This window comes from Sceloporus occidentalis, unplaced genomic scaffold (assembly GCF_023333645.1).
Source record: "Sceloporus occidentalis isolate IW3139 unplaced genomic scaffold, rSceOcc1.0.p SCAF_22, whole genome shotgun sequence".
Classification (NCBI taxonomy): domain Eukaryota; kingdom Metazoa; phylum Chordata; class Lepidosauria; order Squamata; family Phrynosomatidae; genus Sceloporus; species Sceloporus occidentalis.
This window is the reverse complement of record NW_028317002.1, coordinates 13,193,508-13,337,686: the sequence shown is the minus strand read 5'-3', so window position 1 is coordinate 13,337,686 and position 144,179 is coordinate 13,193,508. Positions and strand designations below refer to the sequence as shown.

At 39.8% G+C, this 144,179-nt stretch overlaps 3 protein-coding genes across 3 annotated transcripts; 1 reads left to right on the top strand and 2 right to left on the bottom strand.

Moving 5' to 3' along the window:
• The first annotated feature begins 9,199 nt into the window (after window positions 1-9,199).
• Window positions 9,200-22,869, top strand: LOC149301084 (tubulointerstitial nephritis antigen-like). Its single transcript, XM_089484567.1, has 11 exons — window positions 9,200-9,506; window positions 9,823-9,886; window positions 12,182-12,274; window positions 12,654-12,768; window positions 14,850-14,970; window positions 17,563-17,713; window positions 18,205-18,388; window positions 18,780-18,825; window positions 19,512-19,635; window positions 21,421-21,466; window positions 22,726-22,869. Exons 1-11 carry the CDS (start codon window positions 9,200-9,202, stop codon window positions 22,867-22,869), a joined length of 1,395 nt encoding a protein of 464 aa, XP_089340693.1.
• Window positions 22,870-40,382: 17,513 nt separating this feature from the next.
• On the bottom strand, window positions 40,383-49,503 carry LOC149301083 (peflin-like). The gene is made up of 5 exons (XM_089484575.1): window positions 49,480-49,503; window positions 43,166-43,440; window positions 42,820-42,989; window positions 41,456-41,599; window positions 40,383-40,612 (listed from the first exon to the last, which is right to left on the bottom strand). The coding sequence occupies exons 1-5, from the start codon at window positions 49,501-49,503 to the stop codon at window positions 40,383-40,385; spliced, it is 843 nt and encodes a 280-aa protein (XP_089340701.1).
• Window positions 49,504-53,506: 4,003 nt separating this feature from the next.
• LOC149301082 (uncharacterized) lies at window positions 53,507-135,788 on the bottom strand. The gene is made up of 57 exons (XM_089484608.1): window positions 135,428-135,788; window positions 103,813-103,930; window positions 101,645-101,768; window positions 101,096-101,371; window positions 100,919-100,999; window positions 100,345-100,485; window positions 86,428-86,454; window positions 83,878-83,940; window positions 83,322-83,366; window positions 82,342-82,410; window positions 81,737-81,799; window positions 81,284-81,328; window positions 80,916-81,011; window positions 80,725-80,763; window positions 80,452-80,496; window positions 80,251-80,286; window positions 79,665-79,787; window positions 79,194-79,229; window positions 78,891-78,926; window positions 77,252-77,383; window positions 76,736-76,771; window positions 76,534-76,641; window positions 76,316-76,438; window positions 76,176-76,229; window positions 75,696-75,737; window positions 74,444-74,497; window positions 74,168-74,236; window positions 73,391-73,444; window positions 72,974-73,000; window positions 71,279-71,332; window positions 70,246-70,284; window positions 69,957-70,070; window positions 67,903-67,929; window positions 67,646-67,726; window positions 67,461-67,505; window positions 66,961-67,005; window positions 64,631-64,684; window positions 63,562-63,615; window positions 63,268-63,321; window positions 62,031-62,075; window positions 61,904-61,957; window positions 60,869-60,904; window positions 60,473-60,535; window positions 59,055-59,126; window positions 58,920-58,973; window positions 58,753-58,797; window positions 58,440-58,484; window positions 57,538-57,591; window positions 57,400-57,453; window positions 57,271-57,321; window positions 56,901-56,990; window positions 56,691-56,726; window positions 56,075-56,263; window positions 55,779-55,845; window positions 55,295-55,468; window positions 54,217-54,294; window positions 53,507-53,703 (listed from the first exon to the last, which is right to left on the bottom strand). Exons 1-57 carry the CDS (start codon window positions 135,786-135,788, stop codon window positions 53,507-53,509), a joined length of 4,494 nt encoding a protein of 1,497 aa, XP_089340734.1.
• Between the last annotated feature and the right edge of the window lie 8,391 nt (window positions 135,789-144,179).

Genomic DNA, 144,179 nt, shown 5'->3' with positions numbered 1-144,179 from the left:
AAAAAGCTTAAAAAGGTTTGGAGTATGTAGTGGGATCACCTCACACTCTTAAACATATAGTCTGCTACTTTAGAGGATTAATAATAAAGGAATAGCAATAGCAAACCACAATGAGGGATATGTTTATAGGGCAATTCTGGTGCAAAGTGGCTAACCCGTTTTAGTACAGTAATTTTTTGCCGTTTTTACCATATGTTGGGTTTATCAAGATCCCCTTTTTGTTAGATTTAACCACAAACATTAGAGATCCTCTGCTTCTGCTGATGGTGGAGAGACCCAGCTGGCAATAAACAGCCTAGTCCCCCATGCAGTGGCAGGAAGTTGTACCTGCTGCTGCAAAACAGGCATGACATACAGGTATGTCCTCTGGGGCATCTTGCACCACCTTTTATCACTTTGTGCTAGATTTGTTCTTTATAGATAACTCCCAATGATTGTACTTATACAATAGAATACATTTACATCTATGAGGTTTCTGGCTCTGCAGAAACACATTTTTAAAAACCTCGTGTTGAAGTGAAGTACATTAAGATTGGGGCAAAAGAAACTTCATACATGGTGGTGACACAAGCCCCCCCCCATCTCTACCCCATCTCTTTTTAGATGTCCTGTGTGTGTGTTTGGAAACTGCTGCACATCAGCAAATTCTGTGGGAATGCTCAGCATGGCATCTAGGGAAAGGAGGCTCTACTAGTATATGTCATTCTGCCCTACAAATTACAGGTGAACAACATAACAACAACTTCATCTATGGCTTACTGCAAAAAAAAAAGCTGAAATGTAAAGTAAAAGGGAATACGACCCAAAACTTGTGATAAAATTCCCAATAAGGTGTGCATACAGACTGAGTAATCCACTATTCTCTGAATTACACGCCAGGAAGGGGCTGCATCATGGAGAGTGACACAAAAATATAAAAAAGAAGAAAAATGCTTGTTTTTCATTGGCATTCTTTACAAATGCTTCTAAATAAAAAAAATTTAAAATATCAAGTATATGGTGATTTAAAGCAAAATATGTTTCTTAAGGGTAAAAAGGACTGTAAAAAGAGCTCCACTGAACATGTGTAGTAAGAAAGAAGAGGGTCACTGCAGAAAGCACATTGTGGAAATAATCTACAACTTAACAATAGGATAGAGTAGGGCCGGACCGGGGACGATGTACGCTTTTATGCTCCAGCTGGTGACCAAACAGTGTAACCCCCGATCTGCTGCTGAAGCGGTAGAATTTAAAATACCTTGGGATACACATAAGGGCTTTTTATCACTTACAGAAACATAATACACACAGAAACATATATTGGAATGCATTTCTTGTTAGCATTTACACATGACTCGATACAATTAGTTGTATCATTATGCCTAAATTAATGCCTTAGGGCTTAGGGTATATGGTGGACCTTCTTCCAAAAGCAAGAGTAGATGGTTATTATTATTATAGAACATATTGTATAAACATCTAGAATTTCCTCCAAAGCCATCTGCACTGCCCCTTTGATATTAAATAAATGTCCACTATCTATGTTCTATGAACCTAGCTTAAAATCTTTGTTTTATTGATCTTTCAATAGTATTGTATTGCCAGCCAGGTCAATAGTTTCACATGATATAAGCCCTATAGTAAAGACGGCAATGCACACTTGTTCCAGTCACTGATGACTATTGTCACTTGCCGTATTAGAGTGAATCAGATTGTGTAGGCAGCAGGAACATCACCCTGACCTCCACAACCTTTTCTGCAGTTGACTCACAGACATCGTGGGTAGTGGACAGGGTCAGAAACCTTCTATAGGGTGCAGTAGACTGTCCCGTGACTGTTAACAGAAGTCATTTTCATTTCCTGAAATGTTTCAATAGAGAGAAACCAGACACCTGATTTAAAGGAATTTAAAAGAAAATGCTGATTGTATAAAATTAAGAGAGGCAGTAAAATTCTGCCTCATTCCTTCTTTTTGCCAGGAACACTGACTGTTCATGTGATGCAAATAGAGGGCCTAATAGTAACTTACTCTTTGTGATTGGGTGTGGTGGACAGAGTGCCTGTGAGTGCTCTAAGTGTTGTCCGTGGTAAAATGAGCTGAAATGGGATGTCTACCGTCACTGATGCGCACTCACCCCGCAACTTCTTCAGCCCTGAAATGCGTAACTGGGGGTTGAGCCCCAAGCTTAGGAGGCTCAGGTGTGGGCAGGTAAAATTTGGCACTGAGTGTTGTAGGCAAAACATGGATGGATCCAGACACTTGTATGGGTAGACTGTAACCAGGTGTCACAGACGGATAACAAGATGCCAGGGGTTAATGCAAGACGGATAGTCAAACACAGCCGGGTACGGTTCACTAAACGGGTAGTCATACAAGCCAAGGGTCTATTCACGGAGCAGGTAGTCAGGCAAGCCAGGTACAGTGCACAGGTAGGGCAATACAGGAACCAAATCACAAGGCAGAAGAGTAGTCAGGCAATCAAGAGTCAATAACAGCAAAACACGATCTCCAACTCAGTAAACGCGACAGCAGGACCTCAACAGGGTAACAATACTGAGCAATTCTGGATTTTTAAATCCAGCGCTCTGCCAGCAAGTCCCGCTCTGCCAGCACCTCCAGTGTTCCCTTGCCGGAGGGATTACAGCAGGAAAGGCAGAAAAAAAGCAGCCCAAATGGGTCCAGTGGTTCTTATCTGCTGTTAAAATCTATGTTTTTATGTGTCGCTGCAAAGGGTGTATGTGTATAAGAGGGTAATTTGGTTGGTTGACCAAGTGTGGTGGTTTTGAGGCTAAGAGTGATGTTTTTGCAGCATCCTAAAACGTGTATTTAAATGTTTTCTTTTTTCTATGTAAAAAAGAAATACCAGCGATAACATTGCCAATATGCATAATAAACTGTCACTGATTAACAGCGCGTTATCAGAAAGTGATATAGCTCTAAATAAATTAGTTGTTCACCTATGCAACATGCAAACAATGGCAAAGCCTGGCTGAGTAACCTGTACTCAAGCAGGATATTCCAAAATTAGCATGACACAGTCAATGAAGATGAGTGATAATCAAATCACTCCATGAAATAAATAAGTTCATTTCAGACGCAAAAATTAACATACCCAAAATCTGAATGTTTTTAAATGTGCCTTTTTTGCGTGATCAGAGTGCTTTGTGAATGATTATTAGAGATTTGTTGAGTATTATTAGCTAGTAAAGAGTTCCAGTCGTCAGCTTATTTAGTCTCGGGGAAAGTGGTGACATAATAGAGTGGGCAAACCCTTGAAATAATGAAGAAATAAAGAAATAAAATGAATGCATTGCAGAAAGTAAGCAGGGAAGCAGCAGGCAGTGGAGGTGGAGCATGATAGGAGAAGTGGGAGTAACTGCAGGTCCCAGGCTGTCTATACATAAGGAGTGTCACAGCTCCAGCACTCAACAAGTGCACAGACACTAGTGGGCATTTCTGCATATCTACCTCTAGGACTGCCTGCCTTAGGATACCAGCAACCTCCAGGTAAGGACTCTCCCTCATTCTAATCCCTGGGAGGTAAGAGCAGAATGTTTCCTTAATGTGTAACTTTAATGGAAACAAAAATTATTGTGAAAGGAACAGTATACTGATACAATGATTTCTATTGTCAAATTAGTGGGGAAACTGAACAGGTATGTGCTTTCAATGTAGGATGTGGGGTCACTAAAATCCAGTAGTTTCCAATTTTAACGCACTGTGGCTTAAATTCTTTAAATATGAATTCTCATCTCCTGATGTGTCTGTATGTATTAATGTATACTTGTTATGTGTGTTAACTGCCATTTAAACTGTACAACGCTGTGTAATTTGTTGGCACTTAATAAATAAAACTATAGATAAAGTTGTGGTTAGTGTGCATCAGTCACAGTCAGGAAGTGGAGGGCAGGTAGTGATGAGAGCATCCTTTTGTCTTCCCCTGTCATGGTTGAGAATCCTTTCCAGCTGCACTCACCTGTGTGCGCTCTGATTATTCACTCTTATCAACATCCTGACATGAAAATACCCCTCACTAGCAGTCACCATGACCCATCGCTAGCAGTCACCATGACCCATCGCTAGCAGTCACCGTGACCCATCGCTAGCAGTCACCATGACCCATCACTCTCTCCATCTCTCACGTATGCCCTCCCCTGGCTCACCTACAAGCCCTGCAGCCATCACTCTTACAAGCCACTACCAGATTCACATTCTGTCTTACTCTGACCTGGACAACCTTTAGGCTCTGACAAGTACCTATCTGCCCCTGACATCCCACCTCGCACCCTCATCACTCTCATCTGACAAGCTTCTACCAGTCCCTGTAATCCTGACCCGTGCACCCCTACTGCTCACGTTTTACATTTTCCTTTCTCACCCAGACCTTCACCTCGTTAGTGTGAAAAGCATCTACACGTCCCTGTATGTTGTGTGGCATTATTTTTAATATCCACCTGCGCATCCCTGTGCCCCATGATTACCATACATCTTTATTTTGTAATTGCTAGTGGTGTCAATACGACCAGCAACCTATTAACCTTCCCTTTTTTTCCCCACACATTCTACCACTTCTGTTTCTCTGATGTTCGGTTCCTCCTCCTGATTCACCTGCCTTAACTACTCCTTATCACTGTTCTGCTCCTGTCCCGGAAACAGATGGGCACATAAGAATCATTTAGCCCATCTAGTCTGCTCATTTTTCCTGACGCTTAATCAGCTCTTGGTCTTGTTTTATTATAAGGATAGCTTTGTGCCTATACCATTGCATGTTTACGTTTCCCTACTTCTGCTAGTTTTTATTACTTCATCAATCGTGCCCCTCCTGCCTCTCCCCATGCGCTCAGGCTGCAGCAAGCACCCTATCTGTGCACAACCTGTTTAATAACTATAACAAATAAAATATCACCCTCATGAAGCAAACCCAAATGTGCCAGCCCCCGGCAGTCTAGGGCCAGTTGGCAGGTATGGGCATGCAGTATAGACCTGGTTACACGCTTCTTCCTTTTCTCCGTAGATTTGATCCCTTTTTGCAGAAGCACTTCTTCTGCTCTGAATAAACTAACCTGCTTGACCCCTGCATTTAAAATGTTGTGTTTCGCAATTTGCTTGGAATCAGGAAGCTGGCTGTATTTAAATATATAAAACGTGAACTGCAAATTCTACAACACTGCGGAAACTGTAGGATATACGTTTACAAATGTAGAATAAGGACGACGAAGGCGCTCTTATCCATCGTTTAATGTTATATATGTATATATATATATATATATATATATATATATATATATATATGCACACTCTTCCACATTACAAATTCTTTTGTCTCGCTTCTGTATATTCGGTAGTAAAGTTAAACGTGTTCGGCAAGTTAATCTGTCTCCACATTTCATCTGAGCAATAAGTTAATGTTTAAGCAAACTTTGCATCATTCTTCTGAGTGTTAATGTGTAACATGCATGTGGAAAAATCTGTGCTGTGATGTCATAAGGGCAGCTACCTGAACTAGGTAATTGAGAGTGCGGTGACTTTATATTACATTAATATATACATTTCTTGTACATTTAATTATGTTTTGAAGAGACCCATATATGTACTAATATTCACTTAACGCTGATCCCAGAGATTAAGGAAGAATGGCAATTCTAGGTGTGCAATAGTTTGAGATATTTGTAAAAAGAAAAATATATATAGCCTAAAGCATATTGGATGCTCTGATGTAACATATAACAGTATGTGTTCTGCCTAGTTGAGTTACAACACAATTTCCTATTTATCTAAGACAAGTTACCGCAAAAAAAATTGTTTAAATAGCTTTGTACTACGCTCTGTTTCTTGTGAAAGATGAAATCATAGTTTTTTCCATCTGAAACAAAAAACAGAATGTTTCTTAGATAAGAACCAGCTTGTCCCAACCAGTTTAAATGATGGTATTATGATAATATAAACCCCAGACCTTGTTAGATTGACAGCCGTATTCTGCAACCAGGGCAAAAGGATCTCACGGAGAGCACTCCTTTGACCCATAGTTTCATTTTTTTGTTAGCCTCTAATTATGTAGTGCAAACAATTTATATATATATATATATATATATATATATATATATATATATATATAGGGACAACATCTCCAGCAAGCTTCCAATACAGCAGGGTTGGATAATCCAGTGGGGGTAAATGATCTATTAGGCACACTAGGCACATGCCCAAAGGCCCCCATAGTCTGAAGGGGGTCCAGGTCCTCTAATGCATAATCCATCCAAAGATTGCAGGGAAACATGAGATTCCTTAACTGCATCTTCTTTTAGCTCAAATAAAGATGGCCCACGTCAACACTGTTCTGGGTTCCACATTAGACAAAACATGAATTATTTATTGTTTTGTGTTAAATTCATTAGCGTAGATACAGCGCAATTTAAGCATTTCATCATATTTTATGATTGCTACACTTTTGTGTTCTACTTTTAATGTGTTAAATATCTCTTTGCTACCTATAAATAAAGGTGCACTTACTCTCTTATTTTACATTAGTATACATATTCATTTATATTGGTTTTTTTACATTTCATTTTGATTCGCATTTTGAAAGAAAATATTGTTCTTTTTTAAATAGTTTGTTTTAAAGAACTTTAATCAACTTACCAAAAAAAAATACATTTTTAATCATAAAACAAGTGATTTTTGGATGCAAGCCTTCTTCGTAAAGATTTCCAGTGTTTCTTTTGTGACTATTTTTAGTAATGACTAGTAGAAGTCAGTGCTTTTTTTTAGTTTTCACACAGTTTGTGTGTTTGCTGTGACATACCATTGCATGGGACATACCTTTTCCCATCAGATTCCTGGCATAACCCAAACATTTGGGAATATTCAGCCAAAAATATTCTTCTATAAAAATATAACAGATACTCAGCCATCATCATTCAAATTAAGTCTGTTTGCTAGGTATTTTTGCTATTATTAGATAAGATAATGAGCGTGAAAGGAACTTTTCCTTAATTTTGTCTTGTCTATGGAAGATCCCATGTTTTTTCCCCTTTCTTTATTTTAGTGCCACCAGCCCTTTCTAACCTTGAGATGCCAGGCAGACTTGTGATGGGGTGGTTAATATGCTGTGGTTTGAAATATTTCAACAAGAGCTGCCACCTTATTTCTATTCCATTAGATATTTATTACATTCCTCTCAAATGGCCAAAGTAGGACTCCTTTGTGGTTAGAGGTGTGAGTACATTTTGTAGCTTTACCAAGTCTTTTTAATGTGGCTTTTTGACTATTTATGTAAGATATTTAGAATAATAATGTATTTTATTTACACAGTTTAATCCATGAGAAAATTGTCTGCTGTTTTATACCTAGCATTTTGGTTTTTAGGGCTTTAGAACTTATATATATATATATACTCTATACCCAGCAGACAATTGGAGATCCTTGTTATACCTCCCAACAGTCACAGTTATCACATTTGGGGGGGCACAGTCCCACTGTCCCTTGTAGCTATCCCACTCTCCTGTGGGGATCATGGGCCAGTTGGGGAGATCCTCTGATCTCCTCTGGCAGGCCCAGGGAGCTGTGAAATCACTGTGATATTTCAACGTGGACCTCTGTTGTAGCTCCTACGCAACCACCTTGCAATGCTAATATTGCAAGGTTACCACTTGGGCAAGGTGTGTCGGTGGCCTGCACAAATTGTACTGGTTAGATGAGCGTAGGAAGCAGAGGCTGAGGGGGGACAAATGTCCCGTATACTTTGGATTGGGATCAGCAATGTACATACACTCTCCCACACACACAAATACATTTTTCCTTACACAATTGCACTGAACCTCATAGGGCCACCGCTGGATTTGAGGCACCTTACGGAACAAAGACTTTGTACGGATGTCATCTTCCCTTCCGTTCTTAGAAATTATTCTAAAAATCTAAAGAAGAAGAAGTAGCAACACAACTAAAAAGACACCATATGATGGCAAAAGGAGCAGAAATGGGGCTGAGCTTGGTCTGAATGGTATTGGTAAGGGTGGACGGACTTTGTTAAGTCAAATCCCATAGCACTCCTACAAACATGGTGCATTTTCTCAGCTCTATGAACTAAACACAATCTGTGCCAACATCTGTATAAGTACAGTATATCCTATCCTTCTACATAAAAAAGTGTGATAGCCAACCTCTAAATTAGTCTTACTACTTTTACAAAGGCTGAAGGACATTATGCGGGATCAAGTTTTGGATTTCATTTTATAAAGTGCTAAAGGAATAATTATCTGGATAATTATATATTCTCCCGCCAGAACTGACCTACTGAAAGATCAACTTGCCCTGGAGCCTCTCATGGGCCAACAGAAACTGTCTGTCATTCCTCAAATTCTACAAGTTTACCTGTAACGTTCCAGATGTCTCACTTTTATGCGCTTAGTCAAGAGAATAACTGGTGTCTGATCCCCTACGCCATTTTATTATCAAGATATATATTATAATAGTGTGTTGTCAATGTATAATGCGATATAAAGGCAGTGAGAATCTGCTGACAGTATTCAAAAAAGGCCAGGTTTCCAGCTCTGGTCACTAAGGGTTTCTTTACAGAGATATAGAACTTTACAGCTATAAGTGCAACGTGGAAGCGGAAATGGTCAAAGCAATAAATTAACCCTGTATCTGCACGCTGGCCAAACACTGTCCCGCCACATCCGCTGGCTTTTCCGCTTCTACTTTCCAATTTCTTTTTATCAGTGAGGCCTTGAATTTATACTGCTATTATGCTACCGAGATAAACGAGCTGGTTAAACATCCCCTGCGATGCCTTTCCTATAATCTCGCATTTAACCTTTGTCACAGTGTACCAATAACATGTAGAATTGTGGATCTCCGTATATATTTTCACTGTGGGACATGAAATAGCAATATTTGGTGCATCATACTACTGCTTGTAGCATAGTTGCTTTGTAATGTGGCAAAATTCTTCATATATATTTATATAGATAAGTATATTTGCACCAGTTTGTTATTGTATGTGTTTTTGTATGTAAATTGTTCTACTGACTGTAACAGCGCTGCGGAATATGTCATAAATGTAATGTAATGTAATATCCTTTGTATTCACACTACAAATAAGATCTATGTACTCTAATGTTAATTTATAACTGGGGCACGTGTCTTTAGAATTTACTAGGTCCATTCTCAGTTACCTTTATGTTTTTCCTATCAGATATACTGCTTCCAGAATCAAGGATGAAGCTGTTTCTGCTTACTGTCTTGATGGTCTGTCTATATGTGACCGGAATGGTGTCATCCCGGAGGTCTCGTACCCGACGTGAGCTGGCACCAGGACTTCACACCCAAGGAATCAGAGATGCGGGGGGCTCGTACTGTCAAAGGCATAATGCCTGCTGTCCTGGTAGAAATGATACCTGCACTGTGCCTTACATGGACACCATTTGCTACTGCGATTTATTCTGTAACCGGACCGTGTCCGATTGCTGTCCTGACTTTTGGGGATATTGCCTGGGTATCAGTCCTCCAGCTGGAATCATTAAAGGTAATCTATGGAAAAAAATTGTTTGGGTACCAATGAGTCACCCGGGATTATATTAGCCCAGTACATAGTACACATGTACATAAGATTTTATGCAGTATTGAAAGCCCCACATTTATATATATATATATATATATATATATATATATATATTTATGGCAACATTAGACTTTTATAGACAGTATTTATGTTGCCGTGTTGATGTCATTGTTTTTAAAAGGATGCCAGTTTGTAATAGTTCGAATTACATCTTTAATCTTTACTCAGAAAATAATAAGTATTGTAGCACTGCCCAGTAAATAATTATGTTTTCTTTCAGTGTGTGAAAAGAATGGCCAACAGTTTTCAAAAGGCGCAACTTACAGGGATAACTGCAATCTATGGTAAGAACAATAGAACTTTTCCATTGAGCGTCGCTGTATACCACACTGCAGGCTAGACCGCTGAATTGCGCAAGAGATTTTCTAGGACGTAATTCTCCATGCATTTTAAAGTGACTGAGGTCATATTTGATGAAGAATTTTGGCAGATGTACAGTGGAAAGAAACACACAACAATTGGGTCCTTTCTGGAGTTGTTGGAAACTGAGAATCACGCAAAATATTTACCAAGTTCAGGAAGGCATTTCCTCAGGGACACAAAAGAAGCTGGGGAATATCTCCTACAAGCAACTTTAATGTGTTCCGGTGTGGGTACAGCTTTGACCACAACTCCACAGGAGATTGCACTAGCCTGGTCAACAACTGGGACATTAAAGGGGCATGTTAATGGCTAATATATAAAAAAATGTGTGGAGATTACAAAGTCAGGTATTCTGGCAGCTTCAATGGGACTGTTCTAGGGTGCATTTATTTATTGTATGAATTATACTGTGAACTATGTCTAAGCCCTGAATGCTGCATCAAGGGTTGGATGTTTTCAACAGTCTAGGTGCTATTAAATAAGTATCATCCAACATCTGCTGATGATATTCTGAGCTCACCCGTCTTCTACAGTAGGATCAACATTTTAATCTCAAAGCAGATCAATGACATGTACAAACAGACACGATTCAGCTGAGATACATGGATGCTGGGAATGTCCCATTTAAAAACCGCCAGTGCATCTATCTATTTTCTGTGCTACAAGAAAATGTTCTGAGCTAATTCTTAGCTAAACTTCAGCTCTCAGCTCAGAGCCTTAAAAGGAATCCACTGTTCCAAAAGAGACAGCGAGGAACGTCTCCTAATCCCCAAACCCTGCACTTTGTCTGCCTTGGAATCTCTATCCATATTCATTATGCTATTTCTTATATACACTCAGTCTATGCGCTGCTCTGTGTACAGTGTTCTGTATAACATGGGGATAAAAGCTTATTCAACACTAATGCCTTCTGTGCTGTATATGGGGATATGACTTGCTCATCACTAAAAATGTTCGTACCATAAAGGGGGTTCTCTACAGATAACTTTGTGTGACCCAACCTCACAATGCATTATGAAGGGTCAGCAACACCAAGCTCAACTGACCTTGAATAAAGCGTATTCAAATACAGGAGGTATCTTGAAAGTCAAATGTATACTGTTGCCAGTGTGTATACACTATATAGTGTACTGTACTACTCAGTGCTTCCATAAACATACACTTTTGCACTATTCTTGTTTTATAATATCCATGAACTTTTACTCCTTCTACCCTTTTATTTTCTGGGGGAGTACAGAGGAAAAGTTGATATTTCTTATTTGCCATACAGTCCTCAAAGTAGCCTTTTGGGTACAATAACCTCTAACAACTCCACCTAAGTTAATTAAGTACTTATGGGACATACCTGCTGTTTACTTTAAAGAGACAATGTATGGAAACCGCTCGCATGACCTTCTTTGATACTGCAGTGTATAAATTACACTGGGCGTTGAGTGCCCCCGGTTAATAATAGGAATATTACTCTGTCCTGCCAGCAGACAATGACTCCCAGAAGCATTTTGTACTTTCCTGTCTGTAAGGCCTCCACCTCTTCCATCAGATGGAGAGCTAATAAAAGTCGCACTTAAAGGGAAATGAAGGGTGTAATGTTGGTACACTTCTGATTCCAAGCTATATAGTGTGAAGGGCTAAGATAATTCACTGATTTCTAGTAAGCACATGAGATTTCCGTATAATAATTCATACAATCACCCTGTGTTATACAGTTACATTTTAGGAAGAAAATTATGTGTTAGCCGTTTGGACATAGTTAGCCTAAAGCAACAACTTCAGAACTATGACAGAGAAGTCATTTTCTAGCAGCGAGTTTAAGTTCTTTAGTGACTTTAAGGGAGAAAATCAATGTCAAGAGAACAGGGCTGACCACACACAATACAAGGGGAATGGACAGAATATGGACCTGCCAGCACCTCCAGTATCAGATACAATCATAATATTGTTGTGACAACCCTACTTTATTATGTAGTCACATATAAAGTTAATTAGTGGTTAATATAGCCACACTTGCTGATATTTTTTTTTCTGTTGATCGTATGGTGTAGAATAAGTCACCACTTGAATATTGAGAAAAGGTTAAATATTCAGTAGGCGAGAGGTCTTTTCTTATAGTTAAACTGTATCTTTGGTGATCTTCCCCCAGATGGTCCAGGAAGGACATGGTCATTTAAATGATTCACTATGGCTAGTCTCATGGTTGTGACCTTCTTTTTCTCCAGCACTTGCCTTGATAACGGAAATTGGCACTGCTCAGAAAACCCATGCCTTATCAATTCCAGGATAATTGATGCTATAAACAGTGGAAACTATGGGTAAGTGACTGCGAAAAGGCAAAAGATATAACAGCAATAGATAAAGAGCCATGTCCCAGACTATATAACATTCAACAGAGAAGAGAAGGGTGAAATGGTTCAAGTAAAAGATCAGATCTAGTGTATTTGGTTTTAGAAAGCTCATGACTATAGAAAGAGACCAAGTTACAAAATAAAAAGTTAGAAGTTATAAAAGAAGGGAAATGAAGAGAAAAATATTATCTATTTCTATTACTGCATAGTTCAAGATTAATATCCCCTTTGTGTCTCATTGAATATCTCTAAAAGTAAAACTTGTAATAATAATGAGCACAGGCAGACTGAGATAACCATCAGCAATCTTTGCTCAATGGTAATAATTTGGTGTGTTTACCTATAGGTGGAGGGCTGGAAATTATAGCAATTTATGGGGCTTGACGTTGGACCAGGGAATCCAGTATCGACTGGGGACCATCAAACCATCCTCATCAATCATGAACATGAATGAACTACACGTGAGTACAGCGCTATGGGAAAATAACAGGTGGTTAAAACATACAAGAGAGAGATCAAACAGTAGAGGAAACAACAAGAGGCATTAGTAAAGGTAGAAAGAGGAGTGGGTAGCAATAGCTTTCAATGGAAGGCATGTCATCATTAAATCGACAAAATGTGTAGGTTGATATTGTGTTAGCTGTAGAAACACAAGAGATAAGTAAAGCCAAGTTGATACCTTTACTGGCTGAGTAGATCTAGAGTGCAAGCTTTTAAGACCTCTCAGGTCTCTTCTTAAGGCATATTATACCAAAAATGCCTAAAAAAGAGACCTGAGAGGTCTCAAAAGCTTGCATTCTCAATCTACTTGGTTAGTCAGTAAAGGTATCATTTTGACTCTACTTGTCTGCTATGATTAAAATTTGAAGATTGGTTACTAGGAAGCTGTAACAGTGGAAGTAGGAAAAGTACTGGATACAAATGAAGATATGACATAGAAAGTGCATATTGTCTGCAGGGGACACGAATTGGCTTGTTTCTATATAAATAGTTTTGTGGCAGAATGTGGCAGGTGCATATTAGATAGTGGAATAAAACTATCATCAACTGGGCTACTGTGTGTTCCTGGAGTGTGACAAAGGGTGATAAAGTGTAAGCATACTAGTGGAATGCACCGACCCCCTGCCAGGGACCACTTTGTGATTATTGGCAGACCCTAAGAGATAATCACAATGCAAAGCTGATTCAGCCAGCTTGTACATCTAACTTCCACTCAGGAAATCCGGAGCCGCTTCTACAGCGAGCGAGTCAGGAGAGGAAAGAAGGGGGCTCCGACTGAGGAGATCTGGAAAATTCCTTGAGTTAGGATGGGCTATGTCATGTAAAACCCATAGGACCTGACCCGCTCGCTCATTAAAATAGTTTGTCTGTTTACAAATTCCTTTTGTATTTCTCAACGCAACATTCATTTTATAACAAAAAATCAACACCAGATATTTCCTGTTTTTGATGGATTTTGTCAAAACAAAAACAGTAGCTAATATAGAGTACTTTCTGTGCTGGCCAAATGCAGCAGCAGCATCATCAGCCTTGGTATCAAAGCAACACCTTGTGCTTGTTCTTATAATTATAGCATAACTCCTTTAAAGAGAAAATATTAGTTTATGAAAGTGGCTGTACAATTAACAATTTTCCATCTTCTGCCATCTAATTTTTCCACTTCTGAATTCTTCCCTTTAAGTAAGTTGTTACATTGTTATCATATGGTTACTACTAGTACCATTTACTAGTATCATTTGATTAGGTTTTGTTAAACAGCCCTGTACACAGGGCCATCTTTAAAGCAAGGCAAAAAGGGAAGCTACCCTGGTCCCAGTCATTCCTGTCGACCCATAGCAGCTGTTACATTATGTGACCCTACTGCATTCCTGGTTCCCGTGGGTGGTAAAAGAATTTGGGGACAAAGATGGCACAAGCAAGCTGTTTGGGGACAAATATGGCACAGATATGCTGTTAGGGATAAAAGATGGCAAATCATATGCGTGGTGCTGGGGTAAATACTGGGTGCCAGGACTGGCATTTGGGGTGTGTCTGCAATTTAGGGTTTTCATACATTATTTATTTGATCTATACCTTTAATGCTGAGTTCACATGTAATTTTCAGTTGATCTATACATCTGTTTCGGGTCAGTTGCAGGACCCACACCATTCATTTGCTATTCCGTTGGCATAGTATTGTGCACCTCTGCCTGCGCATGTGGCGTGAGGACAGATCAGCCAAAGTGAACTGTCCTCACGCCACATGCGCCGGCAGAGGTGTGGCAAATACTTTTGTTTTTTGTGTCTTTCTTTTTGTTGGAGGACATAATTGCATGTTAGGAAGCGAAGAGGGGGGCTCAAGCAAATGCTTGACCTAGGTCCAATCAATATTAAAGATGGTCCTGCCTGTAGATTTTAACCAACTCCCTTCAAAACTATAAAACTAATTGAAAAAATAAAAAGGTAGCTGTAAAGGAAAAGGAATGTAGCTGTAATAAATGAATCTAGTTATGCCAAAGCTGTTATTTAACACATGGACTTTGCTTTGTTCATGTTTATGCAGGTGAACATGAACAATGAGGTGCTGCCACTGTACTTCAATGCCGCAGATAAGTGGCCAGGAATGATCCATGAGCCGCTCGATCAAGGCAATTGTGCTGGTTCTTGGGCTTTCTCCACAGCAGGTAGGGGCTTCTTGTGCATTGTTATATAGTTTTATCTATCTCTCTTGTCTATTTATGTCTATATATATATATGTCTATATATATATATATCTATATATCTGTATGTATGCATATATCTGTATGTATATATTCTTGGAAAATAAGAGAATGAAAGAAGGGTCATGTGATAGGTGTTAGTTGAGTAGAAGTACCACTTGTCCGGAACAACATACGAGGCTCATTTCTACCCTACTAAATGGTTACTCTTATGTAGATGCTGCATAGCCCACTACACAGCATGTTTTTGCTGAGCAGCATTCTGCTTATGTCATCAGTGACTGGAATTGCCTAGAAAAAGGTATAGGTATTCAAGCCTCGTGAGTTTCCTTAGGAATTAAGCCCTGCTAACAATCTTAATGTAATATAATCCTTCAAAGCCAACAATCTAGAATATATTTACTGTACACTTAACTAGTCAACACCATGAATTACATTGAAGACAAACATATTGACAAATTATCCTAAAATATCCCTAGAAATACCGTAATTATTTTAAATAGTAGGTTTCAAAGGAACACATTACGTCATTAAATATAAATTAAATAAAATTAGAAGTTTGCAGCAAATATAAACATCAATAAAAGCGGTGTTGTTTGTAATAAAATATAGATAAAATATTTTCTGTTACTTAGAGGTTGTTTTCACTAAAACAAAAAAAACAGAAAACAAAAAGAAAAAAAGGGATACGATTAAATGTGGCTTGCATTGTAATCTAGTGGTTTCGGAAAGAGAAGTAAACACTTTCTTTCAGAAAATGAAATTGAGGAAACGTCAGGCAATGAGTAAAAATAGTTGCAATCGTTCTTAAATGGGTAAAAGGCCCACAGGAAAAAAAAAATTCTCCTTGAACAAAAAATATAGAAGGTTAGCATTGACAAAATCCTGGTTTTATCTAAACTCAGCGCTAGGACACATACATATGGATAATATGCATCTGTCTGAAAAACATTATGTCATGCAAAATTATTATTATTATTATTTATTGTTTTATATAGTGCCATCATATTCCATAGCACTGTACAATGCATAGACAGGGCATAACAAGTAGAATATAACATAATAATTTGATTTATAGAAACAACAGGTGAGGAGGGCCCTGCTCGAACAAGCTTACAATCTAGAGGATATTAATCTATTAAAAAGTTAGTTTAATCTTAATAATAAAAGGAATGTTAGGAGTTCCCCTTTAAGTTTTTAAAGATCATTAATTGAGGTTAAATTCCATTCTTCAATATACCTCAGGCTTTCAATACTTTGAGCACCAGATTTTTCCTAAGCCATACTTAACATGTGCCTTAGGAGCCATCTTTATGGGGACCTTCTGGGAGTGTAAGGAGATGGGAAAATGTATATATATATATATATATATATATATATATATATATATATATATATATATATATATATATATATATATATATGTGGTGTTTCTTTAAACACAGATCCATATGACTCAAAGAGAGAGACAAAAGGGAATTAATGGCAACTCTATTATTATTATTATTATTATTATTCCATTATTATAAGACTATTATCTATACATGTACTCTATTTTTCTATTGTACTGTATATGTTATATCTGTGTTTGGCCAAGGCGTCTTTATCTTACACGTTGGCATAGCGCCGATATTCTTTGCGGTTACAGGTGTGGGAGATGTAAGTCATGTACTGGATGTCACATAAGTTATATTTTTCAGTATATATACATTTATGCATACTAAGCAGGGGCAAAAATAAGAAAAGGGGACTTGTCTTTCTTTACAACACTACAACATTCTCTGTAACAGGGCTAAAATACACAAAACATTGTGGGTACGTTCCAGCCCCAAAAGGAGGATTAATCGAAACAAAATGTTCTTTGATTCCGCAGACGGACATACACAGTGCAAATAGAACACAAATACACAGAAGGAGGTCACGTGTTTTGTTGCAAGCTAAATAGACATAAAGGCTGTGCATGTGAAGGTCAGATATGCTGAAGGACAGACAGATAGATACAAAAAGATAACACACATCATTTTGACTAAATAAAGCTTCTGTCAGTGTTGTCACCCGCATTAAAAACAAAGAAACAACACACATTTAAAGGGAAATTGTTACATTTGTAGCATAAATATACAGGATTTTTCTGCTCTGAATGGACATTTTTTCACAAACTATTCTCTATGTTGGTTGAAAACACAGTTTTTACATTTGTTGTCCCAGTTACACCTATCTCTGGCAGAACATACCTTTCTTGGCCTGGCATTCTAACACATATAAAGCCCAATAGAGTAATAAGGTACCAAGCATTATTTTTAGTAGCATTGACTGTGAAAGGAGACAGAATGATTTTAATACTAAGAGGTATTATTATTATTATGGGGCATGAGAATCACATCATGAACATATGGTTACATCTCTGAGGACATTCATAAGATGGGTTAATTTATGAACATGTAAATTCATCTATTTACTGAAGTATTTTTTTTCTCACCTAACTCTACTAAGTTCAGTCATACGCTGATACAAAAGTACAACAAATCATATCAATGTATACATTTCTTTCTCCAGCGGTTGCCTCTGACAGAATTTCCATTCAGTCAATGGGCCACATGACCCCGGCTCTGTCCCCTCAGAATCTACTTTCCTGTGACACCAGGAACCAGCATGGCTGCAGAGGGGGACGTGTGGACGGAGCGTGGTGGTATCTGAGAAGAAGAGGGTATGAAAACCTGGTCTACGTATAAAAATGTGTTGGGTATTGACAGGGGTATTTGGTAGCATGTGAACATGGCTAGAAATAGTATTATTATTACTACATTTTACTTGTAGAGTTCCAGCAGATTCCATAGCGCCATTACAACAAGAAAGAATAAGGATTTAACTATAACATTACATCTGACATTGTACAAAGTTAACAGTAGCATGAACACTCAGTGCAGATAACAAAATGGCTTACAGTCTATGCATAAGACTTACGTTTTCAACATAATTTTGGGATTCGTGCCGTACCAGGGATGAGCAACCTAGAGTCAACCAGATTTCCTTTAGATTATTGTTCCTAATTAGGATGAAAGATAAACTGGATTAGGCATTTAGTGTCTGAATGAGGTTCAGCATAGAAACATATAGAACAAATGGAAATATATATATCTTTATTGGTATATTTGGTGGATTCGTTGGATGTCAACCTCACTGGTGTCCTTCCTTTAGACTGGTGACGGATGACTGTTATCCATTTGCAAGTACGAGTGGCGATGGACCCCAATCCCCCTGCATGATGCACAGCCGCTCCACAGGAAGAGGAAAGAGACAGGCCACAGCTCACTGCCCCAACCCACATTCACTGTCCAACGAGATCTATCAGTCCACACCAGCCTACCGACTGGCACCCAGTGTAAGTTACTGGCAGAAAAATGACGGAATATTACCCCACTTCTCATACTCTGTCACTAGATCTTTAACCTGTAACCTTGCATCTCTTATTTCTGCTGTCTTTGTGAGGAACAATGAATGCAGACTTGTATCCGCACTACCATCCTGCTGTTTAATATTCCTTATTCATTATATTTTGAAAGCACACGGATACTCCTGCCACAACAATGTGAATGCCTTGGATGTCCCAAGCCATGTGCATGCTTCTGTATAGGACCCCTGATTCCGTACTGCGATATTCCCTGCAGCCTTCAATGAAAGGACTCATCATAATCTATTTATTCTGTCTTTTTATTCTCCTTAAACATTTTGGAATTAAAACAGAATTTCATTTCTTAAATGTTTTTGGACAGGAAAAGGAAATTATGAAGGAAGTGTTTGAAAATGGGCCAGTTCAAGGTAGGTTACTGAAATGTTTTGTTTTGTATAGCGTAGGAGAAAGCATCATAGATGTTGGAGGGAAAGTGCAGATAAGTGGTATTTCCTTAAATAAAGGTCTGAGAGCACGTGTTCTATTTGGCATAACTAAGGTCTTCTATGTGTGAGGAGCAGGGATAGGCAAAGTGTCCATACAAGGACACCAGTGTCCGTGGCAAAGGCTATGAAGGTCCATAGAACATAACTAAATTGTTCACCACAGACCCCAGTAAATGTCCACTATGAGCAATGTTGGTGCCTACTCCTGGCGAGGAGTATTCAGTGGTTAACAATGGCCATCCATACCATTGATGCAGCTTGACCTCTCAGAGACATTACATTCTCTCACGAGCAACATCAAACTCACATGCTGCACTATTGCAGTATCAAACCAGCAGAATGTTCGGTTCACTTGCCTGTTGATGACCCACATAGGCTGCCAGATCTTTTAATTATTTCTTCTGAAGAAAAGGCTATATTTGTGTAAATCGCTGAGCACAAATACCAGTGGTGCTCACTACACCTTTAAAAATATGCTGTATAGACAAGAGGCATAGGTAGGATCTAAAGCAGGCCAGGTATGGAAGGCAGATGATATATATGACAGCTAGCTGATTTACTTTCTGTTATGTATAACGGAGCAATTAAAATATTTATTTGTTTTACAGCCATTATGGAGGTACACGAAGACTTCTTCATGTATAAGAGCGGAATCTATAGACACACACCAGTGATGGCGAATGAGCCACAGAATCGCCGACGACATGGCACACACTCTGTGAAAATCACTGGGTAAGAAGAATTGGTGGGATGAAAGTGTGTCTTTCATTTAATATAAAAAATACCCCGTTTTAATCCAGTATATCCGGTATTTAAACACTATGGGACTGTCACTGTTGAGTGTTTCTAGACATCGGATTGCTTGCTATTGGTCTTCCCTGCAGTGATGAAGAACAGAACAGTGTGGGTTCCATGTAAGGAACTGTTTTGAGAAGCATCTCAGTATGGAATGGAAAGAATTACATTTAAAAAATATTGTAATGTGTGTAGAATTGCCATACTGCCCCTTTAATTAAGAATACTTACAGGGTAGGAATGATTTTAGTTATTTCTTATTCTTCTACCCTTGGCTAAAGTTGACATGTAGGTATGCCTCTCTTTAGACTTACTGTATCTCTGTAAATCTATTACTATATATCATAGTTAGCTCATGTGTTCCTGCCATGCCCTTTTTGTCCTAATATGTCTCTTATCATGAGTCTGTGTTGTGATTCATGCTTCAGAAAGGCTGCAGGAGGTCATAGCCAGAGTTTGCTTCAAGAGATCTGAAATAAGAGGAAGGGAGAGGCAGGAAGCATCAAAAAGAGTTCCAGAGGGACAGGGAGACATGAAGAACCTTGTACAGAACTGCCATCTCCACCCAAAGGAGACCTTGACTTTTCCTGTGCAAGGAGTAACCATTTCTTTTCAGGAATAGACTGTTGAAGGGTAACTTTGGCTTTAAGCAGAAAAAAGTAGTGGGGATTTTAGGGCACTGGTGCAGAGATACAGTAAGTGAGTATATGCGTACAGGTTTGGTTGAGGATGATACATCCTACCCCTGAATATCATATATTGAGGTAAGAGTTGGTTTGGAAGCGAGCAGTTTGGTGTATAAAAAACAGAGAAAGACATTAGTACATCTGTGGTGATGATTGGGGTGGTTAGCTACTATATGAGAGGCATCTAACTATTTAAGTATTTTTTAGGAGAAGTTTCTGAGATGCATTCAGTGGGGTAAGCATAGAAACATAGAATTTGATGGCAGATAATAACCATTTGATCCACCTTGATCTTGTCTCAGATTTAGTATAGCTTTATGCCCATCCCAAGCAAGTTGTTCAGTATTCAGTTCTTTGCTAGGGGTGGTGTTAACCTGTAGCAGAGAAGATAAAAAAAAATGGGTAGAACCAACCCAAGGTCCTACTCTTCAAGTGCCTTGACTACACCAGGACTATTGGTTTCCATTACTTTTATGAGGTACTCTCTGGGCCACTTGTATTAAACACCCCTGATCTCAATAGGGTTATTATCAGATGAAAAAGATGCCCCACAGACTGGGCATGGCTATCCAGGCTTATTTTTTAATTTGCCGACTCGATTAAAAAAAAAGAAAAAACAACATTCTGTCTTATTAACCAAGACACAAAGTGGTAATGTAATACCCCTGCTCTGTCCATAAGGGGCATGCTCATTTCCTTTATTGATTATAGCAAATTATGGCAACTTTTAGTATTTGTAGTCAGCCTGCTGGGACATTGTTTGGCTTGAAGTTATCCAAACCAGATTAAAATGTTTATTGGTGTCAAAACCCAACATGTTTGATAGCTTTGATTTTGAGTAACCATGCCGGCCATATCACCCCGCTGTCGGGTTTCTCAAACATTGTCTCCTTTTTTAAAACATAATTCTAGTCCATAACATTCTGATTCTAGGATACAGAATTGGTACAATTAATGTATTATTCGTTATTGAGAGTCGGGGAATTGATTGCAGTTCTACTAACCAAAATGCAATATTTCTGATTCATTTCATTAGGTGGGGAGAGGAGAGAGGTGCAGATGGACAGATGCGCAAATACTGGGTAAGAAACCATGGCTGTATATTTAGAAAAAAATAGTGTTTTCCTTTGTGTCACATGGCAATGAATCATCTGCTAAAAGATGATGAATTAAGTCAAATTTTACATAATTGAGGAATTGTTTCTGGGAATGGTTGGGATGTTCATTAGTACCAAGAATGGTAGAGTAGCATATAAAGGTGTTGCAAAGCACGATAGCTTAAAATTGTGTCTCCAACATAATGGTATCTATAAACTGACCTTCCAGCCTTCATACATGGATGCGGTAAAACAGCTTAGTTTATCCACTTAGGATTGTTGTTTTTAGCATATTTTTATGTATAGGATTTTAGGGCATGAATTTTCATTCACAGATCCAAATTTGAACGTCTCAATTGAAATAATAAAAAAATATTAAAAAAAAATATTAAAAATTTACATCTACCACAGTTAATCATAACTCCCAAAGTTTCTAATGCATTTGGTTATGAGTAAGTATTGCGAAGTGGGGAAAAATATCAATGCTGTTATTAAAAATAGAAAATGAAATAGAAAGAAGTAGAGTGGTGTAACAGATTAAAAAGATGGTGGATGAGGTGGGATCTATTTCCATGCTGTTGCAGTGGCCTGATTTTATATTGCTTAAAATGTTTTTATTGAACACGGTAGTTGCAGCATTCCTTTGTGGCTTGCTGTATAGTACTGGTGTGTTGTGCCCTGTTGAAGTAGCCACTGGTTAATGCAGGGATGTTAGTTGTTGCGGGGAAGTGACTGTGTTCTGGTGGCTCAGTGTGAGTATGCTTAGTACTTGGTGCACAGCTCTGCTATACTCACCCGTCCCATCAGGCCAGAGACGGCCAACTGGCACACCAGGCAAACGCCTTGGTGGGCTGCTGGCCAAGATCACTCCAGCGCAAGATCAGGCGCTACGGAATGTAGAATGTGGCCTCTCATATCTAGCCATTGGCTGCACTTGCGTCATTAAAGTGTCAGAGCCACCTCGTTGGTCCCAGTCTAGCCTTGTGTCCCACCTTTCCATATTTAACATTGGCATGCTAACATTTGGCAATACATTCCATATAGATATTATTCTGTGTTTCTATGGAGGTGGGGAATATTAACCTTCTCTGCTCTTGGTTACTGAACCCCTGTCATGTAAGATTCTCCATAATGTTTGCTTCCCATTATTAAGAAGAAAAATAAAAAGTAAGTAGTTCTATACTGTGATAATGCGATATATAAACCCAGACTTTCTAACTTTCACTTTTCTTTTCTTTTTTTAGCTGGCTGCCAATTCGTGGGGTACAGACTGGGGAGAGAGAGGATATTTCCGCATCGCACGTGGTGAAAACGAATGTGAAATCGAAGCCTTCGTAGTGGGGGTGTGGGGAAGGGTCAGCATGGAGGATGTCTCACACAGAAAGTAAACAGGTTGATGGACTCTGTATTTATCATATGAGGCCATGGGGGATAGTAGTGCCCACCTGACTCTTACTTTCAGATGGATACTTATGCAGCCTGTAAGCTGAATCATCAAGTCGTATTTGTCTTCTACCGCGGCAGTTTCCTGTAGGGGGCATCTTTGGGTCATTGGGGAATCTATAGATTATAAATGCAGTACTTAAGTGTGTCTCCTTGGTAAATACATGAAAGGAACTTTCACTCTTCAGCCTACAGTATCTGCCATATTAAATATAATAGCTAGAGTTTTATTTTACCTATAAGCTTCAGAACTGAAGAGGGTAAAATATCACACTGGTTTAGGGATGATATAAGTAGGGGCTTCTTAGCGACCATCACAAACATCTTAATGTTGCAATTGAATACTGTTATTGTGAAATATCATTAGCACGCACCTTATCACATGGCTGTGTGGTTTCATCAGTAAATGCCCTAAGTGACCCCAACACCTCAGTGGTATAATGTCATCATCATCAACAGATCCCACAGATGAGTGAAAGTGACTCTGTTATGCACAACAGAGATAAGCTAAGCTACTCATTGCTAAAAGCCGGGCTGTGGGCAGGATGTAGAGAGGGTCTGCATCTAATTAAGTTTACGCTGTGGTGCTGACTAGGGAGATTCACAGCCTGTGGGATTTAGATTGGATAAAAGTGCACATAATCCTATAATCTCCAGTAGGATTAAAAGGGTATTGTTTGGTACTAGAAGCATTGGCCAAACCGGCCTGTGAACCTGTCAGAAGCAGACTTTCCCCGCCGGCCACAATCTACAGGAGGGAGGAGGGAAAGCATCCCTTTTGATGACTGTCCTAAAGTAAATGCCCATACCAGCCCCAATTTCTTTAAGGATTTTATCCATTATTGATATGTGTTCTTCATATCTATTTCGGATAACACATTCTCCACCCCAGACATCAACCGAACCCCCGCAACGTGGTAAGAGGTTAACCCCCTGTAGTGGGTTGCTAATCCTCCACATGGCAACCTTATTAAAGCAATCAAAGTGAACAGAAAACTTCTAAATATATAAAATGTGAACCACATGTAACTTATTTATTGAATTGTTCAGGTAATAAATTTGTTTATATCATTCGTTTCCGTACAAGAATTCTGATTTCAGGTTGAAGATAACAAAGCATGTCTCTTATATGGTAACCTTGTGACATGTTTATTTCAAGAGTAAATATATTAGGGGTTATGTATAAAGATAAATTCTGGTAGTAAATATGGTGTACTCACCATAGCAACCACCGGGATGTCCCAGGTATATACTGTATTGTGTAAGTAGAACATCTCCTACATTATATGACTGGTCCTGTTTCACATCTAAAGTGCTCACATTTTGAAGGCAAGATTGGTGAGCGATCCATTGAAGGCAAAGTGTTGCTGCTCACCCATTGTGGCTGCAAAAGGGTTCATCCAACAACATACAGTAAATTCCTCCAGTGAATGCATGCATGTGTATATTCTGCTTTTGCAAATTGAATGCTCCTTGCTCCGGTGGTCATTATACACAAAGGGGCCTTTGTGTATTCCACATGCACACTGATATGTGACATTTCTGCTTGAGATCACAAACAAACAGAACACCTTTCATGTGTAATATCATTGTATGGTGTTAGAATGTATTGGGGACTATGTTCCACCTCTGTGCCAAACCATAGCTTCGTCACTGGCTTCCCGTAGCACCAACCATAGAAAGCTTATGTTAGAACAATGACCTCATATTATTATTATTATTCCACAAAGCAGCAGGAATCAGTGTTGCCGAGGTTGATAAGATCTTGTGTTGTTCTTCGTTATTCTGTCATGAAATACATATCCAAATTACATTAAATGCTAAATCATTTTTATCAGTATCAGTATGTGTGCAGTGAATGCCATCAACCCATCAAAGCTACACGTTTTGAAAGGAGGGCATGGTGGGGGTCAGGGAAACAATCATGATGCCATGATTTCAAGGTTTCGGACTACCTAAAGCTTTCAATTCTGCATAAAGCCAAAATCTGCAGAACGTTTAAGACAGGAACATTTCTGGTCCCACTGTATAGGCTTTCTATCCGTATGTTTAGACATGACTAGACATGCACATTGACCACTGTCTGCAAATCGTGAGATACAGGCTGCTTTATTACTGGGTCACTTGGCTGGACTTGACCCCTGGGCTAAGTGTTGCCATTTATCTACACAAAGGAGGGTATGTAACAGGAACCGAAATGATTTCCCAGGAGACTCTCACTTGCTCAATGAGGCAACTTTTCATTGTTACGATTTTTCTATACAAATTAACTGATAAGAAAAAAAAAATAAAAAAAAAAATAAATTTATATATATATATATATATATATATATATATGTGTGCCTTTCTTGTGAATTATCGTTTTGTATACCTTTGGAAAGATGCAGGTGTCTGGACATTGTAAGAGTACTGTGCAAATAACATCAAAAAACATCAGCTACAAGCCTAAATAGGTGAAAAATTACCCATCATCCTTCGTAGATTATGAAACTGCCCTTGAAATTGACCCAGTGCTAATTCTTAAGCAGTTTCAGATTTTATTTTGACAAAATCATGGTTCAGAGAGCAGCCATCTTGCTTTCTATAAGAGCTCAAAATACTGCAATGTGTCAGATAATTGATATTGCTTGGAAATCTATTTATACAAAATGAATCCTCCAAGGAATCCGTAATAGCTTGTACCATTTGATAGCGCTTCCTCAGGATTTTCTCGTACACGTTTTTACTCTACTATAACACACAGGAATAGTATTGGTTCAGATCAGTTCAGATCCAAAATGTCTAGTGAAACAAGCTACTTTAGATACTAATTGCTGACTCTGCAGATACAGTTATAATGGGGATAACATCTGTATTCCAGAATTATGATAAATTCCAAGACAAGGACAAACATTGTGTAATGGCTTGTCTTTATGGTAGGAGGCCCACTGGGATGTGCCTTTATTGCCATTAAAGAGCTATTATTTCTGTATTAGAATTTTTCTTCAAGACCTGTTTGAGATAGAGCAAGGGAAGTGTAGGGGAAAAGTATGCATCTAATAGGCACCATTTAACAGGGAGAGTTAAAGAGTTAAAGAGACCAAAAGACTGCCCTGGGCACAAATGTTCATGTATAAGGGTATGTGAGCATGGATGGGTATGTTTGTATGTATTTGAGCAATGGGTGTTTACTGTGTATGTGTAAATGTGTGTGAGCATAGATGTGTATGCGTGTTTATGTGTCAGCATGTATGTATAAAGTGGTGTGAGATGGAGTGTGTCTTAGCATGAGTGGTGTGAGAGGGAGTGTGTGTTTACATGTGTGTTAGTAAGAGTAACTGTGTGTTAGCATGTGTAAATGTGTTTAAATATGTATGCCAGAGTGTATGTTGGAGCAAGGGCAAGAGGCAATGATGGCACATCTTTTTGGTTCACAGACAAGCTGGAGGCAAAGACGGCACAGGTAGGCTGTTTGGGGGTTACAATGGCACTGACAAGCGGCTTTGGGGTAAAGGTGGCACTGTTGCTTGGTGAAGTTGGGGGGCTCCGAGCAATTTTCATACCAGGGCCCTGTGGTTTCTAGTTACACACCTGGTTTGGTGTAAGCTTTCCAGACAAACTTTAAACTAAATATCACCATTAGTAGTGACTATAGATAGTATAGGTAAATGTATTAAATGTATGCATGATAAAAGCTGTAAAGCCAAAAGTTTTTTTCAGGGACAGGAACGTGGAATGGGTTAGGGGAAAGGACGGAGAGATCTATGCAGTGGTGTGTACTTGCCTAGACTTAGGGCTGCAGTTTGGAGGGTCGCAGTTTATCTATTCCACGATCAGGCTCCCTGGTACATTCTGGGCCAGATGGCAAATCAGAAATGTTCCTTGTAACCAACACGATTATAATATGATGGCCTTCACCTAGCTACTATAGTATACTGTACCCATGCATATGACATTATAGAAAAAAATAAAGTGCTTTTTATGTGCAGCAAGGTGCCAATAGTAATGCATATGTTAAGTTGGTGATGTTCCTGGGAGCATCTGATTGGTCTAAAGAAGCACCTGGCTTCTTTAGACAAATCTGTTGGGTGTGCCACTGGGTATAACATATATAACACAGAATGTGACTGCAGAAAAGAACCATTTGGCCCATGTAGTCTGCACAATTTCTGAATACTTTGCTTAGTACCTAGCCTTATGTCTATCCCATGCATGCTTAAACTCTTTCATTGTACTAACCCCTACCACTCCTAATGGAAGGCTATTCCATGCATCCACTACCTTCCCAGTAAAGTAATATTTCCTGATAAACATTTGCCTCTCTACTTAAAGATTATATACTCTTATTGGGGTAGTTTTTTGTTTTTTTTTTAAATATACTATCATCCTTTATTGTGTTCTCTTTAAAATATTTAAATGTTTCTATTATATCCCTCCTCTGTCTAGTCTTTCATACAAGGTTAAGGACCTTTAACCTTTCCTGGATAGTTTAGTAGCCCTTCTCTGAACTTAGTATCTATGAAGTGAGGTCTCATCAGTGCTCTGTACAACGGCATGAGCACCTCCCTCTTTCAACTGCTAATTCCTCCCCCTATACAACCAAGCATTCTGCTAGCATTACCTGCTGCTCTATTGCATTGTCTACCTACCGTTAAATCTTCAGAAATAATTACCCCTAAATCCCTTTCCTCAGATGTTGAGGTTAGGACAGTATCATATATTCTATACTCTGCCCTTGGGTTAACATTAATAATGTTTGAATAGTGACCGTTGGAAGAAGAATATTGATTCATCAAGGTTTCTATGAGACTTTAAAACATGATGATCTGGCATTTTTGTTTTTAAGAGCAACATCCCAGGGGAATTTGAGAAGGACAGCTTTACAGTAGAATTGACTGTGACAAAATAAAAGCATAAAAAAACAGTACTAGTGGTCAGAAGTGGCCTTCAGTGGTTTTATAGTTCCCAATTTAAAAAACAACATGAAATATTGATTATTTCAAGTGGTGCCGTGGTCAAAAATGTTTCAATCTATATAGAACAAATTAACATAATACATGCTCAACAAGGTTGACTAGATATTTTTTTTTTACAAATTATGTTACCTAAAATGGAATTTGATAAGCACCCAGAATTTTGGACATGCATCTTACTATCCCCATACAAGTACAAAAGATTTTAAAAAAATCAACCAAAGAGAAAAAAAGGTCCAATTACATGGTGATATATAATGTGCTATACACGGTGCAAGTTAGAGGACTGCATCGGGATGAGGGTCCCATGGGACCCGTCAAAAAAACTTGCGGGTGCGGGCAGTTTTTCGGCTGTTGCAGGCTGCCTTCGCGTTGCTCGCACACAACGTCTCTTCTCTTGTTCCGCCCAGGAACCCAGTGGAGTCAAGTGAATTTACGTTACGTCACATGACTCTGCTCCGTTCCTGCTTCCCCTGGGCAGGACATGAGAAGAGATGCTGTGTGCGAACAACGCAAAGGCAGTCTTGCGGGAGTGCGCGGGAAATCAGCAGTTCAGGTAAGGGGGTGGGGGAGTTTGTATGAACGAGTATGAGTGATTGAGGAAATGAATGAGTTTCTGTGAATGATTAGTATCTGTGAATGAGGGAATGAATGAGTATCTGTGAATTAATTTCTTCACTATCTCTTAAAGCTGTGACAGAATGTTTGTGGGAGCGGGCGGGAGTGGAACACACATTGCAGAAGCGGGCGGTAATGGTCAGAAATTCAGCGGGAGCGGGACTAAGAAAACAGTCCCGCGCAGGGCTCTAGTGCAAGTAATGTAACTTACCATGGCTGATGATTTAGATGAAGTAAATCAGAAGAAAGGTCAATAGTATGGCAGCTGCAGGTTAATGTACATAAATGCAAAATAACTCACTTGGGATGTAAAAATTAAAAGGCAAAATATAGCATTGACAAAAGAAGACTTGTGAGTGTTTCTGAGGCCTTAAAGGCAAGTAGGTAATACATCATGAAAAAGAAAATAGGGTGCTAGGTTGTATAACTAGTGGGAGAAAGAGAGAGGTGGTTCTGCCACTTTGCAAATTTTCTGGTCAGACATCACCTAGAGTACCCATCTCCAGAAGGATATTGACATACTGGAAGAAGTTCAGGGAAGGGCTACTAAAATTGCGAATGGTTTGCATGATAAAGGTTAGCAGGAAAGACTAAGGAATCCCAATGTGTATAGCTTGGGGGAGAGAAGAGAGTGTGCTGTCCTCTGGACTGTATTTATTTAATGTCCACCATATTGTCACTTCTTCCATCACCATGTTGTTTATATGTATTGTTGTTTTGCTGCCACCTGCTGGCCAGAATTCGTATGCTGCACGCCTCTGTTCTTGTTAATAAAGTTGGGCGTGTTTTCAGGAGCCTGGGTCCATGTCACTTCCTGCAACCCTTATGAGAGGGATCTGCTTTCTGTGTGACTGGACATTCATCTCTCGGGCACGTAAGGCATCAGTTTTTTGACCAGCAGATAGCTTTAGGAAAGATATTAACAGACAACACCAAGGTTTCAGTATCATTGTTTGTGTTTGACTTGGGTCAAATAAACCCACATTGATTCAAATCTCCGTGTCTACGTGTATCCGTCTAACCTGAGCTTTTGCCGGTCCTGTCTGCTCCACTGCTTGGACACGAAGGTAGGAAAGTCACACAGCCACTACCAGTTACACCTTCATTCGCCTTCATGTGGGGACAGAACAGTCAAAAAACTGCCTTAGTGACCAGTACCACACTCAGGAATCTCCCTAGCAACAGGCTCACGTGCAGCAAATCTGCCCAGCCACTGAACATGTCTGGACAAGCCTAGGGGAATCAACGTGCATCTGCAGTATCTACTCCCTCGCCTGGAAGTCCTCCACAACTCCAAAACCCCAGCAATTCACTCAAAACACCTTAGGAAGCTTATCAGGTGCCCTATAGGAACCGTGCAGCGATTTTCAGCCCCCAATTCAAAAGTTTATTTTCTTAAAGAGATAGCGCACCTTAAATCAAAATGGCCGAAAAGGACCTTGCTGAGTTCCCCAGTGATAAAACAAAACAAATGCAACCTGATAATGGTAATTATGAAGAGCAGGAAGCAGAGCCCACGCTTCCAGCAGATCAAGACGCACGACCGAAACGCTCTCTTAAACCGACGATAAAGGTCATTGAAAACTATCACACCATGAAAGATGAGCTATGTGATAACCTGGAAGAGCAATGGGAACGGGTTTCCTCCCTCATGTCAGGACTTAAATCCTCCTCAGGTGGTGCTGCCAGGTTACAAGTCGTCATTGGACGGCTGAACACAGCTTATGAAAGATACAAGGGACTATCTACAAGGTATATAACCTTTCTAAAAGACTCTAATATCGATGAAGCCTCATCAGAACTGAGCAAGGCAGAATCATTAGACAGAGAAAGAGACGCCATGGTGCAGGATGTTAAAGATAAAGCGGAACTCCATATCTCTCATATGCAAGAAACTAGATCACACAGATCAAATTCATCTAAACATTCCTCTCGGTCATACAGAAGCTCAGCCATGAGTGACAGAATACTAGAGGCCCGCATAAATGCAGAACAATCCAAGGCGAGACGTACCTTCATTGAGAAAACAGCTCTTGCAAAGGCAGAAGCAGAGGCCAAGAGAGCTGGGGCAGAAGCAGAGGCCAAGAGGGTAGAAGCAGAAGCAGAGGCTCGGATAAAGATTTTTGAATCAGAGATGGATGAGGAAATTGCGTTAGCCGAAGTAAGAATACTTGAGCAAGCATTGAGCCAAGGTCTTGATCCAGTCTGCTCACTACCACAGGAAATGGACGATCCAGTCGATCGCACCAGTGACTATGTGCTGAAACAGTTACCCGTGTCACCCCCTATTTCCAGTACTGTACAAGCCGACAACACTGAAACCTCCGAACCAGCTTTTCCTACGGTGCTAGTGCCACCCACAGCACCCGAGCAAGCTAATAACCGTCACCCGGATGTGCCCACTCAAGGACAGTTATTACAGCAAGATCAGGTGTTTTCTGGCCTACCTCCACAGCTCAAGCAGCAGTCATCAGAATCTACAGAGGCTAAACCACAGCTCAACCCTGCAGCAACATCATTTTACCCGGTAGCATCTCACCCTTTCACGCCAAGCAGCCCATACGCCCCAGGGGCATCACAAGTTGTCATGGCAACAAGCAGTGAGAAATCAGATATGTCTGAGTTCGCTAGGTTTATGGTGAGCAGAGAGCTAATCAACACCAGTCTTTCAAAGTTCGATGACCGTGCAGAGAGCTATAGAGCCTGGAAAGCAACCTTCAAAGCCGCCATTGCCAACCTCAACCTAACCGTAGAGCAAGAACTTGACCTCATGATCAGATGGTTGGGCCCAAGCTCTACAAATCGTATCAAGAGCCTCAGAACTGTCTATGTGGGACAAGCAGAAGCAGGTCTCGCTGCCGCCTGGCAGAGACTTGAACGTACCTTTGGTAGTGCAGAAGCGATAGAGAAGGCCCTATTCCAGAGACTGCAAAACATCCCAAAGATCAATCTCAAGGAAGTCCATAAGCTTCAGGACTTAAGTGATCTGCTCATGGAACTGGAGCTAGCCAAAAAAGACCCTCGTTTGACTGGGCTGTGCTACTTGGATACAGCGCATGGAGTGAACCCAATTGTTGTGAAGCTACCATACAGTCTGCAAGAGAAGTGGGCAGCGTAAGTCTCAAGGTACAAAAGAGCGCATGATGTCACCTTTCCCCCATTTATTCATTTCTGTAAGTTCATCGATGAACAGTCCCAAATGAGGAATGACCCCAGCCTTGACTTCCTGGAGTCCAACACTATAGCCTCAGCGACGTCATCATCAAGGTATGAAAGTGTCATGCATAAACACAGAGACTTTAAGAGCAGCGTGAGCGTTAGAAAGACTAACCTACCATCACCTGCAGTACCCATGGGAAAACAGTACACTACCTCATTAGGAGACAAGTCCTTCAATCGTGAATGTCCCATTCATAAAAAACCACACTCATTGAACAAATGCAGAAGGTTTAGATCCAAAACCATACAGGAGCGCAAGAAAGTCCTCACCGAGCTTGGGGTATGTTTCAGATGCTGCGCTTCAGTGGAGCACATGGCTAAGGACTGTAAATCTGCCATCAAGTGTGAAGAGTGTCATAGCGAAAGACATACCTCAGCTATGCATCCAACCCCACTCGCCAGAGACTCACCGGCTGCAGTCGCCATTAGTCCCGCTCCAAGTCATGGCGGGGAGCCCCAGAATCACGCCAACACCACCACAGCTGTTTCCTGCTCATGCTTGGAAGTATGTGGGGAGAGTCAGAGAGAGAAATGTTGTGCCCGACTATGCCTAATCAAGGTTTACCCAGATGGACAACCAGAAAAGGCAGTAAGAATGTATGCCATCATCGACGACCAAAGTAACCGGTCCCTAGCGGGACCTAAATTCTTTGAAGCCTTTGGAATCAAAGGACCATCAGAACCCTACACCTTAAACACCTGCTCGGGCCGCATAGAGACTAGCGGCAGAAGGGCACAAGGATTCATTGCTTCTCCTATCAATGGGGATACCGAAATACCCCTACCGACGCTGATCGAATGCGACCAAATACCCAACCATAGGGATGAGATTCCTACCCCAGAAGCTGCATTTCACCAACCACACCTAAGGCACATAGCCAGCCTTATCCCACCTATGGACATCAACGCCGAGATTCTACTCCTGCTCGGCAGAGACAATCTAAGGGTACACAAGGTACGTCAACAATGTAATGGTCCCGACTATGCGCCATACGCCCAGAGACTGGACTTGGGATGGGTAGTCATAGGGAACGTATGCTTAGATCAACCAGGAATTGACTCCTTCAAGACTTATGTGCGTGTAGATGGACGCGCAACTAGCATTAAGCCGTGTCCTCATCACTATGAAGTTAAAGAGAAGTCTCCAGACCTCATACAGCAACCTGACATCATTTCTCCCTTCTTTGCCGACGACTTGGGGAGATCAGTTTTTCACACAACCAAGAACGACGATAAAGTAGCCTTGTCAGTAGAGGACAGAGAATTTGTCAAGATAATGGACAGCGAGTCCTTTAAAGACGAAACCAATCACTGGGTTTCTCCATTACCCTTCCGAGCTACCAGGCTAAGACTCCCTAACAATCTGGAACAAGCTCTGTCTAGATTTAACTCTCTTCAGCGTACCATGAACAGCAAGCCTGAAATGAGAAAACACATTGTCGCCTTTATGGATAAAATATTCCGTAACAACCACGCAGAAATAGCTCCATCCTTAAGGAAGAACGAAGAGTGCTGGTACTTGCCTTCATTCGGAGTGTATCATCCACGGAAACCTAATCAAATTAGGGTCGTTTTTGATTCAAGCGCCAAACATCAAGGTGTATCTCTAAATGATGTTCTTCTCACAGGTCCCAATCTGACAAATAACTTAGTAGGAGTGCTGATGAGGTTCAGGAAAGAGCCTGTTGCCATCACTGCCGACATTGAACAGATGTTCCACTGTTTCGTAGTCAGAGAGGATCACCGTAATTTCCTCAGGTTTCTGTGGTACAAGGACAACGACACCAACGCAAAGATGGTGGAGTATCGAATGAGGGTGCATGTATTTGGAAACAGCCCTTCACCTGCAGTAGCAACTTACGGCCTTCGGAGAACTGCGTTAGAAGGAGAGTCCGAGTATGGTGCAGACGCGAGAGACTTTGTAGAAAAGGACTTCTACGTAGATGACGGACTCAAATCACTACCGACTGAAGAAGCGGCTATCAGTCTGCTCAAGAGGACTCAAAAAATGTTGTACCAAGCTAAACTTAGACTACACAAAATTGCTTCAAACAGCCTGGCCGTAATGAGAGCCTTCGAGTCAGGTGATCATGCACCTGGATTCAAGGACATTAACCTGGGACTGGACAGTCCACCTGTGCAGAGGAGCTTGGGCCTCAGGTGGGATCTCTCGGCCGACTCCTTCGGTTTTCAAATAAGTTGTACAGACAAGCCATTCACAAAACGTGGTGTCCTATCAGTGGTGAACAGCCTATTTGATCCGCTGGGATTTGTAGCGCCCATCACCATACAAGGTAGATCCCTACTGAGACAGCTTTCTGAAACCGTCAAGGATTGGGATACCCCACTTCCTTCTGATAAAGAGCAAAAATGGGAAGCCTGGAAACAATGTTTGTGTGCCTTGGATGAGATCCACATCCCGAGATGCTATGTCAAAACCTCATCTACCTCTAGCATAAAGAAAGAACTCCACGTGTTCTCAGACGCCTCCACGGAAGCCATAGCAGCGGTTGCCTATCTGAAGGTGACAGAACCCAACAATCAAAGCCACATTGGATTCGTCTTTGGTAAGGCTAAATTGGCTCCCAAGCCTGATCGTACTATTCCCAGACTTGAACTCTGTGGGACTGTGTTAGCAGTGGAGATTGCAGACTTCATACAACAAGAACTGGGTGTCGACATAGAAGAGGTCCAGTATTACACGGACAGTAAGGTCGTTTTAGGTTACATTTATAATCGGACTAAACGATTTTATGTGTACGTCAGTAACCGCATAGAGAGAATCAGGAGGTCTTCAAAACCTGAACAATGGCACTATGTGCCATCCAACTTTAATCCAGCAGACCACGCCACTAGGCCGATGTCTATAGGTTCCTTTATTAACTCTTCTTGGCTTACAGGTCCGGAGTTTCTGTTGAGACAGAGGGACGAATGTGTACAGGAAGTTTTCAGCATCCAGGATCCGGATAATGATCCAGAAATCCGCGCTGAAGTTAGTGCATTAGTTACTGGAATAAAGCAAACCTCCAGCCTCGGTTGTCAGCGCTTCAAGCGTTTCTCCCGTTGGATGAGACTCGTTAGAACTATCGCTCGGTTAGTGCACATTGCGAGATGTTATCACAGTACTCAAGGAGATAAAGATTGTCTTGGTTGGCATGTCTGTCATAAACCCCTCTCTGCTGAAGATATCTCTCATAGTGAGTCCCTCATAATACGCCATGTCCAGCAGGAAGAATTCAACGTAGAATGGAAGTGCTTGTACAACAAACAGCGGATTCCAATAAAAGGCCCTCTTGCCAATTTAAATCCAGTTATGGACGGTTCTGGCTTGCTGAGAGTCGGTGGTCGTTTGAATCAAGCCCACCTAGGAGTTGCAGAACAAAATCCTCTCATCATTCCCAGCAAACATCATATCACTGTCTTGCTGATCCGACACCATCACGAAAAGGCTGAACACCAAGGCAGACAAATCTCTGAGGGCAGGTTACGGTCTGCAGGCCTTTGGATTATAGGTATGAAAAAACGTGTGGCCCAAATACTGCACGACTGTGTGCACTGTCGTAAAGCAAGAGGAAAACAACTACACCAACAAATGGCTGACTTACCTGTGGATAGACTATGTACAGAGCCACCATTCACCTACGTTGGCCTAGACATTTTTGGGCCATGGATGGTGTCTGCACGCAAGACCCGCGGCGGTCACGCAAACAGTAAACGTTGGGCTGTACTATTCACTTGCATGAGTGTGCGGGCCGTTCACATAGAGGTAATAGAATCCATGGACACATCCAGCCTTATTAATGCCTTAAGACGGTTCTTCGCAATCAGAGGACCAGCGAAACAGTTGAGGTCTGACCACGGAAGCAACTTCATCGGAGCAAGTAAAGAACTGAACATCGATACCAAGCCCATTCAAGATCAGTTAGCAGAGAAAGGTTGCACTTGCATTTTCAATCCTCCTCATAGTTCCCACATGGGGGGCTCCTGGGAGAGGATGATCGGGATCTCACGCAGCATCTTGAATTCTATGTTAATGGATGTAAACTCTTCAAGGCTCACACATGAGACCCTAGTCACCCTTCTCGCTGAAGTTTCAGCCATAATCAATTCAAGACCACTTGTGCCAGTGTCTATGGATCCTGAAACACCAACTATACTGACTCCGGCTATTCTCCTTACCCAAAAAACGGAGAATACGCTAATACCTAGTAAAGAATTTACCCATGCGAACATCTACCAGAAACAATGGAAACGTGTACAATACCTAGCGGATTACTTCTGGAACAGGTGGCGAAAGGAGTATCTTGTGATTCTTCAAGGAAGAAGAAAATGGCAACACCACAAACCAAACTTGAAAGAAGGAGACCTCGTGTTGATGAAGGAGCAACAAACCGAACGGATTCACTGGCCTATGGGACTTATTACAAAGGTTTTTCCTAGCAAAGATGGCAGGGTCCGGAAGGTGGAATTGAATATCTTCAGAAAGGGTGAGCATAAGACGTTTGCAAGGCCAATTAACGAACTTATTCTGATACTACCCATCGAGAACATCCCTGCAGGATAAACAGAACTGAACTTGAATTTTGTGGATCTTCTCCATTCCAAGTTTGAAACAGGACTATCTTGTAATGTTTTATTCTAACATGTTTGTTACAGGTTTGTTCCATATATTTTTTGGACATTAGTCATAGTGAAATTCCCTCGGGAATTTCAGACGGGGAGTGTGCTGTCCTCTGGACTGTATTTATTTAATGTCCACCATATTGTCACTTCTTCCATCACCATGTTGTTTATATGTATTGTTGTTTTGCTGCCACCTGCTGGCCAGAATTCGTATGCTGCACGCCTCTGTTCTTGTTAATAAAGTTGGGCGTGTTTTCAGGAGCCTGGGTCCATGTCACTTCCTGCAACCCTTATGAGAGGGATCTGCTTTCTGTGTGACTGGACATTCATCTCTCGGGCACGTAAGGCATCAGTTTTTTGACCAGCAGATAGCTTTAGGAAAGATATTAACAGACAACACCAAGGTTTCAGTATCATTGTTTGTGTTTGACTTGGGTCAAATAAACCCACATTGATTCAAATCTCCGTGTCTACGTGTATCCGTCTAACCTGAGCTTTTGCCGGTCCTGTCTGCTCCACTGCTTGGACACGAAGGTAGGAAAGTCACACAGCCACTACCAGTTACACCTTCATTCGCCTTCATGTGGGGACAGAACAGAGAGGGTTTGTGATATAAATGTTTAAATACACACCTTCTGGACTAGCCGATCATCACAGGGTTAAAGGCCATATTTGGCTAATGGCTGGCTCCATCAGCCCTGACCCTTACACAATGGAAAAACAGACCCGGGTTATAGGAACATCAGGGAGCCCTATATATAAACTCTACTACTACAAAAACACAAAACAATTTAGCAATCCAGAATACTGCATGGTTCTGATATCACCACTATATGCCTTGGGAGGTTGTGGTATCGGAAGAAAAATTTTGGCTCAGCTCAGTCCACCCGTTTCAGGACAATCGGTACAATTAATGTCTCAAATGTTTTTTAGTAAAATGTTATGTTTCTTTAGCATTTCTTCACCCTTGTTGAAGGTTTTGAAATTGGTGACCTTCTTGTTGACACATTTGCAATTCTACTATTGTAGTTATAGTACAATTGCAATTTTGTCAACAAGAAGGTCATCAAAGTCATACACCTCGAAGACAATCCTCAGGCACACACTATATCGACTAACCAGCAGCATACCGCGAAGGCCACCTAATGCAAGCTGCAGGCAAGCGTTCGGCCACATAGACGTCTGAGCGGCCCCCCAATGATGATTGGCCAGCCCCCAGACCAGTGAAATCTGCAAGAGAGGTAAGGGGGTGTGGGAGAATGAATGAACGAATGAAAAAAGTGAGTGTTTAGCGGCAGAAATGGGACAGGCAGGCTGTTTGGGGGGAGCGGCAGAAATGGGACATGTAGGCTGCTTGGGGGGGCAGAGGTTTCACAGGCAGGTTGCTTCAGGGGCAAAGGTGACACAGACAGGCTGCTTCAGATGGGACAGAAATGGGTCAGGCAGGCTGTTTAGGGGCAGGAATGGGACAGGCAGACTCTGTTGAGTGGCAGAGGGGGCACAAGCAGGCTGTTTTAGGGGCAGAGGGGGCACAGGCATGCTGTTTTAGGGGCAGAAGTGGCACGGGCAGGCTGTTTTAGGGAAAGCAGTGGCAGTTCCAGTTGACATACAATTTACAAATTTGTGAAATAAATATACTTGCCAACATAATTTTTTGGTGTGGGGGGTGTCACATACAGGATCTGCCCCGGGTGCCAAATACTCTAGGTATGCCCCTACAACTAACACAAACTATTACAAGCAATCCCCAAAACAAGATGATGTACAAAGTCGGACACAACACTACACACGCTCGAGACAATCCAGGTACACAGAGCACGGCCCACATACTCATACCTATTCTAGCTGCTACTCCTGTGTGTTGATATGACTGCATAAAGCAAGATATACTGACCAATATGACGCATTCGATGGACAGTGTGGAAAGCTGTGATGTTATTCTTTTATGAACACAAGAAAACAATAAACGGTCTTTCAAGTACATAAAGAGATTTAACAAAGTACAGGAGGAAATCGTATTTCAAAGAGGGGAAATGTTAGAACAAAATGTTCTAGTCTTAGAGAGTCAGAGGCTTGTTGCTTCAGCTACTAAACAAATGATACATAACTTATGTTCTCTTAAATGAAAAAGTGCAAGTTGACACATATGTACAGAGCAGTGGGCTTCTATTTACTGCATCACTGCAAGATCTCCCACACATCTCATGTATGTAAAGATCACCTAGCAGAGCTTCAGAAAATATAATGGGGTTGTGATTCTCACAACAAATACATACTTTCTTGTTAGGTCTGCTATTTCTTGATAGCCATCTACCCTACTAACTTCAACTCAGCCCTAATGACACAGCAGAGCAGCAACTCAGACCTGGTCCTCAACACCATCGCACCTGCATTCGGTGCAACACTTGACCATTACCCGAACATTACACTAATCACAGCTTAGCCCCTGCTGCCTCCTGTGGTTAGAACGGCAACTTCCAACAGCTCCATCGTGTAGCAAGTCAACTATTACTTGGCATTAAGCTCCAGTCTGAAATGCTGTAAAAAATTATGGAACAGAGGAGGGGAGAGAACATTGCCTCTGCTACAGTGTACAGTGGTTTAAACCAACGTTGTTTAAAGTTGGTTTCCGGGGAAGGACTGATGTTCAACACTGGTCAAGAACACTGACAGAGTGTATAGCTGAGGATGACAGACATGCCATTATATACATTGTTACATACAGATTTATTGAATAAGCCATTTACAAAGCATTGGCGAAATAACAAAAAAAAGTGGTCCAAAGTTACTTTTAACATTGTGCTAAAAAACAAAAAAAACCCTTGCAAATAAACACATAGAACAATTCTAATTCTGTAGTACTAATCCACAGATTTGGCTGGAATAAGTATCCCATACAGGAAACGATATATATGCGTGTAGTGGAAGTCCCATGGAAAGAAATACAGTGCTTTATACACCATTACAGTGCTGTAGGTTGGCATTGACAAAAGACTGGCTTCACGTAATTTTGTTTCAACAGACTTGGAGACTGCACTTTTTGACAGTCAGGATATTTTTGGGTGGCTTTCCCTGCTCACACCACACTGTGCCAATTGTTTATGGCAATGCTAATAAACTCCATCCCTCCATAATGGCTTCATTAGTCAGTGTCCTACTGGGTGGTTAAGGATTTCCATTCCATTGTCTATCACAGGCAGTATGATAAGATGTCGGGGTCTTTGTCTAGCAGACTGGACTAAGAACAGAGCTAGAACACATACAAATGTTTATTATATCTTGCAAAAACAGAACTGTTTATAATAATAATAAAAAAAAAAAAACAAAAAAAAAAAACAGCATAACATTATCTTTGAACGTGTATTTTTAATCCAATGCTGTGGGTGCTCCCCTTTAAAGGGAGGAAATGTAATGGCATTTATGTTTTACTCTCGAACCATGCAATCCAAACTACAAAAGTTTAAAAAAAGTACAAAGATTCAAGGTCAAATTGCACTTAAGATTCACTTTTTCTTTTTTACAATAGTAATTTCAAAATATCAACAGTCATTACTTTAGATGGAATAGAAGGCTTCCTAGTACAGAATTAAACAAAATGCATCTGAAAACAGCATGTAGGCTTTCCCCAATATATTCTCAATTACAAAAGTAATTGTCATTGGACAATAAGCGATTTGGCAAACGAAATGATTTCTGTCCCGGTAACATTATACACAAAATAAAGAACAGCACCCAAAGTAAAAGATGTTGAGTATGCAATATTGATAGAACCATACCTCCCCCTAGTGGGGAATATCATTTGCAAAAGGATTACGATTTAAATGATACACGGTATTTCTAATGGTGTGCAGCTGCCCACCTACAAAGTGATGACCTGGTACATATTGGGAAGATGACCTCATGAACTGGGGGAGCCTACACTAGGGTTTCTGTGCTAGATGTCAAGAGTTACTAGTTTTTGTATTTAAGTTTAAATATTACACGTGAGCGCGGTTTCATTTCAAACAACGGGTGATGGAAAGCTGAGGAGGAAGCAGTGTTCGATGTTAAAGGAGTCGCGCTGCGGTCATGGTAAGGAAGTCTTCATAACTTAGCCTGGCACTGCCCGTCCGCCCGGTATCCTTCTCTGCAAAGGCCTCTGTCATGATCTGCAACTGGGTGCAAATTTGGATGAAGCGGTCAAGCTGCAGGGTGTGGTTAGTGGATCTTGAAGTGTATCGCGACAACACAATCTGTACAAGTTGTGGGCTTAGGTTGTAGCCCATCTGGCAAATAGCTGGAAGACAGGGATTCAAATATCATGAGTGAGGGAAAAAACGAGAAAGATCACAGGATAAATAGAAGGTAAAAGCACTGGAAAAAAACAGACACCAAAAAAAATTAAAATACAAAATGGCAAGCAAGACAGAAAAAGAGAAAACAGAAACATACATATACATAAAACCTGTGCTACAGCCCCAGCCCCTCTGTAAGTAAAGGTTCCAGAAGCTTGCAATCAATTTATTTTCACTTTATTTTTACCCAATGAATGGAAACTTCCCCAAAGTCTGTGTTTGGCAATAAAATGTTCAGATCTATATTGGAAATGACCTAATTATATTAGAAAGGGCAATTTTTTTTAATAACCTCAAAATATTTCAGCACCCTGTTTCATGGTGAAGTTTTGCTAAAATTAAAGCACATGCAAAACCACTGGAATCCACAAGCACCAGGGCACCGATGCTCAATTGTTCATAGGATTTGACGCACACCTTCTGTCTACAAGATATACTTTCATGCAAGAACGTTTTGTTTCACAAACTATAGACATGTTTTCTGGTGTATCACAAATAAGTGAATGAAACCACTTCTTAGGGAGGAGGAAGGAACGCTAATGGATCCACATTTGTTACTGTAATTCCTTTAAACCACACATTCCTGTTGACTTTTTCTGTGGCTTTTTACATTAACCAACCCCAAATACGGTCTTGATTTTCCCCAATGTTGCTGCAGTAAGGCTGGGTGCCCTTTTGTACCCGTCGCCCAAGAGAGAGGTCAGAATATGCCGCTGTAAAGCACTGCCAACACACATTGCTGAGGCTTGACAGTAAACCGCACAGCGCTCTCATCCAGGTCTTACCTTGATGAAATTCTCCATGGCTGATGCAGCCCGATTGGTCTCTGTCATATTGCTGAAACATGTTTCTCCACTGCTGAATAAACCGCCACAAAGCCGAAAAACCAAACAGGTCTATTCGACCAGATCCAGTCTTATCAAACATGTCTGTGTGGGGTAAAAAAAAAAGCAAACAAAAGTAAAATCAGTTTAGCGGTCTCAATCAGGCTTGACATTCATTGCCATGCAAAGTAGTGTGTTGCTATATAAAAAATGTATTAAAATTGTCCTGGGGAGCCACTGCACAGCCTGGTCGCATATATTTAGTTGTGAACTTTAGTTGTGACTGGGTATGCCTAAAGAGTGCTTTAGTTACCTGAGACGGCTTGGTTTGGAGGTTTATGTGATTCCCTGCTTGATTTGAAATAATGAAAATAAAACGATTAAAATGTGAAGGAAGAGGGTTGAAAGAAACTGTGCAATCCCTATTGCTTTTTATGCATGCAAAATTGTTATGGTTAGGTCAAGAAGGACATTTCTCAGGATCTAGCTAGCTTAGACTAGAAGCACCAATGCTGCAACCAGAACTGGTACTTTTAAGTAAAGGAATAACTAAGAGAGCCAACCAATAGCAGATGTTTATTGGTATTGGTATAGAAAAGCAATACTCAAATGATTTATGAACAGGTAAAGTGGAAGATCTTGCGCTTGCATTTGCACTTATTCACCCTAGGCTCTATTTTCCCATTACACAACTCGACAATGGTCTCTTTGGGATGGAGCGCCTTCCTAATGTATCAATTGAGTCTTTGAAGTTTATTTAACTGCTGCTCTCATGTGTTACCATCATGGAATAATGACACTGTATTATCGCCAGCAACATGGAGCTACGCAAATTAAATACATTTTGTTCATTTACAACAATAAACATAACAGTAACTAAACCGATATGCACAGTGAGTAAAATAAAGTAATTCTGCCCAAACTAGCTTTTACAGATTCGCAAAGTTCACAAGGCTCCCTTAATGGAAGTTTGGCATTATCAGACAGGGGAGCTCTGCAGGTGAGCCTTGGTGGCATTCCACAAAGAATGTGAGTAAGTGGATTTTTCAGATCAGAAAACATTTTATTTGCCCTTAACATACAATTGAGTGTTGCTATTGTGTATTTGAAATATTTACTTCTATTGTGTATTTGAAATATTTACTTTTATCAAATTTTTTTGTGATTGCTAGCAATGGGACAATAGACTTGTTAGATCATTAATAACCCCCTTAAAGTAATGTTAAATGTGACTTTACTGGCTCACATGAATTTAAGAAACTGGAACCTCATAGGGAAAGTAAACCTTAACATATTATGGGGCTTAAAGTAGCCCCAAGACTCACTGATCATCATGGTGCAGGTCTCGTCATTAAATGATGACCAGTTTGAGTTCACCAGTGCTTGCTTCAGCTCTTTTAAGGTTATAAAGCCGCTGCGGTCTGCGTCAACCGTCTGGAACCAGGAGAAAGCTTCTGGGTCCACGCCTGGAGGTATGTTACCTGTGGGAGATGATGGGACAAAAGTTGTATATGCATCTAAAGATTTTAGCAAAATATAAAACAGAGCTCTGTTAATACTACGCAGAAGGGTAAAATAAACACTTCAGACATAGTTCACACATAGATTTTAGCTAAATCAATAGACACCCTAATAACGACAGTTCTATCCCTGTACTCACTGGATATTCTTTGATTATACTGACCTGGCGGAGCTCCCCCATAAGGGCTGGATCCAGGAATCACATAGGCTCCCCCGGGTGCTTGTCCCCCATATGAACCGCCAGGAGCAACTGGTGCAGCTCCCCCTTGGCCAGGATGTCTGTAGGGTCCTCCTTGTGATGGAGCTCCATAAGGTGCACCAGGTGATGGGGCTCCATAACCTGGCTGGCCTCCTCCACCATACTGCCCAGCATAGTAGCCCCCTTGTGCTGCACCTGGAACCTGTCCTGCTGATCCAGGATATCCCTGTTTACAAGAGAAACAGTTTCAGTTGCGAAAAACAAGTCCAGATCTGCTGTAACACTATGTACTGGTTACTCCTGGTTACATCCAAAACACACCTACAAATACCAGCACAGGGACCAGCTATGTTTTAGAGGGAGTGTATTATGAAAACAAAAATAATGACATTCTTCATTTGGTAAAGGTGTTGTGTAACACAACGCTTAGAACTTAAAGGGTACGCTGCTCATTTTTATTTCGAGCTTTACTCGGGGACATCCCTGACCCACACTATATAGAACAGGGGTCCTCAAACTACAGCCCGCGGGCCGCATGTGGAGCGCATTTACCCGGCCCGCCGGGTGTTTTTGTCTGAGGACATCCATGTGTTCCGAAAGATGCTTTCGGAACACAAGGATGCCTCTGTGAAGTCCCTGCGGCACGCGTTTACTTTAAAAACGCGGGGACCGCCGGGAGCAGGCGCACGCAGCGACTTCACTGACGTCCCATGCGTGCACCCATGGCAACCGAGTGAAACAGCCGGCACCAGCAAGCGGCTTTTAAACACTGATGCGGAGGAGAGAGAGGGGCGCCTAGCAACCGCTCGGCGCCCCTCGTTCTCCCCCGCATCAAAAAAAAAGAAGACAGCCTTTAAAAGCCGCTCGCTGGTGCCCGCTGCTTCACTGCTGGGTGCCGAAATATGACGTCATATTACGGCGCTCAGCAGTGAAGCAGCGGGCACCAGCGAGCGGTGCAGGAAGAAAGAAGCATCGTGCTCCCGTCGCTGGACTTCAAGGTGGGGGGGGTATATAATGGCTAGGGGGGAGAGGGTATATAGTGGGTAGGGGGGAGAGGGTATATAGTGGGTGGGGGGGAGGATATATAATGGGTAAGGGGGGAGAGGATATATAATGGGTAAGGGGGGAGAGGATATATAATGGGTAAGGGGGGAGAGGATATATAGTGGGTAAGGGGGGAGAGGATATATAGTGGCTAGGGGGATATATAGTGGGTAGGGGGGGAGGGTATATTTGTTGATTTAACTTTACTTGTTCTTCATTTTAACCCCTTAAGGACCGGGCTCATTTTTCGTTTTCTACCCTGTGGGACCGAGGCTGTTTTGACACTTTTGTGGTGCTTGTGTTCAGGTGTAATTTTCTCCTCACCCATTTAGTGTACCCACATAAGTTATATGTTGTTTTTTTCAGGACAAGATGGGCTTTCTTCAGATACCATTATTTTGATCGTATCATCTTATTTACTATAAAAAAAATAAAAAAAACATGGTGAAAAATTGAAAAAAAAGACATTTTATGACTTTTATTTGAAAAATCTTTTACTCACCTAAAAAAGCAAGTAAAAAAACTAGCTAAATAGATTCTACTACTTGTCCTGAGTTTAGAGATACCCAATGTTTTTATGTTTTTTTGCTGTTTTTTGTACGTTATAGGGCAATAAGTACAAGCAGCATTTTATGATTTCCAAATCTTTTTTAACAAATCTGGTCAGTCTGCCTCCATCTCCTCTTTGGAACATCTTTGAAGCCGGTTAACTCAATTTAACCCATTTAAACCGTATATTTTTGAAAACTAGACACCCCAGGGTATTCCAAATGCTGTTATTTTAACCCTTTCCATGCACCAATTATACAACTACACTTTGTCAAACTTTGTAATAGTAATTTTTTTTATTTTTTTTTCCACACAAATTGTACTTTAGTTACAGATATACAGGTTCTGGTATATGTCACTGTCAAACAACACCCCAATATGTGTTCAGCAACATCTCCTGAGTGCAGCGATACCCCACATGCATGGGTTTGTCAGATTGTTTGGCTGGTAAAAGGCTACTTTTGGGGCATGCGTAATTCAGGTGGTCATTTGGTCATTCTGCCTCCATCTCCTCTTTGGAATATCTTTGAAGCCGGTTAACTCAATTTAACCCATTCAAACCATATATTTTGGAAAACTAGACACCCCAGGGTATTCCGAATGCTGTTATTTTAACCCTTTCCATGCACCAATTATAGAACTACACTTTGTCAAACTTTGTAATAGTAATTTTTTTTTTTTTTTTTTTCACACAAATTGTACTTTAGTTATAGATATACAGGTTCTGGTATATGTCACTATCAAACAACACCCCAATGTGTGTTCAGGAACATCTCCTGAGTACAGCGATACCCCACATGCATGGGTTTGTCGGGTTGTTTCAGATTTAAAATGCCACATTTGGGAAGTGCGCTTTTTTTCTCCATTTTGGTCAGTCTGTACCTATGCCCTATCTGTGAGCTAGGCCACTCCAATTTACCCCATCAGCCATTTTTTTTATATATTAGACACCCCTTGGGTATTTGAAGTGCTTTTATTTTAACTCTTTGAGATTTTTGAGAAATTTTAGCACTTGCTCAAAATAATAAACTTTATTTTTTTATTTTTTTTATTTTTTTAATACTTTTTTTATATTTTTTTTACACATTTTGCTGGTACTGGATGGTTCATCTAGTGACATCACTGCATAATTATTTTTAAATGTTAGCACATTTTTTTTTTCCCATTTTTTTTTTTTTGAATATTTTACTAATCACATAGTGATTAGAAAGCTGGGCTCCATTGACTTGCATGGTTGAATGCAGTACCTGTATTCAACCAGCAAGTGGAGCCAGTTCTCTAGAGGGTCTGGAGACCCTCTAGCAAACTTTTTCTTGTTTGTTTTTTTTTACAGAGCGGCGGCCATCTTACTTGATGGCGAAGATCACCGGCAGCTGCGGCTGTGACCGCTCTCCGGAGCGGTCACAGCCCACCTAAAGGTAAGTGTTTGGTGTCGCTGGATGCCTCCTGATCGAGGCATTCCAGCGACACCATTTAAGTTTAGGAGGCGATCGTTGATCGCCTCCTAAACGCTTTTAAAACGGGCGTCCGCCGCCATACAATGTATGGCGGCTGTTGACGCCCCGGGGAGGGGCCAGACATGGCCCCCGATGCCGATCTCGGCCTTGCTGAATGCCTCGACATCGAGGCATTGCAGCAAGGCCGTTTAAGCGAAGAAAGTGATCCTTGATCACTTTCTAAGCTTATTTAACTTTTTGACGGTTCAGGACCGTCAAAGGTCATTTAGTGACCTTCTTGTCATGACGGTCCTGAACCGGCAAAGGTCGCGAAGGGGTTAAATATTGTATTTATTCCCGTTTTGTTTCTTCACTTCAAAATAAGATATATGCAGTGTGCATAGGTATTTGTTCATAGTTTTTTTTTTTAACTATAGTCCGGCCCTCCAACGGTCTGAGGGACCGTGAACTGGCCCCATGTTTAAAAAGTTTGAGGACCCCTGATATAGAATAATGAATATTAAAGTGCTCTTAAGTAATTTAATATCCATTCTTCCAAATTAAAAAATAGATTACCTGGCACACAAGAGGCTGCCCTGGAGCAGCAGCAGCCCTCCTCGTATGTGGTCCCAGCTACGCTTGCCACTGATTGGCTGCTTGAAGTTGCCAATCAGTAGCAGGAAACTGATTTCATTGCCATTCAATGTTCCACAAGTGAATGTGGCTTTCATCAAGCCAGCTCTGGAGCTCAAAGATACTCAGCTGAATCTGCTGCAGGGCATTTAGGATGGGGTGGGGAAAGAGCAAATGCATATGAAGAAAACAAACTATAAAACATCCAGCCTTATGGTGTAACGCAGGGCTCGACAAACCCCGGGCACAATCTTGATCACGTATTGCACGTTATGTGACCCTACTGGGTGTCTCACGGCACTCACCTCACTGCACCCACACAGGAAATCAGGGTGCAGAATTCACAATGGCAGAAGATAGGCTGCTGTGTGGCAGGCCTCTACAAAGTGGGAGGGGGGGGGAAGAGTAGTGTATGCGAGTGTGTGTGTGTGTATACCACAGTGTCAGCGTGAATGTATAGCACTAGTCAGTATGTGTCTATAGTGTTAGTGTGTGTACTTTTACACATGTATAGTGTTAGCCTGTGTGGTGCAAGCATGTATGGAGTTGTTTATGTTACAATATGGCATTAGCACTAGTGTGTATGTCAGCATATAGTGTTAGTGCGTGTGTATTAGTGTGTGGCGTTAGCAGATGTGTACATGAGCACAGGATGCTAGAGTGCATTACTGTAAGATAGCAGTGTTTGTGAACATATGTGAGCGTGTGTGTTACTGTGTCTAACTGGTGTTAGAGTGTGTAAATGTATATGGCGAGGCTCAACAAACCCCTGGCACCAGGAAAATAAAAGCATTTGTTTTGGCTGGCTCCTAGATCCAAACCAGATTTTTCAACCCTTGTTGTGATGGGTGGCAACTTAAGTACAAGAAGACTATGAAAAATGGCAGCCTCAATGTCTCCAGATAAGGTAAGAATAATGCAACAAGTAGAAGGAAAACATACTTAAAACCTTTGCAGTAAAAATGTATTTCACTGCGCATGCTTTTATGCCCGATTGATCGTTTTAAGCAGCTTCTTTTAAATGGAGTTTTGTTTTTTTTTTGGACTGGGACCTGGGCCAGCTCTAATTCTCCAATCAGGCTTGGCATGCTAACGGGGGTAGGGCTCAGTGGGGTCAAGTAACGCAACTTTACGTGATCCTGTGGTAGTAGTGCGGTACACTGCACACCTCAAGCTTCATGCAAGGTAAGCGGTGTGTGTGTGTTAGTTACAGTGGCTTTGCATGCCCGAACCCCCCCCCCCATGAGACCAGAAGGTAAAAGCCCTCCCCTCACACTGTCCCTTTAACCGAGCATGGAAAAAAAACCATAGCTTGTAATAGAAGACATGCACTTAATTTTCTTCTTCTCCAACTGGGAAGAGGATGTATCCCAGCACGCAATCACCTCCCCTTCCAAAGCTGCTGCTCATAAGTGGTGCAAAGAACATGTGCGTCATTACGTACAAAAAGATGTTAAATTATCCGTTGATTGATATCAAGTTTGTTTGGCTCTTTTGGGACCATAATTTATTTTCTCTCAAGATCCATGAAAGGGATGTAACTCAAAAAAAGCTAAGTTGGCTTGCAAAGTAGTGAATTCACCGAACAACGCGAGAAGCTGAGGCGGTGACATGATGCTCCACAAAGACTTACGAAGCTGAGGCTCCACATTAAGTGAACAGACTCCTAAGTATCTACCCGCTGCTGACATCACTATCCACCTGGCTGCCTATTAACGCAACCAAGGCTTCTCAAAGTGGTCCAATCATCACGACACAGTAGCGCTAATATATATATATATATATATATATGATTCACTATAGATAAATGGAGAGGCGGAAGTAGATGTAGTAGAACTTTGCTAAATCCCTTCTATCCCTATGCAGTATGAAGGGGCGAGCCACAGCAAGCTTCCCCTACCAAAAATGGCTGGCCCTACATAAGGCATAGGTAGTGCGAGGGGCTCCTCACCGGTTTAGCTATGCATTATTCAGGGCTACTTCAGCCCTTCTTGCAGGATAATCCATAGCGATATCTAGGATTTCTAGTGTTCGCCTCTTCTATGATGAAAGCCATCATTGTTAGCCTTACATAACACACAGGAAAGAGAGAGAGTTAAATGTACTGCTTATTGAATAAACCCACTCAGGGATCATCTAAGAAATGGAACACTAATCTGGATGAGCATAGAAATTCTTTACAGTTTAGGACCAAAATTATTTTTTTTCTTACAATGAAATTATTATAGCCACCACTATTTAACCTTCTACAAACAACTGTGAGTCCATCACCACTGCTGTAGTTAAATGTTCCCAGCAGATGTCTATCACTATGTCCAGTTAAAACAAAGAAGATGGCTAAAGGCAACGATATGCGTGCATAATATTAAAGAAAATATCTTTATAATACATACAGCGGTTACTTTCCCGAAGAAACTCGCATCGTTAGTTTGAATGACATCATTTAAACCCCACTGATGAGAGCAACCATGACAGGCTTGTCTTAGCCGATTGTAACTACTTATCACTAGTAGCTGGAGTCCAGTTCACCACAGCGTCATAACGCAGCTGCTTCCCCCGTTTACCCCCATGTTTCGCTACTAGCGATATCTAACATCGCTTACCTGACCATACTGATAGCTCGCCATGTTGCCTCTTACGTCACCACTCCAACCAAGCCGTCAGAGGAATGACAGGAAGTGAACGCGCACTCCCTTCGGATTGCGAGCGTAGGGCGCAAGGGGTGCTGGGAAGTGTGGCGGAAGTACTGCATGGACGCAGGCTGTGTGTCACAGCCATACTTTGCCCTTCTTTGTATATGTTGCAATTGGAAAACGTCTCTGTATCGCGTAACACGGGCGCTTAATATAAAAATATATTAGCATACGGAATGTTATTATATATTATGTTGGATAATGAGGTGTGTTGAATATAAATCTGCCCACCTTTACCTTTCCACAAGATTACCAGTTTATTATAGTTTGATGTTTTGTTATAAAAAAAGGTATATTTTATTTGTATAGCACCAACAATTTATGAAGCACAGTTTACGTTAAATGCACTCAAGGGATATGACGAAGCTAGAACTCACAGACTAAGAGCAACAGATACATAAAGTACAGAGGGCCTGCTCGCAAGCTTACAATCTAGAGGGAATGGGGTGAGGAGAAACGTAAGGTATGAAAAAGTTGGGAGAGGTAGTGTTGGGTTTGTATTAGTGTAAGGAAAGATCTGCCTACGAAGATGGTACGCTTCTCTGAAGAAGTGAGTTTTGAGGTATTTCTCGAAAGATGAACCAAGCAGCAGCTTTTTGGGTAGGTTGCAGGAGACGGAGTAATCCCAACCAGAAGAGTGTTGCAATAGTCCAGGGAGCTACCAAATTGATGTTGGTCTTTTCTGTAGACCTCCATCATGATTCAACATGGCCACCTAGCAAAGCTCTGAAGCTGAACACCACAATGTGGCCTCTGTGGGTACCCATTGAACAGCGCTATGGAATTTGATGACGCGCTATAAAACAATAAATAATAATAATACAGTATGTGGGCAGCTCTAGCCTTCCCTGCCACTGGACAAACCCCCCAACAAGGGGATTATGCTGTTCTCATACTACAAGCCAACACTTGCTTTTGCTGAACCTTGACCCTAAATCTCATCTATTCAAGTGAGGTCACTATAAACCCCAAATCCACTCCGTTAAGGGCCTTTTTGCAAAAAAACATTTCAGATCCATAATCAAAAGTGACTTGGTTATTTACCTCTGGCACTTACCCTCTTTGGGTATTACTGCAATTGAGGATGAGAGTACACATGTGGAAGCTCCCCGATGTATAATTTAATTCAGCATGCTAACAAGGTTTCCGCAATTTTTGGGGGGATTTTATATCTCACAGCAATGGCTTAACAACTGGGGTGGTAACTGTGTTAGGCCCCACCTTTCTAGGGGGGGCTGGGAGATCTCTGTGACCACTTGTCTGCCATGTCCAAAATTGTCAATAAAGGACTCGGCCGGTCCTAGTCTGATTGGCCCTTTGTGAACAATTTTGAACATGAATGTGTGTTAGCATAGATGCAGATGTGTAAGTTTTTGTGTGTTAGCGTGGGTGTGTATGTGTGTACGTGGATATGTGTGTGTACGTTTTTGTGGCAGCATAAATGTGTAAGTGTGTGAGCTGTTTGGAGACAAAGATGGCACTGCGGGACATGTTATTTGGCGAAGTTGGGGGGCCCTGGTACAATTTTCCCACTTGGGCCCTGTGGTTTATAGTTACAACCCTGTCTCAGAAGAAAGCTGACATACATTCATTTCTCTCGAATGGGGTCCTCTAGGGCAGTGGCCTGTTTGAGATCTAGGGTTTGTGAAATATGTGTCTTAAGAAACAAATGCATTTTATATAATCTGAGGCTTTCTTGCTCAGATTTGTATTGTGAGACTATGTTATAAAGGGATTCATATTTGTAAAATGAGTTCCCAATTTCCTTCAGGATATGGGTGATCTTACTCTTTACATAATTAATCCCAAGTATATAGAATAGACAGAACTTGCTAATTAAAAAAACTTCCTGGTAGATAAAATGGAACACTGAATATTTTGATTTATAAGACCTGCAAGCCGTGTCAAGGAGACCAGTTCCACGTACATTTTATTATTGGGGCGCTTGCGTCCTGTCTCCAAAGTGCAATCTGTTGTGACAGTGTCAATAATTTGTGGGTATATATCTTCCTAAATTGAGTAGCTTTTTAAGTGAAGAACAATCTCATGAAACATGTCTGCACCTCTCATGTTAGTATGCCATCTCCGCTGGTAGAGTACGTAGTTTGTAAGCATGGTCTCAGACCCTGGCAAGACAATGTTGTATCTCTTTGAGCTCCAGTAATTTCTTTTTTTGTACATAGACTGATGGGAGTCTCTCTAAGGATGAAGAACGAAATAATAATAATAGGTAGCACATCCATATTAGTTAATTGGCATATATATTTTATTAATAACGGGTACAAACTATGGCTATGCAAGCCTGTGCAGATTTCTGGATCAGGCTGGTTTGACAGAAGAAAGAAAGCAGCTTAATCGTTCCCCTCCAGCGATGGGCACTTTGATGTATCAAGAGATCAAGTCAGCTCAATTTGGGCAAAGCTCCACATGATAAGGATGTCCTTCCCCTTGTAGTACTAACTGATAAAGAAACACCACACAGGGACACCAACTTTCTGCACCTTCAAATGGATCACTTGTATACCAGGTTTCCATTTATTTACCAACATAATGCATCAACAACTACAAACAGTGGTAAAGGCAGACAAGATAAAGTCCTGAATAAAAAATGACTGATGTGGTTCTTGTAGGACCTTGGGGACCTTTACAGCGTTAATAAATGGGAAGACCATATTAAATATACAGTTCTCGTTTGCTATCATGTTTTGTCAGTTCTTTATACTATATTCTGAACAAGTAAAAAATATGTACAAATGTAAACAAAACACTTGTGTTGGCAATTGTACACCTGGCAAAAAAACCCCATTCTTTCTCAACCTTTGCCGAGAAGAGGAAATATTATGATTTCATTAAAGCGAAAATATTAGTTTTCTGAAAGGCAGCACCAATAAATGTAATTTTCATGAGGTTATTGTGACCACAGAAATTAAATTGGATGTAAATACATCAATGTAGCAAGAAACAGACATATACAAAAAATTATTGTGTGTTTTTACAAGTTCTCTCCATTGAAGATGATCAAATATAATCCAAAATGCTGCATTCGGTAATAGAAATGAGGCAATTTTATAACAGATTTCACTTGTATCATACCAGCTCTTCCTCACACCTTTTACAATCATTATGTTTATCTCATGTACTGCAGAAGACTTACAAGAAAAGATTGCAGCACTAATACAAAGAAAGATCAAGTGCACAATTTTACATGTTGGATTATATTTGCATTTTTGTTTACACAATTTTTGAATCATAAATCTTTTTGTAAATAACGAATGTGATCAGAAAGAACACTTTATTACAAGATGTAGATGCAGATTAAACACCTCATGAAAACTGGACTAGTTGTTACAAGATGAATTGGAGGTTCCCATTTGAAAAGGCCTATTCTCATATAACGGAGTATCTGGATCATGTCACAACTCAAAGAGACTTAACCAAAGTCTAGAGGAAACTGCCTTTCTCCAATGCAATTGTGTGGACAACATTTTTTTTTGGTAAAAACATTTGTCTGATACAACAGTCCATCTGGGTGATCAATTTCTATGCTGAGTCAACAAATCTTAACCTTATTTCCTCACATTTGACCAAATCACAGCATATGAGAAATGGGGTGTGCTCTAACAACCAAAGCTTGTACAGTTGACCTTAACAAGGAGCAGAATGTCCCAAGACAACAAAGAAAGTACATCAGACAACAAAAAAGGTAATGACAGAACCACGGCTTGAATTGAAAACAGGACTTGGGTACAAATACAAGGTTGATTTAACTTAATTTCCCCCTTCTCTGCCAGAAAATCCTGCCTCACGGTACGGAGCAATATGTATAAAACATTACACAAAATAATGTGCTGCTGGTCACTCTGGCAAGGAAGAGGGACAAAGCTCTTGGGTGATCCAGTAGAAGAATTGTTGAGGGTGATGTGGATGGATTTTGTTTTTATCTCCCAGGCCCCTTCATGTTCTTGGGCTGGTAATCCTGCATTGACATCATGCTGTAACAGTCTGATGGGTTGCATCTGCCCTCTTTCCCTGGGTTACCATTTGACCCGGGTGGTCCTGGTATACCTGGTATACCTTGCTGACCCATTGGCCCTGGTAATCCCAATTTGCCATATCCTGGAGGTCCTTGTGGTCCTATGATTAGTACCAGAAATAGAATAAGGTTAGGTCCAATACAGAGAAGTAAGGTAACACAAACAAGTGCCTCAAAATGTTACATAGTTACATAGGCTGAAAAAAGACATGCGTCCATCAAGTTCAGCCTTTCCTATATCTAGTAATTTGTTGCTGTTGATCCCAAAGAAGGAAAAAAAACCCAGTTTGGCTCTTTCCAATTTTGCACTAACCAGGGAAAAAAATTCCTTCTTGACCCCAAAATGGAAGTCAGATTTCTCCTTGGATCATTAGACTGTTTCCCCATAATTAAAGATGATATCCCTGAATATTATGTATTTATTAAGTATCCATCCAGTTGCTGTTTAAACGTCTGTACAGACTGATAAAACTACCTCTGCAGGCAGAGAATTCCACATCCTTATTGCCCTTACTGTAAAAAACCCTTTCCTCTGCTTTAGACTAAATCTCCTTTCTTCCAGTCTAAACGCGTGACCACGTGTCCTATGCATAAATGTGAGAATGAAGTCATACCTGGTGGTCCTGGTGGGCCAACATCACCCATCACACCAATACCGTTGGCACCCTTTTCACCCTTTGTTCCAGGTTCACCTGTAAATAACAGAAAACAAACTTATAACCATTTCTACCTACATTGGTGTATCATTTGTATAGCTCTCCTCCTATGGCTTTTATGGAGTATTTATTTATAAAAACCGTGGAGATAGTCATGTGCTAGGATTCATGAATGTGTAGTTTTCATGGCCAAAAGCATTTAAATCACAGTTTTTCCAACTCCACAAAGGTATTGCATTAGAAAACAGTTGCCAACCCCATCCTCAAGGCACACCAATGGTCCAGGTTTTATGAATCTCCTTATTGAAAAAGAGTGTGGGATTATAAATACTGTCAAGTTAGTGGGCTCGAGGACTCTCGAGTGTTGGAAACCACTGCATTAAATAATGAGTTCAATTCCATTACTTGTCTAAACCTTAATTGGTGTGAACAGTGATTAAAAATTCTGGGTTTGTAACTCAACTCCCTGATTAAACTCTAAATTGTCATCTAGACAGTAGCAGCTAAAAAAGCTATTTTGTAATCAATAGAAAAGTACTTCTGCTAAGTGATTCAATGGGATGCACTAATTATTAGCATAGTTTAGTTGAACACATTATTACATGCACATTCTAGGCCACAAATAACTTCTAAAACGCACAAATTTAGTGCACCACAGAAAGTTGAAATAAACTGCCTTTTAACATTTATAGGAAGGCAGGGGGTTTACCAGTGACATTTTACCCTGTTGAGTGCCAACACATGGACAGTATCATATAAACCTATTGCACTGTTCCCATTCTACATTATATACCACTGAATTAGAAGTTAGATTTAGTTATTACCACACTACATTCACATTCGCTTGCATAGGGATGACTCTTTATCCAGTCATATATTTTCAATGACACCCCAGCTATAAAGTGGGCTATTACTGCCTGAACACCATAGGAATTGTAGACTGGAGTAGATCTGGTGCTGGTTGGTCTATAATTCACCTCCCAAACATTTATAAATGGGTTTATAAAACACAATCTATATACAAGGTTCATTTCACCTCTCATTCCAGGAACTCCTTGCCGTCCTTCACGGCCAATCTGTCCTGGAAGTCCTGGGGCTCCAGGGGTTCCTGGACGTCCAGGGCTTCCATCTTTCCCAGGTGGGCCTGGTCTTCCGGGTGCAGAAACCACCTCAACTGGCGTTTGCATGCGAGCATAATATGCCATCCTCTCTATTGGATATACCATAAGCAACATGTCATATTTTGAACTGCATTGTTTACACTGTCCTACACTTCTTTTCTGTACAAAAAACACAGTCCTAATGAGGTTATTTAAGGATGGTTAAGGGGTTAGATGTTTGCTTCTTTTCTCAACAAAGCAGGTTGTGCTTGAGTATTCCAGGCACACTTAAAATACAAGAGTTATTTTGGTTGCTGCGGATTATGTGTATTAAAGAATAAACTAGTTAATGCTATGTTCAATTAGCTTTATGTAAGTGGAGCTGCTGGTATTGATTTGAGATACATCAGGTAATCATACCATCGATGATCTTGATCATCTCTTGTCTTATCATCCTTCTAATTTCATCATAATTGACCGGCTCACTCTAGAAAAGAAAAAGACAAAATATATTATGTTATATATTCTGCTTATAGCAGACAAAAGATCATATCCAGTCATACATTTTTATGTTATTTAAATTTATCATATTTATATGCAAAGAGACTGCATTTAAGACAAAAAGAGTAGCAATAACTGATGTATTCACATTGCAACATTCAGATTGGCATTTAACTCATCCATGAAATGAGAATGCATGTTTGCGCCTCTCTTACCATTGTTCCTGGAGTTCCCGGAATTCCTGGGGCACCAGGAGGCCCAGGTGAGCCAGGGGTTCCCCTTTCCCCAGAAGGACCTCTAGGGCCAACTATACCCATAGCAGAACTCTTGGTAGAATCCCCTGGCAATCCCGGCCTTCCTCTCTCACCTGGTGGCCCTGCTGAGCCAGGGACGCCAGGTTCTCCCTGTAACATTTGGGAAAATAATTTACAAATTATTATTTTGTGACACCTGTTGAGTCCCAAACCCACAATAACATGAATGCTATCTAACCTTCTGTCCATGAGTACCAGGGATTCCAGGCTGTCCTGACGAACCCTGATGAAAAGTGGAGATGATTTGAAATATAGAATATAAGAGCATTACAATTGTTTCACTGTGTATTATCAAAGCAAAGACAATCTTAGGCAAAACAAATCAGAAAAGAGGGTAAAAGGAAGTACTATGCTTTTTGCTTATGAATAGTTTAAACTGCAAATGAAGAGTATGATAAAATGAAAGAGGGAAGATGAAGTGGGACAGAAAGACTCAGAAAAAGTCGATCAATAGAGAGCATGGGACACAGAAGAAAGAAATAGATCATATTATGGCTTATAATACAGTTTTACCCACATCTTTACCCGGAGATCCATCTGCTCCCATTTCGCCCTATAGAAAGATACAAAGAAACGGTTATACAGATAATTTGTTAAAATTTCTGATTGATCTACCATATCATAGATAAAAGTAAAAAAAACTAACTCAACTACGAAAGCTGCTTCTTCACACTTCCTGTATAAGCGAATTGAAATATTACACACAAATTATGTCTTTGATACTTACTGCAGGTCCAGGATGTCCTGGGGCTCCCGGTTCACCAGGAAGGCCCATAAGACCACGGTCACCTGCTGCTCCACGGTCACCTTTCATTCCCTATGAAAATGGAAAATTCAGGAGGAATAACTATAACACAATGTCCATACAATGCTAGAGAGTACTCTAAATCTGTGAGGTGACCAGGCTGCCAATAAAACTGAACACCAAGCTAGTATAACACCTTAAGGATGTGTTTCAAGAGCCGCTAAACTTATTGTTACTTTAAAGTAAAATTTATAAACTTTGTAATTTTACAAAAGCATGGTGCTTATTAGGAAAAATTATGCCTGTGAGTTCCTGATATGAGAACTCCTTATCCCATTCTAATAACATTTACCAGTCCTGGTGGTCCTGGATTGCCTGGCTGTCCAGGAGCTCCTGCAGGTCCCTAGAAGAGAGACACCATATAAGAAAAAATGGAAGTCTTTTGGAGTTTAATATCCTCCCATTGCCTTTTTTGGCTTACCACATGTCCCGGAGGCCCTGGACGTCCTTGTGGTCCCATGGGGCCTGGATCACCCTAAAAAAATATTTTTGAATTCAGTTAGCTCAAGGTGAGTGAGGATCTCCAGATGGTCAGTAAAGTATCTAAAACTTATCTTACCTCTGCCCCTGGCCTTCCAGTACTTCCCTGGGGTCCTGCAGGCCCACAATCTCCCTTTATTAAAATAAGAAAAGGTAAGTTCTCTTACAGTATTAAACAGTGGTTTTATCTTACTAACAGTTTAATATTGACAGCCCTCTATAGAAGAATGCATACTCTGTGAGTAATATACATACTTTGTGAGTATGATATAAATTCTTTCAAATTGAAAAAAATAAAGCACTTTAGTAAATATTCTATATGCCAATTAATATAGTGTAGGAGTGAATTAAATAAACTCAATTCATTTCCAGTCATGGAGGTCACTATTGAAGCCATTCATATGATAATTTGGTGAAATTACCTAGACTGAGCTAATTTGTGTGGTAATTCTAATGAAGTCATGTTTAGTGAATGAAGATCTTTCTTCCAGAGACTTCATGAGTCAGATGGTCCCTCTGGGTGATTAAGACTTAGTATGTCAAGTTAATTGGCCTTACACAATAGATCTAAAAATGTACCTCATTGGTAACTCCTGGAATGGAAGTCCAAACATGACACTTGGGAAAACAACATTTGCACAAGTCTTTGGATATAAGGTTTTCTGCATTTACCCATCAATAACAATAAGAGGGCATGAAATAAAATCTTCCAACTATATTTAATGCTAGCTCTCAGAAAGCGGCACAAGAAACATAAGCAGTGTGGACTGCCCCCCCCCCAGTGTTGTTACAAGTTGAGAGTAAAATAATTTGTAAAATAATTTTGCATCACACTATACAGTTTCTTGCTACATTGTTTGTTCATGCAAATCAAAAGTAAACAGTAATACATAACAGCAAAGTTGCCAAAGATGAGGGTTCTTATGTCTTATGAACTTAAAGAACAGTAAAACAGCTGATATACATAAAAACATTGTGTACCTTTGGCCCAGGCAGACCTGTGTGACCTGTTTTCCCTTTGAATCCCTGAAAAATAAACAGTATTTTAGAACATTGTTCTTTAGTTGGTGGTCTGCATATGCAAAGGATTTGACTGGCACCCAGACTGCCTGAAAAAATAACAAAATAAATCTCCCTTGCTTAAGACAATATATATAAGATTATTGCAAAAGAGTTTTCCAATGATCAATTCGACTTTTAAACTTAAACTTGGATTCTTTATTTTTTCACATGCATATGGATGCATATTCTAGATACAAAAGTTGAGGACAAGTGTGTACAGCAATTCACTCACTGGAATGCCCTTCATCCCAGGTAATCCAGGAGGTCCTGGCTCTCCCTATGAAAGCAAAGAAATTAAAGTAAACATAGGCTAGCAATATTATTACATTATTCAGTTCATTTACACTAGGTGTTACCCATCATCATCGTATCCTATCCTTTTATTGATGCGATACTTACTCTCAGGCCAGGCTTCCCATCCTTGCCATCTAATCCCTCAATTCCAGGTGGTCCCTAGACACAGAAAGGTAATAACGTTCAAGTATATGCTACGGCTTTTCAATGTAATTATTTACTTGTAAGGGTCAAACTTACCTGTATACCAGGAAGTCCTGGTGGGCCAGGTGGGCCAGTCAGTCCTGGAGAGCCGCGAGGCCCCTCTGAGCCCTGAACACGGGACAGAATAAAGAGTTAACTCTGAAGGACTAGACAACATGACCATAAACACAAATCACAATGCTTTATATATAAATATATATATATCTAAGTACACTAAGAGGAGGAGAATCTCGCCATTTTAATACAACTTCTACGTGTTGAGGATTTGCACATTTGGAGAGGATTTATTTCGGGACTTTATTATTTATTTTATTTTTTCCTGTTTTTTATTTATTTATTTGTTTCTTATAAATTTATGTTTATATACATGATCTAATTTTAAATATTCTAAGGGGCGTGTTCCACGATAAATCTATTCATATGATTAACTCCTGATTCCTTCTTCTGAGACACATGGCACTTGCACTTTTTTTGAAGAATTTTGGCACCAGCACATTCCTGCTCTTCTTTGGAGTAAAACACTGAAGTACCTGGAGAATCCAACAACATCCGAGGACTATTTTTTCAAGACTACCCAGAAATCTTTGAAACCATCTCATCTACAGCTTGATTTACAGCCTATTAGCACACAGTCAAGCGCGCTCATCTTCTTATTCTACTGTATTGGTGAAAAATACTGCGCAATTTTGTTTTCTCTATCACTATATCTCGATTCAAAGATATTGAGAAGAGTTTGAATATCACAGAACGACTGTGGGTGCAACACTTACCACAACTTAACCCCTTAAGGACAATGGGCAGTCCCTAAACCCATTGAAAACAATGCATTTTGAGCCCGTACATGTACGGGCTGTGTCATTAAGGGGTTAAGAAATCACATTTGCTGTTATTGGCTACACTATTATTGTTTTTTCTTTTTTTTCCCGCAAAAAACATGAGCGCCCCTAAGTGGAAGTGGTTTTGGTATAAACACCCGGAGAATGTTGTTCTAGGGTTGCAGCTGTGGAATGGGGGAAGTACTTTTTTGTTAAATATTAGACTTTATACACTTATTATATACTTATTGTATCACTATATTGGTGGTACGGGTACCCTTGTCACTTTTCGTTTCCATCGTAACCCGACAGACAAATGCAATTGGACGAATTGTCTTCGAAGACGGAGACAGGCTAATTGCGACGAATACGATGAAAATGTTTCCCCCCAATGATGAATGCAAAAACCAACACAAATTTTCCACCGGCAGCCAAGTCCACACAAGTCCACACATCTTTTTGTTTGTTCATATAACTTCACCCTGGAACCCATATTAAACCCCTATGTAATATGTACTGTTCCACCTCTCAGTGCATGATACACCCTTTCCTATATAGTTCTCTTTGGTCAACACGTTTGCTCTGTTCAATGTAGCCAGGTCCTATTTAATGAGATTTCTTGAAGTATGTGGGTCTCACCTTCTCAGCAGGTGGGCCAGCAGGTCCTGCAGACCCAGGCTTTCCAGGAAATCCAGGGGGACCCTAAAACAGAAGCATGATTAAAACTTCTAATTGTCCAGTTTACATATCCATTTTGCAGTTGAAAGGGTTGTATAAGAAAGTGTCATATCAAGCGGACACATTATGTAATTAAAATGTAATTATTATTATTATTATTATTTATTGTTTTATATAGCGCCATCAAATTCTGTAGCGCTGTACAATGGGTAGACAGGACATAACAAGTAGTATGTAACCTAACAAATTGACTTAAAGAGACAACAGGTGAGGAGGGCCCTGCTCAAACAAGCTCACAATCTAGAGGGGTATAGTCTAATACCGTCCTCCATTTTCTTAAATTACTCTAGTACTTACTGCAGGTCCAGGGAATCCAGGAGGGCCTTGAAATCCCTGTAGAGCAAGAACAGAACAGATCAGGCCACATTGGAAATTACCTTGACACTTTAAGGAATGCTAAGATGCCATCAATACATAAACACGATGCGCTGTATCTTAATTTCTTTAATTATTGTATGATTTATGTTCTCTAAGTCTTATGACTACAACATAAGACAACTCAAGAAGATACTATACAACAATTTAAATATATACCATTGGGTATCTGCAATGAAAAATATATTTTAAGCCATACATCTTTATTTACAGTGTCATGTATTCTGTATTGATCCCTAATAAACATAAAAAACATAAATCTTCAAATCAAAAAGTTATTTCTGCCTTAATTAAAAGGCAGTATTTCTGAACCCATTTCAATCTAACAATCTTAACAGCAATACCCACAATTTTAACCATTTATCCAATAAATGACCAAAATATCAACTGTTATCATATACTATGATAATTATGTGTTTTAAAAAAAAAAAAAAAGATTTTTTCTGGCTGCTAAGGTAATAAGACCACGTTTATTATTTTGTGCAAGGATCACTTCTTATCCACAAATACACATTTGTTCTACAATTATATTTAATACTTTTTAACATTTTCCAAATAATTTATCTTCTTGTAGAGCATATAAGTGAGACGTAGAATACTAATAAACTCCTTGGGTCCTATAGTCTCTATGTTGAGAATGGCAGACATGACAATAAAATGCCTGTGAGTAGCTCATTCACGTATACACCAACCCCTAATAGTTATTAACTTTTCCTCCCTATCTACATATGGGCTGGTTGTGTGTATCTGAAAAAAAGTCTAAAGATGATTGGAGAATGGACGGTGCACCTGATAAAGAGGAAAAACAATCATTCCATCTGCACTCTAATGGAGGTACACTGTTAGTGTTAAAAACATAATGGGCAAAACATGAGGTGCATGTATTTGACATGTTTTATAGTGAGGAAACGCTCAAGAGCCTAGTATATTTTTTAAGGTCTATATATTAATGCTCACCTGATCACCTTTCACTCCAGGGCCTCCTGGAGTTCCACGTTCTCCTCTTGGGCCCTGTAAAAGGAGATAACAGCATTATTACCTCTGCAGGAAATACCCACTTGTTAAAGGCAAATTGCTTACTTACCGAAGGGCCAGCAGGCCCAGGAATTCCAGGTATCCCAGGGGGGCCCTGATAGACAAAGACAAACAATAGGTTATGTGTGTGCATTTGAGTAAGATTTTGGGGAGTGACAGGGACTTCTTACACTTCTTTTATGGGATAGGTGATAATTCTTTAATAAAACCTGACAAACCTAACATAAATATCTTACAAACGCCATACTCCTCTGGTTCAAGTAGATCATCTCACTCCCATTTAAGCAGGTGCATAGAAATGCCTTTAGGGTTAGATTCTGACCCCTCCCCAAAGCAATACAAAAATCCAATAGGTCAGCAACACTGAACATCCACAAATTATCCAGTGAATCAACTCTAATGAGTCAGCAGGCCAACAAATTGGACACATATAGAGTTTTACAGTTTGTGAAAAAGAAAGTACATCCTCTTTGAATTCTATTGTTCTACATAGCAGGATATAATAACAATCATATGTTCTTTAGGAGGTCAACAGGTGACATATTATGTTGTGTCATGATTTATCCAACAAAAATAAAGACAAAATGGAGAAGCGCCCTTCCTGTTTCCATAGGAATTAAAATATTAAGATGCTAAGTAGCAGAGAGGTGCTGCTAATTAAATGCCCTTGAGTAATTGATCATCAGCAAGTGGAAATGTTTGGCCATATTGTACAGCTCCACATTTGGCAAAAACCAAACATAGCATATCAGCACAAACACCTCATACCAACTGTCAAGCACGTGGGGTCATGATTTGGGCTTATTTTGCTAAAGCTTGAAATTGGGCCATGCAACATGACAATAATCCCTAGCATGGTGGTAGATCTACAACAGAATGGTTAAAGAGAGTTGTGCATAAACAAATACCTGCAAAATGAACTAAAGCAATGTTGTAAAGAAGAGTGGGCCAAAGTTCCTCAACAAACATGTGAGAGACTGATAAAGTCATACAGGAAAAGACTATTGCTGCTAAAGGTGTTTCTACAAGATATTGAATAATAAGGTACTTCGTTTTTCACACATGGCTTCTCCATTTTGGTTTTATTTTTGTTGAATAAATCATGACACAGTGTAATATGTCATGTGTTGTTCATCTGAGGTTGTGTTTGCCTAATTTTTAGACCTGCTAAGAAACAGATGGTTGTTATTAGGTCCTAATATGTAAAACCATAGAATTCAAAGAGGGTGCACTTTCTTTTTCACATGACTGTAAGTGCCAGGCATGCAACACTATCACAAACTCACAGATTCTCCCTTTTCTCCTCCTGGTCCAGTGTATCCTCTCTCTCCTTTACTGCCCTGGAAGAAAAAATATAATTGTCAAAAACAAACCATACAGTTTGAAAATCAGGTATTCTCTGAAAAAGCTAAATATATTTGAAGAAAGCGATAACCAGAACCCCTGAATGAATTTTGAAACCCATGTTTATCTAAATGAAAAAAAATAGAAGCAGATACAAATAGAGGTGACACAGAGAATTACCTAAAAGATTTTGAGAATCTAGTTCTCATCAACCGGCCCCAACATTTTGTACCTACCTGGAGTCCTGGAGGTCCCATTGCCCCAGGGTAACCAGGAAGACCAGGAGGTCCCTATATATAAAACATGAAAAGTATTTACATCGCAGTTTTTTCCCATACATTTATCATGTTTCCAGTCTTCTCGATCATACTATAAACAGCAGTACTATGTAAAATGGTTCAAGTTCTTTCAAAATATTGATACTTTAATAAACTTTACACATAAACGCTGTTTAATTATGATATTGTTTTATTTAAATCAATGAAGATATGTTCACATAATCTCACCACGTTAACTACACATTTTTAGAAGAAACAAGCTGTTTTTTTCATAAGAAGCTCATTGGGTTGTCTCTTCCTATTTCATATTTAAGTCATTAAGTTAGATATCACTAAGGTAACCCACAAATCCTACTTCATGCAGCTGGGTTTGTAATGGTATTAATAACATAATGCATTTTTGCATCTGGGATTACTTGTTTCATCTGGGCCGTGCAAGATTTGTGCATTTAGTAATCACTAAGGAGTATTCCCTCTTTATCAGGTGCACCATCAAGTGACACTTAATGGAGATCCAGAAGATCTGTGGGCAGGGGCTACTAGCACAGAGTAATACAGCCCCAGTGGGAGAGGCGCTTTACATATGAGGGATATATCTGTTGGAAACTATAGTTTGGAGAGCCCACAATATGCTGAGTAACCTAATAATGAGGAACAGCTCATTCCTATGTTCCACGACAAAGCATATCAGACTCCCCAGAGGACCTTTAAATTAAGAATGAAATGTCCAAATCCCCAACAGATTGTAGCACCTATTGTTATATAACTAATGCTTGAGTCATTATTTATCAATCTCAATATTCTGTAATTAGTTATACCACACCAAGGCAACCATAGAACAGCTCTAAAGAAAGTTATCAATGTGAATTCTATACCAACCCATATGAGGCAAGCTGGGTCACTTGATCATTTGGGTGTAAAGTTGTTAATTACTGTAAAATTACCCGCTTTAAACTAGGATATATGTATACTGTACACACATTACCCTCATGCAGCTGTAGCCATGTAGTGCCTCTTTGTATCTTACCAGTTCTCCCTTTTCTCCTTGAGGTCCAGGTGATCCACGTTCTCCTTGCATGCCCTCGAAACATGAAAAAAGTGTAGATTATGGTTCTTACTTATACTGCCGTGTCAAGTCTATTACCCTCTGGTATTAATAGTGGAATAGTGGTCTATCTGATCGTGATAATAAGAAATGGGACTCCTTATTTAAATGATACATGGGAACCATGTCCTTGACATATTTTATAAAAGAAAGCACTTCAATCTGGAGATATAAAATATAAATATGTTTTAGTGCTGTGTCTGTGGCAAAACAAAACTGTGCTCATATTGGTGGTGTTATAGGCTTAGGTCCCTCTGTTAGCTAAGGAACATCACAAAGTTGGAGCGTGATGAAAGGTACTGCACTAATACAGTGATGGAAGTTGCCTTGACTTAATTAAGTAACAGTCTAGTCCCCAAATTCCATTTTATTTTTTGAATGCATGTTGGAGTCCATTTTGCATATACATAGAACTGGTGTCTGGTGTTATGCATGTTTTACTAATTTCAGATTGTTTGATTATATGTTAACTATACTATTGGACCTTGCAAGTTGAGTTTATGTCCACTGCCTTGGTGGAAAAAGTAAACAATTTCCAGTATCATATTAGGGATCAACAAGAAGCACAGTGACAGAAAATAAATGTTACAATAGCAACTCAGGAAACTGTTAGGTAGAGAAGAGAGGCCTTCTGGCCAAACACTGTCACCACATAAGTGAGAAGTAAGTTGACAATTATAAAGAGGACACATTGATTTGGTGTAACGGTGAAGTCCTAGTTATAGCAATGCAGGGATGTGTATCAGGCTGTACTTTTTAAAGTTCAATAAGAACCAAGACCTCCTAAAACTTACTCGTTACTAAATATGGGACATTTTACTAAAATGTACAAAAAATGCACCGCATGCCAATTGACAAAGCAAACTACAGGAGTAGTTACAACCTAACTCCGAGTCCCATGGGACCACACGACTTTGCACCCTTTTGCCCCTTGTGTCTAGGTTGAAGCTGCTCTTATGTCATTTTTTTAATACATGGACACAACTTCATGTGTTGTGGGTATTAATGAGTGGGACCTGCATGGGTTCACACATGAGGCCCTGTGGTGTAGAGTTCAACACACTCCTTTATGTACCACTATAAGGCTAAAATGTTAAGTCACATCTAAAATTTTTTTTTTTGGCAGAAATGTAGTAATATTAAAAATATACTATCTTCTGAATTTCTTTCTGTACGTTGGTAAGCAATTTATATAGGACTTGGGGTACTTTGACATACTGGCAGGCTAAGCAATATATGACCATATAGTGTGACGGAATCCCCAATATTTATGTCTTAGATCGGCTGGGTAGGCGCTGAATTCTTGCTTTGTTTTATGAATTGGCACTAGCACATTCTCCTGTAAATCAAATGAGACAATTTTGCTTCCTTAAGAACACTTTTGCTTGATACAGATCCCTGAGATTAGATAGAAAATGTGTCAAACCGAGCAACAGAGGAGCATCCCATTCATCAAACACACCAAATACAAAGGCAACTGAGCTAGATGACATGGGATGCATGTGGAAGATATATATATATATATATATATAACAGAACACGGAAAAGCGTGGCTCACAAGTCACATGACAAGCAACACGTGGGGACAGGTTGGACTTTGTATAACACAGGACACAGTGGTACAAGACAGGAAACAAATGGTAAAAACTTTCTGCACACAAAAACGTCTCAGTCCTACCTACTTGTGTGTTGTAGTTAAATCTACATGTGGTTATCTTAGATACATGGGACATTTTTGTGAGGTCTTAATTATATATAATTTTACTTATATATCACTTCTTTCCCCTTCTCATCTGTTTAACCCTAAATGTCAGTAATGTGACTGTATGTTCTTTTGTAATTAAATATATGTATCGGTTCTCCCATCCTTTGTACAGATCATTGTTAAATGCATGTCCACCAGTATCTAGATTTCTCTGTAACCATTTGCTTATAAGTTGGTACAGCTCTGCACCATCTTTGGGCCAGTACTTAATGTTTCTGAGGCCATAAAGCTACAGAGGCTGAGGTAGCAAGAGAACACACAATAAAGGGGATACCAAGCCAAAGAAGGTGAGCATTCGTATATATACAAAGGCTGAAGAACAGGGATGATGCGAGTTTGGACACACAAAGAATAGGGGCATTGGACATCACGTTAGGTGTGGCACAAGGGGTTTATGTGCACAGAGTTGGTGATGTTATGTGGCAAAGGAAAAGGGTTCATCACGGGAAGCCAAAGCGAGCAGACGGGAGGAGGATTAGATTCTTACAGGTAATCCGGGGGAGCCAGGGGTGCCTGGAAAACCTGGGGGCCCCTAAGGGAAAAAATAGGGGGTATCATAATCCAAGAGCCACTGCCATTTTGAGGAGGAACAAGAGAACCCTCTGTCCAAGAGAAGGAGAGACACAACCTGACCGCCTTGACAGGGAAACAGTAACATCTATATTAATATTGTTAGACTTGTTAAATAATGTTGATACACAACAGTTGGAGCATCTTCTGATCCTGGAGAAGGCATCCTGAGAAAGGTATTTAACATTCACATAAAATATGGCAGATAACGGTCGCAATTCTTTCAGAATTTGGATATGACGTTCCACTGTGTTTAGAAGAACAATAAGCAACCACATTGCAATACTGTAAATCACAGCCAGTCCTTGTAATAAATATAGAAATATGCATTTGTTATTTTTCAATTTTCTGTCGGCAATCATTTGCTGTGAGGTATGTTACGTCTTTTTGATGGAGAAAATTTGGGTTTTTTCTTACCATTGGCCCAGGAGGTCCAGGAAAGCCTCGTACACCTGGGGGTCCCTGCAAAGAGGTAGAGAGAAGTTGACCTTAGAGGTGCAGTGAAAATGAGCCTGTGAATGTGGCACGGATGTGGTTCCCTGCTGCAAGGACTGTCTCTGAACATTATGGAGGCATGAATCATACAGAACATGTATGTTTACCTCTTCTCCTTTCTGTCCAGGTAATCCTGCTATTCCTGGGTGCCCTTGTCTGCCTTCACAACCAGGATCTGGTTCATCTCCCTGACAAAAAGAACAATAAGAGGCAAGGAAATCAAACGTACTGTAGAAAAACTTAAAAAGGTGCAAAAAAGATTACTAATTTCATAGGAAAATCACATAGTGTATTTAGAATCTTAGTAACTGTATGAGCAATGGTAGGAACCCATAATCTTTCAAATTTCACAGAAAATACTCACAGCTTCACCTTCATTCTCAAATTTGCACTGTGGGCAAAAGAGAAAGTGTAAATTGTGAAAAAATGTATATCGACCTAATGCAACATAGATGAATATGGAAAAAAGCTCACAAGACAGTAAGTAAAATGTAACACAATGTATTAAAAAGGTCACACTACACAGTATATTGTATTATAAATACTATTCCATAATGGTATAGTTGCACTATAAAGGTTTACCCTCCAATGTGGCCAATAGTAATCAATACAATATATAGATATATAAATATTACAAATGCAAACCATCTTATAAATATGTTATACAAATGTACACAGATTTCTTGCAGTGTTACACACCTGTACCATACCATTTCACACCTGGGTTTTAGTGTTACAGTGTCACGCAACATTAAGTCACAAAGCACCCTCTGTAAAAGCCCCATAGCCTTTCCTAAAAAGGGATATTTAAATCTGTAAAATGTACAACTCAATATACAGTGCTCTCCACTAATTTTGGCACCCTTGTTAAATATGAGCAAAGAATGCTGTGACATTTGTCTTTATAGTAGTTAACCTTTTAATCTCTTCTTTAAAAAATAATCTGCTGTCATGGATATAAAACAATTGGAAACAACAAAGGTTTATCCAAACAAAATGTTAAATATATGTGTGCCACAATTATTGGCACCCTTTTAGTCAATACTTTGTGCTACTTCCCTTTGCCACAATAATAGCTATAGTGCAAGGGATCTGGGACCATTCCTCCAACCAGAATCTCTCCAGATCCTTCAAATTTGCGAGGTCAACAAAGGTGGACTCTACACAGGTTTTCTATGGGGTTCAAGTCAGGGGACTGGGATGGCCATGGTAGGCTTGATTTTATGGTCAGTAAATTATTTTTGTGTTGATTTTGATGTCATTTTAGGGTCATTGTCCTGCTGGAAGATCCAACCACAGCCCATTTTAAGTTTTCGGGCAGAGGCAGTCAGGTATTCATTTAATATCTGTTGATATTTGATAAAGCCCATGATGCCATGCATCCTTACAAAATGTGTAGGTCCTCTGGCAGAAAACTGCCCAAAACCATAGCCACCACCATATGTTACCATGGGCATGAGGTACTTTTCCATACGGTTACCTCTCTGTGTAAGCAAAACCCATTTCTGATGTTTATTGTCAGGTTTCATCTGACTATAGAACCAGATCCTATTTGAAGTTTCAGTAGTGTCTGGCAAACTCAATACAGTCATGTTTGTTTTTGGATGGAGTAGTGTTTTTTGTTTTTTTTACTTGAAACTCTTTCAAACAACTTCAATGGGAATATACTTAAAATATATTTTCCTCATGTGAATTCATAGGGGTGCTAATAATTGTTCCGCACATATATTAAAAAAAAAAAAAGTTTTTGGACATGTGTTGTGTTTGCAATGTTTTGCTATCCATGAGAGCAGAATATTTTTGTGTATTTTTCTAAGAAAAGATCAAAGAGTTAAACAATAAAGACAATTTTCACAGCCTTCTTTGCTCATATTTACCAAGGGTGCCAATATTAGTGGAAGGCACTGTAGATGATATACTTAATAAACTCTTGACTTTGTTGTAATCTTTACAAAGTTCCGGTGATCTCTTTATCCTTTTTGACCTGATTGGAAAAGTTAAAAAGCCCTCCAAATATTTTTTGATGTTACAATCAACAGCAGAAAGCCTGGATCTAATCAAAACATTTCTGTACAGAAATGTTGCAGTAAAGATGGTCTCCTGGACTTCTGTTTAAATGCTCAGCAGAATCAAAGCCACAAAATGAACCTGTAATTTTTATTAGATAGAAAGCAGCCATCACATAATTCTAGTATAAAGAAAACCGTTTTGTCTTAAGCAACCACAATCTATCCAGCAAAACACTTAATTGCACATATTTCCCATAATGGCAGAGTTACACGTGTTCCCAAGCTCTCTATTTACACAATTTTACTTAGCCTTATCTGACACAGACAGTCCACAGTCTTACACAACCAATCATAGTACCACATAACCATGTGCCATTGGCACACAGTCGCTTACGTATGTTCTCCATACCCTCTCACAGTCCTCTGGTCCAGGAATTCCAGGCAGACCTTGCTCTCCTTTCTGTCCTTTCATGGTGACGGGTGGATGAGTTTTCTGCCCACTGGCACAGTCCCCACAAATACTCTGTATGAAGCAGGTGAATATCAGATATACTAATTCACCCCTATAATGTGACTTTTTCCAGTGTCCCAAGGGCTTTCCACTAGACACACAAGCTTCAGTGACAGGTCACTAGACCAATTAAACCTGTCCTTTTTGATCTCATATTTCCTTATGTTTCTCCCTATGACATCCTCACCTTCAGGATATCAATGTTGCTTTCTGCAGCCAGGGGTCCCTATAAAAGACAGAAGTAAGTTAGCTGGGTTTTGGTAGATGTTTGCTGACAAATCAGACACACAGAACCGCACAGTGACCCTGCAAAGCAAATTGACATGGTGCAGACACTATACAGTGGGTAAGGGGAGGTGTGCACTTGTCAGGAGGATATGTACAGAGCTTGGCACTGACACATAGCAAAAGCACACCAGCACTCTGTACCTACCAGTTCTCCTGGCACTCCAGGTGGTCCTGGCATACCATTGTGTCCAGGCAAACCCTATAGTCAAGGAAGAAATCTAGGGCTAAATCATTTGCTTGGGGTCTGCCCATCTACACACTCTGCTGATGCATACCAATGGCCAAACCCTGTTTGCACTGCTACATAGACATACAATGGACACATGAAGACCTAGGCAGTTTCTCTGGATCTTTTAAAAGATTCATTTGTCTGGCACAGTTAGTTTTCATTCTGGTATTTGCTTTGATCCTACAGAGGGGTTGTCAGTCTTAAGAATTCACAAGGAAACAAGATCAGTTCTCATCGTATATAATCACAAATTTGGGGTTTGTTTGCAGGAGAGTTTCAGTTTAATTTCCCTGACTTCATTTTATTTTATGAAGGGTGAAACCAGGTAGGGTCTTGCTGCTGCTGCACTTGGGTGCCCCAGTAGCAGAGGAGCTCAGCTAGGTTACTTAACACAACGTTCACAGAGAGTACAAGCTGCTCTGCAGAGGTGAGAAAATGAGTGTGTGTGGTGAGTGTGTATGTGTTAGCATAGTGTTACTATGAGTGTTTTAAAGTGTATGGTGTCAGAGTGCGTTAGTTATGGGGAAAGCTGTGCCAAAAAACCTGTAATAAGTCAAAAATGATAGGACACCATTTTTGTGATACATCTATAACACTCTCTTTCATGTGAGCTAATTTGGTTTCCCAAAAAGATTTCAATATGAAGAATAGCAATATGAATATTTGTGACAATCTGACACCTTTAAATAGGAATACGGCTCACCTGGTGACCGGGTAATCCTGGTGGGCCTGGAGGTCCTGGTGGACCAGGGGGTCCCTAAAAAAAAGTTTAAAGTAAAAGGATAGGATTATTAAAGAATATACTGTAACAGGTAATTAAGAATTAATAAAAGATCATACATGTGATATAAAGAAAAGTCATGAAGGTAAAAGAAAGCAAAGGAGAACTTCAGTAGAAACATACAAATTTAGCAACTACATAAAACTCCACAGAAGGATATAAAGATCACATTTATGTGAGAATGAGGGTAATGCATCTTGTCTGTATTTGCCTTTTGGTGACTGCACTGAATGATATTTTAGGTGAGGGAAACTGCTGAATGGAATTATCAGGAAATTTGGAATCCTCATACATTTAATTCTTTCTTTCTTTAACTCTGTCTCTTACGGAAAGGTAGTACAAAACCTTTTGTCAACAGACAGACTAAAGCACCTTTATATACAGTGCGTTACAACTAAAACCAAATTTAAACTAATATGTTGTACCTGAAAACACAGTTCTAGTCAGAACGTATAGATACATAAAAAAGTTAAATCATAATTAATAACATTTATATAGCTAATTCATAATACTCTTAATTCAGAACCAATGCTGTTACTATAGGTGTTGTGGGACTGGAGTTGCAAGCACCTAACTGTGGCCCTCACCCTTGTGGTTTATCAGAGGTATAGTGGTGAGCACCGTCCACCTGACACCAATAAATGTCCAGGTAAAGAGATGTACGTATATGACTGACAAAAGATAGAGATCATGCATTAGGTGACCTTAAAGCAGAAAACAGTGGAATCATAAGAGTAGAGGAAAGAAACAATGAGCAGCAGGGCGAAGAATGTCAAACATGAGAAAGACCTGAATCCCAAATGGCCAGAAGTCATTCCCCCTTTCTGCAGCTTCCTACAACACAAAAACACACAGTGAGAAAATCTGCAAAGTTTAATATATATATCACTCTAAATGAAGAAGATATACCTGTCGGCCAAAAAAGCCACCATCCATCCACGGGCCAGGTGCGCAGGAACAAATTCCAGCATCTCCCTAGAACAAGATAAAACCTCATCATCTCTGCTTTAAAGAGAACAATCAGTATGTGACATACATGACTTCATTGTGCTGCCAAATTAATGCTAATAACTAATGTAGTTAAACACTGTAAAAGCTTTTGAAGTCACAATACAGATATATGTATATATCTATATCCCCACCTTTTACAATTTTTAATAATATATGCCACCATTGGCCATCATTAGAGAGGTGATCAGGTGACTGATGAACAAGTAAAATTCTTAGGAGAATGGAAAGTCTAATAAAGAAACATTTGCCTTTATCGCATAATGCACTGTGCATTTGCCATTGGTAGGTTTGCTATTGATTCTCACTGGAGTAATCTGGACCTAGATAGTCTTGAAAGCTTGCGATCCATTATATGTCAGTTATCCAATAAAGGTATCATCTTTACCAAATTAGCCTTGTCTCTTTCTATGGCTAACATGGTGCAACTCGATACCTTTATGGTACAATAATGTGTCCCAAAACTATCTACCTTATAAATTGGGCTTGAAATACAAAAAGAGAAAAGTACATTGTCTTGTTAAAGATTAAAACAAACATTTACATTTAGACTTCCTTGCTGTACTGCTTTTCCTCCGTATTTGATTCAGCCTTGATACACACACTCACCTTATCACCTTTATTTCCCATTTCACCCTGTGAAAAAATAAGCATAGAGGTGGCATAGAGATCTTGGATGTATGATTTGTAAAGTTATTAAGAATACATACAGTAGTATACTATAGTATAGATAGCTGCAATCTGGAAAAAAACTGTGAACAGGTGTTGAGGAGGGGGATATGGAAAAAAATGTATGCATTTGTAAAATGCTTAGGAGAATGCAACGTACATCTGCCATTGGTAGGCCTGCAAGTGGTTATCACATAGAGTGATCTGGGGGGGGCTGTCCCAGTTATCTACTCCTGTAAATTAGCCATATGTTGCATAACCAGAAAAATTAGTGTCATGGGCTGTGTATCTTGAAGTGAGGAAGGTAGTCATAGAGTGAGAATACAGTATGGCTTTTTGGTTGTCTTCAATACTTACTGGTACACCATTAGTTCCTGGGAACCCTGGTTTACCTGGTGACCCATCACGTCCCTGTAAAGATTTTTTTCATATTTTCAAGAGGGTAATAATGTAGCATAATTGGACATGAAATGTACATTTAGCATAGAAGACACAACCAATTCAACTAGATATGTGGCTTGTGACAAGCCAAAGACTAACTTTGCTCTCAGAAAAATATAGGTATAACCCATCATTTATGCAGAACAGTAGAATCATAAGTAATCCTGAAGAAGGATATTAGAAGCAGGAACATCCAATGTATAAAAGTGTTAGATCTAAAACAAGGACAAGGGAAGCTGGAGAGCAGAGCTAGAACGTTGAAAGATCCAGAGCAGGAATAGTAGATAAACAGCAGAGCCATAAAGAAGGTGTATGAAATAAATCACTGTGCCAGATGCATTTGCTTTATTAAGGAACAAATACCTATGACACAATTTAAAAAAAACAACAGCAAAGTAACAGAAAATAAAAAATCTAGAGTAGAAATATGTGGAAGCTGAAGAATATATCATATATATATATCGATTCTGGTGACCACATATGCAGCTGTGGTCATGTTCATAATTACATGTGGAACCTGACCCAGAATACTTTTTTATTCTGAAATTAGACTGAGACTGACTAGGCATGTTGTCACACACAACTTGATTGGTGGCTGCACTTGAGGAACATTGTTCTGGGGAGAATTCTATTGCTGAGTATCTAAAAACATTACAGAATTGTCTTCTGTAATAAAAACTAGATTTCACTCACCTGAGGTCCCATGACACCAGTTCCAGGAATTCCAGGAGAACCAGTTGCCCCTTTTGGTCCAACATTACCCTACAAAAGTAGCAACTTAAGTTCAACTGAAACACATGTCGTTTGATTATTCTTGACGTTAAATTTTTCTAAACTGCCAATTTGGTGCATGAATTACATTGTTCAGCATATACAAACGAAGCATGGCAGTTTTCTATATATAATATGAGTAACTATAGGTATATCATAATTCCCAAAGATTTTAATACATTTATCCTCCCACCTTACCTTTTCACCTTGGGGACCAATCACTCCTGGTGGACCTTCAGGTCCTGGAGGTCCCTGTAAGGAAAGTCCAGTATAGGTTATTTCTCTTCACATACTCCATCACATGTATATACGGCAAAGACCCTTTCATACCACATATTAAATTTGCTCAAGAACAGAAATACATACTAACCGGTTTCCCAGACAGGCCACGCTCTCCAGTCTCTCCCTAATAAATAAATAATATTGGGAAATTCCAGTTATGACCAGCATTGTTTGTCATTGTATATGGTATGTGTAAGACGTTGTGGATATGTTGAATTCAAGTGGAAAAATATAATATTTTTTGTCAGCATTGAGATGTTAGCATTCTTTTTCTCCTTGCTTGGCTAAACATTGTGGATTACTTATAAAAACTGATTCTGGTTAAAACATTTAAAAGGTGTCTTATCACTATAGCAACCAATGGAATGTTCCTGGACCATTTCATTGGTTGCTGTAGCGACAAGAGTATTTCTAATTTGGACGTTAAATCAATTTTTATGCATAACCTCATTGCAATATCCTTCGCAATGCTGGGTTTGCATTTTTTTTTACAATAACATTGATTTTAAAATATTGTCCGTATGTCCGTATCATCTGCCCTAATTTCCACCTCTTAATTAGGTTCTAGTGTCATGCCTTTAGAAATATGTGCAGCTTGGTGCAATTCTCAGAGAAAAGTACAATACAATGTTATGTTATATTTGCATAGCTGAGTGCTTACATTTTTTAGTATGGTTATATCACCAGTGTGCGGCATTAAAATGTAAAGTGTGGCTACACATATCCACCCATCAGCCGCACTGCCACCACTGCCAGGATACTGTCTCTCCTCAAACCTGACCCACCTGTACTTGCCTGAGGAGATCCTGAAAACTTTTGAGGGATTTGGTTATCAACTCCAGGAAACATTGTCCTGGAGGCTTGCTCACATATTTTATGTATTCCCTTTCTATTGTCCTGAGTCTCTGCCTTATACTTTATGGGGGTATAGAATTGTGGTAGCTATTGTGGTCCTAAGGTCCTAACCCAATAGTGATTCTGTTTTGGCATATATAATATGAGTGTACATCAAATACCATGTGCAAGGTAATTGTGATCCAACCATTTTCATGTCATGGAGGCCTTACCTATTTATCAAGGTTTAATATGTGCATGTAACAATATTTACCATGAATCAAATACTGACAATGAACAATGATGGGCACTGAGTGTGAAGATAACCACTTACCTGTGGACCTCTTCTTCCCTCCCCTGGAAGTCCTGGTTCTCCCTGCAGAAGCAAAAATACATTATAACAGACAGAACAGCTAAGCTGCCCTAGCAATCTACCTCCTTATTAGATAAAATGGAGCTGAAGCAACTGAATTATATGTTCTGGAATCGAATTCCAAGATCATAAAAATTATCACTATGGACCCCGGTATGGGGTTAAGATACTTTTCCTCCAATTTTTTGGTTTTGAGAAAAAGTTAAAAACAATAAGCACTAAAAACCACTGGATTTTATTTCACCAAGACAGGGAAACCTACTACATAAAACCAAATGGATAAAAAATATTACGTCCAAAAAGATCTATGTTTTTACTGGAGGCAATACATTTATAATACTGGGATGTATGGAATATATGCAGGATAATATTAATATGCACATGAGTTTAGACATGAGTAGAATCATGGGAGAAGTAAGATAATGTGAGCTCAAAACCTACCTGTGCGCCTTTCAGTCCTGGCAGGCCCTGAACTCCTGGCAGACCTGGTTGACCCTAAGGACAGATAACACTCTACAGTAAGAAATATGATAAACTCAAAATACCGGAATAATAGAAATAGATCAAAGAGTGTATCTCACCGGCTTTCCAGGCAGCCCCACACCGGCTGGCCCCTGGTCCCCTTTAGACCCTGGTTTTCCAGGAATACCAATGACATCTGAGAACCCTTCCACCAAGGTTGGGCAAGAGTCACAGGCATCTCCCTGTTCACAGGTAATATAATAAAGTTAAATTTTATAGCAGGGCACTTGTTTCCTATACCTTTTAAAATGGTTAGGCTTGCAAAACAACCTCTCACCTTATCCCCCTTGGGCCCGACATGGCCTTGAATCCCGTGTTCTCCAGGTATGCCTGGTACACCCGCTGTTCCTGGGATACCAGGATCACCTGCACTTCCAGTCTCACCCTGTATCACAAACATACAGAAATAGGAGTTATAGCAGGCCAGAACCACCCCTAGCATCTGAAGCAAGAGATTGGAGTCGTTTTGTACCACCTACCTTTTGTCCTTTTATCCCAGGATCCCCTGGTTTGCCCTAGAGACAACAGATTAGAGATTATGTGACAGTTAACTAAAGAGATCAATATTTACTTATTATTTATTTAATTTGTATATAAAACCCAAATAACTATTTTGCATTTGCCTTTTTTTCCTATCCCTGTTATAGTTTCGGAAATGATTAACAAAAACACCTTTAGTGTCTAAACGTGAATCTGCTTCTTTGATGCCTTATATTTTATTGGAAGATCATTCACATATGAGGCTTTATGACATTTTTTGTTTGCAATCATTTTTCCTTGGATTTATTTGCATGGAGCCTGTATATTTTATGAAACAAATCAATAAATTTCACACACATAATAGACTGCAATATACATGTTTCACTGTCTTGATCCCTGCGATAAATTGCTCCAATCAGTACAAACAATCTCCATTCACAATGGAGTTGTAGCTCCTTTTGATTTAGGATTTCACATTGCTGTACTTTCTGTATTCATCAACATGTGTTATTTACATGTTTTCCTGGCAATCCAACGCCTGGTTCTCCTGGCTCCCCCTTCTTCCCTGGGTGCCCTGGTAAAGCAATGAATGTCTCAGGCTTTGTCGCTTCAGCTGGAAGTGTTGGACACAAGGTGCACGAATCCCCCTAAAAAAATATAATAATACAAAATGATACAATAAGAAAGGTGTCAGCACAGGCTATCCAATGGGATTCTAAAAAAGGGTTACTCAACCTTTTCTCCTTTGATCCCAGCTGGTCCTGGGCTTCCTTGTCCTCCAGTTAGGCCCTGTGTAGCAGCAAGATAGTTGGAATGAGACACACTTGACATTTTGGTACCCCCCACTTCATGTGCCACATCATATGTTGATGATCACACAATAAAAGATCATAGGTTGTCACACAACATCTTACTCACTGGAGGTCCAGCTGGTCCTTCGATCCCTTGGTTCCCCTGAAAAAAACCCCAGAATAATTTCATGCAAGATAGCACAAGTATTTGCAAAGAGACTATTCAGTGCATGAGTACCGTGTAAGAGATACCCATGTAGCTGTACTGAGTGGCACTGCTATGTACTGTAACTCCACAGTGAAAGAAATAGCCATGTACCTGTCCTGTATGACATACAGTGTGACAAGTAGCCATGTCTTTGAACTCTGTGGCACAGTCATATGAAACAGCAAGACTTCTGTACAAACACTAAATAGATCTAAGCCAAAACTTTGTCAACAGGCAAAGGTATGTAATTCTTGTACGAGTGTATTTAGGGCTATGTGTATTTTTAAAACAGAAAAGTTAATCATTACCTTTTCTCCTCTAGGTCCTGAAAGGCCAGGCACTCCTTGCCTTCCCTGTGTAAAAAACATATTATCAGTTAGATTTCTTGGTGGTCTTGGCCTACCCCACTTTGGCACGGCCCCGTGGAATAAAAGTATTAGGTATAGTACACCTAACACCAATATTAGTTTTAGTAATAGTTTAGTTTTCCTTGAAGAGAAATATGATGCAGAATAACATACTGTGGGTCCAGGAAGTCCAATACCAGGCTCCCCAGGTTCTCCCTTAAGAGCCTCTGGTAGTTTCTGTAAGGAAGCCATGCTTGGGAGACAGGAAGTACATGGCTCCCCCTGTAACATAAACGAAATGTAAAAGGCAATGGCAAAAGAGAGATCTGTGAGCTTTTGGATTCACACAAGAGATAATAAAGGTCACCCTCTACCCATTCCTCCACTCAGGGGAGGAGGTATCTCCAGAAACTCTGCCATTTTACAGAGTCTAGTAGAAGCACACGTCTAGTAGCTATCCATACTATAAATGCACATTACGTTATAAAATGCTATAGAACAAGTTTGGATCTCCTATGGACAGTATTTGCCTGTAATTTGCTGTAATGGAAAAGGTTAATCACTGGATTAGATTAAATCACTGTGTGGTCTCCATTAGTTTAAATACATCAAGCAAATGGATAAATAGCTTCTGTACTGCCAAATATATCTGCAAAGCGTTAAATGAATTAATGATAACAATGCCATCTGCTTTCAGTTTAGTTTTTTTTTATTTTATAAAACTTTTAGAGATTAATTTATAGTCTGAATTTTACCTTAATACAAAAACATAGAACCAATACTGGAAGAAACACTATGGTTTACTAACCTTTTCTCCTTTATTTCCAGATACACCCTGGGATCCCTGGGATCAAAATTGAAACAAAAGTAAAAAAAAAAAAAAAACGACATTAAGTATGGTTGTAATGCTTTAACCTAGGTAACAGGCCTACTTCTGTCTTTTGAAATCACATATACGGTAATTTCCTAAGACCTACAGCGGCCATCTACATTCCCATAGCTTTATGCAACACTCCTAATGTGTGGTACATATATAAAGGTGAATGACATTGATGGTGCACACAGTGGCAAGAAACATGTACACTTCCTCTCCATCATGTGCAAGGTATACCTGTTCACCTTTGGGTCCTGGATCACCAATTGCTCCCTGAAAGAAAGAAGAAGCAGTTTAAGAATGAAAAAAACTAAAACAGTTAAAAAAGAAAAGAAAAACATGACAGTAGACAAATACTCGGGTTTTTCATGGAACAACAATTTTAATTTGTGCACATTTATGGTAAAACTGGGGTCACCTTGGTTGAAGTAGGTTAAACATTTTTTTTTCACTTCCAAGATACTAACTGGTGGCTAGTTGCAATGGAAAATCCAATGAATTTTCAAAATAGTGGGTATTATTTTGTTTGATATCATTTGTCAAGACAAACTTGCATTTGGTATTTAAAACCACATGCTTATGGGAATATGTTCTACTCTTTTTGTGAGTGAAATCAAATGTACTTATGCAGTAAAACTCTTCTCACTATGAGTCGTCCTGCTATCTTTACTTATATGCAGGTATTCACATCTCCAACATTATTCTTACCGATTTTCCAGGTTCTCCAACACCTGGAGGACCCATTTCTCCTTTATCCCCCTTCGCTCCTGGAACAGTGACTATTTGCTTGCCATCTCCAGAAAGAACTGGACAAACCTCGCATGGATCTCCCTGATGAGTGTGACAACAATGGTGTAATACAGAGACTTACAATGTAACCTACCAACCATTACCTATAATATAGACAGGAGTTACATGACATATATAACCATAACCCAGTAATTTTAGGCTTCATCTAATTTTACACTTCATCATAAATATCCATCACCATTAGCTTCCAACTTCACTATCTTCCAGAGTTGCTTTATATACAAAAAGGCGCTTGCTAACAAATGTTCCCCATTTCCATCAATAAGCAGCAGGCTGAGGAACGGGGGATGCTGTTAATGCCAAACTTTTTTAGCATCGCATAAAAAGTAATAGTACTAGGGAGACTATTGGGTTTATGCTTTAGGCTACTTTAAAATGAGTTCATTCTGAGTCTGAGGAATATATAAATTTTAGCATTTTAAAATGAATTTTAAGAGAAATTTTCTTTAAAAAAAAATGAGTATGATTCAAATGCCGCATTTACCTTATCTCCTTTGAATCCTGAGAAGCCAGGTTTTCCCTGCAGAAAGTACAATTGGACAACTATAAAAGAGGACCTGATATGAAAAATAACAATACAACAAAGGCATTACCCTTATTATTTCATTATTATTATTTATTATTCATTTTAGGCCTCTGTCTCACACTATATTCCATACAAATTATATATGAGCAGATTACTAACCGGTTTTCCGACAGAGCCATCTTTGCCAGGCACTCCGGGAAGACCCTTGAACAGCAAATGAGAGAAATTAAAACCTTATCATGGTGAATGATCAACTTTTCTTCTGAAGTGATCCTCAGCTCATCTTTTACTTGCCAATATTTTTTCAGAAAATTTGTTACATTTGGCTGTGTGCAGTTATTTTGCTGAAAATATATTGTTTTCCGTGAGGGTTGAATAAACTATGATGTAGCATTTCAAATGATGTATTAGGAAAACTAGACGTGGACTTACCTTTTCTCCTGGCGGGCCAGGTGGGCCACCGGGATTGCCCTAAATATAAAATGAAAATTAAGATAACTAGAACCAATGATATCGACTTGTAACAACATAAATAAGTGTTATGACAAAACACATATTTAACACATTCATTATTATGCTTAATGTAGATGATAAGATAAAGAATTAAAAGCATGGGTACTAACCGGCCTTCCTGGGATGCCAATTCCTGGAATTCCTGGCTTTCCAGGAGGTCCAGGCTCTCCAGCGAGACCCTCTGGACCAACAATTCCAGTTTCTCCCTAAAAAAAATGTGCAGAGACAATTGAATTTTCCAGTATATTCACTTTTTATTCATTGTAACGTTTGTATTCTCCCTCCATCTTTTGGCATAATTAAAGCTATTTTTACATTAAATGGTAGACCTACACAAAATTTCAGAGACAGTTGCATTAATCCATGGACAAACTTTGATGACATATATACTCCATGTGTTTAGTAAATATCATGTTACCGTTTTTACATCCAGATGAACACATCAATTTGAGAATTAAATATAATTATACTCACTGACCTTTTGACCCTTAGGTCCAACTACGCAGATTTCTCCTGGCCTTCCCTGAATTACAAAGAATATTATTACAGTATCTTATATAGTAAAGCATGAGGTTTTTGTCATAGGTGAAACTCAATAAAAACATGTGTTTTAACCACTGATGTAATAATTCAGAGTATGACATGTATGGTTGTCTTAACCTGAATGAGGGGAAGTTACTTTAAAAGCTGTGTTGATTTTATGCTAATGTGCAATTGGGATGAAATATTGTTGGTGTTATAATTAGATATTGTTGGCGTTAAATAAATAAAAGATAATAATAATAATATAATCCACACTAATACCCATATTGTGTGGAACAATATATGAAGAATAGTATCTTTTCAATGATGAAGGTACATATCAAATGGATATTAATTTAGGAGGCAGCTGTTTACAGAATATTTAATAGCCAAAAGGGCAAATACTTACATCTCGTCCTGGAATGCCAGATAAGCCCTTCAACCCTATTTCACCCTTTTCACCTTTCTGTCCCTAGAAGACAATGTGAAGAAAAGTGGTGACATGGGGAGGAATAAACTACATTACTACATCTGTAGCAGTTTAGAGTATTCAATTCAGTAGGATACATTTCAAATTACAAACAATAACAAACGGGTACAAAAGAGAAGAGGTCTGCATTTGCGAGATTACAATCTAGCCAGTGGTTGAGGAAGAAGGAAAATACTAGGAAAGGACTGCTTGGATGGGGATGAGTTCGTTGAGTCAGGATGATATGTAGAGGTTGTTGGTTGTTCAGATGGCTTGCTGGCTGAGAGTTGTATGCTTCACGAAAGAGGTTGGTTTTCAAAAAGCTTTTGAAATTTGCATATGAGGGAGAAAATCTGACAGAACAGGGAAGAGCACTCTAGAGAAGGGGTACAGCACCGGTGAAGAGGTAATGATGGCTGACCCACTAAGCCTAGATGGCTGACCCACTAAACTTCTTATTTCCCAATAGAACACATATAGTGATCTATCTTCGGGACTGACTCTGGAAATGCAGGTGACACTTGACTGCATACTCGTCCACTCACTTCTCCACTAAGAATTACAGTTACCTTTTCTCCTTCAGATCCCGATGGTCCATCAAAGCCCCTTGGCCCCTGTAGGTGATAAAAAAAAATAAAATGTAAGGTTTTGTTAATGAGCAGCAGTACCAAATAGGACATTTTGGGAACTCTCGGGAAGAACTTCTTTTTGAATGCCTTCATGAGGCATGCTAAGAGGAGATAATGTTGCCTTCAGCTGCTGAAGTGTCATACAACAGATGGATATACCAAGGGAACTTACATAAAAAAAATAAAAGACAATATAACCCATGTTAGGAACCCTACAATTGGCCTCGGACACATTGTATCCTAGGCCGACCATTAGAGACCATGGTTACCAAGAGTAAATATATTACAGCTACAAGTTAAAGTATAATAAAGCTATGTTAACCTATATATATATCACACCTCTAACAATATAATTTACATGATTACACAGATCAATACCTAAAAGTTCCCTTCACAATGACCAAAGAATTGCTTTGTTTACTATGGTAACTAGGTATTAGTGCTTAAGTTATCTCTCCAAACATATAAAGGTAAGGTATGTTTGTATCTTGAGTTATCAAATATCACTTTCCTGTGTTCAATTCTAATGATAAACTGCTAGCAATGTTCTTCTACAATGCTGGTCTAGGACTGTTTTGTGAAAATCATTGGTACCCTCTTGTGGCAGAACGATGAAAGTGAATGTTGAGGATGTAAGAATGAAAGTAGTAATTTAGAACAATTAGTGATAAAAAAATTTTTTTACAAAATCAAGTGGGAGTCAGCTAATCCAAATCATTTGATTAACATACCCTGAATATATAAAGAAGTCATTTATTGGACGCTGATGTGAAGTAGTAGCCAGACTGTGAAAGGTCAATGGATTCTTATCAACTGTTATTATATTTTATATACAGTGGTTTAGTTATTAATTGTTATCATGACCCTGTCAGGTAAAACAGCTTGTCATAACCCACCTCTTGCCCTTGCTCTCCCTTTTCACCTTTCACACCCTCAGCACACTGTAAAAAAAGAACAGAATTAAGGTTTACATATAGGAAGGGATGTCCTTTTTTGCAATATACAGTTTTAAGGACATGCCTGAGATGAGGATGATCTGCGCATAGGTCACTCACCTGAAGGGGTCCTTGATCTGAGGTCCGGATACAATCTAAACCCTAACATAAGAAAGGAAGGGATGGCATCAGGCAAGTGATTGACAGACACACAATCATGGTGTACTTTTTAACTAGACATGTTTGAGTGCTCTCAATATTAATACAGGTGTAACAATATTTGCTCATGTGGGCAGTCAAAGAATGATTTCAGGACAAATGAATGGATTCTAATTGCCCAGTATCACACATTTGTGTAACTGCAAAAGACATATATGGATCTTCTACTTAGCTAACATGTTAAACATAACAACAATAAATATGACAAGTGGTTTGTATATCAGTTATAATACAGTGTATGATTATGCACAAATGATAAATTTTTGCTGTATATGTTGTGTGTAATAAATAAACATACTCGTTCTCCTTTCTCCCCTTTTGGTCCATAACTGCCGGTCTGCCCCCTGTCTCCTTTCAAGCCCTAAAACACAAAAAAAAATTATACAATTGAAAAACAAACTACCGAACATATAAAAAAAAACATGCTCTGTTTAAAAAGACCATTGACAGATGATTGCATGCCCAACTTCCAGATTTATAGCATTGCAGTATTCATCTCCAGAATCGAAAATTTTAGGAACTCACCAACACCAAGTGAGTTTGTTAGAATTATGGGCAGTAATACAGCCCAAATGTCACCAACTGGTGTCAATCCTTGGTTTAGGAAGTACTCAAATTCTTGGTGCTCGAGCGGGAGTCCATCAGATGTTCAAAAACAAAAAATTAAAATAAAATTATATATCTCAGCACAGATATATGTAATTTTATATATATAATTATATATATACGTGTTTATTCCTAGAGTTATGTTGTTTTCTTTTAATTCAACTTCTGTCAATATGGATGGACAATGGGTATATCGGGTATGGCCTTAATCTCCCCCTTGTGCATCGGTTGCCTACGTCATGCTCTTGGCAAGTAACGTTTTTGCATTTTTGTATGTCTGTGTGATGGTTATCTATATTTTGTTCTTTTTATTACCTTTTTATTAACTTTTATGCTCTCATCCTTTCCATTATGGGTGCCAATATGTAATATTATTTGCAAAAATGGCACAAATGGCACGGGCTCCACGTAAACTATTAATGGAAATGGGAACTCACATCTTAACTCGTGAGCAGTAATACATAAGTTTGTAGATCCAAGTTTTGATTAGGGTGAGTCCAAAAAGATCTGCCGTGATATAGGACACAATGGTATTTTAACATTCCTACCATTAATATGAAACAGAGTGTTTGCATAGCATTTGATATTACGTTATAAATAGAAGAATGTAAACTATCTTTTCAAAATAAGAATGGGTATGTGTTCTTGTTTTTTTAGTTCCACCTACTGGAATGTATAAATCTACCCAGATAAATCATCATTTTCTCTGCTTATTGTAGGGAAGATAGACGGATACATATTAAGAAATATCCAAAAGCTTGAGCCAGGTCTGAATAGCCCACAGCGTCGCCTTGTGCAGGGTTTGTGGGCCATGCTGGTATCTGACTTGACTGTGGCTCTTGCTGAACTTTGGCGGGCTTGCACATCTCCGCAGTCTTATCCCTCACTATTCTATGAAGGAGATGAGAGGCAGATGGCTGGAATTTGAATAATGGATAGAGAAAAACATAGGAACTAGAAGGGAGTTAATGACTAGTAATATGCTTCTACATCATTAGCCTCCAGGACAAAACCAGTATAGGGCTGCGATCTGTGGGGTACAGGTGATACACTCACATGCGGTCCTGGAAAGCCTGGTTACATGTTCTGTGATTTCTTTCATACATGATCTGCGTTGAGTCAGGAGATTAAAGGCTGGGCAGTATATTTTAATGTGTTAATGTAATATAGAACAAACAGCTTGCGTTTCTGTTCATAGATAGGTAGCCTGGTAAATGTTTCAAAATGGGCATCAAAATGGTGCGGGTGGTTAATGTATGGCCTTGGCCCACTGCCTTCCTTAAGGGAATTTCACTGCCAGTGGGGCATGTAGTGAACAGTCAGAGGCCTATCTAGGCCTAGGATAGCTATTTGAGAAGGATGGCATGCTGATGTTGCCAGGGAAATAACATTTTCTCTTCCAGTACCTAAAGTATGTGCATATAGAACTCTTCATCTGATGGTTAGTAAGATATATGGCAAAAAGTAAACATGCCTGTCTGCACCCCACTCAGTGGAAGCACTGCCATTTGGATCATGCAGAACGCGGACATTCGGACCATGCAGAATACGCAGAAGTAACAATTTGTTTTCCATAGATCACACACTTATAGATTTTAGTTGTTCTTGTCTATGGTAATCCACGAATTTACAGGTTAAACTGTAGAGGGTATTAAAGAAAGAGAGAAAACAGGTAGAGAGAGTCAAGAATAATGAGCAGAGGTAGAAAGGGATTATAGAGAAGAGACAAGAAAATATCTTGGGGGGATAAGGAAGAGAATAGCTAATGGCAAAGTCATAATCCTTTTTTTAACAGAATTGCCCACAGTTTCTTAATAAGACATCAAATCAAGGATACCCTGGTTGTTTGGGCCATGAGAGACATTGTTATTGGAACATTTGGTACATTTTAGAACATTTTTTTTACCTTTAATTCAGTTCAACCCTACCATCGCCTGCATAAGGCAGGCGTATACAGTATTACCATACTAAAAATATGTTCTGTATTCCCTTAACTAAACTGAACCATCAAGGTGCAATAGTTATGGAAGATACACAGACAAACACAAAAACAAACACAAGGTGTTAAACAAAACCTAAGAGAAGTCAACTATTAATTGTGGGAGCTGCATTATGTTTAAACCTCGTTCTGTTAAAGTGTATCAGGGAAGGGAACTACGTATCCACCCGCTTTCCGGTGATGAGATTTGTTGCAGCTGATGCGGCTTCTTTTAAGTTACATACGTGATATACAGCCACTCACCTTGCGTCCAGGAGGTCCTATTGTCGTCTGCAGAATGGCAAACAAATGACAATTAATACATTTTGGGTATATGGAAAATCACATTAAAATAAAAGAGCCATTACCACAGCATTAGCAGCTCTTATTTTGAATTAGCTGCGCCTACAATGGTTCACTATGACATTTTAGACTTCATCTTAAGTTACATCACAACAGACTCAGACTTATTTCACATTGTGTTCTCGTTATTATATTTTTTGTCAGAAACTAACACAGCCCCATGTTGCCATTGATTTAATCAGCCTTACTGTGCTCTGTTATTATGGACGTGTGAGCGTCCTTCATTTTCTTTTTGTCCTGAATACCCTGCTGTTTTACACAGAACCCATTTAGAGACAGACACACGTGTCGCACACACAGCATATATATATATAAAATATATATATATGAGGAAACTTCATGTTTCATGTCAAGACTTGTAATTCTGTCAAATATTTTTAGTAATAGCAGACAGGAGCTTGTTTGCAATTTATTTCTTCCCTGGATATGTCTGGAGGAGCGCAGAAACCTAGTGAAGGTTTAATAACCAAGAAATGACCCTGGGAAATATGAACTAACAAGTTGCACCTTCCTTGTGGTGTAATATACAATGGGGCAAAAAAGTATTTAGTCAGCCACCAATTGTGCAAGTTCTCCCACTTACAAAGATGAGAGAGGCCTGTAATTTTCACCATAGGTACACTTCAACTATGAGGGACAGAATGGGGGGAAAGAATACAGGAAATCACATTGTAGGATTTCTAATGAATTAATTGGTAAATTCCTCGGTAAAATAAGTATTTGGTCACCTATAAACAAGCAATATATCTGGCTCTCACAGACCTGTAACATCTTCTTTAAGAGTCTCCTCTGTCCTCCACTCGTTACCTGTATCAATGGCACCTGTTTGAACTTGTTATCAGTATAAAAGACACCTGTCCACAACCTCAAACGGTCACACTCCAAACCCCACTATGGCCAAGACCAAAAAGCTGTCGAAGGACACCAGAAACAAAATTGTAGACCTGCAGACTAAATCTGCAATAGGCAAGCAGCTCGGTGTGAAGAAATCAACAGTGGGAGCAATTATTCGAAAACGGAAGACATACAGGACCACTGATAATCTCCCTCGATCTGGGGCTCCACGCAAGATCTCACCCCATGGTGTCAAAATGATCACAAGAACGGTGAGCAAAAATCCCAGAACCACACAGGGGGACCTAGTGAATGACCTACAGAGAGCTGGGACCAAAGTAACAAAGGCTACCATCAGTAACACACTACGCCGCCAGGGACTCAAATCATGCAGTGCCAGACGTGTCCCCCTGCTTAAGCCAGTACATGTCCCGGCCCGTCTGAAGTTTGCTAGAGAGCATTTGGATGATCCAGAAGAGGATTGGGCGAATGTCATATGGTCAGATGACACCAAGGTAGAACTTTTTGGTAGAAACTCAACTCGTCGTGTTTGGAGGAGAAAGAATGCTGAGTTGCATCCAAAGAACACCATACCTACGGTGAAGCATGGGGGGCTGTTTTTCTGCAAAGGGACCAGGACGACTGATCCGTGTAAAGGAAAGAATGAATGGGGCCATGTATCGTGAGATTTTGAGTGAAAACCTCCTTCCATCACCAAGGGCAATGGGATCATTGTCAGCATGACAATGATCCCAAACACACCGCCCGGGCAACGAAGGAGTGGCTTCGTAAGAAGCATTTCAAGGCCCTGGAGTGGCCTAGCCAGTCTCCAGATCTCAACCCCATAGAAAACCTTTGGAGGGAGTTGAAAGTCCGTGTTGCCCAGCGACAGCCCCAAAACATCACTGCTCTAGAGGAGATCTGCATGGAGGAATGGTCCAAAATACCAGCAACAGTGTGTGAAAACCTTGTGAAGACTTACAGAAAACGTTTGACCTCTGTCATTGCCAACAAAGGGTATATAACAAAGTATTGATATGAACTTTTGTTATTGACCAAATACTTATTTTCCACCATAATTTGCAAATAAATTCTTTAAAAATCAGACAATGTGATTTATGGACTTTGTTGTCTCATTCTGTCTCTCATAGTTGAAGTGTACCTATGGTGAAAATTACAGGCGCCTCTCATCTTTTTAAGTTGGAGAACTTGCACAATTGGTGGCTGACTAAATACTTTTTTGTCTCACTGTATATATATATACTGTACTTACCAGAAGTGAAGAACACCTGGTACAGACTCACAGCTGCTTTTGAAAAGAAGCCATTCTTTTCTCACCGCCCAATAAAAAAAGGTTATATTGGACATTCTTTCCAGCACCATACATACGAGTATAACATGTCACTGTCTGCATTATTCTTTCCCGCTTTTGTCAGTTGACCAGTGTCGTATTTCATAATGGTCTAGTTATGATGGTACTAGCTGTCATAGCTAATTTAACTGATGTACAAATGTTACAATTAGCTGATTCATCTAACATGCCTCCAAGGACAAAATTAAATCCAAGGTACCTCTAAGTAGTTTTTAAAAAAAATATATATATATAAAAGCTTTTTAGTCATATATCAGGCAAAACATGAGAGACGATACGTAAGGCTTAAAAATTAGGATGGTCAAGTGGCACTAGAAGCCCAAACCTTATTTGTCTTGCGAAGAAATCCTTTACAAGCCCAGCTTTTGTATTGTGATAAATGTAATTTAACTAGAGGTACAGCCTAGTATATTCTCTGCATATATATATCTATATGTATATATATATATTCCCTTTCTGAAGTAGTGGATTAGGGAGGCGGATGGGGCTATCAACATATAAGGGCAAAACTAGCCACATTATTATTATTTATTGTTTTATATAGCGCTATCAAATTCCGGTAGACAGGGCACAACAAGTAGTATGTAACATAACAAATTGACTTACAGAGACATCAGGTGAGGAGGGCCCTGCTCAAACAAGCTTACAATCTATAGCCACATTCAGGAGTGCGATGGATGGGCTCAGTGGCATATTTTATCCCTGTGCGACTAGGCCCAGTCCTAGAGTGGCAGGTCTCTGCCGCATAACAGGGAGCCTGAGCCCCCTATCAGGGGGGGGCTGGCAGCCTAAGGCCTGGGGGGCAAGTCAAGTGTAGTGGTTCCGCCCCCTCGCACTCACCTATCACCCCTCACGCTGCTCCCATCACTATGTGGCCATCAGACTGCTGGAAAACTTATCTAAACGGCCGCTGGGTGCTGATGCCACCGGCCGGAGCTACTTTAATCCTTTTTTTTATTTATTTAATATGCCGGATCGGCTTGCCATATTAAAAATAAATAAATAAAGTATTAAAGTAGCTCCGGCCGGCAGCATCAGCACCCAGTGGCCGTTTAGATTCGATTTCCAACAATCTGATGGCCACATAGTGATGGGAGCAGCGTGAGGGGTGAAAGGTGAGTGCGAGGGGGCGGAGCTTTCACCCCTCACGCTGCTCCCATCACTTGGCGGCCTTCGCATACGGCCGCTGGGTGCTGATGCCGCCGGCTGGCGCTGCTTTAATACTATTTTTTTTTCCATTTAATAGCCGATCAGGCTTGCCATATTAAATTTAAAAACAAAAGTATTAAAGTAGCGGCGGCCGGCAGCATCAGCACCCAGCGGCCGTTTAGATTAGATTTCGGGCGGCCTGGGGGGCAATTGCCCCCTATTGGGCTGCCCTATACTTCCTTTAAAAATGGGGCATCAGGATATGATGTCCTATTCTGATGCCCAGTAGTAAGGACAGTGGCGCCTAGGGGATGGCAGGCTGTGGTGCTCTGGGTTAGGCCAAAGGCTGCGCCAAAGGTACGTATGCCACTGGATGGGGCTAGCCATGGATAAGGGCAGCATGTAATGGGTTAGAAGTTGGTTAGAAGTGGGTGAAAAGTTCAGCAATAAACAATAAATGAATTTTACTCTAATTATATGTTCCTAATAGTTTTTTTCACTAATCATAACCACCTCATTTTGAAAGTAATCTCTAGAACCTGACTAATTGAACTAATCTAGAAGCAATGCCGTAGCTTCCAGTGCAGCCTACAGCAGAAACACCTGATTGGGAAAGGATGAACATCATTACGCAGAACAAGAAATCAGAATTGTTATGATACGTTCCTTCATGTCGATCCTCGTTATCCGAAGAGAACACTTGTAGCATGCGGAAAAGGTTATTTTTATATCATAATTTATGAAACTGTATTAATAGTGCAGCTATCTGTTTATGACAGAGGTAGCGATTATGGAGTAGAGCTGGTCTGGAAAAGCTAGACAAATAACTCACTATTTATAAATATATAAAGCTAGCACAGCAAAAATAAGAGACACACAGCAGTTATCCAGCAAAGTGATTTCAGATACTGGAACAGATCAAACTGTTTATGAATCGGAAACCCGTTGTTCTACTGCCAGAAATTGAGAATTAATCACATGCTGTTTCTGAACCGGCCAATAGCAGGCACTTTAGATTCTATTTTTCTAGATGTGACCACATGGACAGTGCTGAACTTGAACCAATATAGAAGCTAACATCTGTTTTCAATTTTAGAAAGTATTTTCCGAAAGTGAAAACTAAATGTTAAGTTACTGAATTATTAGCCAGAATCGGTGCACATTTATTTTTACTATAGTTGAGAATTGACCCTTGGGTTTCTAGTGGCCTGGCTGAACGATGTCTCTAGTGCCCCTTTTTCCAGGTACTTGCTTCCTATCATGGAAGGGAACCTAGTGGCATCTCCCCCTGCCAATTTAGCGCTACTTGGGTTGCATGTAAGGTGGGGCTAACACCCTCTAATCCCAAAATCACGCATATGTGATAGCAGATACTCACATTGGCTTCAGGAAGCTGGAAAGCACAGGATACACACTACATGAAGAACAGACACAAATGGTGTTAACAGCTATTGTGAACATCAGATACGGTCAACAAACACAAGTACTTAACATCAAATGACTTAATACACAGAAGTTATGTTAGCATGCAGGTTGATTTACAAAAGCCAGAGCACGGTATTTAAGGATAAAATGGATTAATGATTAACACTAAGGAAATTCTTTGAACATGAACACAAAAAAGGTACCCTCAGGCTAAATAGGGGTCAAAAGAGTAAGACTAATAGACCTCAAAACTGAACAATTTTCATCAGTATTCAAAGTGCACAGTAGAGGATTAATCCCAACACAATTTTAGTTTCAAACATTGTCATATTTACTAATGGTTTAAAGGACACAAGGGACTATTAGCAGTAGGTCACATTGCAACACAACTGCTAGTAAGTGTCAGACGGCTCACCTGGAAGAAGGCATTGTAACCATGAAAAATGGTGTATTGAAACATTACGTGCTTTTTTTTTGCGGACAGGGATCATTTGATTTCCGTCAGTAGGCATTTGGAGTATTAAAGTTATCTTCCTTACATTAGTAAGTCATCTGTAACAGTGTTAAAGTGCACCTCTTGATGTGCAGTCATTTGTAGTCGATAACTGTTGTTTAGTGGCTAAATAATGTTTCCTAGTTAATATGCCTTTCCGTATATGTGTATAAAAGCCGTAGTAGCATACATCATCCGTAATGTCACTTTTATCAATTTTTCATCAACACACAATTAATTAGGAAAATGCCACAGAAGAACTTTTAGCCTCATAACCGTAAATTTGTCAGACACATTATCTTTTGTAGTAGCGCACCTCTGGCATTCAACGCAACAAGCCACTGCTCGCTCTAATCTTTATTCTGTCTGTGTTCTTCCTTTACCCCATACAACTTCCACCTGAAGATTGTGCGATTGCTCTGAATAACTATCACGTCTTGATTAATGGATTTGTCTGGCTGTCTCTGCCCAAACAATCATCTGGCAGTCAAAGTGCTTATTATTGGTTTTCTATGGATTCTTAAGTATTTTCTTTTTTTTCTTAAATGCAAGTGACACTTTCCTCTACCGTACAATTAGTGTCCCCTGCCATCGCTTATAACAAACAACTATTTGCATTCTGTATTAGCCATCAGTCATTTTACTTTTTGTTACGAAGGATAGCTGACAATAAAGAAGACAGAAAGTAACACCCTCAAAATAGTCAGTTATTAGCAATCCATGTTTCCTTTCTCTTGCATTGCCCCTAATTGTGCTTTTTAAGATTATCCACTCTTGCAGATAAGTGGTAGGAACGTGAAGCATTCCTTCTCACTGAGTTCACTACACATTTCGAAACGTAAACTCTGAAGACTTTTTCCTGCAAGATGGGTCATTTTGGCCTGAAATAGCTAAAGGTGCTGTTTCACTTAGACACCCTTTAAAACATTAGCATACCTGTCATTTTATTCTTCCACCTAAAGGTTTAATCATAAAACCAATGTAAAAAAAAACTTTTAGGAAGCTTTCTACATTTATACATAATACGGTAACTGTCTATGGCAACATTTTCATTTCAGAGAATGTACTTCAACAGTACTTATAATGAAGTTTCCCATGATGTATTTTAGATTTAAGAATGCATTATACTGGGCTTTCTCACAACAGAAGCTCCCCAGGGTAGGATACATAACAAAGTCACCGCTCACCTGAGAACTCAGCATTTAGTTAATAAACCCCCATGAAATCCAAAACTGTGTTTTCCATCTCCATTCAAGACTCAGACTCACCTCTGGAGGCAGATCGATGGGCATCCCAGAAACTACCTTCTCACCCTAGAAATAATAAATAAAGTAGTTATAACCTTCTTCGTTTTTGGGTTTGTAGCAAATGCATTATCAGAAAGGCAGCGTGCAGCAGTAAGTAAATAAGGTTCCGAACATTGAGACATTCATACAAGAGTACAATGATAACTTGGTACAGCAGCAGGCACAGCATCCTCCTGCCATAGAAGTCCTGTGTGAGCAGGTAGGAGATACAGTGCAAATAAGCTTTTATACATGAGGTTAAAACAGACTGTCACAGTGCAGACAGCATGGATTTGGGGGTATTATGTCCTCTGGTCCCTGTATAAACGTGCAGAGTGCAATCTTCATTCATTCCATTGTGTGGAAATGATTTGTGCCCACACACCGAGAACAAAATATCCATTCTTCTCCTGCATTCTTGGAACCCTTCTTAACCTTAAGGATCAGGACACCCCCACCCCCATCTGGCTGAACAAACCCCTCTTCCACCTCCCGTCTCTTGATTTTTTTTCCATATTTCTGGCTGGGGATACTGATGGAAAGAGTGATGTATCCACGCTATGAATGGAGTTTCTTCTGCGGATTCAGACTTTCTGTCCAAGTTAAATAATAATGACTTTCATTTATATAGATTACAGGCAGGAATATTTGGGATAGACTCTGTGTAAGCAAATGTCTACGCAGCAGCATAGCCAAGATGTTATATAAGTACAGAAGGAAGAGAATATAACGCCACATAAACTACTATATGCGTGTATATTTTACACATAACATTTTGCTCAACAGACAATATAAGGCAGGGGTGTCCAAGTTTTTTCTGCAGTGGGCCACTTCATCAGAATTGTATACGTGCGCGGGCCGCACTCATTTTTCACTGTGAGAATATATGGCCTTTAATAAAATATGCAGATTAAAATAAAGTAAATGACACAAAACCTTTACTTTTCCTCTCACTGATTTCTGGGCCTAGAAAGTGTTGTGACTACAAATTCAGGATAATTAAAATGAAATAGTTCTATTTATTATAGGGATGCACCAAAATGAAAATTCTGGACTAAAACATTCACGGTTCACTTAGCCAAAACGGAAAATGACCCCCCACCTAAAATTTATTATTATTAAAAATAATAATAAAAACTCAAATTTTTTATAAAAGTAGGTAACACACTACAATTGGACAAAAAAAATTTGCAATATGACTTGGCATGATAGGAGTGTGATTGCTAACAGCAATCACACTCCTATCATACCCAGGCAACCAGTAAATGCTGGTACCTAGGCATGATGGGACTGTGCTTGCTGTGATTGCTGTTAGCAATCACACTCCTATCATACCAAGTGAGCCAGTACATGCTGGTACAGGGTGGCTGTAAGTGATGTGCAGACCCCATACTGCTGGCAGCATCAATACACAAGGGGGGCAGCTAGCTAGGTTTCAGCATGTACTGGCTGACTTGGCATGATAAGAGTGTGATTGCTAACAGCAATCACAGTCCCATCATGCCTAGGTTCAAGCACTTACACATCCAAACAGTAAATGCTGGAACCTAGGCATGATGGGACTGTGATTGCTGTTAGCAATCACACTCCTATTATGCCAAGTCAGCCAGTACATGCTGGTACAGGGTGGCTGTAAGTGATGTGCAGACCCCATACTTCTGGCAGCATCAATACACAAGGGGGGCAGCTAGCCAGGTTTCAGCATGTGCTGGCTGACTTGGCATGATAGGAGTGTGATTGCTAACAGCAATCACAGTCCCATCATGCCTAGGTTCCAGCACTTACACATCCATGCTATCACACACACAATCATATACTCATTCATTCACAGATTCATTCCCTCAATCACGCATACTCATTCAAACACCCTCCCCCATCCCCTTACCTGCACTGCAGCTCCTCGATGCCACTCACAGACTTCAGCAGGGGCCGCGGCCTCCCTCTGCGTTCTCTGGTAGTGAACAGAGGAAGCAGGACTGGAGCAGAGTCATGTGATGTCACGTGAACTCTGCTGGGTTCCGCTTCCTCTGTGCAGTACAAAAGACCCTCCCACAGGTAAGTAGCAGGGCTCTTGTTATAGCAGGGCTCGAGGTGCGGCCCGCGTAAGATCGGTTGCCCGCGGGCCGCATGTTGGACGCCCCTGATATGAGGTGTTATTATCGAGCCTCATGCATGTGAAATAAAGCACAGAAACATAGAAACATTCAATGACAAATAAAAATAATTCATCCAATCTAGTCTGTCTGTTTTTTTTTAAATAAAAATATAAACCTTAATTAGTCCTTGGTCTAGTTTTAGATTCAGAAAAGCAATATATCGGTCTCGTGCGTGTTTAAACGTTCTCTATTATCCTCTACAGGTTCTGCTTGGAGTCTGTTCTGCTTATCTACCCTTTCCGTAGACAAAACTGTATATTTGCTAAAATATGCTAAGTGTGTATATATGCTAAATAAAGATGCTTAAATCTCTTGCCATTGCATCAGTAATGCTGTACAGCATTTGCTGGCAAGTGATTAATCAATAGAGATATACTCATTGTAGCGAGATGTTTGCCACTTATTCTTGCTCCCTCCACCCCTGGGACTTTGAGGGTTATGTATAAAAAGTGATCCTGGGGCAATGTTTGAAAAATTGTCTTATCAACGCGTGTGACGTAGCCCCCAAGGATAAAAGTGGCCCCAAATCTGCATGGCAGCCTCTGTAGAATGCCACTGTTAATTTATAACAATTTCAGAGAGATCCTTTATGGAATGTAAATGATGTGGGGCTGTTCAGCTAGTTTTATTATGAAGTCAACCTGTGCAACTGAAATCAGATTATCACGTTTAGCACTGGAACAATCTTTGTGTACCCTACATTTAGCCGAACAATCTGTACAAATATTGAATTGCTTCCATTTGAACAGTGGAGAGACAAATTATCATCTGGCTACAAAATGTTTGGTTCGTTCAAGCGTTCGGTCTGTGCCTCGGATAACTACATTTACAAGCAAAACTAAATACTAAAAAAGAAATGATACATTATGATTCCATGGTGCCAGAGGGCACCATGCCACATGTGGCCCTTAAGGGTTTTGGCTAAAAGGCTCATGCTTCTGCCATATCACACCAACTGTTTGGCTCTCCAAACCAAACTTTGGAATTGTATGCAACCATCATCTTTGCAAGCCTGGGCAAAGTTTTCATACAACCATGTACTAACATTATATTCACAGGAACACTGTATCATTTCTGCTATCCATCGGTTTAGTTGAGGCATTGTCAATTTTAATCACTATTTTTTTAGTGTATGTACCTAGAACTAGAACCTGCACACTTCTGAGGTGTTAATACTGATATACTTTATGTACCTCGGTGTAGCCAGGTATCTTTTACTGCTCCCTCCACCTCTTGCCCTCCAATTAATTTTGCCGGCTGTCTGGCTCCAATGTATTCCATGCAATGGAGATACAGTAGGAGTCTTGCTAAGTAAGCATAAAGTTACAACTGAATTAGGCAGAGACAAGAGAGTTTCCTTCCAAACCCTTTACCACTAATGGCTTTTGAGGTTTGTGTTATGCTCTCTGTACAGTTTGTGAATTAATTTAGCTTAGTTCCCTCCTCCTTCTCTCTCTCTCTCTCTCTCTCTCTCGTTGTGTACCTTTCTCTCTTGCATTTTGATCATCTGAAAAAACTTCACAAATCTTAAGCTTTCAACACGTGGCCATTCTTTAAAGTAATGCTTGAGCTCGGATGAGAGAGAATAAAAAAAACCCCACAGACTTATAAAACATGCCATACATTAAATCAAGCACGATGAGACACTTGATTAGAAAAATGCATTTGTAAAAAGTTTTACTAGGTTTTACTAAAAATATACTTGTGGGTCTGGTCCTCATGATGAAATACGTAGGTTGTGTGTCCAAGGACAACCAGGCTGCCTTCATTTGTATGTTTGTATCCAGGGTAAGTTGTACGAAGGAGTACAGAATGTCCAAATGAAATAAGTGGTGACTTTACTCCCCACCGCCTAACATTTCAAACGTCAAAAGAGGGACACTTTTGTTATAGGGGTTGTGGTTGGAGATGTGGGTCTGCCGAGAGTTTTTATGTGAATTTGGGAACTATCAATAGCTATTTATGTGAATGAATGAGATACTTTAAATTAAGTAAACAAAAAAAAAACGAAGGGTGCGTTTTCGTTGTTCAGCCTGAATACCAACGTGATGGCGGCAAAACGTAGACGAAGACACACAACACGACGTGTTCGTCTTCGTCTACTAATCTCCCTGGTCCCTTCCCCATCTAGCCTACCTTATCTTTGCAGCATCACAGAGGTTAACGGAAGCAGAAATCTGTAGGTTCGTCGCCAAGAGTTAAAGAGCTGTGCAAACAACTCTATTGGTGGCCTGCAGGGGCCCCCTCTGGCATCAACGCCTGCGATGCTGTGTAGATAATGGGAGCGGAAATCCGTAGGTTCGCCATCAAGAGTTAAACTTGGAGCGGGGAGACAGGCCATGTTCCCCGTCAGGAGTTAAAGGGCCGTGCGAGTGAGCCTATTGGTCGCTTGCAGGGGCCTCCTCTGGCATCAACCAATTGGTTGATGCCAGAAGAGGCCCCTGCAGGCGACCAATAGGCTCACTCGCACGGCCGTTTAACTCCTGACGGCGCAACTTGCCTGGGAGAGACCACTGGTCTCCATGCTCCAAGAGTTAAAGGTCCGTACAAGCGACTTTACAAAAAACAGCAAAAAACATGAAGGATGTACACAAATATTCGCCGAACCGAACACAGGAATGGGCCAATATTCGCAGAATACAAAGATCTTTCCCCCCACGAAGACGAACACAAAGATTTCGCCAGCGCCCAAGTCTAGTTGAAAGGGCGCGCTGTCCATGCTAAAGAGGGACCCACTAGAGGTATAGTACTCAGTGGACTGCACTCTTCACCTGAATGGATTATTGCAATGTTATATTTTGAAAAAAGCTACAGATTAAAGAAACTCATATTTTGGAATCCATCCCTATAAATACAAACTGAGGAATGAAACCTTCCACTAAATAAATAAGCCAAAGCAGTATATTCAATTATAAACTAATTACGGAATGCAATATATTGTCTGATTGATTTTAAAGAAGGTTATAAAGACATATCATTATACTAATTCTGAGAGGATACTTATGTGGAAGTGTCACAAATCATACAATGCAGCATCACTTCTGAATTGGATAAACAGCAAACCATGGGCACAGGTTTTAGCCTTACAAGTGGGGTGGAGCAGGTCTCCTCAGGAGACAATGGACCACAGGTACGCATCTGGATTTCACTTGTGAACTTCATGGTGACAATTTGCACAACAATATATATATAGGTAAAAGAAGCTAAACAGAGATGGAGTCCAGGTACAGAGAAATCTGTAAATACCAAAGGTTAATCTCTGCCAATTATGACAGTGCCAATGCTCTGGGACTTCATCATTCACCAAGCAACTCTTGGCTACTGTGATTGGCAGCAAATCCTGATCCCTTGATTTCAACGGGGACTAAGCTCAGGAGCTAGGTGTCTGCAGGATTTCCATGAGTTCTCTAAAATGCTTAATGCATTTCTAAAGGACATTTTAGGGTGTAGGGGCATGATGGTCAATGATGATCATCCGTCCGGTTGCCATTCATTAGGGGGTGCCACCAGGCTGGCATTGGGTGTATACCTAGGGCCAGACTGGGAACCCAGGAAAATTCCCGGTGGGCTGGGGGCTGGTCGAGTAGGTTTGTGGGTGTCTTTACATTTCAAAGTGGGGGGTGCCACATTCAGGATTAATTTGTATAGTGTAAAGTGGGGCATCATGTAAAGTATGACTTCATCACACTGCCATAGAAATGTTGTTCAGTTTAACTGTGAATTTATTTACATAATACATCACTATTTACAGAGAAAAGTACATGTTCGCAAAGAGTGCAATCCCTTAGCCTCGTCAGACTGGGGATACCTTTACCACAGGATCAGAAACCGTACACAAGACCGTAAGTGTATAAATTAATAATATAGGTATATATTGCATTACAAACACCAACATAAAAATATAAGCCCATGTGTGATTTCTACCCAGGCATGTCAGAATGTAGAATGTAGGATTTGAAGGGTTTCCCTAACTGGAAGACTTTTCAGTCAACTTTATATTTCATAGCTTTACACTTCTATGTTTTCCCTTCCAACTTTAACTGCACATTAAAACTACACCCTTACCAAGTACCAACATTGTGGAAATTGTCATGCCCTGTGGCACTTTGCCCTCCTCAAACAGATTTTACAGACACAGGCGTGTTGTAGATATTCAAATGAAAAGGCGTGGAAGGCCTCAGGGGTAGAACGCTATGGAATGTATCCATGAAAGCACTTGTAGATAGGGTACAGAAATGGCACGTAGTCTGTTATCTTGAGACAGGGAGCACATCTGAGGATTTAAGTGCAGACAGCGCTCCTCACATACTGTATACATCACCGTAAATAAGACTCGTGTTTTAAGTGAGCATACCAGCTTTGGACAGCTGGAAGATATAAATTGTAGATATAAACAGAAGCAGCTGGATGTAAAATGCTAGCTTATATTTATACAATCGCTTAACGAGTGTGTATTATCTATATATAGTGTAAATTATGGTATATATCTATGTATCATCCCATATGTTATGGAAAAAAGAGATGAGAGAGAGAGAGAGCATTATAAATGTAATCTATTTTACTAGTGTGCTGTTTTCTGCAGTGAAGCTTTTAGCAGGGTACATAAACTTTAGGATCTCCAAATTATTATATGCCTTTTTATAGGTATCACATAGTACTGTGTACAGCCCTGTGATCTATGCCATAGTTACAATATCTAATATCAGATGGATGGATGGATCGATAGATAATTGTATCTATAATGTTTGCCCTATGACTTCTAATTGGATAATACATAGACGCACAGACAACAAATTATATTTCCTATGTCTAGCACTTATAGTACTACATTTTGAGAGAAAAAAGCCAAACATTTATATCTTAAATTTCTTTTTTGATAAGCATTGTTTCAGATCTTTCCAAAGTAATTATATATAAAAAGAAGATCAGGTCAAGGAATAAAAATATACAGTTTACACATGACAGAAAAGCAATTTTCCTTTGAAATGAGATGAGTAATTACAATGAACCGCATTTCCTAAAATACATTTAGAAACAGAAGAATATATGCATTAAGAATTGTTTTATGCTCCATTGCAGGAAGCATCTTAATGGTCCACTTACCTTCTTGCTCAAAGCATCCTCCAGACAGAAGCAGCGCGTGTAGCCTGGTCTGGATTGTCTGGATAGCTCGATGAGGTTGCTGCTTTGTGGGCTGTCAGCCATCTCTGCTTGTCGTCTTGTTTTAGGAGCCTCAGGGACGCACTTTGTAGGGAATATAAGAGACACGGATAGACACATTACTGTGAGGAATATTTATATTACTTTAAAAAGCTACCCTAGAAAATGTTGAATGTTAAGGGTTTATCCAACACATATCCAACAACATATATTCAGTACTATAGAGTCATTTGGCCAGCATCAGATAACAGAAATGGTAGATGTGCCACCAAACTACCATGGTGGCACTTGTATCAAGGCTTATTCTATTTATTTTCTTGCTGATTAAGTGTATAGCAATAGAGAGAGTGATACAAAACATTTAAAACAAAAAAAAAATCTACCTCCAAAAATGTGGGTATGTTTTCCCTCTAAAAACATTTCAGGGACTATTTTTGTTAGACATAAATATGTTATCCCAATACTGAAGCATATACAGTATATTCATAAAAAAAAGTGAAGGCAGGATCTAACTTACACCTGAGGGTAGGATCTCACAGCACCCTTCCTGCATAGCCATCAGTGGATCACAGTACACCAAAAATTTTTGAATATCAATCTGGAGGTAAAGAACAGGCAAGTGGTTATTTTTCAAGCAGTTGTAAAAGTGCCCTCCACACAATTTACAAAATGTCATTTTGTTTTTAGGACTTACGTGGACTGGGGCACCATTCACTGTATCCAAACCGATGAAGGTGTGCCCATCGGTGGCCAGAAGTCCTCTTGGCTCAATAGGTTTGAAGGCCATGAAACTGCAGTCAATGTGAATAGACGCCACTGTCTCTTGCACACTAAGTACAATCTTGTGCCATCCATTGTCAAAAACACGAGACACACCTTGCCCAGTAAAGGTACAGCCCACATACTCTTTGTCTTTCCCTCTGGCCTGGAATTCTAAACTTTGGTCCTTACCATTGATGCCTAGGGAGATCTGTGGAGGAGGTAAATGTAGATGTGCGTTTAAGGTTACCTGATATAAAATAGAGTGCAAGGGTTTTTCAAATAGGAAGTGGAAACACATTTCATGGGGGGAAAGGATGAGTATAATCTTTTAAGAAAAGACACATTGACATAATCTGAACAAAACCTGACAGACACATACAAGTATTTCTTAATTTCCTTAAGTACCAAATAAATTAAATCAGAATTCAATACCATAACATATCATACAGAAATATAATAGAATGTGGTCGATTGTCCTCACCTGTGGGTAGCCAAGCTGGTCACTGATGTGGAAAAGGTACCAATCTTCGTCTGTTGTCTGTTTCTTCAACAGCAAGGTCACCACAAGTGTGAACTCATTGGGAAAACCAAGTGGGAACACCTGTCTAAGGGTGCACGTTAGATGTGTCAATACGCAGTTTATTTGTTTTCCTTCTTCCCATCCTGCTTAATCCTCAACACAGTCATTTAACTATTTCTTAAACCATACTTCTGGATGCCCACCCAGTTTTGAAGATAATTTTACTTTAATGCTGTGAGACATTTACAGACACACCATTGCTATTTGTATCTACTTGATTTATGGCGCTTCTACATTGGTCAGATATTTATAGCGTAATTAAATAAGGAGAGTGAGACATCCAAAAACAATAGCCATAAAACTACAGAGAAAACTAATTTTATTGGAATGAGTATAGATGGCTGATGTTTAAATAACTGTTCATAGAATAACAATTTACTCTTGGAATCTCTATCTTAAGCCAAGGCAGCATTTGGCACCAAGTCGGCCTCCTGCTTTTGGTGTATTTGATTATTCATTGAAGGTTTCTCTGGTCATGAAAGGCTCCAATGTGTGTTAGTCTTGCTCTTGATTATGCTCAATACAAAATCTCTTTGAACAATACCCCAGGCCCCCACTAGAGAAAGTAAATAAAAATCAAATGAGAACATGCGCTAGTTCCCAGCCATATCTCTCCCCTGTGCCCTGAAACAAATAAAGAACCAAAAATGGGTCTATATTACCAGAATCAAACTGAATATCTATATACTTTTCCCGAAAGACACATGTACAGCAAGTTTCTTTGGGAAATTATCAGAATGTGTACTGTTTTTTTGCCAAAATTGCTCTAATTCATAAAATATTGCAGTTGTGAATGTATGTCTACAGCAGGCATCCTAAATCGGGGGCGGGGGGGCTGGGGGTGCGGCCAGTTGCACATATTTTCCAAGTGGGGCAAGCCCTGGGCTACTGTACTATAGACTGATCGCCTATTGGGATGAAGATCCATATGTCCCCCTTTCCTCCCTAGACAGTCCCCTTTTCAATGAATTTTTGCTGGGTATGAGTGTATGTGTTTATAAATTTAATTATGTTTACACAAAATAGTTTAAAAACATAATCATAATCTAAAATGGGAAAAGATTATGGAGCTAAAGATGGAAAAAAATTTTTTTTGCTGGAGGTGAAATTCGGCCCAGACCCAACACCTGAATCCACTGAGTCCAGGGAGCAGGGTCCTGACACGCCCCACTCCCCACCAATTTCCCTCTTAAATGGGGGTGTCCCACGATGTCAGCAGGTCATCCTGGCCACTTCCCATAAGGGTAGGCTCTGGGTAGATGGAGCCTAAAAGTTCCCAGGTAGGCTTAGAAGCTCATGTTCAGGCTTCTTTTCAAGGGCCCTATACCATATCCTAGGTTGCCTTCTGGTCAGTACCTGCATGCACCTAGTGTAACTGTTGAATTTGTATCATAATAATACTTTAGATGCACATTTTCAATAACTAAATTACATATTTTATTACAAGTACATTTAAATGATATTGTTTTTTCAACACAGCTGCAACCAATATAAATAAACATATAAACCACTGGAAATAACACCTATCTTGATTACTTTGGTATTAATGATGTCATATGTCATATTAAATATCCTTCATAATGATGTAATAGCGTGACCATGTAAACAGCCTCGCTGGAAAATAGAAGGTTATTTTACTAATCTGCTCTGTTCCCCTTCCCTGCTTTCCAACTCCCAGCCATACAGTCTCGTCTGGGAGAAATGCCAAAAAGGGGGGGGAAAAAGCAGAAGCTTGCAGCACTCCATTGCGTAATGAGTTGGAGAGGTGCCCAGGCTGATAATGTGCCCAAGGCTCACTTTCCAGGATTATGAAGGTTTTTACGAGACTGTCAAATTGCTTCCCTCGGGGTATGCTCCTTTATAACATCAATCACAAAATGGTGGCATATCACTTATCACGGCTGGTAGGAGTGGGGTGTCATTAAAAATCATCACAAATTCCTTAAGCGGGATGGAACATTATCTGCCTCATCTACTAAATGCTCTGTAACATTTGTATATTGCAAATAACCCTTTTGATGCCAACGTTCTTTCAGGTATTGAAAACATGAAAGACTTTCTCTACTCACGCTGTTGGTTCTACTAGCCGGGCGTCTCCAAGTCGCATGATCAGAGGACCTTTGGGATTCCTAATCTTTTTCACTGAGCTTAATTTCTGTATGGAGAATCTGCGGATCAGATTGAATCCTGTAGAAAAGAGAGACATAGATACTGTAATTAGTATGACCTCCAATTCCTTACTTAACAATGGCTTATGTATCCAGTATTAATATCGAAGAATAAACACGTAACAGCATGAACTTGTCTTCCAAACGATTTTAGCAACTGCTGATTTATTTTCTTTTTAATCTGGAGTTATTAGTTTCACCAACAAAGCCTCCCAAATGCTAGAAAAAAACAGCATGCTTCCACACCATGTACTTGTATCTCTCTACAGGGCATTTCTGTCAAGACAGCTCTGCAGTTCAATTGGTAACATTGGTCCTATTTGTCAGTGCTGCAAAATTGTTCTTTCTCAGAAATGCTGGTTTAGTTCATTTAAAACATTCCTCTTTTTATCTTTATTTATTCATCTACTTTTGTGGTGACATAACAATATTTAAATAAGATATATGGCTACCTAGCCACAGGGAAACAAAGCAGCTACCAGGGCCACAATTAATTTACACAAAGGACACTAGCACCGCCTAGGGCTCCCACTTGTGCTAAGCCATTTCCTAAACATTCTTTGAGAGGCTGTGTCTGGGGTGGGGTCAGGGTTTGGTCATGGCACAACTTTACCAGGGATAGCTTAATTCTTGGTTAAATAGAGAGAAAGGAGAGACAAAATATAGAGGAGAGGCAAGAAACGGAACTAAAGAAAAGAGGGTGGAAATATGGAGAGAGAGAGAGAGGATGGTAGAGAGAAAAAAGAGAGAAGAGAGGGGAAGAAAAGGCAGAAAAGATGGACGAAAGAAAGGAGAGACAAAAGTGAAAAAACAAAAAGACAGGAGAGAAAATGGAAGAGAAAGACAGATGAGAAAGACTAGATAGGGGGAAAAGAGGAGAGAGAATAAAGAAAGAGAGAGAGACAAAAGAAACTAAAGAAAGGATAGACGGGGAATAAAGAAGATAGAAAAGATAAGAGAAAAATGAGAAAAAAATAAGAAACAAGTGAAGAGAGAAAAAAAAGAAATGAAAAGAGAGAGAAAAAGGTCTAGAGATGACAGAGAGAAGAGAAAATAAACAGATTAGGTGATATAAATAAGAAAAAAAGGGGAAAGGAGAAACGCAAAATGTTAGGAAAGAACAGCAAAATTAACCAGCAGAAAATGTACATATTACATCTTAAAAAAAAGCAATTTTTGCTCATAGGTTTCATATACGTTAGTTTTCAAAATTTGTTTCAACAGGATGTGCACATACACATACTGCTAAGTGTGGAAACTATCCTTTTTCACTTGTTTAAAGGCTGCCAGGTCCCCCCACCACAGATTCCCATGGCCACTAGACCAGCATTTTCCAGAAAACAAAGAGGCAAATCCTCGATTTAGATTTTTTTTAAAATATGGGATTGTCCAGGCGGACCCTGAACAGGCTGCAATTTTGGAACGCCTTTTCTTAACTCTCTTTTATATGATGTGTTGGGATAGATAATGTCTTTTATACCCTCACTTTTGTATAAAAAAAAATGAAGGAACAAGACTAAGCCTCAGACACAGGACTCGCGTTCCAGTTTTCCTTCCTAATGTCATAGTAAATTGCATGTTATTGGTGACCTCTGTTTGCTTGGTTATGTTTTTCTAACCATAGCTCTTTGTATAGATTTCTTAATGATCAAATACAGTGCCCTTCACTAATATTGACCTTGGTAAATATGAGCAAAGAAGGCTGTGAAAAATTGTTTTTATTGTTTAATCCTTTGATCCTTTCTTGAAAAAAAAAACTACTCTGCTCTCATGGATATCAAACAATTGCAAACACAACACAGTTTTACCCCAAAAAAACTGGTTAAATATATGTGTGGTACAATTATTGGTACCCATATGAAATCATATGAGAAAAATACATTTGAAATATACTCCCATTGATTTTTTTACATTTTTAGTACAAAAAATTATTTAGTTCCTGACTAGGAACAGGAAATTGTTCAACAATGACTTCCTTATTCACAGGGGTATAAATATTATGTAACACAAATTCGTTTAGTCATTCATCACAATGGGTAAGACCATGGAAAATAGCTGTGATGTGCTGGAAAAAGCAGAAAATGCAAATGTTCACCATCAGGCCAGTAATTAAGAAGTTCCAATCAACTGGAAATTTTATGAATCGACCTGGAAGAAGACATGTGCCTATATTGTCTCAACACAGTGTGAAGAGAATTGTTTGAGTGGCCAAGAAATCTCGAAGGATCACAGCTGGAGAATTGCAGAAGTTACTTGCATCTTGGGTCAGAAAGTCTGCAAAATTACAATCTGACGCCTCCTACCTCACCAAAAAAATCCCTTTACTCTAAAACAAACTCAACCGTCTTCAGTTTGCCAGATACTACTGGAACGTCAAATGTGACAAGGTTCCATGGTTTTTTTGGAACACAAAGAGGTACTCGTATGGAAATGTACCTCATGACCACCATTAAATATGGTGGTGGCTCATTTTTGTTGGGGCTGCTTTTTTGCCAGAGGACCTGGAAATTTTTTTAGGCTACATGGCATCATGGACTTCATCAAATATCAACAGATATTAAATGAACACCTGAGTGCCTCTGCCAGGAAGCTTAAAATGGGCTGTGGTAGTATCTTCCAGCAGGATAATGATCCAAAACATACATGAAAATTAACACAAAAATGGTTTACTGACCACAAAATCAAGGTCCTACCATGGCCACCCCAGTTCCCTGACTTGAACTCCATATAAAACCTGTGGGGTGTACTGAAAAAGTCCATCAGCGTCGACCTTGAAATTTGAAGGATCTGGAGAGATTGTGTATGGATCACTTGCCATGCATTCTCCAGCTTCATCAGGCATTATAGGAGAAGAATCTGAGCTGCTATATTGGCAAATGCATTTAGCACAAAGCATTGACTAAAACTGTGCCAGTAATTGTGACACACACACATATATATATATATGCGTGTGCAGTGGCGGATCTACCGGGGTCGCAGGGGTCGCGACTGCTGAAGTCTGTGAGCAGCATCGAAGGGAGATGCAGTGCAGGTAAGGGGGTGGGGAGGGTGTTTGAATGAGTGTGTGTGATTGAGGGAATGAATCTGTGAATTCATGATTATATGAATAAATGAGTGTGTGTGTGTGTGTGTGTGTGTGATAGCATGGATGTGTAAGTGCTGGAACCTAGGCATGATGGGACTGTGATTGCTGTTAGCAATCACACTCCTATCATGCCAAGTCAGCCAGTACATGCTGAAACCTGGCCAGCTGCCCCCCTTGTGTAGTGATGCTGCCAGCAGTATGGGGTCTGCACTTACAGCCACCCTGTACCAGCATGTACTGGCTGACTTGGCATGATAGGAGTGTGATTGCTAACAGCAATCACAGTCCCATAATGCCTAGGTTCCAGCATTTACTGGATGGATGTGTAAGTGCTGGAACCTAGGCATGATGGGACTGTGATTGCTGTTAGCAATCACACTCCTATCATGCCAAGTCAGCCAGTACATGCTGAAACCTGGCTAGCTGCCCCCCCTTGTGTATTGATGCTGCCAGCAGTATGGGGTCTGCACATCACTTACAGCCATCCTGTACCAGCGTGTATTGGCTGACTTGGCATGATAGGAGTGTGATTGCTAATAGCAATCAGAGTCCCATCATGCCTAGGTTCCAGCATTTACTGGATGGATGTGTAAGTGCTGGAACCTAGGCATGATGGGACTGTGACTACTGTTAGCAATCACACTCCTATCATGCCAAGTCAGCCAGTACATGCTGAAACCTAGCTAGCTGCCCCCCTTGTGTAGTGATACTGCCAGCAGTATGGGGTCTGCACATCACTTACAGCCACCCTGTACCAGCATGTACTGGCTGACTTGGCATGATAGGAGTGTGATTGCTAACAGCAATCACAGCGAGCACAGTCCCATCATGCCTAGGTACCAGCATTTACTGGTTGCCTGGGTATGATAGGAGTGTGATTGCTGTTAGCAATCACACTCCTATCATGCCAAGTCATATTGCTAATTTTGTCCAATTGTGGGGGTGGGGGTCATTTTCGGTTTTGGCTAAGTGAACCCTGAATGTTTTGGTCCAGAATTTTCATTTTAGTTCATCCCTAGAATAAATCTAGGGAATCCTGAATTTGTAGTCGCAAAACTTTCAAGGCCCAGAAATCAGTGAGAGGAAGAGTAAAGGTTTTGTGTCATTTTACTTTATTTTAATCTGCATATTTTATTAAAGGCCATATTTTTTGTCACAGTGAAAAATGAGTGCGGCCCGCGCACGGATACAATTCTGATGAAGTGGCCCACTGCAGAAAAAACTTGGACACCCCTGGATTATGCCCTTTGTACATGCGCCCCTTTTTCTTTGATTTTTTTACAGATATGATTCAATATGTAAATTGAATTTGTTGAATTAGTTGAAAAAAAATTGTTGGGTAAAAATCATGTTTTTTGGGGGGGGGTGAGGGGGTGGGGGGGCCCTTAACAGATTCTCGCACCCGGGCCCTGAGGCGTCTAGTTACGCCCCTGTGTGTGTGTATATATATACCGGTGTTGTGTTTACAATTGTTTGGTATCCATGAAAGCAGAATATTCTGTGTATATAAGAAAAGATCAAAAGGTTAAACAATAAAGACAATTTTTCTTTGCTCATATCTTCCATGGGTGCCAAGGGTATTAGTGGAGGGCACTGTGTTTGTTTATTTCAAACATTTTAACCACTAATTCACCACCAGACAGTATGATTAACTTACTATTCAAATAACCTACATTGTCGTGGTTGTAAAATCATTAGTTAACGAATACCTTTCTATACTCCTAGGGGGTACATCGCACAAGACCTGGAGGTATGTGTTATGGTATAAGTGCAGCACGGTATCTGGATCGTGTCACCTTATATTCCTGAATGTATATTTTATAAGAGATATGTCTGCACCCAAGTAGCAGATTTTGTATTGTTGTCTGACATCTTATTACCCTTTCCTTGGTATCAAAAACAGTGCCTAGTGACATAAACTATCAGAGATAATGATCTATGACCGGTGTAAAAATACAGTTGTGAGCTAGCCTGCAGGCAGCAAATAACGTTGTTGGCTAACGGAGAAAACTCGCTTTACATTGAGATATAGATCACAATGTGCCACCTTCCAGACACCAACAAATAAGATGTTCAAACTCCCAGAGAGTATTTGTTAAAAAAAAATAAGGACAGGGAAGAAAATAAAACTCTAATGTAGCAGCTCTAGGTGGAATCAAAATGGGCAAATAATTCACTGATGTGGTAAAGGGTGATAGAGAAAATGACACAGAAAGAAACAGATTTGTTCTACAAAGACCAATCATGCTGGTGAATACATTAAGTAGAATAATGATTATCAAATTGGCAAACATACCTGTGTTGGTTGTGTTTCCATCATTTGGTAAAGTGGGACATCTGCTTCCTGTCAATCAAATTTAAATTATGAGTGAAAATGGTTATCTACAGTTAAAACACTAAACTTATGGAACTCACTGCCTACAGAGGTTGTGCTATCAAAATCAACTGATGCCTTTAAATATGAGCTATATGATTTTTGTTAGCAAAGAAAAATATACAGAGGTATAAATGTTTATAATCATATGATTAGTTATAGCTTGTTGAACCTGTAAGAAATCAAATTGCCAGTGTGGAGTCAAGAAGGATTTCCCCCCATTCTGAGACACAATAGGAAATCACTTCAATTTACCTTTTTCTGCCTCATGTCTTATTTTACTATACTAAAGTGCTCAGGGCTAGCGAAAGACAGTATTAATCAATAATCAATCAAGCTAGGAACACTAAAGATTTGCCGCTGTGTGTGCTTTTTCTACTGGTACACTTTATCATCACAAACTATGTAGACACCCCTCCTAATTATTGCATTTAGGTGTTTTGGCCACACTTATTGCTAACAGGGGTATAAAATCAAGCACATAGACATGTCCTCTGCATAGACAAATATTGACACTGCTAGATCTGCCTGTGTCCACTGTAAGTGCCATTACTGTGAAGGAGAAGTGTCTAGGAGTTTCAATAGCTTAGGCACAAAGCAGTAGATCAAGCACACCTACAGAGCAGGGCCACCAAGTTCTGAGGCACTAGTGAGTAAAAATCGTCTGCCCTCTGTAGCATCACTCACTACAGAGGTCCAAACTGCCTCTGGAGGCAACACAAGCACTGTGCATTGGAGCTTCATTATATGGGCTTCCATGGCTAAGCAGCTGCACACAAGCTGAAGATCATTATGCACAATGCCAGGCATCAGCTGGAGTGGTGTAATGCACACTGCCACTGGACTCCGGAGCAGTGGAGGCACGTTGTCTAGAGTAATAAATTACGCTTCATTACCTGACGGATGAATCTGGGTTTAGATGATGCCAAGAGAAAGCTACCACAGTGCTTACTGTAAAATTTGGTGGAGGAGGGATAATGGTCTGGGGCTGTTTTTCAGAGTTTGAGCTAGACCCCTTAGTTTCAGTGAAGGGTAATGTTAAAAATACAGCATACAAAGACATTTTAGACAATTTGGAATGTGATGTCCATTTGGTTATATAGTGCATATCTCAGCTGAAAACTATGCTTGAATGCAGGTGGTTGAATCTACTTCTTGACCAGTTATTGAAACCAATAGGTTGTGTCCATTAGCAAATCATTGCAATAGACACTAAAGCAAGCACTTTGGAAATAAATATATTTACTAACAAAATATTGTCATGTTTTTTTCTTTGTATACTTGACCATGGGTGTAGGAACAGGGGGGAAGGATACCCCCCCAGGAAATCATGAGGGGTACCGATAATGAAGAAATCCCCTCCCAGGGGATCAGCAGCTGCAGCCTGCTCCACCACCAATCTAAAGGCTGTACGGCACCCAAGCGGATGAGAGAGAGGGTCAGCTAGCAGTCGCTCATGGAAGAGTTTTTAGCAGGACAATGGGGGTGGGAGCATGAAGCGTCTGTCTTGGTGCCTGCGCTTCATGCTGAGCGTCGGAATATCACATCATATTCCCGCGCTCAGCAGTGAAGCCACGCGCACCGCGGCAGAGCAGTGAGACGGAGGCCTCGCGCTCCCACCACAGGACTTCAGCAAGGTAAATGAACTAAAAAGGGGGTAAGGGAGTATATAGTGAGATGGGGTAGATAGTGAGAAAGGGGGGTAGTAAGAATATTGAAATAAAGAGTGAGAGTGACAGAGAATTCATTGGTTGATGAATTGTCTGAATGAATAAGATAATTAATTAATGTGTGGATGAATTGCTTGAATGATTTGTGAGAATGCATTAATAGATGTGTATAAAGGCAAAGATGGCAGTGTGTTTGAGCCTTGGGGACCAAGATGGCACAGACAGGGTCTTTAGGGGACAAGGATGTCACAGAGTGGGCTGTTTGGGGACAAAGATGGCTCACGCTGGGCTGTTTGGGGACAAAGTTGGCTCATGCTGGGCTGTTTGGGGGCAAAGTTGGCTCACTCTGGACTGTAATCAGTTTGTGTAATCTGGGTGCTGGTCATGGGGACGCCAGGGCTGGCCTGAACTACAGGTATAGGAGAGGAAGGAAAAGAGAGGTGTGGCTTAGTGAATGAGGCACAAATGATTATGGGTAGAGGATCTCTCAAAGTCACGGTAGCGTCAGAAGGAGGGAACACTGCACTGACTCTCACAGTCTTCCCCTAATCTGCAGTCAGTGTGGCACATATATTTTTGGTGTGGTAGCGGAGGGAGTGATTGGATGCTAGGGAGCGTGGAACGGGGCCCAAGGAAATGCTTTCCTGGGGTCCAATTTTTCAATATTAACATTTTTTTTTTTTACAAAGTTTAGCTGTTTTTTCCCCCTATATTTAATGCATTAAACGTACATTAGTATTACCAGTGTTTCAAGTTATATATTATTGTACTTGTTTGCAAAAAAAAGATGAGGAGATGGGTAGTGGATAGTGAGGGAAGAAGTATCTGATGGGGAGAAAGAAGGGGGTATCTGATGGGGAATGCTATCTCCCCAGATTTTTAGGGGTTCCTACGCCCATGTACTTGACATGGTTCTTGCATACAACTCTATAGAAAGTCATACATTTCATTTTAAAATTCAAAAAGCCAATGTTTTTAATTGATACAGAGCAATTCTGATTACAAGATTTCCATTGGTTGCTATAGTGATTGCTACACATACAGCACTTTGCCCCTGAATTGTTCTTCACAGATACAAGCATAGGGGATTATATATAATAAAAGCAATTTTGGTGCAAAGAGATAAAAGTGAAGAAATCACCATAGCAACCAATGGAATGTTCCTGCTGATCGGGTTATTTTTACTGTTTTACAGTAAACCCAGCATTTCATACAAAACCCAGCTTACTTTAAGTAATTCCAATAATTAAATTAAAATGAGTTATGTGTACACTGTGCAGTACCGGAGTGTTGTACATGTTAATAAAAGTGTTTTGTGCACTTTTCTACAAATAATTCATAAAGATATTATATGAACATGTAAAATTAAAAATACAGTTTTATTTTTACCTCCGGATACATTAACCAGGTTTTATTAGGCGGTAAAGATTGTAAAGTTATTTATCTAAAAATAAATGTCCTTTTAACATTAACACAGCTTATCTTCAAATAATTGATGGCATTGGGACCCACTGACGCTACTCTGATATCTGTGAAACTATTCTTACAAATAAGTTAATTATGTGAGAAAGTGGGATAGAAATTGCTAACCTTACAGTTTGTTCCCAGTTATGTTGGAATTAATCCCAATAATGATACAGTATATTCTATATTTAATTACAGTGTTGCATCATATAATATAGTTAGTGAACAAATTATTACATTTGATGGCACCATTTGAGTGACGTATTAAAAAAAATATTCTGGTGCAACGTTTGAAAAGTGGTCTTCTTACCATTGCAACCAATGGAACAGTCATGCAGATTGGGGTACTCCATTGGAGGGTCCGTTGGCAGGACAGCTGTTCAAACTTTGCACCAGAATGACGTTTATATACTTAGTACTCTGTGCTTTCAAGCAATTCTCACTCAAGTGCCAGCGTAACCAGTTCTGGGCCTGTGTGAGGCTTTACGGAGACGGCAATCCACCATATGCAAGGGGTCTATTTTCTAACAACACATTTCAGCTGACCCTAGGCTTGGCTTTTGCTCAGTACATTTTCTTCTTGACTAATTGCACAAAAAGTTCTACTAAAACCATATGAATTCACTTTTAACTGAACTCAGAGTTAACCCCTTGAGAACCAGGGCTTTTCTTATGCTTTATTTTCTTGTTTTTGCTGTTCTTCAACAGTTATTTCCCTCTTTCTCATTCAGCACACCCACACAAATTATATACTTTTTTTGTGCCATGTAAAACCATCCTGTAAAAACCATTATGTACATTTTTCTTTTGAAAAAAAAATGAATTTAAAAAAGCACATTTATTCCTAGTTCTACAGCTAAATCCACAGTTGACATAAATGTGAAAAAATATCAAACACGTATTCATTAACTTGTCCTAACAGTCCTTAAAATGAAAGCCACCCTAGATTCCTACATAATTTTTATTTATTTTAGGTTCTCTTATTTTGTTTTGTTTGTTGTTTATTTTTTATTTTTTAACCACCTACCTAACTCTAAACCTAACAATAACACTATCTAACTAAGACCCCACTAACAAACTGAAACACTTACATATAAAAACTTAACCTTTTAAAAACAAATATGTTTTTTAAACAAACAAAAAAATCCCTGGGTCTTTGGATCTATGAAATACCGGTTTCTTACTGTTTTTTTGTCTCTAGCTCATGATCACAGTGAAAATGAAAGACAGAGATAAAGGCCACTTACAATCATTCTCAAGGGAACAATATATTTTATTATTAATTTATTATTAGTTTTATTATTATTATTAATTGTACTTGATTTTTAGTTTATGGAGCAAAATATGTGAAAAAGGGACACGTATGACATGAACAGTGGCGTCGCTACAGGGGGGCAAGGCCCCCTAGGTTAATCCTTGCCCCCCCTGTTGCGACTTTAAATCCCGTCTTTTTTATTTATTTATTATTTTATTTTTAATGCAGAGGAGAGAGAGGGGCGCCTAGCAACAAGGCAGCCAGGGCAACCGATCTTACGCGGGCCGCACCTCGAGCACTGCTACTTACCTGTGGGAGGGTCTTCTGTACTGCATAGAGCAGGGGTTCTCAAACTGCGGCCATCCAGCTGCTGCAGGACTACATCTCCCATACTCCTCAGCCAGCCCCTTAGCTGAAGGAGCATTATGGGAGATGTAGTCCTGCAGCAGCTGGAGGGCCGCAGTTTGAGAACCCCTGGCATAGAGGAAGCTGAACCTAGCAGAGTTCACATGACATCACATGACTCTGCTCCAGTCCTGCTTCCTCTGTGCAGTACCAGAGAACGCAGAGGGAGGCCGCGCCCTCTGCTGAAGTCTGTGAGCGGCATCGAGGAGCTGCAGTGCAGGTAAGGGGGTGGGGAGGGTGTTTTAATGAGTATGCGTGATTGAGGGAATTAATCTGTGAATGAATGAGTATATGAATGAATGAGTGTGTGTGTGATAGCATGGATGTGTAAGTGCTGGAACCTAGGCATGATGGGACTTTGATTGCTGTTAGCAATCACACTCCTATCATGCCAAGTCAGCCGGTACATGCTGAAACCTAGTTAGCTGCCCCCCTTGTGTATTGATGCTGCCAGCAGTATGGGGTCTACACATCACTTACAGCCACCATGTACCAGCATGTACTGGCTGACTTGGCATGATGGGAGTGTGATTGCTAACAGCAATCACAGCAAGCACAGTCCCATCATGCCTAGGTACCAGCATTTACTGGTTGCCTGGGTATGATAGGAGTGTGATTGCTGTGTGGGCAGTGTGGACGCCAGGGCTGGCTTTGGGGTGTGCAACCTATGATCTATGCCTTAGTTAGGGGGTTTTAAATATACCTTTTAATGACGTGTTTTTATGTGAATTCCAATTGATCTATACCTGCAAAGCTGGGTTTTTGCGTTATTCTGTAGATCCATATCTATATATTTCCATACATTATTTATGTATACCTGCAAATACAGTGTTTGTATGTCTTATTCAGTTGATTAATACCTGCAATGCTGTTTCCATGTATTTATTTGATCTATACCTGCAATGTTACGTTTCATATATTATTATTGTATACCTGCAAATACAGGATTTGTATGTCTGATTCTGTTTATTTGATATATACCTTCAGTGCTGAGATCACAAGTGAATTTCAATTGATCTATACATGCAAAGCTTGGTTTGTGTGTTAATGTGTTGATCTATACCTGCTATCGGCAACTGGGGCTAATATTAATATATATGGGCAGCAGGGGCATCAATACACAAGGGGCAAAAACACTAAGGGTGGTATAAACGCCAATGCAGTGTGGAAAATCCATCCTGATGTAGACATCTGTGACGTAGATTGTGTCCTGCTGTTTGTGTGTTTTTGGTTATCAGTGTAGCAGAGCCTGTCCTCTGGTGTGTGTGTATAGGTGTTGGTGTGGCAGAGCCTGTCCTGGTGTGTGTTTGGGTGTTGGTGTGGAAGAGCCTGTCCTGGTGTGTGTGTTCAGTTGTCAGTGTGGCAGAGCCTGTCCTAGGGTGTGTGTTTGGGTGTCAGTGTGTCAGAGCCTGTCCTGGTGTGTGTGTGTGTTTGGATGTGGGTGTGGCAGAGCCTGTCCTGATGTGTATGGGTGTCTGTGTGGCAGAGCCTGTCATGGTGTGTGTGTTTGGTTGTCGGTGTGGCAGAGCCTGTCCTGGTGTGTGTGTCTGGCTGTCGGTGTGACAGAGCCTGTGTTGGTGTGTGTGTTTGGTCATCTGTTTCCTGGCACTTAACTTACAGTAGGAATTATTTAATTTATATTTATCCAGAGATAAAATGCCCTCCTGAAGTTGTAGTGACTTCAGGGGACAAAACGTTCAAGGCCTTGAAATCATTTAGTGGAAAAGTTATTTATTGTGTTATAATATTTATTTCGAGGATTAGTCGCACTCAATTGTGGCTTCAGGCTTCCCATGTTGAATGATCAAGTATTATTTTAGCCCAATAACAAAAGTATAATTCCATAGCACATTACTTTTGGAAATTATGAATGCCCCCCCAGTTTGACTGTGGTATCTTGTGTGCCCCCCCTATATATTGTTTCTAGAGTCGCCACTGGACATGAACATCTTAATAATATAACCTATAAATGGAAGTCAATGAAAATGCTTTTCTTCAAAGCTTACTAACATTATTCTGGGCAAAACAAATATTTAGGGCTTTAAAATGTTAAACTGGATAATATTTAATAGTTGACAGAGGGATAAACTTCAATCATCTGTAATTTTAGTTCCGCACAAAATGTAATACTTCTTAATTTTAATAATCCTCGTCTTCACTTTGTGTATTAGGCTTGAAGATGGAATGTGCTTGGATGCGTGGAAACACAAATACATTTCACTTCAATGATAAATATTATACTTTGAGCCAAACTTCAAATAACTTTAAACACTGGCATCTGTTCAAAATTGTATAAAGTTCTCTTGCTTAGGGAGATTAACAACGTTAACATTACCATACACGTGTACACTTGATTTTGCTCCAGAAAGCTTGGAACATCCGTGTGGATAATACTATTATGGTTAATTTATTTTCTGTGGCTTGATGGAATGGGGACAGGAGAGCTGCTGTTTTTAAAGAGTACAAAACTTTTTTTTACTTCAGCGGTATTTACTGAAAATATCCCTTCCGTTGTGCATTAGCTGCTATGTTTCTGTAATACTGGGTAAATGAAAGCCACCGCAGGTTCTAGCCTAAGTGCTCTTGGTGCATCTAATTCGAATTGACCCACCGGCCTTAAAATGTGCTAAATCCGGCTGTCCGGTTTAGCCCATGGAGAGAGATATTAAGAGTTAGTCCTGAAATTAACTACATTTATGTCTGTATGTGATGAGTTCAAAGTTGAAGCAATGACACTGCTTGGTGATTTGAGGAATCTCAAACTAGTGTAATCGCAACAATCTGACTGTATTATTCAGCTATCAATACCACACATATGGGAAGTGATGAGCTGTGAGTGTGAGATACCTTGGTTATTTATGGAAAGCCAAGAGGATCATCCAGGGAGATAAGTAATGACGTTTACTAAACAGTGAATTATAGGCGAGCTTTGGTAGGAGTAAACTGGACTGGTTAATTAAAATTGGGGCAGTTTATGAAACTGAACTTTGTTGCTAAAATACAGCATGGAACATACAGAATGGCTATACTCTACAGTAAATGAACGGATAAACTATTGTGAATGATGATAGTGTTATAGTCCAAAAGCTGTCAAAGAACCATCGTTACTTTAAAAACACATGTCGGAATTAGATTTTTAACCTTTGACGCTTTTGGTCAAGCAGATTTAAAAACTATGATATCCAGAAAAATAAGAAGCCTCAAATAAAATGAACTGGATTGCAAGTTTTGGGTTTCATAATGCATGACAGCTGCAGGCAGATTTACAGAATATTTCTTGAAGTGTGTCCAAAGTTACTGTGTTAACCCTACATCAAGAAAAGATGGTGCATTAAGGTAAAAAGAAAAACAAGACCTGTTGTTTCAGGTAGAATTCTTCCATTGCTGAATGCAAAGGCGGTGAACAAGCAGATCACGGATGTCCAGAGATGCCACATGTTGAAGATGGCTGGTGACCTTTTGTGACCCTACGTGTTCTGCAGAGGTGAGACAAAATGCAGTTGGATTAACTGGGTCTTTCTAAAAAGGTTTTTCATCTGATAATCAATAACAAATCCCACCGGTAATGAGATTTTCCAGCCAAGCATTACTTTCAAAAAGCACATTAAAAATCAACTGCCTCCTAGAAAATACAATAATTCTACAAAAAAACATTTCATTTGCCTGTATGGTATAAATGTACCACATACTAGACTGCCCAACATTTCTTAAGTCCAAAGAGACACTGTTATTTTAAAGGGTGTCCTTAGCAGTATCGCTAGAGTGCAGTGCTTTACAATGTGAGACATACAATAGATAGATCTTTTTGGACCTCTGCCCTGTGTCCTTCACTATCAAGTACACAGGATTTAAATTACTTGGGTAGGTGAGGGTAGTTGTCCCTAAGAGTACAAGATCTTGTTTATTAAGATGATTAAAAAATATTAAAATACAACTACAGATACTTTCAAGTGATATATTCTAAAATATTGTTGTTTTATGATACATTTTGCACATATAACTGGGGTGGCCAGATTGAATGACACCATTCATCTTGCACTCTGTTTAGCAAACCAACCATTTTTCTACCCAGCTAAGTAAATTGTATCAAAAACAGCCTACCTGTGCTGCAATCTCTCGAGGGTTTTAGGATTCCTCTGCGACATAATAAACATTAAGAATGTATATCATTGAACAATGTGGATAGTTATATTTCGAAAAGCTGGTTTTCCCAGCAGTTATTAAAGCAAATAAACAAGGCAGCTAATCACAATGAGGTGGTTATTATGGGGGACTTTAACTATCCCGACATAAACTGGGAAAGCGAGACCTGTGAATCTCATAAAGGAAACCGGTTTCTGACTATAAGTAAGGATAATTATCTGTCCCAAATGGTGCAGGACCCGACCAGAGGGGGCGCCCTACTGGACTTAATATTAACCAACAGACCTGACAGAGTAACTAATGTGCAGGTCAGGGGGCATCTAGGAAATAGTGATCACAATATGATACATTATAACTTGTCCTTCAATAAGGGAACTCTTAGAGGAGCCACAAGAACTATGAACTTTAGGAGGGCAAAGTTTGATCAACTAAGAGAAGCCCTTAACACTGTAAATTGGGAAAATGTCCTCAAAAACAAGAGTACAGACACTCAATGGGAGATTTTTAAGAATATCTTAAATTCTCACTGTGAAAGGTACATACCGTATGGGAATAAAAGAGTCAGGAACAAGAGAAAACCAATGTGGATAAATAAAAATGTAAAGGGGGCAATAAATGGCAAAAAAAAGGCATTTAAGCTACTAAAACAGGAAGGCAGTGAGGAAGCACTAAAAAGCTATCGGGAAAAAAATAAAATATGTAAAAATCAGATAAAAGCAGCAAAATTGGAGACAGAAAGACTCATTGCCAAAGAGAGTAAAACAAACCCCAAAATGTTCTTTAACTATATAAATAGTAAAAAGGTTAAAAATGAAAGCGTTGGCCCCTTAAAAAGTAATGAGGGAGAAGTTATAGATGGGGATCAGGAAAAAGCTAATCTATTAAATATATTCTTCTCTGCTGTATTCACAGAGGAAAATGAAATGCCAGGTAATATACAGCAGGATGAGATAAATGCCTCAGTACATGTCGCCTGTCTAACGCAGGAAGAAGTGCAGTGCCGCCTAAAAAAAATCAAAATAGACAAATCACCAGGTCCAGATGGCATTCACCCCCGTGTTCTAAGGGAGTTAAGTAATGTAATAGACAGACCCCTATTTCTAATATTCAAGGACTCTATAGTGACAGGGTCTGTTCCCCAGGACTGGCGCATAGCAAATGTTGTGCCAATATTCAAAAAGGGGACAAAAAGTGACCCGGGGAATTATAGGCCTGTTAGTTTAACTTCTGTTGTGTGTAAACTGTTTGAGGGTTTCCTAAGAGATGCTATTTTGGAGTATCTCAATGAAAATAAATGTATGACTCCATATCAGCATGGGTTTACAAGGGATCGGTCCTGTCAAACTAACCTGATCAGCTTTTATGAGGAGGTGAGCTCAAGACTGGATCGGGGTGAATCGCTGGATGTCGTATATCTTGATTTTTCCAAAGCATTTGATACGGTGCCACATAAAAGGCTCGTACATAAAATGAGAATGCTTGGGCTGGGGGAGAATGTGTGTATGTGGGTAAGTAACTGGCTCAGTGATAGGAAACAGAGGGTGGTTATTAATGGTACATACTCTGAGTGGGTGACTGTTGCTAGTGGGGTACCACAGGGGTCAGTTTTGGGTCCTATTCTTTTTAATATATTTATTAATGACCTTGTAGAGGGATTGCATAGTAAAGTATCAATCTTTGCAGACGATACTAAGCTCTGTAACGTGGTTAACACAATAGAGGACAGCGCACGATTACAAATGGATCTGCATAGGTTGGAGGCTTGGGCTGGGATGTGGCAGATGAGGTTCAACACAGATAAATGTAAGGTTATGCACATGGGGAAGAAAAATCCAGGCTGGGAATATGTATTAAACGGGAAAACACTGGGGACGACTGACATGGAAAAGGACTTAGGAGTTTTAGTTAACAGTAAATTTACCTGTAGCGACCAGTGTCAGGCAGCTGCTGCTAAGGCAAATAAAATCATGGGGTGCATCAAAAGGGGCATAGATGCCCACGACAAGGAAATAATTCTACCACTGTACAAGTCACTAGTCAGACCACACATGGAATACTGTGTACAGTACTGGGCACCAGTGTACAAGAAAGATATAGTGGAGCTGGAGAGGGTTCAAAGACGGGCAACCAGAGTAATAAGGGGAATGGGAGGATTACAGTACCCAGAAAGATTATCAGAATTGGGGTTATTTAGTTTGGAAAAAAGACGGCTTAGGGGGGACTTAATAACTATGTATAAATATATAAGGGGGCAGTACAGAGATCACTCCCAGGACCTATTTATACCCAGGACTGTATCTATAACAAGGGGACATCCTCTACGGCTGGAGGAAAGAAGGTTTCTACACCAGCACAGACGGGGGTTCTTTACAGTAAGAGCGGTGAGATTATGGAACTCTCTGCCAGAGGAAGTGGTGATGGTAAACTCAATAAAAGAGTTCAAAAGGAGCCTGGACGTGTTTCTTGAAAGCAATAATATTACAAGTTATGGATATTAGATTAATAGGGACAGAACGTTGATCCAGGGATTTATTCTGATTGCCATATTTGGAGTCGGGAAGGAATTTTCCCCCTGGTATGGGGCAATTGGCATCTGCTTCATAAGGGTTTTTTGCCTTCCGCTGGATCAACACAGTAGGGACACAATATGTATATAGGTTGAACTTGATGGACTTTGGTCTTTTTTCAACCTTATGAACTATGTTACTATGTTACTATGTTATATCAGAGCTTACATTGAGTGTGACTCAATGAGGTAATAAGGATGTCATGCTCCATCAGCAATGTCAGTTATGATCTGAAACATCTGTCTGGCATCACAACTTTATATTACTATTTAGAAGGCCATGTGAAGTAACAGGGAAGGGGCTTATGTATAAAGCTTAAAGGACACTCCTATACATCTGTACCTTCTGCCTAGTTATGTTAATCAGAAAGGGAATGGCATGTGGGCAAACATTGTATACTGATGCAAACATTTTCCACCATTGCTAGAATAAAACCACAAGATGATGGTGGAAAATGTGAAAAAACAATGATGGCTAAACTAACAGTGCTACCCCAGTGTGCTCTATAATAATCACTATACAATATAATATTTAATAAAAGAATACAATCAATGTTAGCCAACTTAATGGTATAAGGCCACTCAGCATTGTCTAGGCTTAGGTTCCTCACCTTTCACACATGCGAGTTATAATGCATGCTGACAGACACGAGATTCTCTGATTGTATTCCAGGGAAAGGCACTGATTTCCCTTAAAGGAACCAGTGGTTAAGCTGTTGTGACCCTGCTGAAAGTAAGCACTGACTCTACAGTAGTACACGTTACAGACCCTGCTGCTAGAAGACACCAAAGCCATGCATTTCAGAACATTGCGTAATGACAATTAACGTCGTTATGGCCGCATTTTTCCATCCCTTTACTTACTTCCTTGCTTTACATGCTAGGTTTGGACAAAGGACCTGCTAGGTGTCAATTATCCCTTAGCAGCTATAGGTTGGCTTAGGTGACAAAATAAACAGCCTGCTTGATTGCTTTAAACCTTGGGTGTATAATGCTGGCAGGGGGCCTCCGTGGTGTTTTCCTAACTGCTTACTTCAGTCTTTTTTGGGCTTTTGAGTGGTGTACTGTTCTTCATCTCTTTCTCTCATGTTATTTTTTTTTGTTGCTGGGTGCTTTACAACTACATACAGCTTGCAGGCCCTTGACATGACACTTTGTTATACTGGGAAAACCTGGAAGTTCTAGCGGTCCACACAAATAACATCTTACTCCTTAACAGTATTCATCTGGGCCAAATGAGTCCCAGTTGTTTGTAATAGGACCCAGTATCCCATCCCTGGAAGTATGTAATGAATGAAACACATTAAAGAATAGAAAGAAACGTGGCAAAGTTACATTGTACAGCTCTATACAATGACACCATATACGAGTAGAGATAATAATAAAAATTATTATGATCAAACAATAACATGGTTCTCTTCTCTTTCTCTACTAGTATGTCCTATTGTTTGTTAATCTTAATCTTTTAAATTGTATAATATTGTCAATTTAATGTTATTCATTTTCACAACCTTTTGCATTAGTGCTATGTAATAATAATAATAATATAAAATGTTACTGTCAGTAAAGGTTTCTATTAACACATTATATACATTGTACAGCGCTACGGAATTTATATAAAACAAATAATAATAATAATAATAATGTGTGTTACTTTTGGAAGGTCATTCCTGAAACCTTTCACAGTGTAACAGATATTTTTCTAAATGGCTTATAGACACCAATGAGTTCCAGAAAACCTGTCATGGACATCAGTGTCTGCGATCAGCCAATTAAATTAGAGTAAATAAAACAAATTTAGCCTTAAGCCATCATGTTTAGAAAAGAAACCAGAGAAATAAGTAAGAAACTGCAGTTCTTCTCATTTTTTATAATCTGTACCATAGTGTATTTGAACTGTTTTGCTCATAGATTAATATTGCCTTTAATGTATACTGCTACGCAGCGACATACAGGGTTAATTTGTTATGGCTTGGCTGGTAAAAAAAAAAAAAAGAAGAGAACATGAAGAGGTTAACAGGGCCAGGTTTCTGTGTCATTAGAAGTTGAAGCTTGTCTTGACAGCCAAACCTATCCAGACAGGCAGGTATGTACATGTTAGGTTCCCCAGCCAGCTGCATACTGTTACCTGGGCCTGAGGCATATGACCCCACTATGCATCTCGCACACACTCACTCACTCAGAGGTACTATCCTGCAGGGTATCACACATCCACGCTAATATATTCTCAAGCAAGCCATAACAAATACATCCCTGCAAGGTCATTTTCCAGCCTGCACCAGTATAAATGTGATAACGGCTATAAGGTTATTCGGAAAACACCATTTTAATAAGCATGTTGGGGGCTGTGGAAGAAGTGAGTTTTTTTTCCCCCAGATGTAATCTATTTGCATAGTATATGTACGCACAAATGAAACTTCTGCCACGTAAAATATATCTGGGGAATTTAGTGCACATAAATCCAATTTATGTGCTGCATTTAGCATGCATTTATTTAATAGACCTTTAATGCTTAACTGTGTCCACAATGCAAATGATTTATCACTGCAAGTTTTAGTGGATATGATTCAGAAGCCTATGGCACATTAAATAACATAATGTGCTTCTTTTCTGGCCATAGAGCTCTAATGATATAGAACAACATTGTTGTTGTTTTTTTTTTTTTGTAGGCAAACCTGGCGCCTTGATATAATATAACAATTATTCTGTTCGGGCTTTATTTAAGATTTTGTTCATTTTTATGTTATCTTTCAAAGCTCCTTTGTTTGCGGCTGGAACAACTTCAATTCTTACTCAGCTTTTAAACTGAGAATCATGGGATTTGTAGTTTATTAACAGCTGGAAGTCTACACATTGACTTGCCTTGCCTTAAATTTATCCAGACAGTCCAAGAGAAACTAGCAGAATACATTGAGATTTAAGGTATCATGTGTCTCATATTTCCCCCTTTCCTCTCTATTGGCCAAAATGATCCAACAAACCGTAGGAGTCTTCAGGTTTCCTAACATTCATTGAGTTGGCAGATGTGAGCTAATTCTTTTAACATACATTGTTTCCATAGGATGATATCCAGAAAGACAGCCGAGACTGGGAGGGCTCTCCAGCAAAATGATTTCCTAATATATTTAACAGATTTATGGTGGTACATTGAAACATCTTAATGCATCGTATATGGTATATTGCAATATCCGAAGCTTTGTTAGAACTGCAGAAGCTTTAACCCGGTTTTGGTAAAACAAAGTAGGTTTCTCATATGCGTAGCATTATATGTGACTATACAGTTAACATGCATTACTCAAGCAGTATGTAGACACACAGACTTACTGAAAGAACGTACAGTCACGCTAATACAGCTGGACTCTTGAAAAGGAATTTCTACCAATATAGAGCTCACACCTGGACTCACCGTTCTGTAGGGCTGACCTTCCTTAGGCGCAGGAATTTGGATCCATGTTCTAAAAAGAATCTATGAAGCTCAGTGATATTCCCCCCTCTGTGTTGAAACCACACTCTCAGCTTCGGTCTTCCTTTCCCCTCCTGTCTCCTCCTCTTTTCACAAACTTATTTTTCCTCTCCTCTTTCCATACTCTCAGCCCCCCACCCCTCTTCTTACTATCTCCCAATCTGTCTTTTCTCCTAACTCTTCTACCTCCTCCTTATGCCTCTAATCTGCCATCATTTAATATCCTCTCCTGGCTTTTATTGCAGTATTTTATTTTTCTCATAAGATCATACAAATAAATCTGCCTCTGTCCGTAACACTTTATAAAATGTGCATCTTATTCATTAGTGCCTTGTACTTCCACCGGCAGCTTTTTTTGTGAGCTACTTTCAAGCTTCTTTGGTAACAGATTTATAATTTAGAAACTTTTAACTTTACCCTTTTAAGGCATAGTTTTGGTGGAAAGTTATTTAGATGAAAAAAGTGTAAGCAAGGAAAGAAGATTAGGTTAAGACAAATTGTGAATCACAACACGTTACATGAATTTTAAAATATATCCAATTCATTTTTTTCTTTCTTTGCATATGCCAAACCAAATAGTTGAAGGTAAGAAAACATATGTGGTTATAGATACTCAAACCCCCTTTCAGGTGTCCAAACTGGAATTGTTTGGAGGGTGGCTAGCGGCAAGAAGAGGAAGGGTCAGGGGCAGAATCACCTTACTAGAAGACCAACCTTGTGGTGTTTAGCTACAAAGCGTCACGAGGTGGCCCCGTTGGAGATGAAATGAAGATCTGTGCTGCAACACATTTCATTTTGTCATTGGGAGCTGAGCTATGTGGTGCTGGGCTAATGTTAATCCCTGGTCTGTCCCTCATTCATGTGTATGTTTTGCTAACATACATGTTTTCATGTTTTGCTAACATACATGTAAAAGGCTGCTGCTTTGATTACTTAAATGCTTGCCGGTTCCACTAGAGGTCAGCTAGATGCCCTAATGCTTGATGGCCCTAGTACCAGAAGTCTCATTTTCCAATAACGAAAAAATGCATGCTTCAATTCCCTTGCAGTGAATGCATCTGCGTCCATGTAAACTCATTGTGTAAAGATCTTGTGCACCTTATAACAAAAGGAGCAGTGAAAGAAGATTGCTTTGTTAGCACATGGCATCAACTGATCAGGAACACATCATCAAGATGCGTCTGCAGCTCCTATACGCCTCATTGTTATATTCTGTGAAAATTCTTCTACCAGAAAAAAAATATATATTGGCTGCATAAAGAGAAAACCAAGAACCAAGTTTTCAGACAGATGAATCACTGTATACGTACCCCTGCTCATGTCATAGTGATCTTAAAAGGAGAGGTCAGTCAAAGTGTGAATCATCCACATAATCTACAGAGGCAAACTAGACGGAAAAGTCTCCAATACATCACATTTTGGTGCATTTTATTGCATCTCTGTTTTGTACTAATGGATATGAACACGTGTTCACACGTGACATTTGAAAATAAAAGTTTTCTTATGTGAGCTTGTGTTCCCTGTTTATGTTAGATGTTTTCTGCTGATAAAAAGAGATAAAGACACAACAAGCTATCACAAGCCTGTCCACTAGAGAAAGAAAGCTGCTTTCCTTCTCAAGCAACACTTCAGATAGTTCAGGGAGAAAAACTCATAAGACTGCAGGGCAACGAGCTACGGGTTAGGAGTAAAAGTCCACCCACAACAGTGCATGCAGAATTCATCTACCCGTCACACCAATACACAGTTATTGTATACAGATACAGCTGCCAATGGTAGGGTGGAGGGAATTGTTTTGGGATTTAGGGAGAATGAGGACATGCTGCATTTTAACAGGAAATTATTGCTCCCACAAATACTAAATTTTATTATATATCGTCAATGTTATTTATGCAGAAAGCGCATTTAAAGATTCCTGAATGAAATGTATGTATAACGGGCAAGAGCGGAAAATATGGACAATCCTAAATTAAGATCCTTTTATAGTTAGTTGTGTAGAATTCTAACTTTTAAAGGCTTGAAGTATAAGTATTACAGAAACGTGGAAGCTGTTATAGCTGCAAAGCAAGTACCATCTACATATTAATGTTTATGTATTTGCGTAAATTGATGGCGCTATATAAATAAAAGATAATAATAATAATGTGATGTCATCAAAGTCCCTGTTGGTATAACGGTCAGGTGTCCCAATACTTTTGTCCATATAGTGTATATGTGTGTCTAGACAAACAACCAGGAATTGATACAAAGAAAATTATACTGTATTATACAGTATTATATCAAACGTTATTGTTCTGTTAATGAATAACCAACGCTTACACATAGTCTCATAGAATGTAATATAAAGTTAGATGTTTTGTTAGAACTGAAGTCCTGCCTTCATCACTTCTTTTATGTGTATTATGTGATATAATAAAAGATCTTCCATTTGTGAATGTTGTCATCAATGTTATCCACTTAATAGGATGTCTATACAAGAGAAGAAAAGAAAATATATGGTGTAATAGGACCTTGACACCAACACTCATGCAATGCAGGTGATTCACACAAGTGATGAATTGGAAATGGCTCTTTAGTGAATACCAATATCCACACTGCTGAGTAAAGGGAGCAATGCCAATATTGCAGTACCAAATAACACTGCGGAGTAAATGTTGAAATATGCACCCACTGGAAGAAATAAAATATAGCCCCATACATGTCCTAAACAATGATACCCCAGGGGCTGTTAGCCTGCTTTGCAGTTTACGCAGTAGGAAGATGCAGAGGCCCCCTCTTAGAAGCATCATACATATTACTTATGAATGCACAGACATTGTGGATGCAAAATGCTTTAATGATAACAGTTCTTGCCCACATAGAATTCTTTAAATCATTGAAATGACCAGTCTTTAATGAATGCCACCTTGTTGCAATTGATGTGCTGGGAGTGAGAGGAATCAGGATTTGCTGCATAAAGAGAAACAAACGCTTTTGTTTGTGGAGCATGTTGCCTATTGTGTTAACCTCACCATATAACCTCTAGGTCCTATCTCTTATCAAAAAGAGATTTTTCAAAGCCAAAAAAATGGATTCCTTTCATCTGCTGCATTCCACAACATCCTGGGCAAATGCTCTTCATATCTTCATGATGGTTACGAAATCTACATGTGCATCCCCAGCATGCCAGAAGCCCAATTCAGAGTGCAACATCAGTGGCCAAATCAGCTCTCATCACCAGTGTGGCAACAAAATTGCTCTCTGATCTTCATGGTGGCATCCAAACTAGTCTGTCTTGTGGCACCCAAAAAATTCTACAAATCCCCCTGTAGCACCCAAAACTGCCCACAGTGATCCATGTTTTTTATCCTTACTTAAAAGTATCCCATACTTAACATTGAAGCAGGTTATTCAGTAAACAGAGAGTTGGATGGAAAGTTGGCTGTGGAGTTATGGTTTCAACTACATGTCGCCAGTCATCAGAAATCTTGGAACCCAGTACCGGCTGAATTCCTAGGCCCACAAGCCCCTCCCATCAGCTCGGCCCACATCCACGTCATTGTTCCACCCATTGTTCCACCCATCACTCCACCTTACAATCTTTCCATAAGCACACCTTATGAGAGCAGAGGTGAGCCTAGGGTTAGTGATACCTGGGTGCAGTACTTTTTCAGGGCCCTCTTTAACTAACACTTCCTCTCACTCAAACATCGTACAGTTACACACATACATCCATTCTCCTGCTCCGCTTCTCCCTCTTGCAGGCACCAAAAACCATGGTCTCACCCTTGACACTGCAATATGCTGACATACAAACTCAAGATAAAAATGTAAGCTGACACCCACACACACGCTAAGACCAAATGCTAATACACACACTCATGCTAACACTATACAGTAATAGGCTGTCAGAGTCCCAGAGGTAGGCATACACTCTAACCTTTAGGAGGTTTGCTGCTTGTGGGTGGAGCAGCCCTTCAATGTATGGCCACACTGCACTATATCTCCCAGCCCTCTTAGTGTTCAGGAGATTTTGATGTCATGATGTAGGTGGGATAGCCTCCATTTGACCTCTGCAGCTGTTTAAATAGCTCCGGAACAAACTAAACATTTCTCCAGTGGTTTCTTCTTTTTGCTTCATATGCTGGACACTCTAACATACACTTCTGCCCACAAGGAGCTAAACTGAAAACAGATCCAGGGGTAACAGTGTGGGCACGAGGGCCTGAAGTAGGACAATTGCAGTCTGAATGTCAGAAGCAAAGAGATATGCAGGACACAACAGCCACCAGCAGGGCCAGGTGTTCAGGCTCCCTGTGGCTCCCCTTCCACATAACCACCCCCAGAGTCCCTTTTTCCTCCTTAGTTCAGGTATAGATAACATAAACACCACATGGAAACACAGCATTGCAGGTATAGATCAACAAAATAAGACATACAAACCATGTACATGTTTATAGTAAATAAATAACAGATAGAAACATAGCACTGCAGGCATAGAGCAAATCAATAACTCACAAGCCTAGCCTTGCAGTTATAGATCAACTGGAAAATCAGCATTAAATGCATGGAAACCCTAAAATACAGGCATAGATTACAGGTCGTAATTTATTGGTGTGAGTGCTTCAGTGATAAAAAAAGAGAACAGAGTAATAAAAATATAAAAGATGTAATAATTAAATGCATACTTGATAAAAACATCATCAGAGAAATGTATTGGTAAAATAATAGATGATAATGCGAGTATAATTGTCCAGTGACGATAAAGGCTAATGTTGTACATCTGACGCGCTTTGGACGTCATTAACGAGTCACACTCATTTCACTTGTTGATTGCAATTGCGAAATACAAGTGGAGGTGAATACAAGGGATGGCGTTGTCAGATTCCCCAGCTCATTAATTGGAATAGCAACTTCTTGTAAATCAGGGTATAGGTTGTAAGGAATTGGTGATTTTGTCACATATTAGCAGAAGGTACTGCAGCCACTGGGGTGGTTAAACTATTTTGTAACAAGATACATATGGTGTCAGATGGTCAGAACTGGTAATGGGACAGCAGAACTAGTCTATGCCCACAACAATTGTGATCTGCCAAAGGAAATTTTTTTTTACAAGGGAAATACTGTTTTACCCCTTTTAATAGAATCAAGCGAGATACTACTATGAAATCTGCCATAAATAAAATGAAATGTAATCATCACTAAATTGAACCATACACTCAACATTTAGCATTCTTTATTTGAAGGTTTCAACATTTTGTTTTATTATTTTCCAGATATAAAAAGCACTTACAGAAAGAAGATCGGTCCAAGATACAAAAGCACAAGAAATAAAAGCAAAAACATATGCTCCTGGTTAAATGGTCATAAATCTTTAAGTGTTTAGAATGCATTTTTTTAGATTAAATGGTTATCCCATCCACAATGCCATATTTTAGTTTAAATTAAGGGGTAATGATATAAACAATGTACTATTTTTTTTACTTATGTATTATAAAGCAGTTTTATGAAAAGAAAAAAAAAGAAATGCATGCTTCACCAAAATCCTGAAAAACATGAACTAAAAAAATCTAGGATTTCATGATAAACACGAGTTGTATAATTTCACAATAACATCCAGAAATCAGACAGCAGACATTTGTCTTCTGTTCGCACCTCTCTTCTCTCTTTGTTTTTCCCCGTTTTCTAGCACTAAAAACGCAAATCTCTATCCTCAGTTCTGGGCTCCTGACTGTTTACATCCCAGTGCAAGATGTTGGCAGAAGTTGCAGGCTCTTTGGAAAGCGCAAATCCCCCCCCCCCTCCCTATGTCTGGTCCGGGCCCCCTCTTTGTCTGGATCCAGATGTGTTTGAAGCACTAGAGTATTTTCCATGCACATACAGATCTGACATCAGGGGTCTGTGTACTAAACAGCTTCTTTTAATGTTAGCATCTGTCCTTTAGACTCAACAATAAGCATTTGCATTTATGTCTTTTCACATGGATTTTGCATGTAGAGTGATTTTAATGTGTCGATTACGTCCTTCTACACCTACTTTAATTACAAAAATGTCACCTTTGGTGCACGTATACAGCATGTGGTCCATTCGCTACAGAAAACAGGATACTATTGTTGCGTTGTTTATAGACAATTATTTTCATGATTACCCCAACACTTTGCCGCAAAATTTAGATGAAAGAAAAATGAAACAACGATATTTTCTTCAGCATTTCATTGAAGATTAATAATACTGGAGGCTCATTGTAATTATATTATTTTTCATTTATAGTGTTAATTATACAAATGTTTTCCTCTCCTATTGTTTCACTTCCCCCTCTACCACAGACTAGAGTGTAAGATCACAAGTTTGTTTTTGTGTGTTATCCCACTGATTGTAACAGCGCCACAGAATCTGCTGGCGCTATATGAATAAATGTAATGTAATTTTCAGTAACTTTGCCGCAAAAATGGTTAATATCACACTAGGCCTATCACACTGTGTCTGCATTGGTAGTAAAAACTCATGTTATATGACCACAGACCATTCAGTACTTAGAAACATTCTATTTGTGGGAAAAAATGCATATTTGCTGAAAGACCAGGGAATATGAGAACACTGCGAAATTATTACTAAGTAAAAGTGTTACTTACAGGACTGTATATGTGGGAAGCCTATGGAAAATGTATACTATATACAAGTGCTTGGCCCTTGAGTTTCCACTACAAGGGCCATAGGCAGTAGCCTAAGTTGCTTTGTGGGTAATCAAGCAATGGGCCAGTCTGTGGCATTGGGGATTATCAATGACTTTTTAAAGTGGTATAATTTGGAGAAGACCAAAGGAAGAGAAATGAGGATAAAACAGATATTCAGATGAAATATGCAATATGCAATACAGCCCCTCCTTTCTCTCCACGTGGACTCCTTTCCATTTTCCTGACTCTGTTCCTGGAACCGTAGATAATTAGCACCAGATGCCCCCACTCCACATCTTTGCTACGCCTGCACTTTTCCCAGCTACCTTCACGGAGAATAGACGACACTCGCTGTAGAATTGGACAGCAGAAGCGGTGTAAAGGCCTCCGATTTATGAAACAATTGCTAAAACCAATTCTCCCGTTCCTATTCCAATTCAACACAGCTCAAAAAAGCACAGCTGTTTTCTCATCCAAGAAATGGCTGTTCAATGTTTTCATATTACAACATGCTTCAGTTTTAAAATAACTGGGTAAATATTATTACAGTTACTCCTGTAATTTACCTAACTTTATTGGCAGGCGTACAGTGCTATAATAGGTATAACGTCTGATATAGTTAACACATATTGAATATCAATTGGGAGAAAAATGTGAATCCATGAATGAGATATGTTGTAATTCATAACGTTTTCAGAGTGACAAAAATAGTAACAGACTGCAGGGTATCACCTTGGGATTTTTTTTGGCTTTGTGTGAACTAGAAATAAATCCTGACGTCCAGAAAGGAAGTCCCGTTTCTCTCTCACACAAGCAGATCTACAGATTGGCAGCGTGGACTGAGTATCCCAGAGGCTAACATCTGGAAGAACACACAATCTTCAAATACCATATGGCTGGGAGGGAGTGTGTGTGCACCCAATATCACACAGTTATCATTGAACTCGGTTTTCACTTGCACACCTACCACTCACAGTTGCTTGTGAGATATTTTGCAGAAAAGCAAGGGAATATTCTACTTCCTGGTCCTGAAAGTCTCACGTTTAAGTTTATCACAAAATATTCAACATGTTCAGGAGAGGAGCGAATTAATCAAGAGAAATGATTAAAAAAAAACCCTGACAATAGCTTGGTTAGTAACCAATATTCAGTTTTTATTTTTAATGCATATTGAAGTCAATTTTGAATGCACTCCAATGCATTTTACTGCATGTAAATTGGTGTATTCTTAACATAGTGACTTCATTGTTTTCCCTTTTAATGAAAGTGTGTGTCTGTCTTGGCATGTAAGTGTGTGAACATGTGTCATTGTCTGGGTATGCTAGTATAAGTGCCGGGGTATTTTATTGTGTGTATGGGGGGGGGGTATTTTAACATGTGAACATGTTTCAGTGTGTGTGTCTGGGTATGTTAGTGAAAGTGTGCGTCCTAGTATGTTAGTGTGTGTGAGTATGTTAGTGTGTGTCTGGTTGTGTTTGAGTGTGTGGGTATGTGTGTTAGTGTAGGTGTATGTGTGTTAGTATTGAATGTCTGTGTATGAGTGTGTCTGGTTGTCTTAGTGTGAGTGTCTAGTTATGCTAGTATGAGTGTCCAGGTGTGTGTTAGTGTGCGTGTATGTATGTGTGTTAGCGTGCGTGTCTGGATGTGTGTGTTAGTGCAATTGTCTGGATATGTGTGTCTGGGTGCTTGTTAGTGTGAGTGCCCCTCCAGAGGTCAGGCTCTTGGTTTGCTCTCATTGTAGAGGCAGCTGGGGGAGCAGAAATCTTATTTCCATCTCCATTAACTAAAGAATACATGCAACATTTTCCTGCTATAAAGACTCAAAATGTAATCAGTCGTTGGTCTTGTCTTAGATTCAGGATAGCCGTATGATTTACATGTACCTTCAAATTCACGTACTGTATGAACGTCTACCACCTATGCTAATTGGCTGTTCAACCCTCTCAGTAAAACTGAAAAGTCTTGTTCAGGTCTTTCTATCCTAAAGATTTCGAGCAAATATGTTAAAAATCCTCTTATGTATGCTTTATGGCCGCTAAAACCACAGCCTTACATTTTCCACTAAGCAATGCCTAGAATTCACCAAATGTAAACAAACATCAATAGGTATAATTTCCAGCTTCTAGTTAGCTTTGGTCTCTGGTTCCTCAATTACAGTAACAAGATAACAAGTCACATAAAAGTCACCAACCGCTCAATAATTTTGTAAGAATGTGACAGCCACAATTCCAAAGTTTGGAGACCATATTTCTGTGAATGCATCCCAGTTTTCCAGTGACATCAAATTTATATATCCAAAGAAAATAACCACGTATTTAAACTAAGAATATTTATTTCATATTATTTTTTAACTAAGTATTAAAACAAAGACTAGGTAATATTCTGTATAAACTATCTACAATGGCAGCTTTGTTTTTGTTGCATTTTATTTACAGAATACCAGTAAATGCTATACATATAGTACAATAAGGAAGGGTGCAACCTTAACAATTGATACAGGGATTAAGAAAAGAGTGGTGTGTGATGGTTATAATCATTCAACCACTGACACATTCTGTCACAGCTGCCTAGGGCTCAAACATCCTCAAGGGCCCATAACAGCTACCAATTTCCTTACAAATTGGCCTTTAACGACTTCACTGACCTCTGGGAGTGAGGGTGTGATTATAGGAAGAAAAGGGCAGGGAAGTTAAGTAACACAGAGGAGAATAGATCAAGCCCCCCCCCTTCCTAAGTGGTTTGTTCCATGTGCACTTCCTGTGTTAGACGTGTCAGTTGTACTTTGCTGAGTTTATTCAAGAACTGGGCATACATTACATACAAGACAAACTGTGATTAAGTGCAGAACACAAATATCACCAGGTTAACCAAGTACATACGGTTATATAGACTTGGGCAAAGTCTATAACAAACAGTACACTTGAAGCAGGCAGCCATGCAGAATACAAAGATAATACATAAATCACATCATATAGTAAAAAACAACAACATTTAATAGTACTAGGGACAGAGAAATAACGGCTTTATGGCAGAAATAACACCTAAAGAAAGGGAAGTGGTTGAGTGTGACACAAGTCCAGTTTAACTCCCTCCAGCTGGTGTTCCCTCAAAAACATGGAAACATTTAGGTAAAACAAGGGTGCGCTCCAGTTGTAAGGGATGGAACTTTCCCACTTGTCACACTTCATGCTCCTCCAGAGGGGGAGCAAGTAAAAGTGAGACATAGAGAGCAGTGTCTCTCAGGGTCACACGCTCACAATTTCAGCAAAGTTGGTATATCGGGCACCTATTTCCCAGGGTTCTTGTACATAACTGCGCTCTTTACTCTGTCTATTTTGGAGCCCCAGAAAACTGTCCTGTGATGGCTCGACTGAATGTAGCTGACGGGGACCATGCCTGAGCCACGTACTGCAGTACATAAAGCACGTTGTTGCACAGAACCAGAACAAGCCTCTCGATGGTAAGTTCAATTTTTAGTTTTACCTTGTTCATTCTGCCTTCCTAGCTTTTCAGAGCCATGTTGTCTCTAACCAACCAGATTCCTAGGATCTTGAAGTCTGTAGCGATGGTGAAAGGCAATGGGTTGGAAGACAGATGTCTGAAGAGTATAGTATCCCAAAATTAATATGTGCACCTGAAGCTTTACTGAAGTCTTTACACATATGGATGAGTGATCTCATCTCAGCTGCGATCTGCACAGAAGAGTGCCAGATTTGATGAAGTGAACATGTGCGAGGGCCGACCATTTTGCCTGACATTTTTTGAACCATTAAAATTAAATGCAAATTAACTATTTTATGCAAAGTTTATTGAAAACGGCATTGTAACGGGTTCACCAAGAGAGCTGTAGTAACTCCCAGAGATCACCCACATGTATCCTCCTGTAGTCCCGGGAATCACTTCCAGCACCAGCCAGCATGCGCACCTTGGAACCCTGCTATGTGTACCCAATAAGTAGACACAACTACCTTGAATTGAGTACAGCAGGAATGAACAGTTTATTGATGTAAAACATAGACTCATATAGCCACAGAACTTCATTAACATAAATTAACAAATACATGCATACAACCCAACCTTTAATCCCCAGGCAGCAATCCTATTGATGGGATTAATTAAACAATGGAGTTCCTGTCTGTGCTATCTTTGTTTGACAGCCAGGCTGGAGCCATCTCTGACTACCTTGGGGCCTTGTATGACAGGTCATTCTGTCACAGGCATTCTTTTCATTTTGTGACTTGGATGACAAATCAAAACAGGTGTTAAATCACTCTGCCTTTAATATCAAAAAACAGGAAGCTGAAATATGCCAGGAACATTGTAAAGTACATTACACAAAGTAATAAAGCTTGTCTGTCAACTTTTAAGTTAAAAAAATGTGAACAGGAACATAACACCAAGTATACAGGTTTATTAAGGGTGGAACTCCACCCCCTACCTGCTGCAATCAGTCTCTGCTGGTGTCCAGGGCTCAGTCTGGAAACCTGAACAACCGTGGAGACCAAGAACAACCATGTCCATCTCCCCGGCAACCACAGACGCCAGGGAGGCGGTCTGCTGAGTGTGGGGGCCGGTCTTCCTCCTGGTTCGTCTCCCCGGCGTCTGTGGCCGCCAGGGAGACGATCCGTGGGTTGCAGGGAACGGTCCCCTATTAGACACGTCTCCACAGCGTCTTCGATCGCCATGGAGACGTGATAACGAGTGCCGGGATCGCCCCCTCGCTTGAGCCGTCTCCCCGGTATCCTTGATTGCCGGGGAGACGGGACGCCGAGTGTGGGGGCCGGCTCTCCTGCTGACATATCTCCCCGGCTTCCTCGGGACAGGGCCGGGACCTCCACTGGCGGGCAGGCAGGCAGGCAGGCGGGCGGCCGGCCGGCCGGCCGCGCGATGCGTGACACCCTCCCCTACAATTTCTTCATCAGATGCCCTTGTGGCTGTGTGTGCCGGCGCAGGGAGAAGGAAAGCCCAAATCTAGCAACGTCCGAGATCGCAAGATTTGGGCTTTCTTTCTCCCTGCGCCTGCACACACAGCCACAAGGGCGACCATCTGATGAAGAAATTGTAGGGGAGGGTTAGATTTCAACCCTCGTCTACAGTAACTTTAAACAGGGTTTATGTTTGACTGTAGACGAGGGTTGAAATCTAACCCTCCCCTACACAATTTCTTCATCAGATGCCCTTGTGGCTGTGTGTGCCGGCGCAGGAAGAAGGAAAGCCCAAATCTCGCGATCTCGGACGTCGCAAGATTTGGGCTTTCCTTCTCCCTGCGCTGACTGATGATGCCAAGTCCCATGACGAGAGATCCCAGGAGTTCTGAGTAGAGCTCGGGGACTCACTGGGGGGCCGTATCAGTCCGGAACGCGGGCCGGACTTTGGACATGCCTGATCTAGAGTGAGGTCTTTATCTCTGTCTTGTTTCTTCTTCCTGATGCAATCTGCCAAGAACTCTATACAATGGATGAAAAGAAGAGGCGAAAGAGGGCAGCCTTGTCTTACCCCAGAACAAACTGGGAATGGGTCAGTTTTTTCCGCCATTAACAAACACCAGACTGTACAGTAAATGTATTGGTACAGTAGGTCAACTAAGAGCAGAATATCTCCACTAAGCCAAACCTTTGCAGGGCTCTACCCCAAAATGCATGGGGCAAATGATCCAAAGCTTTCTTTTGGTCAAGAATGACCAGAGAACCTTGGACCTTGCAACCCTCGGTGCAAAGGACCATGGACCTGAAAAAGGTTAGACTGTTTGCTATCCTGTGGTCAGTACTGCCATAGGTCTGGTCTTGGTGGACAATCTGTCATCTCTGTCTCTTCTTTCACTATTCTGTTTGTTTATGCCCTCTCTCAGCATAGGAGGCATCTTCACATACTGCTGAAGCAGGTCTCGACCAATGAGGTCCCACAGAGTAAAATATAGCCCAGGTCCTACCCTTCCTGAAGGATTCAGTAGCAGTCTGCACCTCCTCCAACGTAATGGGGCATTCAGGTTTGTTTAGTCTATGGGGTCAATGATGTTAGTGACCCCTGACAAAAATCTTTCTGTAGCTGATGGGTCTCTTACCTTAGGGGAGTAGAGGTACTTGTTGTAATCAAAGACTACCTTTTGGACATCTCCCTTCCCTGTTTTACTACATCCCAGCTATCTATCCCTTTTTTTAGTATTTGTGAAATTGATATAAAAAAAGGAAAACTTGGAGGCTGGAGACTTCCCATGAGTGCTGACTCTAATTTGTAGACTTAAATTCTCCTGGATGAAAATTTCGACTTTAAATGGTATTTGGACCATAACATCAATCTTCCTGACAAACTTTCCATAAAGGAAGACAATTTTTTCTGGGAACACTAGGAACATTTAATGTGATGTTTTGTTACATTGTGTGCCATATTTGTTTGTTTATACACTTTTTCAGTTTAGCATTATATAAACCAATAGTCCACAGCTCCAGTCCTTGATGCCTGCAAACAATCAATGCATTCTGGTTATCGTTGCCTGAGAACAAAACACTTGTTGGATCTTTCATTGAGATTTTTCTGTCTGCAGACCTCAAGGACAGGAGTTGTGCAACCCTGATTTAAAAAGCAATTATTTAAAAAATAAAGATTTCTTAAATATTCAATCTCCTCTCCAATGCTTGAGTACCTGTACTATGTAAATGAATTGGCCAGGGCTAATCCTAGAACAAAAGGCACCCCATTTGTTGTCCACCATTTTAGGTAGCATTATGTATATACTTATACATATTTTACCTTTACTGCTTTACCTTGCTGTTTTAGCTAACCATTATTGTGACATTTATGGCTGTTGGACACTATTAAACACTCTTACCTAGAACATTCTGAGTTCCTAGAAAAAGGGGCATAAGGGAGGAAATTATTACATTTTTTTACCTCTTAAGACCTGTCTTAGGAAGACTATGCCACTGCCTGGGATGCCTGGTACTAAGATTGGTCCTGGATGTGGCCCTGCAAAAGGTTCCTCATTGTTTCACCTTCTTAGAACTGTAAGCTATGATAGAAAATGTGTATTGGAACATTTTGATATTTTGTTATATAACCTGTTGGTTGGAGATAGCTGTACACAGTTAGTAGATTAAATGAACAGAATTTTTTCCCTAAGTCTGGAAATGCAATTTAGGCATTTGATATCTTTTTTGTTTCGCTCACCATGAAATATACTCTGAAAAAACGCTGCTTCATTGTGATAGCATCTAATTTTGCTTTATTTTCCCTAAACCATCAGCGGTAGACTTTCATTTGGATTTGGAGTGCTTCCAGGTAGGTAAATTAAATATGTTTTGAAAAAAATAACTGATTCCTATAAAGTTCTTCAATTCCCAGTACAAAACGTGATTGTGAGTTTACCTTGCTGCTCTTTGTCCCTATGAATATTCGATAAGTGTATTTTAAGGTGGTTACTAATTGATCTTTTTCGTTCTGACACATTCTAATCTCATGTGTGGTGTAGTATTACTGAGAACCAGTCAGCCGCAAACCTATTAATTAGTCAGTCCACGTCAGCGTAAGAATAGGCCCACGTGTGTGCCTTCTGTTTGATGGGGTACCAGTGTCTTCAAAGAACCAGTATCAAACACACACTAATTACAGCTGATGGAAATAAAACATAAACAGTGGCATACATACAGATACTAGAATAGATCTTATGTATGTGCACTGGAAGCCAGGTCCCATGCTTGTACAAGATTTTCATCAGTAGAATCACTAAAATGATTGAAAATAAAGATTTTTTTTAGTTAGGCAATGTTTAGTTGTAGTGACTGTGCAGCATACGTGATTTATTATTTTAATTGAGTTGGACTTTCCTATGCTGCATGCGTTTTTGCGTATGGATTTATCAATATATGTTGGGGATACCTTTTACATACAAACTTAAACATTCATAAAATGGATGTTGGATCTATAACTGTCATCTGACAGGATTCCCCTGTGGCTCCAAAGATGCAAATTATGCATATGCACAGTCACTGCAATGTTGCTCATCAATGGAACTATTTGGGGTCTACTGAGGTAGAATAGCCAATGCTGTTGTTGCCTATAAAATAAATATTAAGTCGGTTACAAAAGTTAAAGAAATTACAAATGTTACAATAAATATGAGGTAATATTCAGAATACAATAATACAGATAAAAATGTGTAAAAATGTGTATGGATGTATAGCTCTTTACTGTGTTGGGTGGCATAATCATAACACCTTTAAGATTATGTGTGATGCCACACTAACGTGGTTGAGGAATATATTGGTGTTTTTTGGGTGATGCCTTCAGACTTTGAGAAGTGCTGCTTGTGAAAACAGGATACAGCCAGCATTCTATTAAGACTTAAGATAAATGCAGGCTCTGTTTTATTTTCATGGTCTTAGTTATCATCTTGGTACACGTTTGTTAGCACAGCACAGCACTGCACATACATCTCACAGAGACTTCCTGAGTGCAAAATTTATTTTTATTTTTAATGATAATAATACAAATTCCCCACCATATATCCCGAATTCCCTACATAGAGATAGTCAGACACAAATCTATTAATTAGTAAATGCCACAATATGCCCTTTGTATGACGAGGTACCAATATCCCACATGTGCCTAGTATATGAATACCTACATGTCTTCTTAATTACTGCCCCTCTCATAATAGCTCAGGACTACATAAGTCACAACAGCATTAGCCCATATAGGAGAGGAAGATATACCAAAGCTATATATATATCTTGTACCGTCCCACTTTTTCTCTATCTCTTTGTCCTGTTGATTTTATGTTGGGCTTAATAATTAAAAAGCATATCTTGTCTTGTTTAGTGCTTTGCATTGCAGGCTTCCAGTACCCCCTCCCTTCTCTTTAATCCCTCTCTCCTCAGTCAATTTTGGAATGGCAGTCCCTCCATATTTCTCTGATGGAACCCCAGCGCTGGCTTCCAGACTCATCTTATCTAATTAAAGTGAACCATCATATGCAGAAATATGGAATCATGTTCCACCCAAACCACATGGGGCTGAAATGTGATGTCACAAACCATGGGCGTAGGAACCCCTAAAAATCTGGGGGGACAGCATTTTCCCCCATCAGATCCCCACTTTCTCCCCATCTCTCACACTATCTACCCCCTCTCCCCTTCTCACACTATCTACCCCCTCTCCCCCTCTCACACTTTCTTACTATCTACCCCCTCCCTATCGCCCCCTTCTCATTAGCTACCCTCTCCCTAACCCCCCTTCTCACCAGCTACCCTCTCCCTACCCCCCCTTCTCACTAGCTACCCTCTCCCTACCCCCCTTCTCACTAGCTACCCTCTTACTACACAAGGGGGGCAGCTAGCTAGGTTTCAGCATGAACTGGCTGACTTGGCCTGATAGGAGTGTGATTGCTAACAGAAATCACAGTCCCATCATGCCTAGGTTCCAGCACTTACACATCCATGCTATCACACACACACTCATTCATTCATATACTCATTCATTCACAGATTCATTCCCTCAATCACGCATACTGATTCAAACACCCTCCCCACCCCCTTACCTGCACTGCAGCTCCTCGATGCCGCTCACAGACTTCAGCAGGGGTCGCGGCCTCCCTCTGCGTTCTCTGGTACTGCACAGAGGAAGCAGGATGTGATGTCACGTGAACTCTGCTGGGTTCCGCTTCCTCTGTACAGTACAGAAGACCCTCCCACAGGTAAGCAGCAGGGCTCGAGGTGCGAACCACATAATATCAGTTGCCCTGGCTGCCGATCTTACACGGGCCGCACCTCGAGGTCTCGTGGGCCGCATTTGGGGCGTTTCTATTGGGGGGGTTCCTACAGCCCTGGGGGGGGATTTCTTCATTATCAGTCCCCCCCGCATGAGTTACTGGGGGGGATCTGTCTCCCCCGTCCCCCCCGGTTCGTACGCCCATGTCACAAACTGCTTAAAAGGCAAAAATCGGACTTACTAATGAGCCATTGTATACATTGGCCTACATATACCAGAACTGTCTGGTACAATAAAAATATTTGCATAATATGTGTAACAAAGGAATTTGTGCTTCAGTAGTCCTTAAGGCCAAGTTTCCACAAACAGGTGGAGTAAAGCTGGAACCATTCTAAGTAACTAAACTAGTGAGGACATGCATTGATAAAGTTCGTTCAAGATCTGTCCTATCTGTGAGATCTTATAAAGGGGAAAGTACACAGCCTGCTAAGGAGGGGTTAATTAAAGCACAAAGTCACTGGCTGTATTTATTCTTCAAAGAATTGTCATTCTCTTCTTCATTTTATCAATGACCACTCGCTTGCGTTTTGAGCCATTCTTCCTGTCAGTATGAAAAAAAATCATGATTCTCTTAACTATTGTTCACTGGCAAACTCTTTCGAGGTCTTGCTTTTTCAGTACGGTGCCAAAGAGCCTGTTAGCGCCGTATTTATAATTAAGAAATAATTGATAGAAGTTGTCACATTTAAGATAATGTAGGGCTTTTAAGGTAGGAACGAGATAACCTTCAGTGCTGACAGTTAAATCATTACATGATTAGCTTTTATATGTAACGGTTCTCAACCCTGCTGACTGCAAGTTTTAAAAGTATTTAAGAATTTAGCAGCGCATACAAAATTAGTTTGACTAAAACTTTGTCTGTACAGCTGAATCTTCTCTTAATCTGCCTCTAGCTCTCTCTTTCTTTCTTAGTAGTGTGTAATACGTTCTAAATGAATGATTATGTCAATTTGTTTTGTTGCTTTTCAGAAAAAAATGGAAAACGTCCAATTTTTCGGAGCACTGCAGAGTGTTTCTCCGAACTAACTCCCTCACCAGATCTGACATGTAAGCCTTGCTAGCATGACAAAGGTTTATATGCCAGAAACAGATAGGCACACGTGTTTTATGGAGGACCTTTTCAAAACCAACTGGATCACTAGAGGACACCATCATTTGTTTTCACTTAACACAATCCATGATTGTTTCCTTTGGTTAAAAATGTATTAATTAACCATGTGTTTATAATATATATTCTCTTTATAAAGACCCGGAACCAAAATAGTAATGAACATAATATAAAGCTAAGCATTTTGAAAATAATGATGCCATGATGTAAAAAACTTTAAAAAAATGCCTTGTAAGAAATCATTGTTATACTTTTGTTCTGTTCAACACACTTTAGGCCTGAATGCAACTTGTGCTAGGAACATATATTCTCAAACACGTAATGTAGCTATCAGAGGGTCTTCTGTGGAATGCCGGTGTACCCTATGACTGCTCCAATAGCAATCCTTAAATTCACATATTGCCCATATATAGTACGAACTTATACCCTAACTGAACGTAAAGGGGTATAAATACTCATGGTTACAAGGGCAGGGTCTCTTTCTCTCTTTCTAAAAGAAATCAGCGATGAAATAGAACATTTTGTCACTATCTCAAAAAATGAAATAAATCAGTAAAGCATTAAAAAAAAAAAACACTAACGCACAAGCACACAGACACACACTAACATACCCACACACAAACTAGCATATGCAGAAACTCAGATGCTCACACTAACACGCTCATCCAGACACTAGCAACTCAACACGAACATACCCAGACACACTAACATACTCAAATACACAGATACTCATGCTAACACATATCCACCCAGTCACTGGCAACATCACCAGACACATTAAGACACACACTGACACTAACACAACTGAACACACACCCTAACATACCCACACACTAGCATACTCAGACACACAGTCACACACACTAACATACCTACACACACATAAGCAGACACACACTAATACCAAGACACACTCACATTAGCAGACACGCACTAATATACCAAGGCAGAGACACACACTAACATACCCAGACACACACAGTGTCCCACCCACACTAAGATACCCAGACACACCCACATGTAAGCAGATACAGACCAACATACCCAGACACACACAGTCACCATAACAACATGTACACAGTTAAACACAACTCACTTACCATTGTGAAGCATGTGCAAAGCAATGTGACCCCCACTCAACCCCACCTCCTTGGAATTAGGCAATAATAGTGCTGCCATCTTTCTCAGTGGTTCAATTGTCCTTCCCAACCTGTTCATGCTTGAAAAGTGGCAATATAAGCAGCTTTTCTGTGTTTTACAAAACTCTTTTCTCCTTTTAGCGTCTCTTCTGCAGTCTCTTTTTTCTTTGATTTCCCGTTCTGTGCCTTTGATTCTTGTATGATTTTTCAAGCCCGTCTCCCCTTTTTGTCTTGCTGTCCTCTTTTGTCTGCCTTATTCTTGTACAGGAATCAAAGAGAGAAAAAAAGAGAGATCAAAGGAAAAAGAGACTGCAAGAAGAAGGCAGCAAACAAGTTCAGCGAGACAAAAAAAGATGATAGAAAACGGGGAAAGGGACTTGAAAAACGCAGAAAAAAACATTAGGCATAAAAAGAGATGCAAAAAAAAGAGTTATAGCAAAGGACACAGCACAAGAAAATCATATCAAGGCATAGATCCCAGCACCCCAAAAGAAAATATTTCTTAATTAAAACTTAACTTAAAATAATGTTATGTTATGATTTCTGTGGGTTGAACAAAGCAAAACATAGCAAGGAAACTACAGATCTATCTCTCAGTTTGATGTTCTATGAGGTTATTACTAAGTATAGATAGATCTATAGTTTTAACCTCTTCCTTGCCACTTAAGCATTTTGCATTGTTCTACCAACAGAACTAAATAAATACCAACAGAACTAAATAAATTTTAATTTATCAACCATTTCCCTTAACTACCCCCCCTGCTACATATGTGAGAATATATGTGTGTGTGACCGTGGATGTGTATGCGAAAGTGCTATGTACATATTATTGAGTTGTTATATAATTCAAATTTTATGTCTAAAGCAGATAGACTTGGTTGCATATTTCACAGAGGATGCTAGAAAAGAAAAAGTAGAATTTTGTTCATTTTTTAAGTGTTTTGCAAATATTTATGTGTGCGTATATACGTGCAGTGTGCACAGCGACCGCTCCTAAAGTGGACTCCAAAGCTATCCAATCTGATGTGGACTCTTATCTTCGGCTCTTTTGGAGACCTAGCAACGCCCCTGACTAGCATTCCTGGTAAAAAAAAATAAAATATTAAAAATGGGATTAATAGATATTGAGAGTGTCCTTCTGTGAACAGGGCTAATTCATGAATGTGGAAATCTTGGATCTG

What these genes read in the sequence shown, in the direction of transcription:
- LOC149301084 (XM_089484567.1), top strand. Translation starts at nt 9,200, where the DNA reads ATGAAGCTGTTTCTGCTTACTGTCTTGATGGTCTGTCTATATGTGACC. An exon ending in ATAAACAGTGGAAACTATGG is followed by an intron (nt 12,275 to 12,653) that starts GTAAGTGACTGC and finishes GTTTACCTATAG; the next exon opens with GTGGAGGGCTGGAAATTATA. An exon ending in TTGGGCTTTCTCCACAGCAG is followed by an intron (nt 14,971 to 17,562) that starts GTAGGGGCTTCT and finishes TTCTTTCTCCAG; the next exon opens with CGGTTGCCTCTGACAGAATT.
- LOC149301083 (XM_089484575.1), bottom strand. Translation starts at nt 49,503, where the DNA reads ATGGCGAGCTATCAGTATGGTCAG. An exon ending in CGAGCTATCAGTATGGTCAG is followed by an intron (nt 43,441 to 49,479) that starts GTAAGCGATGTT and finishes TCTTGTAAACAG; the next exon opens with GGATATCCTGGATCAGCAGG. An exon ending in GACCTGCACCATGATGATCA is followed by an intron (nt 41,600 to 42,819) that starts GTGAGTCTTGGG and finishes TACCCCACACAG; the next exon opens with ACATGTTTGATAAGACTGGA.
- LOC149301082 (XM_089484608.1), bottom strand. Translation starts at nt 135,788, where the DNA reads ATGTCAGCAGGAGAGCCGGCCCCCACACTCGGCGTCCCGTCTCCCCGG. An exon ending in CGGCTAGTAGAACCAACAGC is followed by an intron (nt 101,769 to 103,812) that starts GTGAGTAGAGAA and finishes GTGCACCCTTAG; the next exon opens with ACAGGTGTTCCCACTTGGTT. An exon ending in CGGGAACTCCAGGAACAATG is followed by an intron (nt 55,846 to 56,074) that starts GTAAGAGAGGCG and finishes TTTCTTTTCTAG; the next exon opens with AGTGAGCCGGTCAATTATGA.